Genomic DNA, 144,179 nt, shown 5'->3' with positions numbered 1-144,179 from the left:
CCTCTGATGAAAGATAAATATATGTTTATAAAGTATTCACTGTATCTTAGTAAACCCCTTTGATACAAGATAAAGTTCTGTATAAAATATTGTCACTGTGCCTTACTAATCCCCTCTGATGAAAGATAAATATATGTTTATAAAGTATTCACTGTATCTTAGTAAACCCCTTTGATAAAAGATAAAGTTCTGTATAAAATATTGTCACTGTGCCTTACTCTGATGAAAGATAAATATCTGGTCAAAAAGTAGTCACTGTACCTTAGTAAACTCCTTTGATAAAATATAAATGACTCTATAAAATATTATCACTGTGCTTTAGTATCTCCTTTGATGGAACATAAATATCTCTTTAAAACATTGTCACTGTGTCGTATTAAGGCCCTTTGATTAAATATAAATGTTTGTACAAAATATTGTCGCTGTGCCTTGGTAAACCTTTTTTTTAACATAAATATATGTATAAACTATTGTCACTTAGTGAGCCCTTTGAAAAAATATAAATGTTTGTATAAAATATTGTCACTGTGCCTTGGTAAATCTCTTTGATGAAACATAAATATATGTATAAACTATTGTCACTTAGTGAGCCCCTTTGAAAAAATATAAATGTTTGTATAAAATATTGTCATTGTGCCTTGGTGAGCCCCTTTGATGAAACACAAATACATATGTGTGTATAATATTGCCACTGTGGTTGGGTTATCTCCCTTGAATGGAACATATATGTCTGTATTAAATGTTCCCATCGTTCCTTAAGGAGATAATATATAATATAGTAGAATATATTATATTCTACTCAGTTGATAAGTTTCTTGAGGCAGCTGAGATTGAGAACCAGTTTTTGGCCTCTGTGTTTATTACAATTGGCACATTCACCACAAACTTAATTTTGAAATAATGTACTGTATATTTTGTTTCCATAATTGTAATATTAGTTTTAAAGATGTATATTGTTAATTTACTATTACTTTTCTAATATTTTTATCTATCTATTTATTTTTGTTTAACCGATTAAATGTTTTGCATTTTAGCTAAATTTAGAATACATTTTATTGTTACTTAGTTTTATTTATAAAAATAAAAATAATATATTGCCTCTGCCAACCTGTTAATATTTAAATTTGTTTCCCTTTCGCACTAAATATTCCTTTTTCATATAACATAGGTAGCGATAGCAATGTGATTGTGAAATTGTCTCATGTAATAAAACCTTTTGATTCTTGAACAAATTATTATAAATAATGGGCTACATATCACGACATTGAGCTCAGTAGTTTCGTGACATCTTATATTAGTTACTGAGATTTTTAGCATTTTTAATGCATGTTATAATTTTTAAGATTTATGGTTTTAGTCGCTAAATTTATTGATTTAAAATTATAACTTTTAACTTTTAGCGCATTTTTTCAGTGAGATTGCGAAGTTGTCAACACTTCTTCAATGGATACTTTTGGCCTGAATGTTACAAAAGTTCGGAATCCCCTGGCTGCAGTAGAAGAAATTTTTTTGTTATAAAGATCTTTGTGACGTTGTGGATTTCCAAGGTTGTATTGCGATATTAAAAAAATTCTTTCTCAACTTTGTGATATTCTTAGCTACACACTGGTATCCAATTCGATTCGATGGTTAATTGCTTGAGCTGTAGCAAAGCATATCACTCGAGATTGTGGAAAAAATTTCATTTCTGTCAGCACACACAATATCTTGAAAACTAACTGAATCATAGACTTGCAATAGAACTTTGCAAGAAGCTTCATTTCTACATTGGCAACACTGAGTTCGATGGTGGTGTATGTCACTCCATGGAGTAATTTTAGCAAATATTTATTTTTTCTTATGGGCAACCATTATGGCAACGAGAAATATTAGAATAAATAAATCTGTAAACTAGCTAATGGAAAATAATATGTGCTTTAAAAGGGAACAATAAAAAATAGCAGAGCGGAAAGACGATGTTATAAGTCGGTGACACCGTTTGAATTTATGACACTCTTTCCTTTTTGTAGGCTACCTTTTATACCTCACCGGTTTTATTGTTTCAACACTGCCATTAAATCTAAGTTAATGGGAAAAAATGTAAATGTACCATGAGGGAAGATATATCAATGTTTGTGTTGGTTCTAAGTTATAAAGTGTTAAGATTAGTAAAATGGGTATATCACATAAAAACGAACTGATTTCAAGCTGGTATATTGTGTAATATTGTGTGTAAAAGAACAAAAATAATCCACAATTAGTATCATATCGATATTTCTCAAAATTTTAGATAAATCGTGGCAGAATAAATGCTGTCAAAAGAGTGACAGATATGAAACGGGCCGAGATAATATAACAAAGGCCGGGAACTCCAAGACTTTGACAGATATAAGGAGCCTGGAACTTCCAAATGCAGAGTGCTATCAGAAACTGGATGCTCCAGAGGTCAGGAGCTAAAGTAAACCGGGAGTTCCCATAGCGTCAGTGCTATTAAATGACGGCAGCTGCCAGAGGTCGGGAACTCTCGTCGACTTAGAGATCTCGGAGTTTGGGGCTCCCAAAACAGGCTGTGGAGTGCCCGGAGTTAGTTTAATGTATTTGTTCTACATTCAGGTGGCTTTTAAGGAATAAGGTGGTTCAGTGACGTAATGTGTACCAGGTAAACTGAACCTGAAATCTACTCGAATCCAGTGGTCAGTGAGTTCAAAGACTGGCCATTATTGTGAAACAATGTACAAATGCAATTTATTTTGAAGCTTGGATAAGTCTAAAACCTTAAAAGAGTACACTTAAGGGTTAATAGAATTAAAAAGTATTTTAACTAGATATTAATGTGTCAAACAATCATAAAAAATGCATTAGTTTGCTCGCTGGTTCACGTTTAGATGTATCAGAAACTTGTAAATGCGTTTTCCATAATACAATTTTGCTTTTCACTGTAAATATTACGGACTAAACGGCATTTGAAGAACAAAAATAAAACCCCAGTACTACTGTAAATAGTCATATGACATTTCTGTCAAAGCGGAAAGATACAGAAGAGACGAAAAATGATTGAAACTATGAAAATAATTAGAACATAACAAACAACGCGTAAAAACTCATGGAAAAACAACTTTAAACTTGTGTTAATGAATTGATTTCTTAAATAGTTAGTGAAAGAGTGGAAAATGTCATCCATGTTTTCAACAATGCTAGTAGCTAACTTTGTTATGGTAGTCTAGGAGCTATCCGCCAATTTGCATTGTTCGAGGTCTGTAAATAAAGTAATAAGATTTTTTGGTACCAAACTGGCAACACTGTAACGCTAACAAGTACTTATATGATAAACATTGAGTACTAATTCCATTAGTCTATCATTGCCAATAATGAGTTTTTGTTTGACACTGCAAAACAATACGTTTATCGTGAAATCCTTGAGAGGCTACGAAAAATAGTGAGACCAGCCGTCAAAGACAATTGGATGCTGCATGATGACAATGCTACACTGCACTCGCTGTTAAAGTTTTTTACCAGAAAAACATGTTAACAAACCTCATGAGCAAAACAAGTTTGTTGTGCGTACCAAAAATGAAAAAAGACAACAGAATGGAAGTTTATCGATACCTTTTGGGACGAAATGAAAGAGATGTTGAATTCCTAAAACACGTCATAATTGGAGATGAATCTTTGATTTTTAGTACGACCCACAAACAAAACTCCAGAGTAAGAATGGCTCACTTCCAATTCATCTCGTTCGAGAATGAACAAATCCAAAGTCAAAACCATGCTGATTCCTTTCTTTGATTCCAATAGCGTTGTCCATAATAAGTTTTTGCTTCCAGGACACTGTAAAACAATTCGTTCATCGTGAAATCTTTGAGAGGCTTCGAAAAATTCAGCCTCAAAGACAACTGGATGCTGCATCATGACAATGCTACACCACACTCTCAATTATTAAGTTTTTTTTACCAGAAAAACATTCATGTTGTTCCTCAACCACTCTAGTCCTCTCACTTGAGTTTTTGTAACATTTTGCTGTTTCCTAAGCTAAAAAGCCACCTCAAAGGTCATCATTTTGGAATAATACAAAATGCGACCGAGCAGCTCAATTACATTCCAGTTTCTAACTGCTCCGAGGAGTGGTAAAAAACTAATGAAGCGGTATGTGGCTTTCCAAGGGAATTACTTTGAATGAGACAAAGTTCATACATAAAAATATTATAAATAAAACGTATTATCGAACAAGTCACATTATTTTATTTACAGACCTCGTAGTATAAGCATATCACCGGGGTTTGCCTTGAAATTGATAGATAAAACCTTCCTAGGAAAGAAATGAGACGAAATTAAAAGGGTTAAGAATATGAAGCTATGTATTTTTCACATTATAGAGAAGAGGGTCGCTACTTTGAGTGTCTTTATATAGTCAGCTGACACTGATGAACATTTATTTACTTTATCTGAAGATTATTTTTAAGTGTGTCAAGGAATGAAAAATTTGATCTGTGAAATAATATCTTTTAATATACTTAAGCATTTGCTCCCTTTTTTGACGTCCAACAACTAGTGGCTGACGGGTCATTTCTTTCTTGGAGTAAATTTCTCTATTTTCTAGTCAAGAAAAATTAGATTGTGTGCTAATATAATTCAAATCTGCTGTCGGCTCCTGCACGTATGATTAATGAGGATAACGTTTTCTGTAGGATAAACGGTGGTAAACAAGAATACCAGTAGAACTGCACCTGTTTTTCATATTCACTTGTTCCAGAGGTAAAAACGTTTTTTAGGAAAACTGAACAACTTTAATATTAACAATACGCTTCATACTAAGCACTTTGTTTTAGTATTAGCAGTAACACGTTGGTATAACCGAGAAGAGACTGAATTTCAGAAGTAACGAAAGAAAGCTCTACTTACTGGGATATTATAAAAAAAATACAATATAAAACAAGCGTTATGTGAAATCCTGTTTTTTTTTCTTACTGCGTCATGTCTTAGTTTTATATAATATTATACAGTATGTAATTGCTCGCTTTTAAACTAACATATAATTTTAAAATATCATTCAGTAACTTGTTTTATATTTGTTTAAAGTATGTAGCTTATCTCTGTTATAATACTAGCGGACCTTTGTATTAAAATAGAGGCACTGGAAATTACTGAATACTATCTCCATTGTGATATCAAATAATCTATAAAACACATTCTCAGAAAAATGGCGTGGTAAGAAATTTCTGATTTTTAAATTTACCAAGTTAAACATTTATGTCTTAAATATTTAAGAAATAAATTAATATGTTGGATAAGAATATGTATTATATAACTGTTGCTATTTTGTTACAAATAGAATTAAAAAATAAAGCAATTTTAATAATCCAGGACTGCCAGTGTTACCGATTGCATCAAATTGTAAAATTATGAAAATTAAGGGAGTCTTGCAGAATTGTTCTAAAAATTCATGAATTAACTCAACACCACTTTAATACATTATTATGGTGGTTAAGATTTAATGAACTGTAGTATACAACAGATATTTGTCTATTTTCTCACACAATTTTCATATTCATATAAATAATGCAATTTGCGCCAGCATACATAGGGAGTATTATTATGACAGTGATATAAACATCTAAATATAATGAATTGTAAGAAAACTATGAAATAATGTTCATGGTAACGCTTATTGTCTTAATTGTGTATGGTCGTAAAAGAGTTGCATAACTCGGTGAATGAAGACTAGAAATTTTGGTACTGATTATTTGTATTAATGTATCTGGTTACTGATAATATTTATTATAATTTTTCCTAAAAGCATAAATAAGAGCACCAGTAAATTACAAATACAGTAATACGTAACAATGACCGGGAAATAAGCTCAGAGAGATTAAAATACTTATTACTAGGAGACTTACCAAATAGTCCTCCAGAAAGAATATATTTAATGCATTTGGGAATATTATCTATTTGAATTAATTCAGAGCTACTTGAAATACTAATTAAATAGAGTTAATAGAAACCATGGGGTCAGTTGCCATGATGGACCTGTTTCTAGTAGTTGGTCATAGTCCTTGACTTTTGTATTGAATTTCGATTCTAGACATCCTGCCAGAATGGCTCATGTTTTCACACGGGATATTTATCATCCCTTTCCATCTTATTATATAGTAGCTTAAATTCGGAGGTTTTACAATATTCTAAGGTTTCTTGAGAAATAGTATTCTTTAAAAAACGACAACTAAGAACGATTAAACATAGAACACTTTATTTAACATGATATGTATACATATGAACAAGAGTTGCGATTAACACTGTAGATGGCAGCTAGCCCCAGGGATGATAGGCCGGCTTGTGGCTGGCAGCTTGGGCGGCGGCTTGGGCGGCTGCGTGGGCAGCTGACTTCTGGATAGCGGCGGCTGCGGCTTGGGACCTCTGAATGGCAGCAGCTGCGGCGGCAGCAGCCTCAGAGCGCTGGATAGCCGCGGCGGCCGCTGCAGCAGCTTCGGTCCTGCATAAACATACGCCCATGAAACTTTACTTCAGCCGATATCAAAGAAGACATCGCAATCATCCAGTAAACATTCAAGGATAACATATACTTACATAATATCAAATTCAAAATGATTTTTTTTTTAATTCTGACTGACCTTTGGATTGCTGCAGCGGCTGCTTCAGAGCGCTGGATAGCCGCGGCGGTTGCGGCTGCGGCCTCACTCCTGAAACTCACCAGTGTTAATCAGACATACACAAATGGATTTTGATCTCTTTCATAGATTAAAATTTAGCTCACAATAACATTGAGTTGGGAGTGTCAACTATGATAAAGTATAGCACCTTTGGATAGCGGCTGCTGCGGCTGCCTCCTTGGCGGCGGCTACTCTCTGCTGCACAAGAACCGCTTCTTTGGCTGCCTGAACACGTTGCTGAGCAATAGCTGCGGCGGCTGAAGCCTCCTTGGCGGCTGCTAGAGCGGCTGACACTTCAGCGGCGTTGGAGGCAGCAGCTCCGTGGTATGCAAGACCATGTGCACCAGGCTGAGATAAATTTGTAATTAATAAATTGTGAAATTGTCAGATTTTCTTTCATCATTTCTTGGTGTCATACTAACCTATAGGTGTAAAATATGTAATATGATACAAGTAGCTGAGTTCTTAAGTTCCAGCACTTTTTACTGTGATTTAAGATTATTAAGGGATGTATAACCAACCTTAGAGAGGGTAGTATAATCAGCGGCGGAACTTGCGTGGAAGGAGGCGGCGAGAGAGTTGGCAGGGTCGCCCAAGGGTGAGGGGAAGCCGCCAGAAAGGTCGACTCCGGCCAGAGGCCAGCCGGCCAACCCTACGCCGCTGCTAGCCGCAGGCCAAGCTCCTGCTGCTCCACTGGAGGGCCACACAGCCGCCCCGTTTGACGGCCAGCCGCCAGCCGACCAGCCGCCATACAGGCCCAGGCCTACTCCTCGCTTCATGGACTTCTTATCCTTCATCTCCTCAGCTCCCGCCACACAAGCTGTCAATACGACCACGAGCTGTGAACAAATACGCAAAACAGGAGTCAGAAATGTTTAAATTGTTCTCATTAAAACTACACCAAGTATGTAAAGCCGAATTGAACATTAGAGTTAGTTGTAATGGTTTGACGAAGTCTATAAAGACAAAGGTTGATTAATACAATTTTGTTATAAAATTGGTCACAGGCATAGAGAAAAAGAAATAAAACAAAAGTTCTAAGAGAATTAGAAATAGAAAACAAAACCCTGTCTCATAAGGTTAGGTGATACTAGAAGTATTAGTGGCACCTTAGGAAGCATAGAAGGCGATTTCAACAATTATTACTCGAATTTTCTTCGCTTAAAAATGCTTCAACCTCAAAATTTAATACACGCCACTATTCTGACCCTAACCTTAAGGTAAAGGTAAGGTTGTGGCTCTCTAACCGAGAAGTCACGGATTCGATTCCTAGGATGTCGATAACATTTTCAAGGACTTTGAACAAGTTTCCTTACAAAACTTCAGTATAATCAGTTAAATTGCCGTTAGTGCAAGAAAGAACCCTCTTATACGTAATCAATTTTCTCTATGTGCCCATTACTCTCATGTTCTGTTGTAACACTTTGAGTTCAGTAAAAGTTTATGTAAGCTAGGTATGAATGTATTCACTACAACCGCCATTTGTAAAAATAAGACATAACATCAAACTAATAAAGGTCGATCATACGTTTAGGTTACCGTTCTTTCTCCTTTACCGAGCTAAATTATAACTTCTACAATGCATTAACATTTTCAGTTTGCCCACTCGTCTGTGGTGGAAAATAAGAAATTCAGGAAAGTCAACGCTAGCTATTAATTATTATTAGACTCCAAGTAATAGAGTCATTGTTGGAGTCATAAACCCAGGTAATCGTTCTCCCATTATCATTGCACTAGTCACTTAAAGACCACGAGCGGACTACATTAAGTGAAGGTGGCTTCTTCGACACACAATACCGTTCTAGTTAAAAAAACTTAAATTATTTTCAAAAGCAATTTAGGTACCACTTGCTTTCTTACATTTCTCTTCAGAGAATGTTTTATGTGTGAATGTAGTTCATTAGTAAACGTTTGTTGTATGAAACATATAGACTACCTAATTATAACCCAGATATAAAAAAATATTTTAATCATTTATTTTCTGTCTAAATTATAGGAAAATAACTAGTTATATATTTAAAATTGTGATTGTTTTCATCATATTAATATGCTAGTTATAATTCAAAAATTCATATAATGATGCAGAAAAATCGTTGTTAGAATGAACATAGTATGCCTTGTTCTGTTTTTAAGAGTAAATAGTAAATAATAATAAAGAAACTTAAAAAATGTTAACGTTAAGCTTTCAAATAATTGTTTTTAATATAAAATTTGCCTATTATTGTTATTATAATCATATAGGATTAGTTATTTTAATGATCAAGAAGAATGGACAAATGTAATATTAATATTATATGTTTATCAATTTTAGTAAACTTTTTTGTATTTTTTACTTACAAAAAGAGAGTTGACCATGTTGGTAGTGGATGTTCCTTGAGAGGCACACTGATGTACTGTACCCTCCCACCCCTAGGCGCCATATTTATACCTCCAAGGTGTCCACTCTGCCAGCCCATCTGTAATTATTATTAATTGAAGCTTTGTTTACTTTCACGCAGAGTGGTGAGGCGGTGGGTTTGGTGAAGGGGGAGGGGGAGGGGACAGCATCGTCCCTGCCCTCACGTAACCGCCGTGTCAGCCCCGAATTCCAATTTCATCATCTTCCTATGATCTAGTGAATTACATTGTATAACGGTCTATAGAGGATGGAACTTGGGTTTCTAGTGTCATCACAGAGAATCAATTTGAATTTTTGCAAATTTTGGTATTTTTCAATACCAACCAACGTGACACGACGCGCGATATATGATAATACCCTGTACTGTGATGGTTGCCAGAGACATCCAGTGAGACAAAGCGTAATGTGTCCCAAACAAGAACCAGTCGTAACAGTAATAGCGTTTAATATCACTTTATATTCGAAAGAAATATCAGCAAAAATGCCTTGTGCAGCGTTAATGTTAATGTGCTAATAATATTCAATCTGAATATGCGAATAATCGTATCATTAGTGAGGCTGAATTATGAAATATTTGCTAGAAAACTCAAGTTATGCACTAATGCACCACACATTAAGTTATTTTATTAATCAAGAAATATAACTGTTAGAAAAAAATATTTTTCACTGTTGTACTTGACACTATAATAAAGCTTGATACATCATTGGGTTAGTCTTGACATTGCCTACATATCGCTACCCCCAGAGCAACAGTGGGACATGTACCACACACACCCTACTTTCGGGAATCAGCGATCAAAGTTTTTTCATGTTAGATGATAGCAGTTTACTTCTTAAACATTTGCCTAATTGAAACTACAAAAATTACCAAAGTGTCATCTGATACATCTATAAACAATTTTGCAACAGTTACTTGTAATTAGTACCTCAATTATAGAGACATAAAAATATAAAATAAGACCTGGCAACTGATGTCCCACTGTAGCACTAATAAATCATACTTTTCCAAATCCATGTCTCAAGTATAATCTTTACACTATTATTTAGAACAATTAATTTTAATGATAATAAAATAAAACAATGTTTTTTAATATTTTTTTTATTTACATTTTAGAACTTTTTGTACATACAACTTTAAAAAAGTATTAAATTTATCAAGAAAAACATCGTTTTAAATCATCTTCATCACTGCTGTTCTGGGCTATTGAAATGACCTTCTTTGAGCTTTTGTAAATTACAATAAAATTGGTGATGTGCTTTAGAATTAAGTTTGCTGAGCACAATGATAATAGATCCTTTTTCTTATTATCTGAAATATGAGCTGCTTCGGTATAAGTTTTCTTCAAAACTAACTCCTTTGCACTCTTTCTAGATTTTTTTCTTGTGCGAATTTCTTTGAAATGTTCGTCTTTATAAGATGTCTTGTAAAACAATGAATATTCATTTTCTTTTCTAACTTCTACTACCTTTACATCGTTCCATGTACATTTCTCATCATCTTTGTTTACAGAAAAATTTTTGGCTATGTCTTTCAGAAAGCTTCTTCCAATCGTAGAAGTCTAGAGTTTCCATTTCTTTTACATTATACGGTTCCCCTGACTTTTTGGAGGTACTAATAAGCATGGATATTTCACTAGGAATAAAAATTGGACCACTTTTCAAAATTCTTTGTTTTTTCTCTTTCAATGCAGGAATGAATACTGTCTGCTTCATTTTCCGTATGACCGACTATTAGATATTTATGTGTAATACTTTCAATATGCATGGTTTGAATGCAAAATAGGTACATAGCAAAGACATACTTGTTCTTATTTTGTGATACAGTGTTAATCACTGTAAAATATTAAATTCTTCTTGTCCTTACAGTGTTCCTTAAATAAATTCATAAACGCAGCTTGCAATTTCTACACCACCTCGGTTTGCAATACCTTCGTGCCATAAATAACAATAACCTTTTCTTTGTGAAGTATCCTTATTAGAAATGTCAGCTATTGTAAAATTGTAAGCATTCAATTTAGACTTGTAATAAAATAGTGATGCTTTACCCTGTGGCAACTGGAAGACTGCCTCTAAATCGTACACTGCTAAACATCAGGTTTTTGTCACTAGCACATTTTTCCTTATCCTTTTCTTTCTCCATTCTGGAAAGTGAAACTTCTTCTCTGTGCTTTTTCAGATGATCTTCCTTTTCTATTTTTTCTTCATCGTTCAAGAGTTTGTAACTCCTCGCATTTTACACATAAATCCTTCTTTGGCTTAAAAAAACATATAAACTTGGTATTAAAAATTGATTCATACAAATATTTTTTTACGCAGTTCAAACCTTTAGTCTTGTTTTCTTATTCATACATCCTATACATCATTGATAAGTTTTAACCCACCTACCAAGTACTCTTTATTAGTTCTTGCCCTACAGTAATGGGATTCAATCCGTGGGAAATTATTTATGTGTTCCATTACTGAATTTACTAATGCATCTTCAGTTTTCTTCTGTTTCCCATGCTTTCCTCTTAAGTCTCCTCCTGTAAAACCATTAACATCACTCTTTTTCATGACAGTAAGATATAAAATTGTTAGAAATAGCAAATGTAAGATTTAAACCATTAATTTACAAACTCGCTCTCTTCTACCATCTATCTCAAGATAAAACGATGCGTTGCGTTTTACGACCTGTAAGTGGTCGCTCATTATTGTTACCGGAAAAAGAAATGAGTTTTTGATATGTAATCTCTTTTTTCTAGTAATGTCACACAGATTGTAAAATTATCAAAGATTGTCTTTCTACATGCATTTGAAAATTTCAAATTACACTTAAAAATTTTCAAATTACAACATATTATGTTGTAACTTGAAAATTTTCAAACTTATAGATAAAAAATTAACTTTAAAAACGCTAAATCACTGTTATTTTGAAGCGTATGCCCGCAGAAAGTTAACTATTGTTTTATCGTAGCACAGTAGTAAAAGTTTTTGCTGAGTTTCATTAATTTATCTCAAATCGTTCATGGGATAATAATATTTTTAAAAAACATACATGCACACATACAACTTCTAAACTAAACTAGATATGAAACACAGGTTCTCACGTATTATTTGTTATTTTTACCTATTGAACGAAGTGGTAAAGTGTGGTCAAATAGTTGCGAAACCCTTGTATAATGGGAAAAAAGAATAAATGCTTATGTAAGGATGCCTTTCAGCGTGGAGGAATTAGAATATCATCTAAAACTATATTTATCTCCGTATTCATATTTAACATTTGAGAAACACAGGTTTCGAAATCTCTTTAAAATACTTTCAAGTTTAAGTGCTAGAAAGGACCTTGAAATCCTAATCCTAACTTCATCGCGTTTTGTAAAAACCTTTTAATTTCATTTTATTCCTGCAAGACTTAATTTTTAACCTGTTTGATTTGATATTACCCAAATAACCAACCTCTTACCATCGGGGTTCCTGAGAGTTGGTGTTCATAAAATACGTATATTTGGATCGTTTGAATCATTTGGCATCCTTAACATAAAGCATAAATTACTTATATTTTTATTTCGAGAACGTTTGTATCCTGAACTTAAACTATTACACTTGATTTTTCTCCATAAGCTTCCTTGGATTGAAAATATTAAAAGGTCTTCAGTTAATTTTTATAACCTAATATAGTAACCCTAAATAAAAACTATATAGTAATATAGTTTTTATTTTTAAGAATTTACAATTTTTTTCCAGAGAATGCCAAGGTTTTTTGAATTGAAGTTAAGGCATCCTCAGCATGAATTTATAGCATAAAACTGTTTTTTAGAAAAAACAAAGACCTGTGGTTGTTGATAACTTTTTTTACAATTTCTTTAACTCCAGAAATACCCTTAAATCATTAAGGGAACTGGGATATTACTATACTTACAATGTTAAACTTTTGCCTATGTACTTGTTTTTCAGTAGCCATAAATGATAAACACTTACTGTTTGTTTTGTTTTGAAGATGGTACTGGTCCGAGTAAATTAAGTAGAAAAGTAGTTAGGCTATATCTAATTTTTTTTAATTATTTATAAAATTGTTTATAAATAATTCAAAATTTACAAATTTTTAAATGCCAAAAAGCTACTATTTAAATGACTTATCAAAAAGTTTCAACTTAAAATGTCTACAACACTAATAAGAATAAAACAAAACATAAATTAAATTAATATCTCCTTTTTTCAGGAATAACAGTTTCAAAATTTAACACTATAGAAGGCAGCAGTTTTCATTACCTTAGTACATTTCTGTGCCATAAGCTGGGTGATCTTTCTAAGCTTCATAATTATCTTCTAACTACCTTTTGGCCAAATGCCGTTTCTGACGATTTTTTTATTTCTTTTATCGCTATTTCATCAAGAACTTTCATAACTTTAACGTAGTTACTTCCAGGCTGTATTCCCAGTCTTTCTAAAAATCTAGATCTTATTATGTTCCTATTGTTAAAAGGTAGTTATTACTGCACACACACCTAGTTCAAGGGTGTTGTGTAACTCTCATCACAAAGTTGGATTTCAGTATTGTGGTGCAGACTACACTATTAAGGCTCTTGCAAGGGTTTTGCTTCCCACCACGGAGACACTTTTTCAATACTTCGGGATTTGAGTTTAATAGCTCGGGATTCGTCGAGAGGTCTCTAATATAGGTTTTATTTGATCCATAACAATATTGTGGGGAAGTCTATGAGATTGTTATGGTTGCACCATTTGTACCGTGCTATTGTACCGTACTTAATTGTTATCTTCATCCTTATTAAACCAACTGTCGTGCATTGGATGAGGAGAGATGAAAATACTCAGCCCAAACAGCTCTTTGCATGTCTCGTAAGCTGTAAGTAGTACGCCTAATTGTTAAGCCATCGTAAAGCTTGTTTTCCCATCGGATGGTTTAGTTTTTACCAGATTTATTTTTAGTAACCAGAAAGTAGAAACAATCATCTGATGTTTCTGCTGTATAGGTTTACAGTAGTGCTAACAGATTAGTAAACAACTTAAATGTTTATCTCAAAATAAAGTACTATAAAAAGTAAAATGTTGTATATGAAATGTCAGACCTTGCTTAGCGTTGTTGAGAAGCTGGCGAAAATGCTTATGCATGTTATTATTGAAATGTCAACATTTTTTATAATATTGCTCGGATAATCATAATTTTTACGATAAAACAAACAGAAAAATACGTAGAATTAAAAAACGCAAAGCACAAAAATTTAAAAGTTTTTACTCGTAGGGTCGCCCTAGTTTCGTTAAGGAATTCATTCAGGAAATAGTTTGAACATTGTTATTTTAGCGATTATTTTACTCGGTATAGGCGCATAGCATCTTTGAACCCTTGATTGCCCAATCTTTTGGAGGCTAACGACCAAAGATTATCTTTTCAACTTTAGTTGCATTGAAAGTCTAATTCTATATAATAGGAGCACTTCCTAAATTCTCCCCTGAATCATGTAAAATAAAGTTGCTGTTGAGTTTCCCTTGCTAGTGTGTTATACAGACCGTAGTAAATCAATATTTACTGACACAATAACATATAACTCGCAACAATAACGAACGTAGAAAAAAGCTTTGAGAATTTCTAGTAAAGCCTATACTGAATAAATATTTGGACGGTAATTTTTTTTTAAAGTTCGAGATTGTATTCTGAATAACTTCTAAATAACAATATCGAAAATTTAAAAAGAGTTTAAATGAGGGGCAATCTCTAAAATATCTAGAATATATTTAAAATTATATAACCTCAATTAATGTTACTACTAAGAGCTTAGAAGTTATAATGGTTTTACCATTATTCTAATTGGACTAAACTCAAAATGACCGCCAGTACAAATAAAATGTTTGAGTAAAAAAGGTTGCACAGTTAACTTTTATTAAATTCCTTATTAAAACATTATTTGTTGTTATTTTATCATACAAATAATTTTTTGTTAATTCTTTTTCTGTAATAAATTTTAATAAGTTATGGTTATTTATGATAAGCAGTTACCTAAGTACTGTGACCTTTCGGTATTAAATCACACATAGTTTGTTTCGTATACAATGCACTAGATGAATAGCAAACCCCAACCCACCTCCAAATAACTTACCAAGAAATGTCCATAAGCTGTATAAACACTGAAATTGACTTGTGGGAAGTGTGTGAAAGGTTATACGATGTACCGTGGAAAACTATTAGACGTTTTCTTAGGTTACTAGAAATTAAAATTCTGCAGCTGGTCTGAGTCAATAAGAGCACACAGTAAAATATTCTTGAACACGGTTTTCGTTAATCATAAACACTTATCATAAAATATTAGCTATTAGTCATTTTTTCATAGCAAGCCGCATAATATAACGACCCTGGCCAGAACAGCTTGCTAAGTTTTAAAATATTTTGAATCTCACAACTATAGTTTACAATTATAGTTTCAATTAGTAGCAACACGTCAAAAAAGAGTACTTTGGTATTCTATGAAACCAATGTTTATTTAACGATATTTGTCCAGAGGCCCGTTGGTAGTGGTATGATGGCTACCTGGCTGTGGTATGATGGGTCCCTGGTCATGTTATGATAGCTCCCTCGCCATGTTATGATAACTCCCTGGCTATAGTATGATGGCTCCCTGGCCGTGTTATGATGGCTCCCTGATCATATTAAGATAGCTCCCTGGCCATATTATGATAGCTCCCTGGCCATGTAATGATAACTCCCTGGCTATAGTATGATAGCTCCCTGGCCGTGTTATGATGGGCTCCCTGATCATATCATGATAGCTCCCTGGCCATGTTATGATAGCTCCCTGGCTTTGGTATGATAGCTCCCTGGCCATAATATGATGGCTCGCTGGCCATGATATAATGGCTCCCTGACCATGTTATTTTTTATTTTGTTATGTTTTGTCCAAAAATGGGACAATTTTCTGGTTCTATTTAAAACTAAATTTATTTTCTAATTCCCGCAAACTTGTTATTTATGATAATGTTAACTTTTTTAATTTATTATAAAAATTCGTCTATTTATTGCTCAAATTAAAACAACTTTTATTATGTTTTCTGATGTTATGTGGCGAATTAAGGAAAGCCAAATCATATCCTAAACCTATTATATTTTTTAATGTTGTAGCACAAAGCCAAAGAATTATTTTTTAACGAACATACGTACTATCATAACATGGCCAGTGAGTCATCGTACCGTAACCAGGGAGCCTCTCGACAACAAGAGTTTAAATTGTTGTAACACATATTATCTCAAATTTAAGTTACATAAAAATTATTTCCGCAACTTAAATATATGCTAGAAACGTAATATAAACATAGATTTTTGTTTTAAAGTTGTTAACTGTGAAGTCTCTCAATAATTCTCGAGTATTTTCTTTACAAACACAAGTGTTTCTATGATCGAAGGTATTTATTACATAAACTCTCCCGATTTACCCATGCCTGATATTAAAATTATTTGGAGTTTACCCAACTCCAACTAAAATAGGAATTATTCTTTTGTGTTATATCCTGCCCATGGATACATTGTGGTCTTCAGGAGTTTGATCGACAACTAAACTATGTTCTACTAACGCGATCAGAGTGCTGGGAGGAAGTGGGGTATAATAGATACCGTGGTAAACATGTCCGCAGGTCAATTGGTATTGCACGGTACAGTGTGGGTTTATGATAACAGCTTTCCAGATTGGCAGCAAATTGGCTTGTGTGAAAACACAGGCGGCTCTAATCACCACTTTCCTTTGCCACCACTCTTGCTTAGATACAGCTAGCCTAGATGTCGACCTAGGCATCAACTAAAAATTTCACATTTAGATTTTTACTTATTTCTTAAAAATTAATTTCGAAAAACTTTTCATATTTGATTTGTTTAATCTGGTTCTAACAGTTACCCGAGGCTTCGAATTCGATTTTATGATCAATATCTGGGACTTCATAGAATATTCCTTTTCAATTGTACTCGTATATCGAACACTTCGAAGTACTGGTCACTTGAATACATCCCAACGCGCTACTAATCCTATTTATAATAATTTTGTTTTAAAGGGCAGCGTTTTGGAGTCTATAGGTCGGAGATCGAATTATATAAGCATCAACGATATAATTTAAATTTCATGCAACATTGCATTTGCAAAATGTTGCATATATAAATTTCATGATATTTGATTGAATAGATCCAACGATTTCAATAGGTCTTGAACTGTTTTAGGCCTGCGTGAAGGAATCCTTAAGTCGATGTCCTCAGCTTTCTAAGTGAAATCTCTATGATCGATCCCTATGATTATTTTGAAGGGGATAGACATATTTTAAGTAAACATAATGCCAATATTTTTTCAAAATTTCAAATAACCATAAATAAGTTATAACCAAAAAAGGTTGAAATAATATAATATACAAAGGGTTAAAAATAAAATGCGATATTTTTCTCGGATCTCGAGGCAATGAGAACAACTCTTTATGATTTCTACTGGATATACCAGCTCTTTTAAGCTCTCTGATGTCGAAACGGTACAACGTGAAAACAACTAAAAAAACTCATTATATTACCGAGAATGCGTTTTGGAAACTGTAATCATGGCAAGAATAAAGTATGATTCCCAAAGACTCTTCTGTTTCGGTTCTGTTTGATTTCTTCAGACAAAAGTGGACACCAGATTTCAGGAATCAATTCTGAGATAGCATCAAAAATCAAACGCTGCACTAAGCAGAAAGTGAAATGAAGATAGCTGTTTTTTGTGTAAAAGACAGCTCCTCCTTTTTCATGACATTTTATTATATCGTTATAATTACTTAAACTATCCAAAGATTAAAAAGCGTATTAAAAATCTACAGAACGAATGAGAAAAAATAGCTCACTAATTACTAATAAATAGCAATTCTTATAATAGTATTTAGTTGATTGTTGGCACTCAAACTCTTTCCAGTTACAACTGAATTACCTACCTATATTCTGGTTATATACATGTTATGTAACTCATACGTATTATAGTGTTCCTGTAGTGTATTTCATTATAATACTTTGTTTTGTTGTGTTAGTAATACAACCTGCCAATTGATGTAAAGTGATCGTTTTATCCTGCAACAAGGGATTTTCATCTATCCTCAACCAATGAACCTCAGCACCGGTTACGTCCGAAGTGATCTGAAAGTTTGTGCAAGCATCAACAAGACATTGCAAATAATAGAAAAATATGATCATAGTAAACATACACATTCTTCATACAGTAATGCCTGAAATAAACCTAATTTAAATATACTTTAAAACATTTTAACACGGTGGCACTCAAAACCCTAGTGAATCAGAAAATAGTGTCATTTGATCAAAAAACCCAAAATCCAATTTTGTTTTGAAAGAAACTTTAGAATTCGCGGCCCATGAGGTTATTGCTTTTTTAATAGTGGGAATATAGTGGAATGTCAGGTTGTGAATTTCGTAGGTATAAATCCCAGGTCAAAATGTATACAAAATATGAAAAAGATAGAAGAAACACGAATTGAAGAGGCCGAAAAATTAACTATGGACAACAAAAAACGTTTTATCGAGAAGAAAATCTGGTAAACACTAGGATCAAGGATGCATATCAAGCAAGAGGAAGAGGACCCAGATAACGCTCTGAAAGGATCAGGAATGTAAGGTAAAATAAATATAATATATCACGTTTATTTGCCTTTATTTACGACTAGCACTTAGTGGCTTCGCACGCTATTTCCAAAATCGAAGGCTTTGCTTTCTTAGTGAAATCATTCATGATGTAATATGACGGAGCTGTAAATTTTTTTAAACATACTTATGTTTAAAAAATTTTAATTAATATATTGTCCTGATATGTCTACTTAGACATATCAGGTACATATATTTCTTCAGTGTCCATTCTTGAGAGACTCAAAACGTAAATAAATTTTGAATAGTTCTATTTTAGGTTTTGTTGTATGAATAAATATATACACATCGTCTGCGAAAAACTAATTTGGTCAAAACGGGTCAACTGCCGTATGTTAGATTAATTTTCTATCCAAGGTATTTAAAGTGTCATAGTTGGATTTGAATTGTACCTCGATAAAGAAAACATATACCATCAACAAAACCCAACTTGTAATTTACTCTCTATCTAAGATTTCCGAAGGACTGTAGTGATAGTTTGCTTTTTTGTACCGATAAAGAAAATATATAACTTACGTACCACTAAAGAGTTACTGCGATCCAAAAGAGTCTGATACGACTGATTAAATTCACTTCCGTTCTAATTTATTTACGGTCCCAATAACCAGTTGAGTCTCAATGACCAAGAAAATAAACACATATGTGGCTTTTGGAATGCAACTTATATTTAAAAGCTTTTATTTGTTATGTTTCTGGCGCTAAAAGTAATATCGATTTTTACTCCAATCAATAAAATATGTACATACGTTAGCTAAAAAGACTGCTTTATTCAAAATAAATCTACTTCCGTCGCTTGTATTCTGCATCTGATATCCCTTTGCTTTTCCTTTAACTACTGTAATATTGTAAAGGGAGACAACCAGTTTCGATAAACTTATGTGGAAAACTGACACAGCTTTGTTCATCAAGACGGGTTTTAGAACACAGTTTAAATATTGTTTTCAATACATTATATGGTTTATTCGTCACTGGTGCAATCTAAAGTAAAAATTAAATAGTAGTTTCGTCTTTGCAATGTGCATTGCATTACTGATCGAGCACTGTATAATTATTCTATAAGTTTTAAAATTCAAATGTAAACTAATGTTTCTGCCACTTTCAACTTCTGCGAACTTCAGCTGAAACTGTCAAAAGTTGTTTAAGGTTAGTTAACTTTAAATTACGTATCGTAAATATTATAATTATTTTCCAGAATTATTAAATATCCTGATAAACTTTTCCAATGTTTCTCACCTTTGAAACCTTACTTGAACTTCCACAAATATTTCAGAACCAAAATCAGCCAAATCAATCCAAACGTTCTTAAGTTTTCATGAAACTTACAAACGTCATTTAATTTTTACAAACAGATTTCTAAAGAGTTTAGTTTTTCTCTTAATATATACATTTTTCTCAAAGGCGATAAAAATAATTGAATAATATTAGTTTTGCTTCTATTTCTAACTCAATATTTTAAGCGAGGTTTTTTAAATACCTCTCTCATTTTCTTATATAACAATTATACCATTTTTGTATAGAAAAGTTGTAATATTTTATGAAATAAAAATGCAAATGTGTGAAAATTACTGTTTTAAATATCTGTTCTCTTTAAATGTGCAAAAACGTGTGCTCTTTAAAATAAAGATGTAGAGGTACATTAATAAGATGAAAATAATATGATGAAGATAGTGTCATCAATTCAGTCCTTATCCTTAACAAAAACAATAGTTTATATTTCTAGTGAAATGAAAGGTGTTCTAGGTTTTTTTAATATTCCTTCACATATTTAAATTGATGAACAACCAAATCAGCTGCTGATGGCTAATATTTCCTTTTCTTCTGATCTAAGTTTTTATTATTTTAATAATGTAGTAACATAAACGATGTATCTGGCTTTATATGTTCACATAAATGAACAAGCCTTTATATCTACGTTAGGACCATTAGGTCCTTTTTTACTTAACCTGTACAGTAATAACGTGAATAATTTGACCATGTTTATCTAAAATTGCTCACTGAATAAATAACTGTTACAATACTGTCAAGAAATAGTAGTTCTCAAAATTTTAGCCAGACAGCAGTTCAGTTTGAGACAATCGAGATTTGAAAAATACATTCGTGTAATATAGCACACCAAATTTAATATCCTCATAGTTTGTTGAAAGAATATTCTGGTAACATCTATTGCTTTTGTTACCAGACAAACTAAAGTTTGTCATAGTTTTAAAACTATAAGAAGTTTTTAATTAATACAAACTTTTAGAGGCAAACTGAGCCCACACAACACTCTTAATTAATTCGGTATCCCATTCATCGCAAAAATTTCAGATATTATTTCAATATCGGCAAATATATGACCACAAGATCTACGTTGGATCCACATTCAACGTTGGATTTACGAATAATCGTTGAAAAGTATGTATTTTTTGGAACTTAATTTCTTAATCAAAAGCTCTGATTGAGTCACCCATTATTTCTGGCAATACAGAAATTTGTTAGATTCTTTTGCCTGTTACTCGTACTTCGATCACCAAACATGCCTTTTTGCATTATTCTAGGCAATGCTATCTCCTTCTTTCTAAGACATAATATATATAATAAATATATATAGAGATGAAAATGGTTTATCTATAATTTATTTACAATATTTCCCCTATATATCCAAAATATTGAATGTTTTGTCAGTTGTTCCCTTTGCAACTTTTGATTCATCATAGTCAAAATCTTTTATACACCTTGTCACACTTTGTTCTTCATTATCACTACTTAGTTCTTTTACTAATCTCTCAAGCGATTTCATAAAGCGATGTGTTAAACAAGTTATAATAATGATACTTGTAAACATTATAATCAAAGATTATTAAGTTTCTACTGGAATTCCTTGATCCATATCAGGAATTGTATGTCTTGAAAATTAACTGTTGAATTTGTAATTTTACTTTAAGCAACACCAACATTTAATTTCTTATTCTGGCTGATGTACTATTATAAACGCCTAGAATAACTTTCACAAGAAACTGTTCTTTTGTTTGTAAATATATTACATTCAATACCTACATACTTAATAAGCTATATGTATTCAGAATTCAGCAAAACAATGAGTGGGAAACTTAAAAAATAATAAGGTGGAATGTGAAATTCTTTATTGGAAATTTCCTTACCTCCTGCTATGGTATTACAAGTACATTAGTTTTAATGCTATCTCTCCACTTGAGGCGTTTTCCCTAATCCAGAGCACAGGTTTGTAGATACTTGGATAAAACAATAGAATGTAAAAATAGATAATCTTTTATGTTTCACTACTTTTATTCAACTTTTTGATAAATATACTCTTGATAGTTAACCATGTTTAGATAATTGAGTAACTTTATTCAAATTCTCTAGATTTCAAAATAAATATTTTCCATTCTAAAGATTCACATCTAAATGTCATTTTTAATCATAATTTTTGTTGCTTGATATAACATTAGGTGAAATTATATTTACATTTAATATTTTCAACGACTCTTTATCAACTTTCTCTTTAAAAAATGTAAGACTATACTAATCTGTAAATCACTTTTCCATCTATCCATTCGTCTGAAAAATTTTATTTTTATACGTTAAGCTAAAAACATTTTTCATCGAGACATTTACAAATTTTTTCAACTAAAGCTTTAATGTCCAAGACCTTGGGGCTGTTAGCAAAAGCCATAACTTGAACTCTCCATAATTCGGCTTCTCCGATGATTCAATAGAATCCCACTTTATTTTACGAGCTTTTGCTAGAAAGTGAATCATTAAATGGTGTAACGACGTGTTCCCCTGCAGTTACAACGGGAGCACGTCCCGCCGTCAGCAAGTGTCTGTGCGTGGAGGGCTCAGATGATTGGAGTCGTGATGTCGCTCCCATTACGTCAATTACGTTTGCATTACGTCCCGTTACGTTGCGCTACGCACACAACGCAGTGGTGGTCCGTCCTAGTCATCAGTCACTGTCATGCCCTACAAGAGAGCGGCTCGAGATGGATGGCTGCGGTCACAGTTGATGATCTTTTGTCTCTAGAAGGAGATCCTCTCACATTCTCGATTTGGAGAACCGACTGGACGAAAGGGGAGTTCTGTTAGGATAAGAAATCAGTGGAATAGTTTTACTAGAGAAATGCACCTTTACTTTGTAGGCACAGGATTAACTGTAGAATACTATAATTGTATTTAAGGTTTGATTGCACTTTTGAGTTGAAACTTGAAGAAGATTGAAATCTTTTGCGACAAAGCGTAATATTGAAAATTGTTGGGTCTTAATTACACTGCTATTAAAAAAAAATAAAAAATGGACTGAGCATAATATGGTCGAGCTTTTGCCACCACATGGAATTTATGGAGCTATTTTATTGTCCATGTCACATATTTATTGTAACCCTACAGTATTTTTTAAGTACTTGAGTTTATAGAGAAGTATTTGGTGTAATGTTATTTTGTCATTGTCACAACATATTTTTCGTAATCCAGGAGTATATACTCAGCCACCAACAAAGTACCCTTTAAGTACTTTTTCGTGAAATTGTTGAAATGATTGAAGAAAAAAATTACATGGTCAGTCGTGCTAGTTTTGGTGGAGGTCGAAATGGAAGGTCATAAAAAGGGTAAAAATATAAAATTAATGGTTTTATAGAGATAATATTCTTCTTAGTTTGACTCATTTAAATCGACTGTCACAGATTTAAATGTGATATCGGCCCCAATTATCTATATATGTACCTAATTGGCGACTTTCTGTCTTTTTATCTATTTGTCTGACGGTGATATAACTATTATTTATGTGTCTTACGATCGGTTTAACGCTGGAAAAATACAATTTGAGAAAAATATATTATAGCTTCATATATTTAACCCAATCCATACCCTTCCACCAATATTGTCGCTGACGATCGATTTCTTGCTGGAAAAACTCAAGTTGGTTCTCGGCTCCTAGATTACAAGTATATTATTCAGTGGTTCATCCTATAAAATTATATTCTTCTTCCACTAATTTCTATCAGTCTTTAATAATTCTCACAACCGATCTTTTATCCAATAAGATTCAAATCTGAGAAAATGTACGAAGACTTTAGACTCACTAGTAGAGTACTGCTTGTTATATTGGTGCGTTTTTCAGGAAACTAATTTGCAGAAAAAGTCTCTTCCTTATTCTTATTGGTCAAAATTACCAAGTAATTTGAAATGTCAACTAAGACTCAATTACTTACATGTTTCAGTCGTTCCTTTGAAACTGTTGAAATTTCTTTAGATTGTGCCGAACTTACATTAAATCTTATACAGAGTGTACACAAATTCCCGCACGGTCTTGATAATTTCCGAAGGATTACAGATAAATCAATAAAACTTAGTACATCATTGTCGTACCTCAAAATCTACTTTTTGAGGTAACTACGGGGGATAGCCCGTTAGGAATAAGAAGAACATCTGAAATGAAAGCATAGGTCGAATATTACATCAAATTAAAGTTCTATATTAGTAGAGTACAATGCCGGAATCCGATCTCAAAGGGCCCACTATTTAAAAATTTACGTTGGTTTAAAGTTCGAAACATTTGCAATGTACGTCTTGTTCTAGATGGTTTAATATTCGTGTCTTGACTAAAGTTGTGAAAGTTAAACTTAGTAAACGAATACTGGACTTAAGAAATTGTTAAGGTAGTTAGTGACTCTTCACATCCAATGGAGGTGGGAGGGAGGATTATAACGTAAGCATAGCATAAGGTGTACATTATTCTAAAATTGTTAGACTTAACTTTCACAACCCACACCCTGTAACACCCTGTATGTAACAATATTGCACAAAAGTATTATGTAAAATTTTCACTACAATTTATACGAGAATAAAACTAATAGAATGAATTAATTATTTATAGTGAAATTATAATCTTATATAGTAATGCCGTATGTACAATTAGAAACTATTCAGTACCTTTATAACTTAAGAATAATGGATAGGATGACGTAGCCTCCTTATTTTTCTCACTGACTGCCCAAGAAGATAGATGTTTCTCTTTTGTTTCCGAGGTACAGATTTATATATAGTTGTATAATGTAAAATTAATATCTGTATTTACTAGGCAAGCGTGAGATTATCTCGTAACTACCCAGTTTTGGATCTTTGCGCCTAGGGAAACCGATTGGGACCACAACTAGGGATGATGCCTAGGGCTTTCTTGTCGCGATATCCAATGGAGTTGGAAAAGACAATTCGTCGTAGCTGTGAGGCCCTATTATGAGGGGAATATTTAGGAAACAAGATAGGACAAAATTTAGTTTAATTTTTGTAAAGTTTAGGATGTGCTAACTTTCTATCTCGCTCCCAAGAAATTGTTGTGTATAAAATTTCATTTAGGACAAGTTACATTTCTGAGTCATTGAAATACCCGCCTATAGTTCTACGAGAATTGCGTTAAACAATATTTTCAAAATTCTATCGAATTCTTTTACCTAAAATTATTAATTATTGAATTGTCTGATAATTTTAAAGAAATTAAAGCACGAGAACCTACATCAAGGTGATGTTTTTATGGAAATTAAGTGTCTTTAACTGAACACGACCACATGAAAATCCATTTTAAGAAATACTTATCCTGCCAGTTTCTAACTTCACCTCTTCAGTGTTCAAGAAGAGAAACCACTTTCTGAGTACCACTATATCAGGGATTACTTTGTGGCACTCCCAGAATCAACAATGGTTTACCATGCAGCAGAATTGCAACTTTCAAGCATTAGCTTCAGGTTTTTGTCAAAGGATTTTGATAGCATACTACGCTTATTATTAACATATCAAGACATATAGTAGTACATACTGTGTAACTTCTACACAATCAATATTTTACTCTAAATGCTCTCGCCTAGCAGGAAGCTAAAAATACGCAAGTAGTAGACTGCTGAAGATGCAAGTTTTGGGTAAATACATCTGTACGAATAAGTAAGTCTCCATAATGTCTGAATGTTAAAATGAATTATTCAATTGGGTATAATTGAGTTTTGAATATTATTATTGTGCCTGATATAAACACTAAAAATTGCAATAGTAGGTGTAATAAGATTTTGTTTCACCATAATGTTCGATATCAAAATCTGGTTTTCAAAGTATTTTTACAATGTTGTAATGAAATTTAAGAATAACCTTTAGCTAGAATAAAACTTTATTAAGCAAGAACACAACTAGGTTAATGATTACATTTAGGAAAAATAAAATGGTAACTGTGTATAAAAAGCAACAAGACTAAAACATATGACCCTAGTATATTACTATAGTTTTTGCTTTAGAAAATTGTCAGTCAAGTAAGTAGGAGGTATTCTAGCACGAGTTTTTCTCAGTTCATCAGAATTAGATCCACTCGGCTCCAAAGCCTTTGATCAAAGTGGGAGTTGAGATCTCACCTTTATCTGGTTGAGTGAGCAGATCAGGTTGTACATTTTTTCCTTTGCCAAAAGCTCGATTTACGTCTGAGTAAAGCAATGGTTGATCTTAGAAACACTGTCTTCAACTGGTTCTAGTATAGGTGCCATTAGCTTATTGCATATTCATATTCATTATTGCAAGTGCATATTCCCTTTAGCTTCAATAAATCTACTTCCTCAACTAATTGGTCATAATTTACTTATTCGATTTTGCTTCTTGAGTTGTATAATAGGTCCCGGGTTAAGTAACCAAACAGGAAGCGGGTTGACATTAGTTGATCTTTGGAAACGGAGAAGCGTCCGTTCATGAGGAGTAAAATTGGTAGCTATGCAAAGCATATATCTTAAAACATCATATAACACAATCTCCCAGTTCTTAGCTCCTAATCTTCTTGATTTCAGAACAAGATTAATAGTATTCCATAAGATTACATTGTAACATTTGCACTGATGATTTCCTCTTTGATTTCATTCCCTTACCACAGGATTTTATGGGTTTTCACGGCTTTTAGCAACTCCAAAATTGTGAAAACCGTCTGAACATAGGCAGGAAGACTAAATAAAGAAAATATGTCTTCTTACTGGCATTGATGGAATACCTGAACAAGGGAAGGCAAAATCAAAACTCGAGTACTCACCCACAATTATTGTTAGTGGATTGTTGTGGAGTGTGGATGCACTCCCAAGGCGAAGTTGCCTTTACTAAAGTGTCCATTTTCCTTTTTGTAAAACATAATTTTCACTTTTGCATAGACGTTGCATGACGATATCATAGATTTAACTTCCTCAAGAGTGAAAGGTATGTTCTTGCCCTATGCATAAAAAAACATCCTTGTAACATCTTAATGCTACAATCTTGTATGCCAATCAAGAAGGCTTTGGTTTCGAGTAGATGCACTTAATCATGATGATGTACCTGGAGTCAAGTTTTGCTTCTTAGGTCTGTACACAATATCATACTTATAGAAAGCTAACATTATCTTCTTCAATTTTATTTTATTAGTACTGCTATATCAAACACGAATGAAATTCAATGATTTTGTTCAATCAAACAGAAATACAGAGGGATCAAGAACTGTCGCCATTCTCTTAAAGCTTCTACAGCAGCATAGGCCTTCTTTCCAATGATAGGTTTTCTTTGTTTTATAGGTATTAGATTTTGGGAAAAGAAAGCTACACGGCGCTCTTCTTGAGATAGTGCAGCAGAAATCGCAAAACTCCAATCGGCATTATATAGTATCTACTGAAAATGACTATTCTCATCAACAGCTGAAAGCATGTTGACTTGACCATCTTTGAGCTATTGGAAGGCCACTACCGCTTCCGAAGAAAGGAGAGAAGTCGCATTCTACTAAATGTGAATCCATTTAGAATAGTGTGAAAATACCTCAGCACACGAAGAAAAGAAGTGTAATTTTGAAATAGTCTAGCTTAAGATTGTTATGGAAGATCTACGAAAACTTCACTTGTTCTGTTTTATAAAAGCCAAATCCGATTCTGTGTGGTGTCTAAATTTTAAGGCGATTGGCTTCGTTTCTTCAACAATATAAAAGAAAGACACTGGATAAATAATAAGGATAAATAAAAAAAGTGTGTTGTCGTCTTAAATGACTTCTAAACTCTAACTCAACTGAGGAGTGAATTTTAATGAATTGTGACCTAAGATAACATCAGCGCGAAGTTCCTTCATAACGGATACTCTAACTATCAAACTAAACAGTTCAGTATATTAACTTTTTTTGAAACATGTTTATATTATGCCTTTAAATTTTACTGACGGCTGTGCTTTAATCACCTGAATAGTATAGTATGGAATAGATTTATTCTGCCAGTTATTTCAGGTACTGGTTTCTTCCATTCACTGATATTTTCAGGTTTCTCCTTAAAAATTATTTCATTTAATCCCATGTAATCTTTAGACTTTATGGTAAAGTTTCTAAAGTCAATTTTTATTGCTTTCCTTTTTCGCGAAGCGATATTTTTTCATTTATAATGAATCCTTAGTGTGAATTACATAGCCAGTAACTTTCTCTTAACTATGAAAACAAGGTTTTGCGTGTGGTAATCAACAGTTTTTACTGGACCAACATCTTGTCTCAAGGCGGCAGGCAGCTGAATTAGTTTCCGGCCATGAAAGTGATGTATAATTAATATAAATATGAGTCAGGCTTGCCGACTCTAGTTTTCCACTTGTTGTCGCAGTTGAAAGGCCAAATAAGGTCTTTGGCTGACAGATAAAGGTGACATAAATCGCACTCCTTCTCGGATCCTTATTACCCTTGATATTCAGGCCTACACAAAAGTTTAATTTATCACTAGTCTTAGATACATCAACCGATCTAAGAACCTCTGATCTTCAATCCACTTGTCTTCTTAAAACATCCTGCACATAACATAGCTGTACAGTTCACCTTCCAGTGCAGCGTCTGAAATCTGATGATACAATGAGAATTCCAATTCACCTAGATTACACTATATATTTTTTGTTTTATAATCTAGGTGTCTCTCTGATTTCAAAACGACGTAGTTTTGAACTTTTTCCTCGTCGAATGTTTTCGATCTCTTCAACGAACATAACTCCAGCCAGATTTCAGGAGGCTAGTCTGTAACAGCACCAGATTCCAAGTGCTGCACTAAAAGGAAGGTGAACTTCAGTTAAACATGTTTTTATTCCAGAGCTTTCGCCCCTTCTTGTCCCAAAAGTTGATCAATGAAACACCTATTTTTGTTTTAATCTATTCATTCATAAGATTACGGAAATATCCCCTGGGATGTGCATTCATATGTAGCAAAGCACCAGCAATAACTAACTGCCCAGATATCACATGTTTCCATAGAATATGCTTGTAAATTTTTATTAAAATCAACGTATCCATAATACATCTATTGCAATTGTGAGCAACAGTCTGTATCGTCTGGGGCCCTGCCCCTTGGATCTGATTTCTCTTAATGATAAATTTTAACTAGTAGAACTTGTAAAACATCCCTTTAGTTTGATTTTGGTGCATTCAGAACTTACTGGAGTAATCGGGATCATGCATAGCAGAGATTATATGTAGAAATTGTATTACATGATAAGAGCTCACTAACTAGATTAGGAATTAGTTTGCAAGTACCACCTGAAAATTTATTCAATCTTATATATTGTTTTTGATGAAATGAACTGTAATCATAAAGTGGAAAACTATGTATTTTTAGAAATTTATAAAAAGTTCATTATAAATTCAGTTGACTGAACTCACGCGTAACTCACACTATAAATAACAAAACGTCAGAGTTCTACTAATCTTTGAACTACTCGTATTTCAAATAGAAAAATTGAGAATGGTACAAATTAGTAGAATTTTGAAATTTATTTTATAATCTAAAAATATTTAGTAATTGTCCAGGGGACGCTTTCAATTAAAAATTGTGTCCTGTATAATAAACTATTTTAAAACGAACAAAAACTTACGACAAGCACAATTGCTGTTTTTTTAACATTTTTTTAGATAGTCATACTCAATGTTTCAATTAGACACACTTAACATATATAAAAACTATTCACGACTTCGGAAGAAGGTAAACTAAGATTGAAAAATTGAAAACCCTTCCAAGCACACGTAAAATAAAAATGGCAGGCAAACTCCCATTAAAAAGTTTTATTCCCCAAAATAAAAATAAAATGTTCACTTTTTCTACGGAGTTTATTAAAATGTATTTATCGTAGTTACTCGAACATATATTAAAAAACCCACATTAAAAAAGTTATTATTTTTAGTTAATTTTATATTTACTAACCATATTGTCAGTAGTTCATTTAGTTGTTACTCGTGTAAAGCGTGTACTTTAGTTTCTCATTGCTGTAAGTTTTTAATAAGTTGCGTTTTAGTAATTCTTTCTAACAAAACTTGTGGTAATTAACTGACGCTGGAATTTTAATATCAAAAAAGACTTACTCGTACAGAACTAAAGCAATTGTTGAACTATTCACTTCAGAAAGCTAATCTTCATTATAATAAATATGAAGAAGATTCTCTATTACTTCATTTCTGATAATACGGATGAAAGACAATTTATTGTGATGAAATACTCGTATCATTTATATTGATAAGTTCAGCGCCTTCTCGCTAGCAAACGCAACTACATGACTGCTGCTCTATGTTATAGGATTACCAAAACAGCAGGCGCAGTGAGGAAAGGATTTCAAAATATTCCCTAAAAACTTAATTTGGTTATATTCTTGCTATAGCATCAACTTTATTGTGTAGTTAACTTTATTTTTAGCCAACATAACATCATACTGCTTTCTAAAACACCTATAATTGTATGTAAGTATAGTATATAAAATATACAATTAAAATGTGAATGTTTCAATAAGAATTCATTATAATTGACAGATATTAGGTTCTATGTAAAAGAATGAATACAATGATAAGAGAATGTTTTATCTAAAGACTCCACCATGCCGCACTATACTTTAAGATACATTTTGAATCGATTTTTTACTTTCAAGATAGGACAGACTCTCCTTGGGGAGTAGGTTTTCTTTGATTAATAGTCCCACTATCATGGAAATCAATAATTGCGACATAATTACTTTCGAAGCACAGAATGCAGTCTTGGTTGTATTAATGTTGTTTAAATATATCTGCCTAACTCTACTTAGGTATCACCTAATGATGGATAATCTGATATTTTCATAAGACTTGACCTTCAACGTATCGTAGGGGAAAATTTAGAGATCATGGGTTCGATTCTTGAGGAGGTCAATAAATATTTGCAACTGGGTTGGATTGTTTTCCTTAAAAACGTTTCGTATCCTCAATTTATATGGCATTAACGTATAAAGAGCCCCCTTAAAAAGTTCTATTATAGCCTTTCTAGAGTCAGTGCAACAATTTTTTATTAGGACGTGTGTTCCCAAAGATATTTCAGCATATATGACTGCATATGGCCCTACGGTGAACAATATAAAATTCGTCTCCCCCTATACTAATGCCATTTCGCTAACGCTCAGCCAAATTTCATTTAGGTACGTATACCGTAACTGGAACTCTTGCCAATGTGGAAGTGCAGTTATTTGCCAACTTTCATGTTGGCATTGCTTAAGTCGTTCTCGAGATATCGTGCAGACAGTAAAGCTTTGCTAATGGAATATGTCTCGCCAATATAACCAAAATAAAACTTCCTCTGTCCCCATCTACTACGGCTATAGTTCAAGTATTCGTATGTAGTAATATTGTATATAACACATTTGGATTAATGGTAATAGTTGAACATTTTTATACATTGAGAATGTTTGAAAGATAGATATCTTTGTCACTATCTACATACATATCTATTTGGCTTAGAAAGCGGTTTTTATGAACCGAGGGAGATACAGGAAACATGCACCGAACCTTTATTTGTTGATCTCGTTATTTTTAATTCGAATAATGTACAGCAGCTTTACTAAATTAACCACGAGGATAATAAAAAACAAAGGAAAAAACTCACTGTACCAGACGGGTTTAGCAATTCTAGAGTGTTTAGTATATTTCCTATCAAACACTGGGGGTTGATTGGAGGACGTTTAAAACATGAGAATAAATTGAAAAAGGCAATAATTTATCCAGAGATATAGATATGAAGGGCGTTTAAGGGTTAGGATGACCGAGGGACTGGAGTACTAGGTGATACGCTTCCGTTAAACTTACCTATCTTTAATATAGTAGACCTTATTTAGACGAGGGGGTTGAGTTCAGTTTGGTCAATTAGGTTAAAATATACTCTGCCCCTAATATTACTATTATTATGCAAGCGTTTGCCTTAACCGATTGAGGCAAATCAAAATATTACTGGACATGTTTTGTAGGTCATTTATTCGCCACTACACAAATGTTTCGAATTTCAAAAAGTCAGTTTCAAATTTTAACCAGAATCAAGCTAGGTTCTATAGTTCTATAAAAATAGTTTAAACCGTCACTCTTTACATTTCATTTTAAGATTTGTTTCATGCTTAGTTCTAAAATCTGTGCATTTAATTACATTATTTTATTAGCCGTTCTCGTTTTTTTATATCATATTTTCATAAAATCCCTATCAACGACTAATAACTAACCGTTTGATTTCAAAATATGAAACTTTGCACAAAAATATGTATATCATAGAAAAATCTTTTATTGACGCCTCATAAAATGTCCTCTTCACTAAGAGTAGTGTCACTGATGGCATAAAAGGTAATTGTTTAAGTCAGATACTAATTTATCTAGTTTATGTCTATTTACATACAATCGTAAATAAACTATGAAGCTTTCTTGGGACTTATCGACAACCCTGTAACCAATTGTATTGTTACTATTACTCACCAACGCCTTCCAGAAGTTGTCTATGTGATTTCAGATCCGGAGAGTTTAAACTTGTATCTCACAGATTGCAGGTAGATTTGGTTTGTAGATAAGTACAGATAAGACCCACCTATAAGATAATTCTGACTATTAATCTTACTTTTATCTAAATATATGAAATAAAACTTGACAAAATATAGCTTTTATCTTTATACAACTATATTTTTATATTCTTAAAAATAACTAATAATTTTTTTTACCAACAACAGGTTAGATTTAAATAAAAATATATATGAAAAAGTTAGGACAGAATCATTAGACCTAAAAAAACCTTTTTATATTTTCACCTCTATTCTGTAATAAACCTGTGAGAGGAGACCAAAAATATTGAAGAAAGGTTTAAGATTATTTGATAGATTGAGGTGTTATTAAAATCAAGATACTATTTGTAATAGAACTTGTCCAACTGGATATTGAATAATAAAAATTACCACACAGGCTGACAGAAAGACATGTATCCCAAAAATATTCTCGCACAGTGAGATCAGGCAGAAATAATAAGCGGAGATTTGTACACGATATTTTGTACACTTTGCGTTTGTGATCTCTGTGGTTCAAAAAGTGTATGTGGAGTATCATATGTGATACAACATTTATAACCGCAATCTCTCAATGAGGTATAAACACGGTAGAGTTGAGTTTCGTTAAATGTTACAAAGCTTACTCTATTTTAATTTTGTAAGTTTTATTAATTCATTGTGCATTGATACTCACGTTACGGGTTAGCTCTCACTATTTGTTTTTTTTTTTATCTAAATTGACAGCAGTAATATTATAAGGGCTTATCCAATTATAGGACGACCACAACTATAACATACTCATGTAATAGATCACTGTTTTTTTTTTTTCTTTTTAATTATAGTTTATTCTGTTCTCGCTAAGAAGTGTACTCTGTGATAATGTACGGTGATGCAATTTTTCTCTTATCCAAAATATTTACCAAATTTAGTTGACAAAAGTTGTTGTAGATTACTTCAGATTGTTGTGCTTGTTGCTGCGTTTACCGTATCATAAGTTTAAGCTACTTTATGAAGATGTTCTAAAGTCTACGAGCTTTAAGTGGAGTGGTTGTTAATTGTTCATTGAAATCTTCACGGTGTCAGTCTTCTTAGCTATGCTTTTAGAAGTTTTTGAATTTTTTCCCCGTAACCATTTTCTAAGTATTTGAGAAGATGAATCCTGGAAAGACGTATAAACATATCCTCATTATAATTATAATCATTATTTGTGTATTTTAGCCCGAGTCCTTCACTTGCCAGGCGAGCATGTGAGAGACTCCGACTTGAGTTATGGCTCAGCAAGGGACTTTTTACACAAGCGCGCGCCCTCAATGATTCAATCTACCAGACCATTGACACTTATTAATTAAACAGATTTTTGTATATATGACATTGATACACTCAGAAACTAAATAGTTTATGTCGGTCAAATGACCGATTAATATAAAAATGTTTATGTTTATGAATTTTTCCACGGAGAAGGTTTATATGCTATGTCCCTTGATATAACTCGCCACCAGGCGGCGGCGCTGCAAAAGATAACAGTTTTCAAAGCGCCTACACAGTATAAACTACAATTACGAGACAGGTACGTATGTTAAATAGTCACTACACAACACTATTTGAAGGCGCTAAGTTATGATGTACAACCCGCATCACCAAATTACAACAAAAATAGGTTTTGGTGGGTCTTTAAAATAAATTTCTGGTTGAACTTAAAGCTTGAGTGTTAAACCACTTTATAATAAAGTACGTCTACAATGGCTATAAGCATACAGACAGATTTTCTTGATCATGGCAAAAAAGTAAACTCTACATCGGCGTTGGAAATATAATTCACTTGAACCAGAAGTGCTCATACATTACACGGGCAACGCTTACGAAAAAAGTGCGATGCCGCGGGAAGCAGCTAGTATACAGGCATCCTCATTTATTACGAACATGTTTATATTACCAACTAGGAATCACGTTTGTGACAGTAATATGTAATACCCTCGTGTTTCCTAATTCTCCATATCTCTTTTACGTCTGTACGTAATTGTATTTTATTCCAACACAAATAAGTTTATTACCTTTTATCTTTCACTGTTATTTTTAACCGAATAAAATGTATTTCTTCCCTATCCCTTCATCCATCTTACCTCCAAGTATCTCATGTCTCGTAATTTTTAGTCTCTCTTATCTAGAAGACATTGAGATATATTTTCTATTTGGCTATAACAATTTCGCTTTTGGTATTGTAAAATATATTTAATGTATATGTATTTCTTACATTTGTTTGATTGAAACTATGATTCTTCAAATTTAACATTTTCATAAATTTGGGCCACTTTTATTTTGAGTTTTCTTGAAACATATGAAGTTTTTGTTTCATATAATAAAACTCGAATTGGTAGCAATGTATGTTACTCTCAGCATCAGTTGCTTTGAGTCTCAAAATTTATAGTTTTTCTTGACGTAAAACAAGCATTCATACAAGCAATCAAGATAAGACTTCTACGCACCCAGGTGCGCTGAGGGATTGTTTTATACTGGGTACAGGTTTTAATAATTAATTGAGTAATTGTTTCTTATAATAACATATTTGAAACTACATTAATACGTAGTTCACTGCTTTTGAATAATACATTTTATAATACATCCAGTAAAACTTCATGATTTCAAATAAGAAATAGTTTGGTCTTATTAAGATTTAGCATTATTCTTAAGGGATACAGAATATTACGATGTTATATAATACTAATTGTGGCGTAGCGAAGGGGGGGTCCAGGGGGTCCGGACCCCCCCCCCCGAAATTGTAAGACATTAAAAAATTGAAACATGGAGCAGGACAAAAAAGGAGAGTTATCATTACTCTTGTCTACAAACATTAAATTGATTGATTTAATTGATTAAAGTAACCGTTGTTAAAAATATAATTGCCCTTTCGTTTAAATCATAAAGTATCAAACGATGCTTTTTGGGCTCGGCCTTTCGGATAGTGTAGTGTAATCACGGTATTTCTATAGGGCGCGGTCATGTGACGTCGCAAAGTAACCTGGACCGTAACACGGCGAACAGTTTAAATTAGCGACCACTTCGTTCAAATTCGTCTTGGGGACGTAAAATGACTGCTTAGAATTAAGTTACGACGTTGATTTTAGGTGTCATTAAACTGTAGACGTATATATAATTATCGAAAAAAATATAAAAAATCACTTTTGGTCGGAAAATACACTTGAAAAAACTCTACTGATTAGAACTTGCAACTAATTTGGACTTCAGTGATTGAGATAAACGTGGTGTTTTTGATTGAGCTAGGGCGACGATTTTTTTTATCATTAAACTGTACTTGACTAACTATATAATTATCGAGAAAAAAATCACTTCCGGTCGGTAAATACCGAAGAAAAGCTCTCTACAGATTCAGGTTTTGAACGATTTTGGACTTCACCGGTTGAGTGGTTGATTAACTTCTTATCAGTATTGTTTTTCCGGTGTATTATCTGACCGGAAGTGATTTTTTCAATATTTCTTCGATAATTATATAGTTATTAGTCGGCGTTCAATTGATACCCAAAATCGATGTTCTAACATAATTCTACGTACCACTTTTATCTCAACCACTCAACCAGTGAAATCCAAAATTCGTCAAAACTTGAATTTGTAGAGAACTTTTCCTCGGTATTTTCCGTCCGGAAGTGATTTTATTATTTTGTTTCTCGATAATTATATATGTATTAGTCGGCGTTGAATTAATACCTAAAATCAACGTCCTAACATAATTCTAAGTACCACTTTTACCTCATCCACTCAACCAGTGAAATCCAAAATCGTCAAAACTTGAATCTGTAGAGAGCTTTTCTCTTCGGTATTTTCCGTCCGGAAGTGATTTTATTGTTTTGTTTCTCGATAATTATATATGTATTAGTCGGCGTTCAATTAATACCTAAAATCAACGTCCTAACATAATACTAAGTACCACTTTTACCTTAACCACTCAACCAGTGAAATCCAAAATCGTCAAAACTTAAATCTGTAGAGAGCTTCGGTATTTTCCGTCCGGAAGTGATTTTATTGTTTTGTTTTTCGATAATTATGTATGTATTTGTCTGCGTTGAATTAATACCTAAAACCAACGTCCTTTCATAATTCTAAGTACCACTTTTACCTCAAAACCACTCAACCAGTGAAATCCAAAATCGTCAAAACTTGAATCTGTATAGAGCTTTTCTTCGGTATTTGCCGACCGAAAGTGATTTTTTTCTCGATAATTATATAGGTACAGTGTACAGTTTAATAATAACAAAAATCGTCGTCCTAACTCGTCCGAAAACACCACGTTTACCTCAATCACTGAAGTCCAAATTAGTTGAAGTTCTAATCAGTAGAGTTTTTCAAGTGTATTTTCCGACCAAAAGTGATTTTTTTCAATAATTATATACACGTCTACAGTTTAATGACACCTAAAATCAACGTCAACTTAATTCTAAGCGGTCATTTTACGTCAACACTTGAATCTGTAGAGAGCTTTCTTCGGTATTTACCGACCGGAAGTGATTTTTGCTCTCGATAATTATATAGTTAGTCGAGTACAGTTTAATGATAAAAAAAATCATCGCCCTAACTCAATCAAAAATACCACCTTTACCTCAATAACTGAAGTCCGAAGTATTTGAAGTTCTAATCATTACAGTTCTTCATGTGTATTTTATTTCTGACCGAAAGTGATTTTTTGTTTTTTTCCGATCATTATGTACTCGTCTACAGTGTAATGATACAAAAAAATCGTCATTATAACTCATTCATAAACACCTCAATCAGTGAAATCCAAAGCAGCCGAACTTCTAATCAGTTGAGTTTTCCGATGCATTTTCCGACCGTTAGTTTGATCTGTACCCGAGCAACGCTAGAAAATTGCCCTCCTTTTCTAAAGGGTTTTCGGCCGTCAGTGGCCCAATGTCCCTTAAGGGGAGTTTCATTTTCTCCACAGAATATAGTTGTATCAATTATACGCTTGAGTGAAGTTCTGTTTTGTTCTTCTTCTTTCTTATCCAGTAAATGCAACATCACATTGGTGCCTTCTACTCGGCCAGAATCGAACTTCGTAAAGTTTCTGTAGCTATACAAGAAAATTTGTGGTACTAGAGTTGCTGTGAGAGTTGAATTTGCCTATTACATCTTTCCACTTTCTATAAGGCGTAGTTACTAAAGCTCCATATTTTTGGTATTTACCTTTTACCAGTGAACTCATTGGCAAATAACACACAAAACGTCCCCCGGATCCCCGGTTTCGGACCCCCCCCCCCGAACGAAATTTCTGGCTACGCTACTGCTATTTGCATTATTTGCTAATTCTCTGTATTGAAGAATATATTGATTTCTTTGCTGCTCGAGATTCAAACATTGAAACATTGAAAACTTATATATATATACATATATATACAATTGTCTTTAGAATTAGAACTTGACTTGAAATGCTGTGCTTCCATGATGGCATTAGAAGATCTGTTTGGCTTGTTTGTCTACAAACTTCAAATGAGTGATTGCCATTAAGATTAGAAATAGTAATATCAAAAAAGTTAATTTTGACTTTTAAAATGTTATTGTTGGTAATACATTTTATTGGTGCTTGGTTCTTATCTCCCTTGAAGAGACATAATTTATCATCAACGTATCTAAACAATTAAATGATTTGCCTTTAAATTGATACTTATTTGTAAATTTCATTGTTTATTATTTGCTTTATTGGTTAATGTACACCGTAGATGGCTTAATGCCGAAATAGGTGCATGCCAAATAAAATATTAAAATATTTTTCTCTCTCATAAATGTGAAAGAGGATGACTATAGAACTCTTGGAAGATTGAGTTGAAAGTTTTGTATCTATACGTTGCTGGTCCTCGGCTGCAGAAGAAAAACTGGTTATGTCGGTGGTAGTGGATTTTTTTAAGAAAGGTTATACAGGGAAACGCCTGTTTTTATAATGTATTGATTGTATTCCTAATTTTGTTTTACAGGAAGAATAATAGTAGAGGAAGAGCGGTTTAAATCACCAGCCAGTATTAAACTTAACTAGTCTTATCAATAAGGATAATTAAAACACACCATATACAAAGAAAGTACAAAGTTATTTAATTAACATATTTACACTATTATTACACATGGCATTTTCAATAACATAAAGTAACAAGAACTTAAAACATAACAACGGTCATGTTCAAGAAGAATATAACCTAAATAACAAAAACAGCGCATTCTTCTTTGCTAATAGAAGCAATGTAAATTTAATTATTTCCTTTATTAGAATTAAATAATTTGAATCTTTCAGCTTCGCAAAATCCGAGCTCAAGGCTAAAGCTACAGGTTTATGATAAGCACCTATTTAACTGATTAATTGATAGGCTACGTTTTATGGTAGAAAATATCATAGCGCCAGAACCTACAATAATAATATTGTTACACCACGTCCCCATGACTTACAAACCCACTTAAGGGTTTATATTGAGTGGGTTTTAGTTTTGCGGAATTTTGTTATAACTGGACAGAAATCTGTATTTTGTCACTACTCTCAAATGAAGGCAGTGGATAAATTCCAAACTTTTTAATATAAATCACAACATTTACTCCTAATATAAATATTATAAGTATCTATCTACATCGTTTGAAGTTTGTTTTTGACGATGGAAGGGTTGTGAAGGAAACACGATTTTTCCGGACATTTGCCATCGCTCAGTGATACAAAATGCATGTCACAACGCTCTGGTATAACGTGTTAGTTTTAACCTAGTTTTTTATTACGTGTTAGAACATAGTTTGTTATTACGTGTTATTTACTTGGAGAAGAGATCAGATTGCAGATCTCAAAATGAATTGTTTGAGATTTTGTATCACTAAACAATGGCAATTTGCTAAAGTTTCTGTAGTTTTTTTCATTTCAGTATCACCATACACTGTCTCAAAAGAAATTTAGTTCAGACAATGATTAATTTATCGAACTTTAACAGTAAAGGTGTAGGACACAAAGTGTGTTAGTTGTAGTCAGATATCCTATACAACGAGAGTACCAAGATGCTACTCAATAGGCTGTAGGGTATAGACTATTACAGGACTCCATCTGCAACCGTGGAATGCAATGTCACGGCCAAGACCCAGAACCTGGATACTGATCGAGCACACAGTGAATCTGTGACAAAATACTGTATTGTGAAGTACATCTGATCTCTCCTGTAAGTTCAATGGCCAGATTGCACAAACTAACATACCTAAACAATAAACGGCTCAAGGTAAACTACTTACGTGCAAGTTGATCTCATAAATAAAGTTTATTATTTTTTATGAAAATCTTTTATGGATTTTTTCCATTTTCATTTACATTTCGGAAGCCAAGAGTCTATTTCCATCGTTTAATTACATAACCTATTATTGTGATGAACTCAATAAACGAAGTCCTTCGTGTATACAATATATTAGGTAAGTAGTAGTAGTAGGTCCTTACTTCCGTTGAGTTGCGTGGCTGACGATTATTATGTAAGAGCTTCCTAAAAAAAAAAAAAAAAAAAAAAAAAAAAAAAAAAAAAAAAAAAAAAAAAAAAAAAAAAAAAAAAAAACCAGCTGCATATAATATTAGACGTAAGCTTATAGGAAAATTAATTGTAGGAATCCTAAATCTAACAGAGAAATTGTTCACAATGTAAAAACTAATCATAGATTTCTGAAATATAACCAGCTAGTCTGGATATGAATGTTTTGTTTTAGTTTTGTTTGTATTCCCGATTAAATTATTAAATAGTTGTAATATTTACTGCAACATAATTTACAGCAACTATATCTTCTTTTACAATCTTTAAATTAGCAACCAATGTAAATTATAATGCACGAGTAATCTTAGGTTTAGAGTTTCATTTTATTTTTCACATAATTTTTAACATAAACGGCAATTAAAAGAGTATAATAATCAGGGATACCTGATATGCTCTTTGACAACTATTTCATCACTTTTGGACAAATAAAATTACATTTTTAACAATATAGTTTCAAATTACGTTTTTAAAATATTACATAAAATAAGTCTTTGGTGTACGTTGTACGATATTAAAAATACATGTTCGTCTTTTACAACCACTTTTTTGCATCAACAGTGGAATATTTTTAGTCATTAACAACAGATCTGCAAAATTCAGCCTAATCACCTAAGTCTACGCACGTTTAACAAGGATCATAGGCGGCCTCCTGTAGATTCTTGGGTGGTGACTGTTGACAGGGTAGTGAGATGAGGGCGAGCTTACATAATCTGAGGGATGCGAGTAGATTGGAGACGAATGGGATTTCACTTCCGATGTTGAATGGTCAGGAGCTTCAGTTGTGAATACTCTTTTGTAATTAATTGGGTGATGTGGGTCTTCAGGTTCTTCGGCTCTGTGGATCGCATGTTTTGACCTATGAAATTGTGAGAACTGTGAAGGCTCTGACGGGTTGTTTGACTCTTGTTGATGTTTCACGACTGAGTTGTGGCTATGAAGTTGTTTAGGAGTTTTCTTATAGGCCGATAAGAACTGTTGAGCATCGGGTGGAGAGTAGGATTCTGCATTAGTAGGTTCATATCCGCTTTTGATAGCGGGCCTCTCTCCTTGTGAAGATTCGGGCACACTTATCATTCCAAGAGGATGTCCAAGGTATGGTGAATATCCACTGCCCATTACTGGTATATTGATGGGATAAGAAAAGGAAGGTGCGGGTGTATTTACAGGAACCAATATAGCTTGGACCATTCCCCCGTGTGGAGATTTAATAGGAGGATTATAATACTGAGGCAAACCTTGTAGTCCATGGAACCCAAAACTGCTCCCAAAGTTATCTTGACTATTGTAGTTCACATCTCCGTTGAGAAAAGGCTTGTACGCAGTATAACTTTGTTTCAAATTTGTTAACGGGGCTTTGCTAAAATCGATCGCTTTTGGTTTTGGACTGAAACTTATAGAGTTTTGAGGTCTAAACGGTACAGGAGAATCAGATCCGTACCCAGGCCTTTCATATTTAGGTGTTTCATACTTTAAATCATCGTATTTGAACTTTCCACCATTATCAGGTTTGGTGAAATGACTCTGAACAGGATTGTATGTTTCTTGTTTCTGGTGTGTTTGTGGTTCCACGTATGTAGGATAAGGATGTTTTAGGAAAGATTCGGAATAAGAAGGATGCGGTTGTTTAGTTTCAATTGAAGTTGGAACTGTTTGTTTAGGGAATGAATCCTCATACGATGGATGTGGCTGCCCAACAAACTGTACTAAACCCTCTGGAGATGAGTAAGGTTGGTTAGTAGCAGGGTTTATTGCGTTACTGAAGTCGAATGAGTTGCTGTGCTGCAGAGCGTGATTATGGTCAAAACTGTTACGCCCTATTGTTGAAACACTATTGAAACTTTGGTCTATTCCTTCTTTCACGAAGATTGGTTGATGTAACACAGACCCTGAGTGCTTTTCATTTTGATCATTTTCAGTTTCATCCCTGAGAGGTTTGACAGTCTTATAGTTGGTGTTTACGTTATGTGATATTTCGACACCTGAACCCATGTTTTTCCATACAGAATTCATACCGTCAATATGTACATTAACAGGAGTATTTTGGTAGGATATCGGATGTGATATTCCCTTCCCTTGACGCACGCCGACTGGAGGATCAACCAATCCTGCCTTTGGACGTTGGAATATTCCATTTCCAAATCCTATGCTGTATCCTACGTTAAACAAAGAGTCCGATGAAGGATTTTGAACACTGACTCTATTTGGTACATAAATAGGTCTATTTATAACGTCATGGCCTGCTCCACTACTTTCTATTCCCTGCTGAAGATTTGTTCTTGGCTTATGAGGGTTGAAACTCTGATGATCAGTGTTGATATTAGATTTATCTTCATGACCCGGCCAGTCAGAAGGGACCTGTGTCAATTCCTCACTTTCTTTCTGTTGTGGATCATCAAAGGTTTGCGGTTGTTGTTTTAAAAGCTTTTGCATGATCGCCGGATGTACCGCCTGAACGAAGGGGTCTCCTTGACCAATCGAAGATGGTGTCGGTTGTTGCTGGTTATAATGCGGTGGGGGATCCGCTTGTTTTATGTTTTTGTGTTGTTTTTGGTTTAATGGGCTTTTTCTACCGTTATGACGAACTCCTTTAGGGTAGTTCTTGAGAGGTTTTTTCCTAGTGGTTTGGTAATGAGAATTCGATGAGACCTTTTGCCGTTCAGGCCTACTGTGAAGGACCATAGTGCTATAACTAGACGCGGCATCGGTAACGCTGTCCTCTATCGGGTTTTCCAATGATTGCTGACTGTATTTCAGATCGTTGACGCTACCAGCCGAGAAACTGTCCCCGTCTCGCTCTTCGTGCCGACTGGATCCTTCTCGTGCGTAGTTGCCTCCTACTGGGCCCTGACGTGGAGCGTGTCTGGAGTTGAGCATGTGGGTCTCGGCTTCCACATGGCGCCCTTGCCTCTCGCTGTATCCGTACCCATGCGAGCCTTCTAGGGGTAGCTCAGCTTCAGCTGTCACTAAGAGTACTCCCGCATATAGCACCTGAAATCAAATACCTTTCATCATATTTAGTGTCAAAATAATGTTGAAATTTTGATAAAGTGTACAGTATCTACATACATTTACTACTCCCGTGGTTAACTACCCTTTATTAAAAACTTTTTGAACAGTAGCTTACCGTTTTTATCTCAACAATGTTTCTGATACATGACCCCAAAGGGGCCTCACGAATATAAAAAATATCTTACACGCCTGTTTACAATTAAACCTACATATAACAAAACACCATGCCTAGCAGAGAATCTTAGATTTAAATTTGAGATTTTACTAGATAAATGATTTCGGGACCACGTTGCATTCTAGCATTATTCAATATCGGTGGTAGTCAATAATGACGGAGGGAAACCCGTGGTTAGAGTTAATTTCATATGTAGCTGGCCAGTTAAAGTAATATACTCGTAGATGGAAAAAACAAGCTACAGTAGAGCGTCGATTATCCGAAACAATTGATGCAGGGGGGTTTTCAGATAATCAATTTTTTGGATAAGTGAACATCACTTTAAAAACTTCCAGTTATTTTTGAGGACAGTGGAATGGGTGGGACAGCTAAAAACACGTTTTTGGACAAATAAAACATCACCTTATAATATTACACGAAAGTATAAAATGTTATGTGAAGGCAACACGTACAGTAGGGATTGCATTAAATTACAAGTAAATACAATTTTGGCTCAGTAGCTCAGTGGATATCACAGAAACAGTAAAAGATTTATTTAAAATAAGATAAAATAGGAACAGTACAAAATCAATCCAAAATTAGATGCAAATTATAGATACAAAATAACTTTATAAGAAAAAGTTAAATTTCGACGGGATTTCGCCTTCGGTTAACCGACGTTTCGGATGACCGACTTTCGGATAATCGACGCTTTAATGTATTAGGTAGATGTGAGTGAAGGTGGACCCCATCGGTGTTATCAAGCTGCATTGCACAGATAGGCTGATGTCTAATTTATTTAGATACGGGCCGTTGTTGCTATAATCCAGTAGTTGTTTAAAATAGATTGTAGAGTATTTAACATGGGTCTCCCTGTGCAAGTGAGCGTTATAACTGGTCACGCTCGGACCTCACAGGGCCAAGGATTAATTAAGGACCAACAACTAGACTGGAGCCTGGACTATTAGAGCTGCTCCGGTGGTCGCGTGCGCGGCCTTAATTGTCAGTAACTCGATCATTCCAGACAAATATAACTGGAGGAAAGTGACCTCCATGAGCACTGAAGAGGCGCCAGAGCGCGACACATGTCTTGGGCCGGAACACTTTCAGTTTCACGTCTTGACTAAGGCACTTTCCAGCTCCGGGGAGGCGGGTACTGGGCAGTCCCCCGGTGGTAATGAAGTGATTGCAGGCTTCAAGGACTTCCGAGCTCACAGGAAGGAGAGTAGTTCCGTCTCGCTTAATGGCCGAGGGAGTGATGTCAACGACAGAAATGTTGTAACGGTCAATCGGTTCTCTAAAAGGAATTTCAACTACTCTAGAGTACCAATTACTGTTTAGATGAGAATCTGTTAAAGTACATAGTTCGTTTCAGCACTCATACAGTCCACATACTCACTCAGCCTTATGTTCCTACATATGAGTGTATAGTTAAAGGTCTAATAACAATATTGGAACAAGAATGACATAGTATACGTAGTTTAACTTAAATTCAACAAATTATCTTATATTATAAAGAGTTTAGTTAAGAAGTAATAAAGCCTTCATGGGCACATTTCGTCTTTGTGCACGATTCACCAGGTCGTCACTATTAATTCAAATAAAAAAGAAATTTAAAGAAATTGTTTTATTCTAAATAAGATAAAATTATACAGAGAACTGTCAACTTAATTTGTAAAATCACAGACAATAAAGACATAAAGAAAGAGAACTATTACGAATTTAGTGATAATGAAGGAAACAAGATTTAGTGATAATGAATTGTTTTAAGCTTGACAAGGACTGATGGAGATAAAGTAGGCTTATCCGAGAAAAGTTATATTAGACATTTACAACACAAGCCGGACTAGCATTAGCCTATATACTATTACTATTTTTCAAATTTTGACATATGCTTTCAGATAAATCCTCGTCACCTTTTTATATTCAACTACCATTATTCAGTTGGGTCATGTACGAAATGTGAAAGGAAAGGAATCAATAAATTCGTTCATAAGATTTCACACAAGTATAACTTTCTAGAAGTTCTGCATAAATTGTTAATTTTAGGCGTAACGTATAAAATAGTAAACACATTTCAGGATAAGGAATGACGAGTAATGAGTAGATGTATTCTCGCGGAATTCCAGAGACCACGGAAGGATTCTGATCTACTCTCTCCTGTGCACCGCACCCATAGCAAACGTTACCCTCACTGCTACGGGCTGTAATAAAATTACTGTGGAGAGCTGTTCAAATGTAGTCATCCACACGGCAGCAAACGCAGAAATCAGTGAACTTTCACAAGAGTCCGTGTTCCTGCCTTCCTTTCTGTGTCCTTCACAATAGCCCCAATAGATTTGATTAATGGAAGCCCTTACAAACTATATTATATTCCGGTTTTTACACATTTATGAATGCAGTCTACCTTGTTTATAAATAAATACGCCACACCACGTAGTTTCTCTGAGGTTTAATGAAAACAGTAAATAGCTCATTTCATTATTGACAGATGGAACGACAGACAGTGAAACAGCAAAGAAATGTTTACATCCCCTGGCAAAGAAAAGATAAATTGTGTCAGCCTACTGAGTGATAGGCTTCAACGACGCTTCTGTCAAATTTCGTAGTTGGATATTCAACATCATAGAACTTATATTTGTTTATGTATAAATGAAGATTCGGACTGAATTTCAAGTCTACAGAAGAAATCTTTCTCGATATATCTCATGTAAAATCACTTTTTGGAAATTAAGTTAAAAATACTCACTGCCGTTCAGCCAAACTCCATGGAGTGACATGCACCATAATCGAGCTCAGTGTTCGTTATGAGGCTTCACGCATAATTTCAACTCTTAAGGTTAGTTAAACCCATGTAGGGTTATTCATTCTGCCCATTAAACTCTTTCAAAAGAAAAAAAAACTATATAAAATACTTGGATAGCAAAGGGTTTCACGCAAGAAAATTTACTTGTTTTATTCTATTAATATACAGGGTGTTTCCTAAAGGTGTTCCAATATTTTGGTATTTTGTTCTAGACGTGAAAATGAGCAAAACACTTCATATGGATGTACGTCCTAAAACGTTTAGTTTTCCTTCTATCTGTTTGTATGTGATTTTTACCAAAAAAGTTATATCTTTTATATACCAGTAAAGATAAAGTTGTGAAACCTTGCAGTTGTGTTGGCCTTTTTTATGCCCATTTGAGAAAAAAAATATGAACAAATTATCTTTACCCGTTTCAAAATGGCAGCCAATCATAAATTTTGATGTTAAATTCCGCAAAATCGATACACTGTATGAAAATTGTATAAGAATATTAAAATGTTGTAAACTTTATTTTAAATCTAACAGAGGTTGTTTCATTAAAATCGTATAAAAAACTGATTAGTACTATTAAACATAATACCATGTTTTCACACTACACAACAGAAAGTATAGTTTTCTAAACTGTTTTACTCTGAACAGCTGATTTAAAGTCAATGAGCTGATTAATGTGAACAGCTGTTTATTTCTTCTGTAATGTAAAAGTTGTTTTGTCTCCATTCCAATTACTTTATTATAATGTATTGTTTGTTTTAATTAGTTTTTTTTTCATTAGCAACAGGAATGGCAAATAATAATATTACCAATTTTACCAACTCAGAATTAAACAACTTTTAATAGCTTTAATATTTAAAAATGGAGCCATTCTCTCTCTCTCCTTAAAACTTGAAGGGTATTCCAATAAAAAACAGAATCCTCAGGAATCCAGTGATTGACACCAGACTTCAGTACTTCACGTTCTTAGTAGCTTCAAGAACTATTTCTTAGTAGTATACAAAGCTACTTTGACATTGTTCATATTCTATACGTAACCCAATTTGGATTTAGGAAAAACAAAGATACAATAGAGGCAGTCACAAAAGTAGCAGATTCTGTTTCGATGGATTGGAGAGAAGATAACATGTGCTAATAAGCGTATCTCTCGGTCTCTCCAAAGCTTTTGGCTGTGTGCATCTTGAGAAACTGGAAGGTGGAAAGGTTTGGTGTTCGTGACTTGCCACTCAGATGGCTCTCATCCTACCCCAGTGACAGGGAGCAGTGTGTATGCTGTATCTTCAAAAAGCAAACTGGTGTATCGAGTCCCAAAGGGTTCTATATTAGGGCAAAGTTTGTTTTTAATATATATAAATAGGTGTAAATTGGGTGTACATTTGTGTAATAAGGTACTCTTCTGATGCCAAATAATAGTGGTAACAGAATCTTTGAAATTCCTTGAGATTCGCCTGAATTGAGGGCTGACTTGGGAATACCATATTACCCATTACCATCTACAATAAGTGAATTAGACTCTGGGGAGGCTTTGCAAAGGATAGACTAAACAGAGTTTTCAAACTTTGAAAAAAAAAACAGTTACAATAGTTCCAAATCTTAAAATTCAGAGATTCTTGCACAGATGCTTTCAGGGAGCTTTTTAATGTAAGATCTACATTTAATATTCCTGGAACAACTTTCCAAGTAGTTTCACTTTCCGCATTTAAACAATAGTGGCTTTGTATTTTTGGTCGTGGCAGACCAGTAGAAGACTAAAGACATCTAGTCTACATCTCTACCGTAGTCAGCAACATCGTACAATGGCATTTGAACGTGAACGTTTACTTTTAGAAGTCAGTACTAAACTGATCAACAGACCCCCTAGAGATCTGAAATTGGCAATAAATTTGAATTATATTAAAGGTCAACTGAAAAGATTCCTGATTTCTAAAGCTTTCTACTCAGTTGACAAATTCATGGTCAGCTCGCTGGAATGGTCAGAGAGGTTTGGCGACTTGTTTTTGCTAAGTTACTTTAAAGTTATTTTAAACTTGAATTTTTACTACTTATATTGAAACTCAAAACGCAATTTATGTTGTTTTTTATGCAACGTTGCATTGCCTCCAGCAATAAAGATAATTATTATTAGTAGTTCCTTTTCGAGATATCATGTGGACAGACAAACAGACAGAAATTACATTTTTATAGCCCAACGAGTATTTGGCTTCGCTGACGCTCAGCCAATAAATGCATTGGCTAGAACCATAAACGGAACAAATAGTGGCACTAACAGCTCTTCTAAAATAAACAATTGTCCATCAAGTTTCTTCATAGCCCCAACAACGCTCCTTGAAATGTACAATACTATTTCATCTTTGAAAACCAGTTCAACACCTGACGTTTTTGGAATGAGTCCTTAAGTAATTAGACGGGTTGCTTCACCCTTAAGCCCTCCTTTAACTCAATTGTTCAACAACTCAGTTCTTCAGGGGAAGTTTCCGTCGGATATGAAGCTCTCTAAGGTCATTCCGGTTTTCAAGAAAGGCAGTAGGTCTTCGCCTCAACAGTATCGTCCCATATCAATTTATCAACCATCAGCAAAGTCTTCGAACGTCTCATTTATGTTAGACTAACAGACTTTCTTATCAGAAATATCATTCTGAGTAACACCCAATTAGGATTTGTTCCTTCTAAATCCACCACCGATGCTATTGCCCAATTTTCCAAATATTTATTTACTCATCTTAAAAATCAGAATCACGTAGCTGGTGTTTTTTACGACCTCACGAAAGCGTTCGATACAGTTAACCATCTGAAACTCCTTAATAAGCTTGAACTCTACGGCATCAGAGGTTGTCCCCTGCTGTGGTTCAGGTCCTACCTTTCAAATCGTTACCAGAGTGTCCAGGTTACCAACTCCTTTGGTACGGCACAGTCAGATTTCGTAGAGGTCTCCATGGGTGTTCCTCAAGGTTCTATCTTGGGACTTCTTCTCTTTGCCTTGTATGTAAACGACTTAAGCTCGTGTGTCCCTGAGGCTCGTGTCACTTAATATGCTGATGACACCACGGTCATTGTTCGGGCAGACTCTTCAATAGCGTTAAATCTTCAATTAAACGCTACAATCGAAAAAATGAACTCTTGGTTCATTCGCAACAATTTATTCCTCAATGTTGACAAAACATCCATTCTTCACTTTCGATCTCAGACAGTTCCTAAGGGTTTTGTTGACGAGGCTGACATCATTGAGGTTGATTCAGTATGTTTCTTGGGCGTTCATCTGGATGCTGATTTTTCTTGGCGTCAGCATGTAGAGGGCCTTTCCTCTAAGCACAACTCTGTATTGTTTTTTCCTTAAGATGTCTTTCAAATTTTCTGAAAAGTAGTGCACTGAAAATGGTATATGATGGTTACTTTTCCTCTGTGATGTCATATGGCGTAATGTCATGGGGAACTGCTTCATCTTCTCTGTTACAAAGAGTATTCAAATTGGAAAAGAGGGCTATTCGTTTAGTGTTTGGGTATTTATTCCGTTTCAATTTACACTTTTAAACACATTACCGATTTTCCTACCCACAATCATATATATCCCACCAGAAATAAAAATAGTTTAACAGTACCCCACCATAGTAATAATATGTTCCGCAAATCAATAAAATATTTAGGACCTACAATTTATAATAGATTGTCAGATTATTTAAAAGCCAGCACTTCACTTGCATCTTTCAAAAACAAGCTAAAAGACTTTCTTGTAAAAAACTGTTTTTATTCACTCTCTGAATTTTTGTGCCCCACCCAACCTTACAAGTAAAAATATCATTAGTACTGTATTTAAATATATTTTTAATTTGTAGTTTTACCAGATATAGCAATAACTTTAATAAGAATATTTTTAGTATTTAGTTATTTTATACATATTGACAATTCTCGATACATGTTAATGTCAATGAGAAATAAATGAATTTGATTTGATTTTATTGGAATTAATGTATTAGCGTTTAAAAAAACAATATGCATTTGATTCTCATTGACTAATTAAACTATGTTCTTTGTATCTACCGTCCATTATGAGAATGTTATAGTTTGAAAATACACTATTGATTTAGTGATCGTTTGTACGTTTAGCAATATTTATAACTTTCAGTTAATTTGGGTCTCTTAGTCTTCGTTGCTTAGATACAAATCCTGACGTCGAAAATAATAGCTATACATTTTTTTATATCTGATTCTGTTGCTGGCAGATTTATTAAGCCAAACATTAACTCAGAGGCTACACTAATATTGCTACATTTATTTACCAGGATCACTAGTAAATACTGCCAGTCCAGTTTGTCTGAACCTAAATTTAAAAGTAAGAAATAATTGGTGCCGAATAAAGACATATTAAGCGGGTTTTAGTATTGTGTTTAGCTCCTGAGGTGAGCATTGATCCTAACTTTGCCAACTACATGACACACACGTAACGAAATAAAGTCATGATTCATTTTAAGCCTACGAATGGAAGAAAAACCATTTATAAATATATAATGCAACGTTGTTAGTAATTAGCTTTATTTTTTGGTATTACTCTTACACATAAATACGATCCTAGTGATGTTCTCAAGACCAAGCAACAGGCACTTGGACACTCCGCAACTAGTTTTAGTGCGTTGAAGTCTCCAACTAGCCGGTGTGACGCTGTTAAAAGTCGGTCATCTCGATTTTATCGCCACCAGAGCAAACTAAATCAAAAACACTTTTACGCTCTTTTTGTGGATAATAAGAATCCAAAAGCTTTCTCCATTTGTGGCTTTTTAATATTGTTTTATTTAGAAAAATTTCATTACGTTAGTACTTGTTCTATTAAATGCTCATATCTATACGCTTTACAAGAAAAGTAAAAAGATTTTGGATATTTTTATTGGTTATTATTTAACACATTTTAAATATTTGTACTTTTTTCCCACGTCGAGCGTGGCTGCTGCTTGAATTGGTGACCGCTGAGCGATCCTGTCCTTGGCAGACAGGATCACTTTACTAGGAAAGTAAAAGTATTTTTGAAATTTTTGTATTGGTTATTATTTAAATAATTTCAAAATGTTTATACAACGTCACTACCATTCGAATTCAAACCTTTCACATTTGTTACACATTTAATTTAAACCTTCTTTTTCAGTATGAACGAAATAATGTTGATTAATAGAAATAAAATCTTAGAGTTCATGTTGTATTTTGTTATCTAATGGAATTATAATAGTGGATGGAACAAGAAGTGACATTCAGCTTCGACAAGTGAAAGCAAATAATTAATTTTAGTTATTGCAGTGAAAAACGGAGAGAAAGGCGCTCACATCTATTGTCACTTCAATTTCAATTTCTCGGGTTAGTGAAATTTGTCTTCTGCATTTCGTTGATTTTCTTCGCGATCCCGATTCAGACTTCATTATGTATATTTCGACAAAAGTCTTTACATCGGTTAATTAATAACTTTACAGCAAATTGGGAATGCCTTAAAAGTAATAATTTCAAAGAATATTTATTAACTATATAAAAACCTAACCCCGAGGACATCCTTCTTGATTTATCCATCCAAGTAAAAATAGTGGAGTGCGCTAGAAAATAAAGTTGCACGACCCAGCAAGGCTATTGCCTACTTGTAGTGTATCCACTTCCTCCACAGGGGCATTCCCCGTGACATCTCGTGTCCCCTGCCCCGGACTCACACGCCATTACGGTGAGGGAAAGCATATCAGTCTACCGGAAGACGATTGGGACATATGAGCAGTGAACACACTTCCTTTGCATGTGATTATTACGACCTATGTGCATAATTGATGGTATTACATTGTTATATTTATTGCAGTAAGACGTTGACGCTGTTGCTCATTTTAAACCTTCTGGTATCCAGTGACCTGTTTGAAAACCACGATAATGACCATGGTTCTTGTAGGTGCATTAAAATATAATTTGTTCGGTGTGCAATTTATTAGTCACGATTTGTATTAGTTTTTCAGTAAAGATTCGTTGAAATTTTAGCTAGTGAATTGACTAACAATATCATTTTGCTATACTAATATGATAATCTATGACCAACAGTAGGTCTCGGCCTATGGGTCAGACCTCTGAGCATAGGGTACAGTAAACGTCTAAAGAGAAAGAGTAGTTTATCTCTCGCTATTTGGAACGAAACTTCGTTCCCAAAATTTCGTTCATTTAACTTAACAATGCAATATTGTTAAATCGCCACATACAATCTCCTGGGCCCTTGTTGAGACTTGAGACGAGGGTCGTTTTAGTCAGTGATTTACCAACCATCAAACAGGCAATAAAAGTTTAAAATTGTCTACCTTATCAAAACTGTTTAGCACCGAATTCAATATATTTTTTTAGTAATGGATGTACTAATTTAGCCACTTTGAGAAAGAAGTTGAGAAACATGACGTATGCAGTTTGTGACGTGTGCAGTTTATGGTGAGTTATGGTATAAATAATGTAGAACTGTTCACTCTACATTATATAAATTTCAATTCATCAATGTCGTAGCGCGCCGACATTGTACCAATTATACCAATGCCCGTACGTCACTCTTGCCTGTTCTGCATAAAAGAATAGCCCATTGAGTAACCTTTTATCTTCCGGTGGACTGTTTCACGCACGACCGGACGACACGCTGCGGCAGGTGAACTTATAACAAAACAGCTGGTGGATTGATTAGTGAGGAAGCTTGCGAGTGACTGGATTGCGTCGGTGCTGTGTGTGTCTACGAGCCCTTCAGCTTCGCTGGATTTTCGGGAGCCGACTTATAAATTGGCCAAGGTGAACTACTACCATATATTTTCCTTAGTTCTCGTCACTCTTACGTGAATTCAATATACTAATTTTAAAGTTTAAAAACACTACTCAAGATTATAGAATCACTCAACTGAGCCTTTTGGAAAAACTGTTAGGGTTTGAATTGAACGTGTAAAGCTAAACGTGGCATTTACTTTTAATAGTTAATAATCTTACCTAATAATTTGTTTAAAGTATTTGTTTCAAAAACCAATTACGCTAACTATGTTGACAACATTTCTAAGAGAAAGAGGTAAACTTATAAATAGTACATATGTTGGAGATTAAATGTCACAACTTGAACTGTTATAACTGCAATGTTTTAAATGTTTTTAATCGAAGGAAAATTTTACCTCTTTAATAGTAAAGTAAGTATTTTAATTATAGAAATAATACATACAAGTCGCATAAAATACAACCATGATTGACATATATTTTGTAACAGACCGTGTACAGTCCTAATTTGATGTGTCACAGTTTCATGTTAGTACGATACAATAGTTTCAACGTTTCTTCTTAATGTATCAATGTTTTATTTGTAATAAAAGTCAAGGTAAATTATTACCTCAAGCTATTAATAATTAGTCTTTGGATATCACCATTAAATTTATAAATTCAATTTTGTTATTATACTGCCTATTATGTTAAATCATATTGTGTACATGTAGGGTACTTTAACTGTTTATTATTTTCGACAGTGTTTATTAGCCTTTGATATGAACAGTCAAGCTTACAATTCTCATGATTTTATAGCGAGAAGTTGCATAAATACAGGTGGATTCATTAACCTTAGAATATTGTTGCTTAATCAGCTGGAGAGACATTCTAGCATAATATTTTCTTTTGCTTCAACTAACAAAAACCTAATGTGTTTATTTGGTACTTTGGGATTATACCGACCACACCCAGACATGGAATCGTTATTTCACATTTCGTTTCTACTGATTACTAGATTAGCGTAGAACAATATTTCGTCAATATAAAACAGGAATTGGTCTTTATCGCAACACCTCCCCATCCTCAGACAGAGGTCAAAGTCGAGCGTCTAGTAGATAAACGTGATTGCAGAGTCTCGCCGCCCGTTCAGCTGGTGCATCGCTTTGTGTGTACTTCCGTGTTTTACCTCTACATTTCTCCAAACACAAAAATTCAACAAAAAACAAACATTTACCAAACTAAAACTTTTTATTAAAAAAAAACACTCAAAACTTGTTTTTTTATTCTTGATCACATTCCGCCACCCCAAAAATGCGAGTGCCTCCGGCCATCAGCGCGGGGCTTCGACAGCACCTTCGGTGCTGCCCCGCGCTGATGTCGTACGAAGAAAAAACATCCCTCGAGATTGTACCTATCAGTAAAATATCAAATTCTAGAGGGGTAATCAGAAATATAAATTGAATTGTAATGGAAAGGCAATGATGTTACCGTGCAAATCACGTGATGCCGCGCGGCCTGCCGTAATCAGGGATTCTCGAGAAAGATAGATAACAGCGACAACAATACCGATCACAATACCTGGAAATGCTTGTGTAAGTTTGTAATTTTGTAATTGAAGAGTTGTTTTTTCGTTCTATCATGTTTGTTTCTATAAAATTTCTATTTTTGTGTTCTTCATACTGGTGTGGTCGGTATAATCCCAAAGTACCGTTTATTTTTAAATGTTTCATTGTTGTTTTTCATTTGTATGTAAAATGTCCATTTCAATTGCTACTGAGAACTGTTGTTTATCTGATGTTCTCTGTTGGTTGAACATATTAATCAGGGCTTTTTGGGATTTGGTATGGGTACACTTCTGGACTGCGCCCGGAGCCTGGTGGACTTATTGCCGAGCCGCTAGTGGGTACTCCAGCTTGCACTACCCTGACACTGGGATCTGCTCCTAGCCGTGCCGCCTTACACCTACCACTACCGCACCGCGGATCCGCTCTTCCGAGCCACGGTCTGGACCGGGACGTAAGTAGGCCTTTTGTGTTGTGACTCCCAGTTGGTGAGTACAGACTTGGATTATTTCACAGAGTGCTCTTATGGATTAGTGAGTCGGACGCGGACTGATGTCTAATTCTGGACCAGGAGCCTTTGTATTGTGGAAGGAGCCCTTAAAATTTGGTTCAACGCTACCCTCCAGACGTTAACTGCACACCTTAGTGCATTATAGTGTATCTTTAGTATATTTACTTGTGTCGTCTATTATTTACATGTCTAGACCATTTATTGCATGTGTTTATTGTATTTAATTTATGTATGTTGAATGTTGTTTTGAGGAAGTGGAGCGCTCCCTACCATAAATAGAGTTCATTTAGCCATTTGTAATTCTCTCTAATAAGTGGTAACATTGTATCTTCGCTATGTTTGTTGTTGATTATTTTCTGTCTAAAGCATTTACTTACTGTAAGGCTGGATTACTTGTGATAATGTCATACAATTCCTGCACATAAATAATTAGTTTAATTACAAACATTTGAGTGTTTTGTTTCTTTTGTTCAGTCCTAGTAACTGGATTTAGATAACCTCGCATAAGTATTAGGGGTCTATATTTAACCTTATATTCAGAATATTTCAATACAACTATCTGTGTAATCCAAAGGCCTGGTTGACAAAAAAAAAAATAGCTTTAGTGTATGGTAGTAGGGAGCCTGATTGGTACTTTCCTTGGAGCAGGGGTACTCTTCCTTGTTGGAGCCCTGCCTGTTACCTGTCCTACAACAAGGTGGCGCCCTTTCCCTCACCGAGCAACCTTAAAGAAGAAGAAGTACTAATCGTAGGTTACCCTTTACCCTTACGGCGCGCTGTCAAGGACCCCACCCCCTTTCTCCACTGAGTGATACCGGACATTTGCACAATTCCCCTAGGGTGAGAGAACGTTGCAAAATGGCACTGCCAACGTGGGGCCTGGATTATTTGGAGAGTAAATCTGAAGTAATAGTTATAACTGTACATTTTTTTATTTGTCCCTTCATACTTGTGTTTTTTTAAATATTAACTATTTCTATGAACTTGAACTGTTGCTGCTGATATGATCGGTTTGCATTAGTGTTGCTTGGAATAAGTAGTTATTCACATTTCCTTAACAAAACAAAGTACAAAAAACCTAAATATCAAACAAACTTATTTCTCCTTTTCAGTTATGGAATAATTCTGACATTTGCTTTGAATTCTGTGTTTTGGTCATTGTTGTAGTTTATTTGGACAACATATCTCTATTTATTGTTGTTGTGACACTTATTGAGTGTACTCTTTCGAAATTTTAATTTTTATACGCTCATGTTGGTTTTGTGACCTTTTAAGGGAGTTTATATTTTTGAGTTGGGAAACTTATGAGTATTTCTGTTCCACTTTTGAATTTTGTATCTTATCTAAAATATGAGTGCCTATCACCTGCGTTAAAACAGAAAGTTATCTATGAGCTGAAGATTAGGAATCTTCCCTCTGGAGGTACAGCCGGAGATTTGAGAAAACGACTTTCTCAGAGTTTAGCGTCGAATACGCCAATAGAGGAGGCTGTAGTTAATTCTTTGGATACGGATACAGAACTAGAGGAGTGTGAGGCAAAGTACCAGGATTTATCAGCACTTGTGAGCGACTATGAGGGGAATTATCACGATAATGAGTATCATCGTATTGTTGCACGCCTATGGCATTTATACCTTCGAGCTGATAGGATACCAGTGGGTGCGACGGCGGATGATGATCAGGAGCAGACCAAGCAAGTGCTTAGTGGGTAAATGCAAGGGATTGTTGGACTCTTTCAAGGACTCTAAGTCCTGCGGCTAAGGTGGATTCTCCTGACAACAAGACTCTATCAGCTGGCAATCCACAACCCAGCCAGATTCAGATAAGCGGACGGATTCCTCTCTTGTCCCCACGAAAGTTCTAGCATTTCTGGCTCAATCGTTTCATTCAGAAGAGGAAAAGAACACATGAAGAGGAAGGAAGACTTGGAAGAGAAAGAGAACGTCAAGACGGGATGCAGCTACAACATTTGAAAAGACAGCAAGATAACTGGATTCGCCAGGAAGAGATGAAGCTTCAAGAGGGAACGAAGAAAACAGGAAGAGAAGTGGAAACAAGAAGAAAGAAGACTACATGAAGAGAGACAACAGCAAGAGAGTAGATGGCAAAAAGAAGAGTGGAGGCTTTCAAGAAGACCGGAAGAAGCAGGAAATCATTCTTCGATGGGAAGAGTTGTTCAAGACTGGCCCCGCCAAGACGATCTGCGATATTTAGAAGACAAAAGAGAAGGCTCACGCCCCAGATATGTACCTGTGTATAAGTGGGGCCTGAAATTCGACAACTCTGGTCCTAGCATCGCAGCCTTCCTTGGAAAGGGTCGAGGAACTTCGTCGAGCCCGAGGAGTAACTCACAAGAACTTTATGACTCGGCTGTCGATCTCTTTGCTGGCCCCGCGCTTGTATGGTATCGTGCAGCCGCTAACAGGATCCGGTCATGGCATCAACTAACGAAGGATCTGCGAGAAGTCTTTCAACCTGCTGATTACGATCTACGGCTTCATCAGGAGATATTCAATAGAGTACAAGGAGACAACGAACCCTTGGACCTCTACATCGCGGCTGTGGAAGGCCTGTATGGCAGACTTGCTGTCCCCGTTCCGAGAGTACTCGTCTGGCCCAGATCTACTACAACCTCCATCCGCAGTTGCAGGATAGATTGGCTTTATTTAGCATCCAAACTCTAGATCAACTTCGATCCATGGGACGTCGAGCTGAAGCTGGACGGTTAAGCATGACGAGAAAACAGATCTCAACGAAGTGAGGTAACGCTTGAACCGGACCTCGCCTATCAAGATCCAAGTCGTCGCAGAGTAATCACCCAAGGACGAGTAGCTGACATCAAGGCATCACCACGACCAGATCGCGGAGAGGTATCTTGTTGGAATTGTGGAGAGAAAGGCCCATCGTTTCCGATTTTGTCGCAAGACCAAGAAGAAGTTCTGTTTTGGCCTGTGGCAAGGACAACATTTTGAAACGAGAGTGCCCTAAATGTACTCCAAAAAAACGAGTAGGGATGGGAGTCAGGAGCTCAGTGGGTATGCCTGTCTCCCAGTCTAGCGAGAATTCCCTCACTAATAGACTACCTTTTGCATACTTTTCAGTCAGACCTAGACATATTTAAAAGTGAGAGTGTTTGGTCGAGAGATTACTGCACTTCTAGACTCCGGTGCTTCCCAAACGTTTCTTGGAGGAAAAGGATTGTGGATTTTGGAAAAAGTTCCCTACGCGCCTTAAGGCTGCTTTGGACGTTTTGTAGCGACTGCTGACTCTAACAAACACGAGGTCAAGGGATTTGTAGATCTGCCCATCTCTCTAAGGGGTAGAACCGAGAACTTGAGTGTATGTGTTGTTCCATTCATTGCAGCAATCTTTGATATTGGGCATCGATTTTTGGGAGCGCATGCACATAGTAGCTGATATGCGTAATCGAAGATGGAGTTTGCTCCAAGGGAGACGCCGTTCCTATGTAGCGCTATTGAAGGGATTACGTCTGAAGACCACTTGACCCCGGAAGAACGAGGAAAACTTCAAGACCTACTAGAAGACCACTTTAAAAATGAAACCATCTACGTTAGGTAGGGACTGATCGTGTCAAGCACGTCATAGACACGGGAGACGCGCAAACCCATCAAGCAACGATATTATAACGTATCCCCAGCTCGCCAAAAATTGATAAATGAGGAGTTGGACCGTATGTTGCAGCTGGGAGTCGTTGAACCGTCCCAAACGCTTGGTCATCGCCAATAATGTTGTTGGACAAGCTGATGGTAGCAAGAGATTTCGTGGTAGATTTTAGGGCAGTCAACGCCGTAAGCGCAAGGATGCTTATCCCTACCACAAGTTACCACCATTCTGGACCGACTCAGAGATGCTCGATTCTTGTCAAGTCTCGATATCAAAAGTGCCTATTGGCAGATAGAGCTGGAAGAAGCTAGCAAGGAGAAGACGGCTTTTGCGATCCCAGGTCGTGGGCCTCTATCAATTTGTGACGATGCCCTTTGGACTGTGTGGGGCTCCCGCAACGTGGCAGCGTTTTGTGGACACCGTTTTGGGACCCGACCTCGAGCCGAACGTTTTTGTCTACTTAGACGATATTGTAGTAGTAACATCTACATTTGAGGCGCACCTTGGGATATTGTCGGAAATCTTTAGGAGAATCCGAGCAGCCAAACTCACTCTTAATAGGGAGAAGTGCAAGTTCTGTCGAGAAGAACTTAAGTACTTGGGCTACCTCGTCGGTGGTGATGGACTGAGGGTTGATCCCGATAAGATCAATGCGGTTGTGGAAAATTCCCACCCCACGGAATCAAAAGGAAGTGAGACAATTTACGGGCATGGCGTCTTGGTATCGCCGTTTTATACCCAATTTCGCTCCTCGAATGCATCCGTCTAACGTCACTTCTCAGGAGAAATACCAAGTTTGAATGGACTGAAGAAGCAGAAAAGGCATTCCAGGACATAAAATCCTGCCTGATAACAGCCCCGATATTGTCTTGTCCAGATTTTGCTAAGTCCTTCACGATTTCCTGTGATGTCTCTGGCGTTGGATAGGTGCGGTACTTAGCCAGGAGTACGAACATGGAGAAGGAGTCGTGGCCTACGCTAGCCGTACTTTGACCCGCCAAGAACAGAAGTATTCAGCCACGGAAAGAGAGTGTCTGGCGGTGATCTAGGCTGTTGAGAGGTTTCGGCCATATGTGGAAGGTACGAGGTTCACGTGGTCCGTGGTCCGACCACTATAGGCCTACTCTGGCTAAACAATCTGAAAGATCCGACTGGACGATTGGCACGCTGGGCTCTCAGACTCCAGCCTTACGACTTCCGCCTAGTCACAGGAAAGGCCAGGACAACGTAGTGCCGGATCTACTATCGAGGACAACTCCACCTGACCTCCCCACTGAAGAGACCGTGTGGTGTGATGCCATCCATTTTCCCTCCAAACTTAAGGATCATTGGTATACCACCATGCTGCAGAACGTGTTAGCTAACCCAGAAACAGTATAGCCAGTGGCGAACTGAGGGATGGAAAGCTTTGGAAGAGAGTGACCACTTTGGAGCCTTCGCTACAAGATGATAATTGGAGATTGGTTATCCCGAAAGATCTTCTTCCCCCTCCCCCTCGTTCTCAAACTCTAGCCGAATGTCACGATAAACCAACCGCTGGCCACCAGGGCGTTCTGAAAACCTACAAACGGATGCAGCAGCGTTATTATTGGCCCAAGATGCGGAAGGATGTGGCTACATACGTTGCTCGATGTGATGTCTGTCAGCGCATAAAATACGACCAACAACTCCCTGCTGGTGTGATGGGAACACAACGTGGTGTGAACGCTCCTGGCTAATGATTGCTGCAGACTTAATAGGACCATTACCTCGGTCATTGAAGGGATTTAAGTATCTGTTAGTCATCACCGATACTTTCACTAAGTATTCTGTTTTGCGTCCCTTGCGAGCTGCTACAGCGAAGTTGGTCTCCAAAACACTTAGAGGATGATATTTTCATGGTTTTATGGCGTCCCGGCTTACATTATATGCGATAATGGCTCAGAATTCATCGGAAAGCCGATGACCAACCTTGCAAAAACAGTATAACATCAAGATCCTTTTAAACGCCAGTCGCCATCCCCAAGCCAATCCGGCAGAGAGGGTGAATCGGGGACATTGTTACTATGTTAAGGCATACGTGAAAGACAGACCACCGAGAATGGGACAAGTACATACCTAAGCTAGGATTTGCTCTTAGGACAGCGTACCACGAGACTACACAGTATTCGCCAGCGTTCCTGAACTTCGGGCGAGAACTCGCCACTGCTGGTGGTGCAGGATTTGAGGTTCTTGAGGATGGCTCTGTGGTACCTTCTCCAGAAGATTCAAGGCATTATCGTGACAAGCTACAAGAGCTGAAGCCACAATTTATCAAGAGGTTGCTGATAGGTTAAAGAATGCCCATGGACGGAGAGCTCGTCGCTATAAACCTTCGTAGAAGACCTGTACCACTACCGAGTGGGTGATGTCGTCCTCAAAAGGAATTAGCCACAGTCGGACGCAACAAAGTATTTCTCTCAGCGAAGCTAGCACCTAAATATGTAGGACCCTTTTTGGTGGTGAGGAAGTATCTCCTTTGGTATACACACCCTGGCTGATATGAAGGTAAACGTATCGGGAAATGGCATGTGGCTGACCTCAAAAGGTTCATCAAGTGAAGAAAATTTGGGAAATTTTCTACAGGCAGGGGGGTATTTGTGACGTGTGCAGTTTATGGTGAGTTATGGTAATAAATAATGTAGAACTGATCACTCTACATTATATAAATTTCAATTCATCAATGTCGTAGCGCGCCGACATTGTACCAATTAATACCAATGCCCGTACGTCACTCTTGCCTGTTCTGCATAAAAGGAATAGCCCATTGAGTAACCTTTTATCTCCGGTGGACTGTTCACCGCACGACCGGACGACACGCTGGCGGCAGGGTGAACTTATAACAACAGCTGGTGGATTGATTAGTGAGGAAGCTTGCGAGTGACTGGATTGCGTCGGTGCTGTGTGTGTCTACGAGCCCTTCAGCTTCGCTGGATTTTCGGGAGCCGACTAATAAATTGGCCAAGGTGAAACTACTACCAAATATTTTCCTTAGTTCTCGTCACTCTTACGTGAATTCAATATACTAATTTTAAAGTTTAAAACACTACTCAAGATTATAGAATCACTCAACTGAGCCTTTGGAAAAAACTGTTAGGGTTTGAATTGAACGTGTAAAGCTAAAACGTGGCATTTACTTTTAATAGTTAATAATCTTACCTAATAATTTGTTTAAAGTATTTGTTTCAAAACCAATTACGCTAACTATGTTGACAACATTTCTAAGAGAAAGAGGTAAACTTATAAATAGTACATATGTTGAGAATTAATGTCACAACTTGAACTGTTTATAACTGCAATGTTTTAAATGTTTTAATCGAAGAAAATTTACCTCTTTTATAGTAAAGTAAGTATTTTAATTATATAAATACATACAAGTCGCATAAAATACAACCATGATTGACATATATTTTGTAACAGACCGTGTACAGTCCTAATTTGATGTGTCACAGTTTTCATGTTAGTACGATACAATAGTTTCAACGTTTCTTCTTAATGTATCAATGTTTTATTTGTAATAAAAGTCAAGGTAAATTATTACCTCAAGCTATTAATAATTAGTCTTTGATATCACATTAAATTTATAAATTCAATTTTGTTATTATACTGCCTATTATGTTAAATCATATTGTGTACATGTAGGGTACTTTAACTGTTTTATTATTTTCGACAGTGTTTATTAGCCTTTGATATGAACAGTCAAGCTTACAATTCTCATGATTTTATAGCGAGAAGTTGCATAAATACAGGTGGATTCATTAACCTTAGAGTATTGTTGCTTAATCAGCTGGAGAGACATTCTAGCCATAATATTTTCTTTTGCTTCAAACTAACAAAAACCTAATGGTTTTATTTTTAAATGTTTCATTGTTGTTTTTCATTTGTATGTAAAAATGTCCATTTCAATTGCTACTGAGAACTGTTGTTATCTGATGTTCTCTGTTGGTTGAACATATTAATCAGGGCTTTTTGGGATTTGGTATGGGTACACTTCTGGACTGCGCCCGGAGCCTGGTGGACTTATTGCCGAGCCGCTAGTGGGTACTCCAGCTTGCACTACCCTGACACTGGGATCTGCTCCTAGCCGTGCCGCCTTACACCTACCACTACCGCACCGCGGATCCGCTCTCCGACGCCCGCACTCTTCCGCGCCACGGTCTGGACCGGACGTAGTAGGCCTTTTGTGTTGTGGACTCCCAGTTGGTGAGTACAGACTTGGATTATTTCACAGAGTGCTCTTATGGATTAGTGAGTCGGACGCGGACTGATGTCTAATTCTGGACCAGGAGCCTTTGTATTGTGGAAGGAGCCCTTAAAATTTGGTTCAACGCTACCCTCCAGACGTTAAACTGCACACCTTAGTGCATTATTAGTGTATCTTTAGTATATTTACTTGTGTCGTCTATTATTTACATGTCTAGACCATTTATTGCATGTGTTTATTGTATTTATTTATGTATGTTGAATGTTGTTTTGAGGAAGTGGAGCGCTCCCTACCATAAATAGAGTTCATTTAGCCATTTGTAATTCTCTCTAATAAGTGGTAACATTGTAATCTTCGCTATGTTTGTTGTTGATTATTTTCTGTCTAAAGCATTTACTTACTGTAAGGCTGGATTACTTGTGATAATGTCATACAATTCCTGCACATAAATAATTAGTTTAATTACAAACATTTGAGTGTTTTGTTTCTTTTGTTCAGTCCTAGTAACTGGATTTAGATAACCCTCGCATAAGTATTAGGGGTCTATATTTAACCTTATATTCAGAATATTTTCAATACAACTATCTGTGTAATCCAAAGGCCTGGTTGACAAAAAAAAATAGCTTTAGTGTATGGTAGTAGGGAGCCTGATTGGTACTTTCCTTGGAGCAGGGGTACTCTTCTTTGTTGGAGCCCTGCCTGTTACCTGTCCTACAACAAGGTGGCGCCCTTTCCCTCACCGAGCAACCTTAAAGAAGAAGAAGTACTAATCGAAGGTTACCCTTTACCCTTACGGCGCGCTGTCAAGGACCACCCCCTTTCTCCACTGAGTGATACCGGACATTTGCACAATTCCCCTAGGGGAGAACGTTTGCAAGTTCCATTCAGCAAAAAATTCAGTAAGGTATAACCTTTCAATGTAATAGGAAAGTATGCAATATTTGTTAAGTGAAACGTAAACATTATGGTAACAATTGTGTTATTATTTTCAGGTTTTTTAACTTTTGTTTAACAAAACTTAGATTTTTCTGTTATCTCTCTTCGTCCCATGGTTGACAAGGTAAGAAGGAATATGTGAGACCACGTGTTGCGTCACACACTTTGCTCAAATTTCATTCAAAATTTCAATAGTAACACTTATTTTGTTCTCAGGACACCGCTGACACACAGACAAGTCCCCTTGGTGACAGGTATCGTTGAAATACAGCCACATCCCCACAGTGGCCTCACAAAATCTATGTTGTCTATGTAGAAAATGCAAAATTTGAAGGCTATACCTCATTTCAATCTCGAATATCCTGCGTAGAGACAGACAGAAGTGAAATTTCGCCTGTCCTTTAAGTGATAGACTTCGCTCACTCTCTGCCAATAATACATCAGTGGCTAAGTATTTCCACTTTACCTTTTATATTCAGCGAAACATAAGTACCGTAACAGATTTTTAATGATTTGTTTGTTTTTTTTATTCTAGTGGTGTTTGTGAAAACATATCACTTATGGAGACATCACTAGATCAAACTTTTGAAATCTGAAAGATTTGCAACAAAATGGTTTTGTCCTGTTGGCCGATTGCTGATATATGTATATAGTGCTCAAGTTTGAATAGACCTAAGACCATTCAATTCGATTAAAAGTTTCAAGTTGAATTCAAAAAAGTGTATATCTTACTTATAACTTAGATAAGAGCAAAACTTTAAATTTTTTTCTGGTGAGCGATCCTGTCGTAAATATTCTCGACAGGTTGTCCGATTGTCCTCAGGTTAAATTCCTTAACGTTGCCTGGTGAAATAATGCACCATTTCTTTTTTTGTTTTTTCATTGGCAAGAAATTTAATTAAAAATTATTATGTTCTTTTGAAATTTACAAACATGTTTGCTATCTTAATAAAACAGCCACACTTAAAAGTAGATCATTTATTTAACCACTTCGAATTGTACTATTTTGTATATTGCAAGACATCATAATAGTATTCGTATATTCCTATAGTGAATATTTTGTTAAACCTTAAATCAATACCAATTCATATAAATCGCTTTATAATTGTACTCATATAAATAATTTATATGAGTACAATGAGCTATAAACACAGTAATTATTACTGTTTATAGGCTTTATAGCTGTATAATAACTTTGTAATGCATTTTAACTACCACTGCGTTTGACGTATATCATTAAAAGAATTTCTTGATTTTTATTGCAATTTTAGATATTTATAATTTACTATTATTTTATATATTGAAATATGGTATCAGTAAAATGCTCTTATGCTATATGTTGATGGCATACGCTCTTAAGCGTAGTTATATAAAAATCTAGATTTAACTCTTGTGTATTTGAAGTACATTTTGACATCCAGAGAGACTATTGGTTACCGAATTTCCAACGTAAATCCTATGAGAGTATTTTTATTCAGTTTATAACATCTGATTACCAAAATATACATTTTTCTCAGGCAATTAATCTCAATTCACTAATAAGCTAATTATATGTGCTGATTATTTACAATCACTAACCAACGTATCATCTTTATGATGAATAAATTTAAACTCAAACTTATAGAAACTAATTGAAAGTGTTTTTGGGGTTTGATTTAGTACTACAACGAATTATTATTGTTAACAAGGAAAGTTTCTAAACATTGGTCTCGAATTTTTATCAGCAAATTATTTAAGTGTTCTTAAAAATACTTTAGTAAATTGTATTTAATGTTTAATAATACATGAATAGTAATTTATTTTGATATATGTGTGAATAATATTGTAGCCATGATACTCTACGGCAATTCATTCATTTCTTCTAGCTCTAGCATTATCTGTTGAGCACGCCGAGCTTGGCGATGAACCGTGTTTAATAACAGTCGGACGTGCGTGGTGGGCGAACTCACCGAAACCGGACAAGAAACAGGGACCTTGTTGTACTTACTAATGGACCGTCGTGCAGAGAGACCTAGGCCTTTCCCTGCTTTCCTCGGCCCGGGAAACTGCTGGGCAACAATGGGATAACAATGGCAGACGACGGGTCGAGTGTCCGTTAGCCCTGAGCAAGTGCAGCGAGTGCCGCTTCTAGCCTTAGTGTTAGGAACTCCCCAATAATATCAAGGAACAGACGTGAGAATTGTTATTATACTCGTAATTAAACTGGTAGTGGTTTTTGTTTTAGTTGTTTTTGGCTGTTTATGTTTTTATGTGATTTCGGATGTTGCAATAGTCCGGTCGTTAACCGTAAAGACATTAAAGAGTTATGCCTGTTATTTACAGCTTGGTTTTTACATTCTTTTTAGGTTATTAGAGAAAATACTATAACGAAAAGACAGGTGTGGAAATTTACCAAAACTACAGTACCTACGTAATAATGAATGGAGAAAAGTGCAGTAGGCCTATAAACTCTCCTAATCTCAATATTCTAACGTTATACCTAAAGGAGGAGGATATACTGGGTTACTTATTGAATGATTGTTGGATACTCTTTATAAGCAATCTAACTAAATGAAATACTTTATATGCTTTTGGTTTCATGATTTATAAGGAAATTTGCATCACTTCTTACAGTTGGGAACAGTTCGTATGAGAAATATGGATCCAAATCATGCAACAACTGTCGAGCAAAGCAAGCAATAACTATTAATGTTGTAATACCCATTGCTATTCTCTGAGTCACTTATCCATGGACGACATTAGAGAAACTCGTCCCTCGAAAACAGATTTGGGTGAATTTGGTGATATAAATGATATCAGAGATAAAATGATCTCTGATGGCAGTGAAAACCAATACTTTACAGTAACAGTGGTGTAATGTTGAAACCTTTCTTTACTGCGATGAAATTTTAATAGCTTTCATGGATGCCTTCTTAAGGAGGATATATCCAAGGATGAGATATGACGGAGGAATTAGGTTGGGGCCGATTGCAGCTGAAGTGATTGTCCCTTCAACTGAGTCTCGTTGTTTCGGCTTATCGTGCATCCATGCTGGTGACGAGACTTCGTCACAGAATAATTCTGTATACTCGTGGACTCAGGAGTTCGAAGATTTCCTAACATGTAGCCTATGCATAAGGAAATAAAGAATTTATATCAAGTGAAATAAAGAAATTGTATCAACTGTAGGAAAGTTGTTGGAACAAGATTGCTGTGGAGACCAATAACAAACCTAGGAGCCTGTTCTACAAAGTTGCGACCTAAAAGCTCACAATCTCCAGCTGTTGTTATCGTTAGGGATCATCACTAACAATCTTTGTCCAGCACACCCTCTCCTTAGCTTAGCGATGGACATTTGTTGAACGCATGGATGTAATCATTACTTTATCTCCTGCCCTCACTAAGACATCTTAAGATAACGTAACAATCACATCGTAACAAAGTGGAGAATAAAATGTAGGTAGACGATGTAATGGTGGGAAAACCCCGGTCGCTTCTTGGATATTATGGTTCTATAACCATAATCCATAACATGGATATTGTAACTAATACCAAGATGAACCTTAGTCATTACGCGTGCCGCCGCGACTATTGGGAGACTTATTTTTAATAACAGTGGGATTTATCTTCAGCAGACATCGATTGTTAGAGTCTGAAGTCCAGCCATAATCGTTGCAGGAATAAGTGTATCGGAAGCCACTTGTTAGAGTGCAGCGTCAATTTACCCTGAAAGTAATTTCCGCATACCGCGCAGTGTCGAAGTAGGCTGTTCAGGCGATCGATGGTGTAGTTCCCATCGCGTCACTTGCAAGGGAACGACCGGCGATTTACTGGAGAAAGGACAAATTCGCTCGAGAAATTACTTTGGTAGAAGAACGGAGTCGCACGTTTGAAGACTGGCAGCGTCGCGTCGTGGGAGCCCAGGGACGAGAGGGCGATGGGCTGCACGCCGCATCAGAGTCGTTAGACCGTGAGTACGAGGTCGCATGGGTAGGTTGAGGTTTCCGTGACCCAGCTTCTTTCTGGGCACAGCTATTACCGATCCTACTTGTAACTGACGAGCCTAAATTTGTTCAACAGTTGCTTCTGTGAGAAAAGGGCTGGAGAGTGTTTTGGGTCAGCTAACCCCCAATAATATCGAGGTGAAGCTAAGAAGCAGTGAAAAACTGGGAACGTGTAGAGGCTATCCTCAGCGTAAACGACCGGACCTACACTAAGTCTAAAACGGAGAAGAACCCATTAAGTGAGATATAATCAAAGGTCTGGTCTAAACCAATGTGTACGACTCTTCGACCTATCGGACAAAAAGCGTTTTAAGTACTTTGGAATTTTCAATAATTCTTAACTCGGATAGCTCATTTAATATGACCGCGAAAGTTATATCCTTCCTTGCAATATTGGAAATGGACTGTGTAAGAAATAAGATTTCTCAGTCATAATATTTAGAACTATTCATAAATTTTTGAATACAATGTTTTATTGAAAACAATGTCAATGGGAAACGTGTTTAATGCAAAACGATAATTAAAATAAAAAAACAAAGAGAATTTGGACGGTTTCAAAGGACTTCATAATCATGAAAACTTCATTTTAAATTTATTATTATTATAATTTTAATAATATATTATTATTTTCATGAAATGAATACGAACACACTCTTTAATGAATAGAAATTGATTCTTGACAATAATATAAGTTAAAATATGTTGGACAATGAACATACGTATTCCAAAACATGTGGGAACAACAGACCCTAACAACACAGTGGGACCAGTAGTACCAAATCGGTTAGCTCCAATCTTGAACGATGAACAACATCTAACTATATTTTATTTATGTTAAAAAATATGTAAATATTATCATCAGGTAAGAATGTAGGCGTCATACATGCAATAATCCAAGCGAAAGTTGTAAGATTTTAATATATAAATTATAAACGAGATAAAAACACATTTATGGGAATAAAGTAGTTCGTGTAAAGATGAAGCAATCGATTCTTGACTTAATATGTTTTTAATTTAAAATATTTTAGTCATAGTCTTTTAAGATGCATCTTTTGAAGAAAAGAAATTATACAACATTTCTCATCCATCCACAAGAACAAAATGAGTACGAATTTTAAGGATTTAGATCAGATCCTTAAAATCAGATCCACCAAACATATAAGATAAAACACGACTAAGGTATTCATTTTTACAGTGTATACTCGTACATAAAATATGACTGAAGAGCGTGGCATGTTTTGTATATAAACATAGTTTATTCATAAACTGTGTTTATTTATTTTAATTCTTTCTATGCCATTCAAGACACAAAATAAATATTTAAAAAACATGTTCCACGAAGAAAAATGTATATACATATTGTAAAGACGTCACATTTTTATCCTTGGGACTACCTCCTATTTTAAACTCCTATATTTCCTCATGGAGGGATATATTTTGAAATTGCATTCATGGAAGAATTTCAAGGAGTGTTTGACTTTTTCCAGCTATGACTCCAAGAACCCAAAACACCACAATACATAAAAAAAACAAGTTTATTCTCTTCAAAAAGTCAAGAAAAAAGCCATTGTATAATGATTGCAAACATTTATAATTTTTCGTGTATCTAGTACACTTCTTTAGATAAATTAGCATACTCACCCGGCAAGTGAGAGATCTTGGTATGAATCCCGGCGTAGTAAGTACTTTTTGTGATTCAATGTTTACTGAAATTGAATTATAGGCAATTGCCAGTTATACAAATTTAATTCATGTAAATGAAAATTGCTTGACAAGCATTTCGTCTACGATCATATGTTATTTTAGTTATTTAAAAACATATGTGACAGAAATGGCCAAATATAAAATAATTGAATCGTTAAAAGTAACGGCTCTGTGATGTAGTGGTAGCGTACTCACCCGAGACGTGAGAGATTCGGGATGAGTCCCGGCGGAGCAAGTACATTTTTGAGGTCAAATTTTCCTTACACAATATAACGCGAGTTTGTGAACTCTATAACTGTTGTTGCTTAGGTGGAATCACTAGCCAGTCTTACCAATAAAAGTCCCAAAAGATGGGTTATTCTCATTTGTGCAACAATTTGGAGTTGGATTTCCTTAAATAGATCCAAAATATTACTTTGGATATAATACATAATATCATATTGTCTCAACATATCACAAATTCGATTTATTATTTACAAATTCATATCTTTCACCTAATTTTACAGTATTAGTCACGTTAAAAGATTAAATCAAATTTTATTTGTGGTTTATGTAGTATCCTTATTATAAACAAAATTTCTCAAAGGTCATTTTGTGAAATTTAGATCATTCCAATTATGACTTTTTCTTTTGATTCTGTATGAAAAACTAGTCACCTTTATTACAGAATCAAAACCCTTCAATAAGTAACAATCTTTTAAATTACAAAATCCTATTCAGAAATAGTGTTACAATTATTAATAAATTATATAAATCTGTTGTATTCGTCCAGATTATTCAATATTTCACACATTGACTTGAAACTGATTACATTAGCCTGTATCATGAACCGTGCACATTAAGGATGGGCTATTAAAGAATGCCATGTCTCCTTAAACAATTTTTTAAATATGTACAAACTTTTTATTTTTGACTGTATATATAATTAGAGTTCACTTAGTTATAAGTGTAAGTTATTTAAATTGTAAATTCCATGTAAATGTCATCATAATGAAAGTATTATCTTCTCTTTATCGGTAATACTTTATACGCACTATAAACAACATACTTTTAGACAGTGACATTACTTCTCTCAATTAATTAAAATTCGTTAGAGAATATTTCTAAATCTTTAGTACTTTCTTACTTCTTTCATCAAAACATTATTCTAATCTAAAAGTGAAAAAGATGCGTTTTCTAATTATATTACCAGTAATTATACCTTCAACATACTAGTTTGCACAGTAACGATAGGTCTGCATTCTCTTGTGCAGATCGTGTTTTCTGTAGTACTGTATGTGTACACTGTGAAGTGATATTTATTTATATATTTGTCAGTATTGTGTTACGTATTTAAAATATATGACGAAGCCAACCGTTGCCTATGCTAAAAAGGTCCGACAACGAAAGAATAAAAAGCATTCAATATATGTCATCGTAAAAACCCGTGACCATTGGGATTTTTACCGAAGGATATAAACCTTATTTTACATTACTAAGTAACCTTATTGTTACTACGAAGATTAAAAAATGTTCAATACATATTTGGGGGTGCCTTCGTATCATAAAATACTTCATACATAGAATTTAAAGTTTTATTTTTTTATTAAATATATGTAAAATGCCCAGACAGAGATGTGTGGTTGAATTATCGTGAATGATCGATTGTGATTATTTAAATAGCAAAACATCGTAAGTGTATTTTATTACGTTTTAAGTAATAAGGGAAGAACGTAAAGACGTAAAGAACGTAAGAACGTAATAAAGTTATACTGGTCAAAAAGGAACAAGTAAGCCAAAGCAAAGAGTAGAAAATATTAAAAACTCACTACCATATCAAACAGATTACATGATTCTCAGAGATTGTCTTGGTTAGACAAAATGTTTGCTCAAGCGTACTCTCATCTGCCCAAGACCAGAGTCTGCCTGGAATAATTTACGGCAGGCTTGAGAGGCATACTTCGGGTCTCCTCAACATCTCGTTAAGGATGATCGACGATATTCTATTCCGTAACCTGAACTGCCGGGCCTTGCGCAGAGATATATGGAATGGGATGCAGAGACACCCTATATCACTCATGACTATCAATGACCTGATGAGTGGTTTAAAACCTCTTAACCCAAGGTGAGCATGCCAATGTCGCTTGAAACTGAATTCATACATTGAAACACCTGAAAATTACTTTACAAATGAGGGAAGTAGTCAATTACAAAGGGATCATTACGCGGATGTTGATCAAACTTGCCGTGTAAGTAACTTACAATGTATGTTATTACTTTTTCAACCCAAAAACCTCGTATTAGCTAAAAAAAAGTGAACTTCTAGATGGAATAGATTTATTGTACATGTACATGTTTGATTCACGTCTTTCTTATTTGCTTGTAAAGATGAGATTGTAAGATTTTCGAATTATTTCGCATATATTTTCCAATATCTTAAGAACCAGCCAAGTTGACAGATTTGATGAGATTTTAGACAAATTTTAGGTAGAATGTATTTGTAGCCTATAAGTGAGTTGGCGCAAAGGAATGACTGGATAATTTGGCGCGAAACCTGTGATTATATGTTCTGTCGCTAGGAGTTAGTACTTATAGCAATTACATTGAACGTTTCCCAGCCAAAATACTCGTATTACGTAAGTACGCCACTAGAGTACACAAACAGCCGTAATATTGATTATTTGATCAAGCCCGTGATGGACGGTTAAGATCGTCATTACTCTTTTGGAACCACTCCTCAACAGGTTAAATGTGCTCTCTAATAAATCTAGTTACTTTACGATTTCAGGGCCATACAAAATATATTTTACTAATTTTTCCAACGTGATTAATTATACATAGTAAGATGTTGCAGTATTGCACATCTGTACACCTCACATATAAATCTTTATTGTGATTTTTCTCCAAGTAAAAGTTTACGATGTCATCCAACAGGGTACTCATGTATGTTCACTTAGTGAAGTGTCATAAGTGATAGAGAAGATAAGGTAAAGACCTTTTCCACACAATATAAACTACTGGTTATGGTTGTCACTGACGGCTAATTAAATAACCGGTCCTTAAATGCTAGAGTCTAATTATATTTTTACTCGTACTAACCAAAACATTAATGCTGTCACGTCACATGTGGAAGACATTATCAGAAAATTTAACAACAAATATGAACATATAATTTTTGACATTTCACAACAATATGAGTTGAGCTGCATGATATTGTTTCGTGTGAATACTGAGAAATATGCATGTAATCTACAAATGCTTGAATGGGTGTATATCTACGATTTGTAAATAAATATATACTATTTGTAAATATATATTTATTTGTAAATAAATACTGGATTAGCTTATTATTGTATTCGGAAGTTAGAATATTTCCCAAGGCACAGACCAATGAAATCGATAAGCTCAAAAAGCTCGTTTTTTGTAGAAACAGGCTTTAGTCTTCACCAACAAATTTTGCGTTTTTCACCTTTACGCCTTCTTCGCCTTTAACTTCAGGTTTACTACTGAAGTCGTTGGTGGTTACGTAACTTGAAAAGTCGTTCATTTATTTTCTAGAATATTCTTGAGAGGCGGTGTTAAAAGGGGTTGATCACGGTTACTCTTACGCTGCTTTAAAATGAATGCAATGAAACAGGCAACAACTAGTACTGCATAATAGTCTTGTTCCAAAACAAGACACACAGCAGACAATAATACAGACAATAATTGATTGGTTCTCAAATTGACACTCAATACGAACTGTTGTTGGATATCTCAGGCACGGAGTGTGAGAACTAGGTCCCAGTCTGAACCGGTTCTTTACGATAATGAACTATTTCCTGACCTCAGAAGGGAAGTAGGTACATTTCCTATCCCCCGTAGTATGATGCAGTGTAATGAAGTGCTACGTTTCGTAACCAGATCAGACCAAAGTCCGATCTTATCGTATTTTAGTGCGAGATGACATCCGATCGAGGTATGGCTTAGGGTTTTGGACGAGTCAAATACAGGGCCTTAAGCACTCACTTCAGCTGAAATTTCAATTAGTATACCATTGAACTATAAAACTGTTTACACCGACTTTCATACACTGTATTATATCCAAAAATATTGTCTATATACTATATATTGACCTCCAGTTCTCTTTTTATCGGCAAATTTAACAATGATTATACAAAATTAAAAGGCATGACGAGACTTATAAAATATTACTTCCTGTATATATCGATCTATTTTAATTTTCATCTAATGAAGGCACGATACAATATGGTCTATATTTTCAGAAATTGATTTTATTAAACAGAAGCGTGTCTTCTAATGATGAATAGCATGAATTAACGAGCTTGTTTACTTTCTATAGTCTTGAATGGCAATACTCCCTGGAATTATCTCCAATCTTAGTTCCAGCTTTAATACTGGTTAAATATACACGCGTGCAAGATAAAACAAAACTATGGACGGAATGAGATTTATTAATTAAGTCTAGGTTTATTAATACAGATCTCTGAGATATCATTTAAAATTCTTTGTGGTAAGGTAAAAAGAGATACTTAACGAATAAATGCAAGATAAGCGTATAAATAATGGCTATTCTGTTATCTCTAACAAGTACTCGACTCTCGGGTCTCCCTAACATTGAACCGATAGCAAGTATCACAGAGGTATTCGTGCCGGTGGTAGCTGCATTTGAATGAAAGTGGTCTAATTATATCACTCCTAAATAAATATTTTTATTGTTTCAAACTTTAACAAATTTATATATGAAGTAGACCATTTTATTTCGAAAACTTTTAGATAGCAAACTACTATAGGTGCAGTGTGAGGAAACACGAGGTTGTCTTTATATGTTTTTGGATCTTCATCTCCGTCCCGGACTTCCTCTCCCATTAAATTTCTTTCCACCCTAAGTAGGCATACTGTATTAGTAAATTCTCAGTAGTTAACATTTGATTAAATTCGTATGTATATAATTTTTATAGAAATTTTTGGCAATTTATAAAGTTGAAATATTGTCGCATCGACCAATACCTTTTTTTGAAGCCAGAACAGAATGATAATGTTATAGTTAATACTATCAAAAGGGATCTCCCTTTAGTTAAAAAGATAAATGAAAAGTGGATTCTATTATCTACTCCAAACTATTTTAGACACTGTTTCTGTTTATTGATAGCCTGAGGAAGGAGGTAATGCTTAGTCTCGTCTACGATTCAAATTTAGAAAATTTATACTTTCAACCTTTTTTTCTCTTCTCTTGACTGAAAATGACGCTAAAACTTTTAGATAATCCATGGTATTACGTGTGTTCTATCTCGCACAATCTCAGGTAAATTTGCACAAACTACAGACACGTGTATATATAAGAGCAACAACATTTCACTCGATAGCTACAGTAGTGATATCGGCTAACTCCCAGCACAGGTAGAGAGACGCACTCACCAGACAGCAGCAACGGTACATGTTATCCAGGAGCACTCTAGAGACACAGTGCGCTCGTAGTGGCCTCCCTACTTTTATAACTTCGCTACGTCTGCCTCGCTTTCTACCGTGACTCCAGCACCGCATCTCCAACATCTACTGTATTCATCAACCATATTTTGTTTAGAAATACACTTAACAACGTGTTTAATAAAGCTACAACGTCCATCAAGCCGAGTTTATTTAGGTTTAAATGGTATGTCAATCACTTATTGTTTTATCTAGTTCTTAACCCAATGTCATTCTTTGTACCGTAATGATTAGAAGTCAATTCCAACAAAAGGAAAATGTAATTATATATTCTGTCGGTAGGAGGTGTAACTTATTTATTTCCTTATATTAATCTTATTTATTAACCTTATTTATTTCCCAGCCAAAATGTTACGTAAGTACGCCACTAGAGTACACAAACAGCCGTAATATTGATTATTTGACCAAGCCTGTCATGGACGGTTAAGAACGTCATTACCCTTTTGGAACCACTCCTCAACAGGTTAAATATGCTCTCTAATAAATCTAGTTACTCTACGATTTCAGGGCCACCCACGCAAAATATGTTTTACTTATTTTTCCAACGTTATGACAGTAATTATGCAGAGTAATATAAATGTCGCAGGGTGCACATCTGGGATGACTCCAGAGGCAAGTTTGCATAAGTATAACTCTGCATGAGTGGTTGTGTTATTGCAACAAGATATGTACAAGAACACAAATATTGAAAGGACAAATAAATTTGTAAAACAAATTTCTAGCATACTCTTTATCAACTATAGGCCTACTACTTGAATGTAGTATCCAGTACAGTAAAGTATCTTAAATGACTTTTTGTAATCTTCTTACGAAAAAACATATAGATATATTATAATTAATTTAAATTTGAACCAGTTTATTGTTGTTTTGATAGAGCAGTAAAGTTAACGCTGTGGCTAGTTTGAATGTATGGTATCTGCCTTGGACTTTTTCTAGCCGTTATTAAACTTTTAAGAAATGAAACTTTTTTCTAATGTACAATATGCAAATAAAACTGCCCCGTGATATTGTCAGAGACAAAGTACACGATCTCTTATTAACATAAAATGAAAATAATTTCGTCCTTATATTCACTTACAAGGATAATATTTCTAGTTTTAAGGTAATAATTGTGTGCTCTGCTGCAACATCAGTATACGTTACAAATTATTATTTCTGTACTTTTCTCCTTGTGTAGAAGATTATATCAGGTCAAAAGAAGCGTTCCTCGAAGCGTCTGCACATTAGACCACTTTTGAGCAATCCTCGTGGTTACTGTGCTATCCCCATTAAAATGCGAGGACTTCTGGGAAGTGTATTATCAGTACAGTAGATGTTGATAGTACTGCGCAGCGTCGACCTCCGAGGATGGATTTTGTAGGAATGGCATAATAGAGTGGAATGTAGATGGGATGTAGATGTGCAGAGACAAGTCTGCATGAGTGGTTGGATAGGGAACATGGAAAAGTTCTATCTCATCCAATTCCTTACCGGGCCTACTTGTTTAGTAATTGCTGGTCAATTATTTTAATGTAAAATACAGGTATAAAGTATACCCTGTACTCGAGATCAATTGATAGACCCGCGTGTGGTCTTGAACAATTTTGTACTCGTCATTGGGATTGTTTACAATTTCATAATTTTATCTCAGAGTTAATGGCTACGACATCCATCTAAGGAAACCATGACACCCTTAACTAAGGTTTGTGGCCCTCTAAGGGAATGAGAAACTCATTCTGAAGTTAACCGAAACAACCGGAGACTGATGTTGCTACTAGACTACAGTGTTCTCTCAAGTACCGTCCGAGAGACAAACTTGTTCTGAAGTTAACCGAAACAACCGGAGACTGATGTTGCTACTAGACGACAGTGTTCTCTCAAGTACCGTCCGAGAGACAAACTTGTTCTGAAGTTAACCGAAACAACCGGAGACTGATGTTGCTACTAGACGACAGTGTTCTCTCAAGTACCGTCCGAGAGTGGAACTCATTCTGAAGTTAACCGAAACAACCGGAGACTGATGTTGCTACTAGACGACAGTGTTCTCTCAAGTACCGTCCGAGAGACAAACTTGTTCTGAAGTTAACCGAAACAACCGGAGACTGATGTTGCTACTAGACGACAGTGTTCTCTCAAGTACCGTCCGAGAGACAAACTTGTTCTGAAGTTAACCGAAACAACCGGAGACTGATGTTGCTACTAGACGACAGTGTTCTCTCAAGTACCGTCCGAGAGTGGAACTCATTCTGAAGTTAACCGAAACAACAGGAGACTGATGTTGCTACTAGACGACAGTGTTCTCTCAAGTACCGTCCGAGAGACAAACTTGTTCTGAAGTTAACCGAAACAACCGGAGACTGATGTTGCTACTAGACGACAGTGTTCTCTCAAGTACCGTCCGAGAGTGGAACTCATTCTGAAGTTAACCGAAACAACAGGAGACTGATGTTGCTACTAGACGACAGTGTTCTCTCAAGTACCCTCTAAGGGCCAAAAACCCTAACCTTTGACACTACTGAAACGTTAAGAGACAATTTGTGAATGCTAGGTCTGTAAGTGCTCTGGATGTAATGCAACGACATATAAATGGATCTGGAGATGCCTATTAGTAACAAAAATCAAGATAGATAATTGTTACCAATGTAACAACCGGTCAGGTAGTTGTTATATTTTGTTTTTGAATGTTAACTTTACGGTTCAACAACGAAATTCTCTCAACAGTTTCCTTGATCACGTTCCTCGTTATATATATAGCGATCAAGCTTTCTTTAAATGAAGGTTCACGATAAACATTAAACTCTGATTTATATGAGTTATATTATTAATAAAAAAAGAGGAATAGTTAAATAGAGGATTTAAGCACTGATAGGTAGAAAAATGTTAGCTCCTATATGAGTGCACAAGTGTATGTTCGAACAGGAACGCACGCGCAACCGGAGTCGAGGTCTTGCATGCTCTTTTCAAGTGCTTTGGCAATAATAAATAACAGTGAACGCAGCAGCTGGGGTTATATTAGAGAGTTTAATACCAATTTTTTTTTTTTTTTTACTTTTTAGTTTTACTTTTGTTCCTTAAGTCAGAAATATAGTCTTCCGTAACTTCAATGACCAGCTCATCTGATGACGGAAACGAGGAAAGATTTGAAAAAGTATAAATTTAACACGACTAAGGTATAGCAGCACCAATTACTATAACAATCTAAACTTAGTGATTTTCGAAGAATTTGAAGATTGAGATACAAGAATAGCTGAAAATTAAGATTGCTCATTCCACCTGACTGTTCGAAATGAGTTATCTATATCACGTCCGATGACTCTGACGTCATAATGATGAAAATGCGTAAGATTAAGAATCACTGGAGACCGATGACGAAATGGCTATAGTTATCATGAAAGCGAAACTGATAGCCAATCCAGTCAGAATTACACTGCTTGACCATTAAATGCAAGCGGATCCCATTCTCGGCCGTAGTACTAATGTCTGTTATTTCCAGCTTAGATCAAGTAAATTGTTTTTGTGTCTGAGATCTGTCTTTACTTCAGGAAATGACTCCTGGTCGAAAATATGAGCATTTACTATAACGCCTCCATTTTAGGATAAATCTTTATCGAAACATTTACAGTTCGTATAAAGTATGTATACAGGGTGAGTTTTTGGTGGAATTCAATTTCAATGTTAGTATTAATGTTTTAATAGACCTCCATTTTGGATTTTGAGAAGAAAAATTGGTTATTATATTGTTATTGATGGGTCACTCACAATTAGTATAGTACATTTTAAAATTGTATAGTTTACAGCTTTGATGGTTACATAGACATATACTAGAACATAAAAACTCAGTTATACAGATAGACTAAGAAACAAGCATTTTTGTTCATTTATATATGAGTAGAGGAACTAATTTCTTGATTTGAATGTGTTTTAGAATTTCCGATTGATATCTTTTCCGAAGGTTGGAGCTATAATAGTCGTTATAATAGATTATATCGTCCAAATAGCAAATGTTTTAAAGGCGCTGTCTCACAAAATAAAATTGTGGTAGTAAGTAATCGGTAGTATTATGGTAGTAGTATAAATAATCGGTAGTATATAATTATGGGATGCTCTTGTTCATACATATATGAATCTAAGAGAATTTACAAATAATTCGAGTTTATTTTATGAGTAAAAATACGTTTCAGAAGACAAATTAAATACATTTTACTTGTTTATATGTTTATTAATTGTACCGATCTTTTGTAAAATCTTCTTTAGAACACACTGTATGCCTCACAGTGTCGTAAACTCTCATGTATAACAACGATTATTCTTGTAGCATACTAAAATTTAGCTTCAATGTGTACTTAGATGTTTGAAGTTTTAATTTAAATCACGGATACACTTGGAATTCTTATGCAAACTCTTGGTTATGTAGACAAGCTATGAAAATCTGTTTAAAGATTGTTTTTGAAAAGTAGATATTGCACGTTTTGTATTAAGTATTAACTATTGTGTCATATGTCGAGAAAATTTGGGATGTTGTAAGTAATTAAACACAACAATACCTTGGTTGATTTTCCCTTAGTTTTTTAAACATTGTTATGGTTAATCCAAATACCAATGGAGAGCTTCTTTACTATCATTCCTTTCAAAAATGGCAGCTTTAGAATACGGTACCAAGTATTATATAGTCATAAGCAAATCGTAAATTTATGTATATATATATATATATATATATATATATATATATATATATACATATACTCGTATATAATTATTACTTTATCAAATCAAAATAGTTTTATGAACAACAAAAGCGGCATTGGATGAAGGTTATGGTTGATAATTTATGGTTATGGTTATATGGTTATTTATAATATATTATTATATTGGCTATTTTTATGTCATATTATATTATGGTATTTATGGTTATAACCAAGGTTAGTTATCGTTTAAGGTTATGTAACAACCACTGATAAATTATTCCTCATAATAAAGGAGAGATCACACCAAAATATGAAACTTGGATGTGTCGTTTCAGCATCTTTGAACATTTAAACATAATTAAGTAGTCCTTGTATTTTCGATGTTTGTAATAATGTTGTAAAACATGATTATTAACTTATACCGGTCTTCTTTGGGGTGATTATAAGAAGGCCCTTACTAATTTCTTCAATTAACTACAACACCTCGAGACATGGTCAACATTTTGTTTACTTTTCTTGTCTCCATGAATTCTATCTTAAAGGGCTATTATTAAAATTGTTTAGGAATTTTTAAAAATTATTTTAACCAAAAACCGACTGAGCTAGTATTTACATTGCTGGCTGGCACAATCGAATCACCATGCAAAGCACTTTTGAAAACCCATTGTAAAATTCACTTTTCATGTTGTATACTCTCAAAAAGTATACACGTATTATATACAAATACATTCTTTGTATACAGAGCAAGGTATTTCAAACTGATGCGTTAGTCAAACCTGCTATTAATAAATGTATGCATAATTAAGAAAGGAACATAAATGCAAGGCCTTGCGATAGAGGCACAGCATATAAATCGATCCTTCTCTTTCAACACTATTTCACTGTTATGGTGCATTAGTTGGAGAATATTTGTAGTGCAAGATGTAGAGTGGAACACTGCAACAGCATTACTGCAGCCCTCGCAAGTCTCGCACATGCGAGGAGCAGGGAGAGGCAGCGAAAGCTAGTCTGTGCGCTGCCACCCGACCGTGGCATACAGAATTAGTGCAGACCCAGTCGAGAGTATGTTAATACAGAGGATGAGAGGTACAACGTGGCGTAATCAGAACAAGAAAGTACACAGCAGCTAATGGCTTGCATTGATGGTAATGTGCAGCTTGTTCGAATTAAGTTCTAATTTTAAATCCCGCGTTAATTGTTACCAAATACTGTTAACAGGAGAAAGGATAGTCTTACTATATACTCTTACTCTTCACTAAGAATTCATCTCCTATTTATTTATTTAATACGTTGGATATTTTGATTGCTAATCCCTCTGTTATAAGCGTGGATAGACCTGCCGTTATGCCATTCGTTTCATTTACGTAGATCGTGAAATACATTGTTAATATGGCAGTCTATTGTAAATATATCAGTATACAAAATTTACATATAAGTTAATTTTATCAATACTTCCTTTCTTGTTTAATACATGTGAATCTAGATTTACAACACGTGCCAATATTTACAGTTAAGTAAATTATTATTAGCTACAAAAATAGAATTTGCTGTACCTGGTATAAGATCTACTAGCACTATAAACCAGCCAGAAGTCAACCCTTGGAGTATTTTGTTGATTTAAGACAGTATAGTAATGGGGGAAATGTTATTGTATCATGAGTGAACATTATTCTTCTCTAACTAAAGATATAAAGGAGATATTTGACTAATTTTAATTTAAAAATGTTTAGTAAATCGTAATTTTTAATATTTATGGGTGCACTCAATACAGTTTAATATCTCCGTGATTGAAGCGTTCACGAAAATGGACCTTTCAGCCTATTGTCATAGTCAAGGTATGCGATTAGTATGTATAACACGTTCACTACCTACCTCACCTTACTTAGTACAGTTCGTACTATCATAAGCAACCTCAGCTCCGCTTGAAACTAAAAAAGCTCTAACTAAAACTTTTTATTAATCATATTCAGAGAGACTATACTAATACAAAATTTATTTTTTAAATTTTGTGTCGTCTATGTGTTATTGTATAAATTAAAAATTAAATCTTTATAATTTTGTGTCATTCGCCTTCAAATATGTATTATATGGATAGATTATTATCTCTATAAAGATAATTAAAAAGCAATTGTCTGAACATGATGTATTCCAGAACGCAAAATCTATCCTTTACAAGGGAAAAACTTCAGTAAAAATTTTCAGATTGGATAACTAAACAAACTTTAGGGCACAACATCCCAAATCACATAATTGTTATGCTGGCTGTGTACTGATTATCGCCCTAGCCCGGTCCCTGTGCTTCTGCTGCAAATGTAACATTTAGAACTTTTACAACATTTAAATTAAATTATTAAATTTCCTTTTGAAATCAATAAAAACACGCCTTATATTTATTTACTAACATTAGCGATTTAGTAGTAGTTAATTTAAAATGCAGAACGTATGTTTCGTCACAAAAATTACCAGTTACTAAATTATCACTTATTATAGGTCGTAAAATAGTTTTAGTGATCTTTGTCATCAAAAATGTTATAATTGTAGAGTCGTCTATTTCAAAGGTGCCGTTCAGTTTTCGAGAAAGGGCAGCTTAACTCGCTTGAACTATTCGCCTGTAATCTAGTCCCTTGTTTATGCCCAAGCGACCAACACTGTTTAGAACTATTCCGCCACTAATTCTCCCACGACATTTAATGGTCATTCCAGCTTTCACGGTAACACTGCCCGGTGTTCCTTTCACTCCCTACACCGCAGGTCCGAGTCCGCAGGCCGCGCCGCTATTGGTATCACTGCGTTTACTGTTCTTTTATTATCACGTTCTGGAGATACCATCAAACTGTGGACTCTATACAGTCAGGCGATCACATTTCAGACTATGTGGTATTACGGTTCTTGTCTAAATGTGCGCCATTACCGGTTTATACGCCAGCTGGATCGAGCAGACTAACGATTTACACAACTGGATTGTTCATTTGTTGCAATGACCCCCTCCTTCTCTGAGTATGAGCGGAGATAAAAAATAACAAACATTTCATCTTGGTGGTGCCTGCGGTTTGTACAATTGTTTCCTCTCAATGTTTGTGGTCTTTACCGGTATAACTATAACGTGAAGAATGTGATATCTGAATTACAACGCTCTTCCAGTTTTTAATTGATTCATTAACATAGTTGTATATATATATATATTTCGTAAAGAAAAATTAATTGCATAAAATAAATATAAAACATAATAAAATGCATTTTTCTAGACGACTGGCATAAACAGATACACATAACTTGAGATAGCACCTAAATTCAAGCCCAGACCATGTTACCGCTCCGATCGTGATGGGAATTGCAGAATTACTTGTAAATGTGCCACTCATCGATAACTTAAGCGGTTATATTTGTAATATCGGTTACCACCATCATAACAAACATATTCATTCACGGCCCATAGTTGATTTTTCGTTATTTAACTATGGAGACCTTGCAGAAAAGACCTACATACCATTTCTGTGTGTTCTCAATCTTTGAATCTTTGAAACAGCCAGATATGTTAGAATAATTTGAAAAATATGAGCCTGGACTAAATGAAATCTGGGCTAAACAAAAACATCTCAGCTTACTGAATAGTCTCGAAGTACTTAATCTACATTGCTACTTATTAAATGCGAAGTCTTTTAATAGTTAAGGAGAGTAAAGGAGTCTAAGTAGGGAGATCTTCTACTCATGGGATCTTCCAGGAAGAACTGATCCCCCAGGATATGTGATGTATTATCGACCGCCAATCGCGTGTGATCAGTGAACAGAGGGTTACTCTGGCAGAACAACACACCAACCATCGATACGTTATCTCGTCTGATACCGGCAACAGCAGCCTGTCTTCCTCTATTACAGAGTTCCTTCACCTCCTCAGCATTTCTTCCTTGATTGTTAACAGCTTCTCTTCAGTCGTCTACTTTTTCTTTCACCACCGTTGTTTTTTTATTGTCTCACATTTTATGAAAGGTAGATCAAATGTGTGTGTGAAAGTATACTTATTCGTAAAAGCTATTAGAACTCATTTATTCTTATTCGGTGTCAGTAGTAAAAAAACTTGCATTACAATCATATGTGTGAAAAATATACTTACTCGTAAAAGCTATTCGAACAACTAATCTATTGTTAGTCGGTGTCAGTTAGAAAAAACTTGCATTAAAATCATATGGGATAATTTTGAAAAATTGTTAATTTTTGTTGTTTTAAAAAGATTCTTTGAATATTAGCAACATAACCTTTTCATACAACCTTGGGTAGGCTACACTTTGATGGTCTAGTGTGAAAATCAATTGCCCTCAGACGTTTTCACACCGCTTTTGTTCGTTTAGTTCCGTCAAAACTGCTTTCTCTGACAAAACATCGCCTTTATTGTTCATATTTGTTTAAACTATGACTCCTCACAATGCGGCCTCTGACCCGGACCTCATATTTAATAGCTTTATCCGATATTTTCAAAATGGCATTTAGTTCCACTTGGAAATTAGGCCTTTGAGATTCAATACAGATCTTTATAGAAATTTCACCATTGTACGTTGGTAGTGAAACTATAAGTTTTTAATTTACATGTACCATTATCGTAATTAAATGCATTCGTCAAGGTCAAACTGTGTTTAGATGTGTTTCCTTGACAATGAAGTATATTTCGTAACCTAAATGAATATTTCATGGTCGATAGATTCTCTCTGAAGACTGAAGTAGGCCGTGACGTAAGGTAGGGTAACCGGACTTAGATTGCAGCCTCGCGCTAGGCACCAGATGGGAGCCCGTGTCCAATGTGAAGTCTCGCCCGGCCGTAGTTCTGCTAATCAAGCTATCTGCCGTACAAATCGAGCACGAATTCTTCCCCTTCTGGTATAATCAACGATGTTGTCAAAAACCGCCAAAAACGTGACCAGATTATATCTCAATGTTATTTTTAACACTGTAATGTGTATTATCAACAAAAACCATTCATACGTCACTGACATAAACAATAATGATAATAAAAAGATAATTTTTGATCATATTTGTCAATCTGTTCTAATTATTTTTAAATTTGTTGGAAAATCGGGTATTTTATTTGTTTCACATAGTTGATAATTTATTTATTTTAAACTTTATCTGTACATGTATTAAGGATAAGATTTTTTTAATTGTACCCAAGAAATCTTAATGGTGAATACTTTATAATAATAATGAATACTATATGTTTGAATACAAAAACAGATTGGATTTTATTTAATTACTAGCTGTTACCCGCGGCTTCGCATGCAATCTTTAGAACCGAAATCTTTCTATTACTTATTAAAAGCACTTATGATGTAAAATGATGGAGTTCTATGAAAATGTTAAAACGTAAATAGGCATACATCAAGTAGATATTATTTAAGTTCATTGTTCAGAGTTTAATTTAATTAATATATCATTTTTTGCACGTAGAAGAGGGTTTGGTTCATATTAATTAATTATATTTGCAATGTCACAGCTGAGCCTGCATTATTATTCTGATCAATAAAATACAAATACACTGGTCTCGGAAAACTACTTCAGTCAGAAGGCGTCTATTTCTAGCCTTTAACACATATTTCACGTCTAAGATATTTCCAGAACCATTGCAGAGTTTGCCTTGTCCTGACGAAGAAAAAATATATGCTTACGTAGGACCAAGATTTTTTACTTCGGTTAAAAAGTGCCTACTTCGATCGTTTAAATTCACTTACTATGTCACATTTCAGCTTGTAATATTTCCTCGATAAATTCTAGGTAGGTTCGATTATGCAGTTCTCAGAAATCTACTTTGGTCAAAATCGTCTACTATCGGTTTCTGTAATCCATTTTCAGTTTAAAATATTTCCAGGGACATAGTTGTTTGTTTTTCTGTCCTGATGAAGAAAATATACACCTACGTAGGATCTATTACGGCCAAGAGGAAGTAATACCTACTTCCTATGTACTTTCGGTATAAGGGGAAAATCCTTATTAAGGTTATGCAACATTCCAAAATAACCATTATTAAATTTTTGCGTTATACTTGTTTTTTGGAAAGAATGAATCGTTGAGTCATTTTAGTGTTCGTTTCTCTGTTTTTCCAAAAGCCACTTTTAAAATGCCATATCACAATGTCAAGGAAGCCCACCAGTTTAAAGTAACTTATATGAAAACATTCATAACTTTGTTCATTAAGGTTGGTTACATAGTAGTGTTTAAATAATATTTAAAATGCATTAGATGATTTAAATTCGTCACTGGCGCGATCTGGAGTAAAATTTTGATATTAACTTTTTATTTACTATCTGCATTGCACTACTGATCAAGCACTGTTTACTTAATATTTGTTCAAATTTAAATGTAAACAGATGTTTCAGCCAATTTCTCGACATAAAACTGAAGGTGAGAACAGCTGTGCCAGTTTAATTTGGATTATGAAACGTAAAAACTACAATTTTTCTAAATTCTAAAAAATTTCAGTAACTTTTTTTATATTTTGCTTCATAAAAACCTTTCATAGATTTTAATGAACATTTTACAAAAAAACTAACCGAATAGGTCCAGCCGTTCTCGAGATTTGCGCTTACCAACACATTTTGCGATTCATGTTTATTTATAAGATAAAAATACAAACCATGACAATTTGTAAATTAAACATAGATAAGAAACTTTTGGGAAATGAAGGAAGCCATATTTCTACGGATTAGAGACGTTTGGATCTGAATTAATTAATACACATGATTTACCAAGTAATTATAACAAGTTACAAAAAAGAATAGGCATTGCAAACACGTAAACAAAAACATATTAATATTTTCTTTGTTAAACTTGGAAACTAACAAAATAAACCCACAAAAATACGGACGTCCAAACCGATCTACAACTAAAAATATCAATTTTGACAAAATATTGAATAAAGGGACATAAAATGGTTTTTTTTTTGTTATGAGCGATTCTGTGTGATGTAATACTGAGAATCGTAAGTTAATTGTTTGAATAACCATATCATGAAATGAAAAGTTAAAATATACTTCAATGATTAAAGAAGTACAAACAGTATTACTGTGTAGTTTTTGAGGTAGGTTTTTATTATACTTTACATTTTATTGTTACTGTTTAGAAACACAGTTATTTGGTACATTGGCTTCTTAACTATATGTATTTCTAAATTAAACTTTTATATTCCTAGTTGCCATGTGATTTTAGTATTCAAGATACTTTTCAAATTGTAAAGCAGGAGACTGTAACGATTATAATATTGATTACAATCCTAAGTATATACATTCTTCCAGTTATCCTTTCATAAATAAACTGTGTGCATTTAATTAATTTTTTTAATAAATACTTAACGAATGATAAAAAAATTACTCTATATAAAAAAATCATCGCTTCTAGGCCTTTGTCCTACTTGTCTTGCTTCCGTTTCCTGCAAAAAAGCACGAGATTTTTTAGTTCTCACTGTCGAGTTTTTAGCTGGACAACGACGTTGTAAAATCTGTGCTCTCTTGATTGAGTGGCATGGTCATATTTCGATTATTATCAGATTTCAGTCTTAGTAATGCATATTTCTTATTTCTACTCCTAGATTAATGAACTGCATAAGCCTGCTATAATCCACCTGTACCATGTCTTCTGGCTCTTCAAGATTTACAACGTAGTCAAAGTTTACATGAAAAAAATGTACTGATAAACAAACCATTGCTGATGAAGATTCTTCAAAAAGTGATTGACTTGTTTATGGCCCAGCTAAATTTCAAGGACCCGTGGGTGAGATCGGTTGTATCTTTGAACCGTGAATCAGGTTGTGAACCTTTTTCAAGGTCCACTGTAATCAACACGAGCTTTGGTCCGTAGTCTCATAGGTTCAAATATTATCGAGCCCCATTGGATTCATCATTGTAAGTAAACTGTTTTAGTTATATCCATTTCAGAGGCGATATTCATTATTTACAAAGTGTTGGGTTCAAGTGAGTGGTTATCTCTGTTTTCTACGAGTTCCCACGATCGGTTATGAAAACCTGCTAAAATCTCGTCCTGTGCGGGTCTACAGTGCTCACATGGGGGCCCTAATTGTAATTTTAACGTTTTAACATTTCATAATGTGATAAAAATATCAATAAAAACATCGTTGTTTTCACGGATTTCCACGGTTAGGTTGCAATTTTCAAACACGTTTCTCAGAGCGCACTTAAAAAGTAAGACGAACATGTGAACAAAGTTCCTTGTGGATCTGTTTTGTAGTTCCGAAGATGCCATGATTATGAATATTGTCTTTCCGGTATATAGCCTTGTCTCAAATTTCCGCGACCAGTTTGAGAAACATTTAAAAATAGTGTCTTACCCAGGAAGTAACACCCAAGATGACCCAAGGGTTATCTACTCTCCATATGTAAGGTCTCAACACCCAATATTTACGAAGAATTCGTGATGATTTGACACATGAGTATTATCAGAAGTATCATTTCACGTATTAAGAACAAATCAATTTTATTACTTATAAAAATAACTCAAATCCTAGGGAAAGTTTGTCTTTGTAACGTTATCGTCACATATTTTGACAACAAAACTCCTACATGATTCTTTAAAGATCATTGGTTTTAAGCATTTGGTATGCAAACTTTTTCTTGAATATGGAAAGAAGTTAGACAGATCTGACAATTACGGTTAATCAGAGAAAATCCCTTGCGTTGTTGGCCAGGAAGTTTCCTAAGCTAGTCCAAGTTCATGTACGATAGGGGCTCTCTACGGAATTCTGCTCGCTCAGCTCGTCAAAACGTTCGTTCTATAGACTTCTTTTCTTCTTCTTTTTACTTTGCCAAGACCTACTAGGAAAAATACAACTACAACAAATGAATAAATGAATATGAATAAATGATCGATTTGTTAGTTTTTATGGTGCAATGTTTAATTTAGTAGTTAGATGCATTGAAATCGCAAACACTTTTTTAGATTTTTCGATACCAACTTTGAGAAGTTTTCAGAGCGTGAAATATGAGTTATGACCGTTTGACTTATTCCCGGACTCAGCTTGTAAGATCTCATTATAAAGTAAAAGTGCATGCTTACACTTTTCTTAAAAATATAATAAAGGAAAAAGATTCCCCCATCTGCAACAACTAAGTTAAGTGGTTAATATGGTTCAATATGACATTTTAACTTTCAAATTCAGTTGTGTCATAATATTTGGCTATTATTATAGTTTAAAGTGTGAAATTTTACAGAATAATGTGTTGAAAAAATGTGATTTTACAATATTAATCGTCCACGGCACTTTTCAAGTATTTCAATGTAAGTAGTATTGTACGGTTGTAGTTTCACATATTTGATAGATAATACTTATATTCAACAATGTACTACTATTTAAATTTACCTTATATTAATGTCTAAAATAAGTAAATAACGTTCGTATTATATACAGTTCTAAACTACTGATCGTTGTTTTTTTATGATATTTTGTTACAGAACCTAGATACCTAGAGAGTTGAACAGTAGTACCAATATCGGCACCCGCACCGTGGTTGAGGTGCTATTATTCACAATTGATATGAGGAAGTCGTTGCCGCCTCCAATGCTCTTGCTTTCATCTCCATCCCAGTGACAAAAAGCCAGGATATTATCTGGCTGGTGTAATTTTCTTTGCGCAGGAGCCGAAATATGTGCAGGCACGCGTGTTCCATTACCCATGGTCCACGGCCTCGCAGCTCTCTCTCCGCACTACACTGCTCCAGCTCCTTCTCTTGTTTACATTCACCTATAATAACGTAATGTACTGCACATTTTATCAAACCAGTACAAGCTGATCGAACAAACCGACACTCATGGTACGGCTACGAAAAGTTATAACATATCTGAGGAGTTTATTGCTCCTTGGACCTGTTATAACACTGCTAACAAACTAACTAACAAGTTAATGATAGTTATTTAATAACAAATTAACAAATATAATATAACCCCTAAATGAAAACATTTGGTTAGAAATTTCAAAAATCTTATTTAAAAATGTATGGAACTATTCCTACATTATTTAGGTTTTGCTATTGTCTCATATATTATACATGTTACGCTTACAATTTTGAAGTTAATTCATCTTTTCCCGTGGGTTTGGCCCTAGGATTCCGTCTCACTTGTCTTAAACGGGCAGAAATTCATGCTTGGTTAACATTTATCATATATACCAATTTTATTTAAATTCGATCCACCAGTTATTCAATGTTATACATACAATTAATTTGTTCCTACATATGCCAGAAGACGAAGAAAAACATTTTTTATTGACATTCATCATGTAAAAAGTCCATGCCAATTTTGGATAAAATTTATCCAACCGCAAGATATCTATAGTATTTGTATATACAACTATCTATTAAAAATGTTGTGGGACAAAAATAAATGGTTTAATCTGTGTTTTATTTAATCTTAGTTCTTTACACAACAATATTAGTTTATGCATAGTAAGAACATGCTTAACCAGAAGGCAAAACTGAGACAAAATAAAGAGAAATCAATTTTCGGTGACAAGTTGTTTTTCAAGTTGAAAATTTGGTTTTGGGTGGGGGACACAAGCCAAAACTCTGCCTCGGGCCACAAAATGTGTCTGGGCGGCGCTGACGATTGTCAACACAATAAATGTCATAGTCATAATATATTCAAACTATAGTGGCACAGAGATAGTATTATGACGTTCTTCTGGATGAAGCTGAATCCACCAAGTTCCTTGGAATGTACCTTGACAGAGGGCTGACATGGAACACCCACGTTGAGAGCGTTTGCTCTAAGGTTGCCTCGGGCATTTATGTCCTGCGCAACCTTGCAAATTGTTGTTCCTTGGATGTTTTAAAACTGACCTACTTTGGTCTTATACGTCCATATCTGTCTTACGGCTTGATATTGTGGGGCAATTGTTCCAAAAACATGTTTCAAGGAGTTTTTAGATCTCAAAAGAAAGCCGTTAGAATTTTGTTAAAGTTGAACCCCAGAGAGTCGTGCAAAGACGCCTTCATGAGTCTTGGATTACTGACTTTACCCTGTCTCTTTATTTTAGAGGTTATCCTGTACTGTCGACTCAAATGTGAGTTGGAACGGGGCAGGGATGTCCACCAGTACGGGACTAGAGGCAGGGACAACTTCCGACTCGATCAGCACAGAACGACGGCTTATGGACGCTTACCGTCCTAAGTTGGTGTCAGGCTAATCAACAAGCTCCCTGAGGGTATTAAAAATTTAAACGATCCCAATCAATTTAAAGCTCGACTAAAACACTTCCTGGTGTCAAAGGCATTTTACTCTGTTGATGAGTTCATAATGGGCCGCTGGGATGAAAACATTAGAAATTAATGAAGTTATTCAAGATTATTAACACATAACCCGGTTCTATAGATAAATGAAGACCGAATTATATCTTTACGATATGCTGTGTGCTTTATGACATACTGTGTTCCATTTTATGACGTATGCAATGCAATTGTAAATATTGTTAATGCAATAAAGAGTATTATTATTATTATTATTATTTACACAGAGCTTACATGAGTTAGTTAGCCTATCTAACCAATAAAACTTTCAATGTGCGGCCATATGCAAAGTTTTATTTCAGGTATTTTACAACAAACTTGAAAATTGACACTTGTCAAAAAACTATCAAATAACTCCAAGCAACATTATTATTCTTACATATTTTGTTTATAACTTTTTAGCTTTGAAAATGGTGGCCGTTTAAAATTACAGATGTATAAAATTGAACCATTATAAGTGAATATATGTACAAACATAATTTCGCATTAATTGTAACTAAATCGAGTCAATTTTTTACAAAGAAATTTATATCATTGCGATAATTTTTATATTAAAAAAACATGAACTTTCTAAACGTTTGAAAGTGTTACGATTACATTCATATGCCGACATTGAGGATTATTGTCCCATCTCGTTGTACGAATCAGACATTTAAACTAATAATCTTCAGTTTGACATTTCACGATGATAGCCATATGGTAGGTCTAACTCTGGTTGAGCCGGAAGGGATATTTCAAATAGAAATGAACTCAGAACTGGATTAACCAGTTTGCGTCTTCAATTACCTTAGTAATTAGCAGTGACATTAAATCTGAAAACAGTTGATATAGCCTATACTATAACCATTTTTATGACAGAAGACTAAAGCCAGATGTCAAACTCGTCATGTAAACTATTAATACATACGACCAAACAAGAATTATTTGGTGCATGATAGTGTAATTGGGCGTGTGCATTTATAAGATTAGGTTAAATCCATTAGCCATGTTATAAAATTGAATCCATTGTCCGAATACTCTGAAGAAGATCGAAATACTTCAACAATTAACTAACACACATTACGAAGACCATTATTTGGTGGGTAAAATTGCAGGTAAATTGAAATTGTCATCTTTAGATATTTTTAGCACCTCTATAATATATGTTTACCACTTATTTATGGAGCAATGTAGGTAAATATATTTATGTATTATCAATTGTATATTACGCAGGTTTTGTAAATTACTAACGGAGAATATTAAAATGTATTACAAAATATAAACTATATATATATAATTAGAAATATCGAGATGATTTTAATTTTTGACATTTGTTTTAAGTTATAAATGTTATCATACTTAATGCATAGTTCCGATTTTAACAAAACTATACAGTCAGGAATATACTATAAAAGGGTGCAACTTTGAATTGTAAGTACTGTAACTAAATTATTCACAAATTATTTAGTAATACTGTTTCTACAGTTTATTTCATCAAAGGTTTCATAATGTTTCAGATCAGTTTTCTTGGTTTTCTTATTATTTTTGTAAACAATATTGGGATGGATAAATGTTAATCAATTCTGTGTTGAAATAAGTAAATTGCTAAGGAGGTTATGATTACATGTCTTTTGTGGTTATCTGACTTGCGTTATGGTTATGTGGGGAAGCCTAAAATCCAAAATACAGCATTCATTTCAAAATTTAGTGTTTAGCCTTCTAGTCTATCAATACTATTGATGCAAACTGTCTGGTTACTTTTTACAAATTTTGCACACGCGTTTCTCTTGCAAATACGAAATTTAAAGTTGTAATTTAGTCCATTCAAACCCAAAAGGACATAGACCCACGATAACACTATGTTCAACAATTATTGTACAATAAGCCTTAATAATCAATGAATTTTAACATATTTTTTTATTTTTTAAATATCTTATGAAAAAGTTTTAATGCGGAAACTTCGAACCTCATATTTTTAAGCTATATATCCCTATTATTTTAAGCTAATTAATAATTAATAAATTTTATTTCCAAATAACAAAAATAAGTATAACAAATCCAACAGTACTACAATAATTCAAAATAAGGTAGACATTACATAGCATGTAAACAAAGCATAACATAACATATACAAAACAAAAATGATTTGCTCAGGCTGACCAAGTTTACACTTACCAGTTAATTAAAAGGAAAAATACAATGAACAGGATTTTTGTTGGTTGTTTTTGGAAAATGGAACTTCCAAGGCAAAGCCTGATTGGAGGAAATAACGTGTAGGTACTTATTAGATAAGAAATTGCCGTCAAGTAATACAGGGCTCTATATTCCAGTATTATTGACCTTACTCCCTAAGAATTGAAATAGTAAATGAAATTTGAATTCTTATAAAAGACATTACTATAAATTATATAAACAATTTAATAAGAAGGCCTCATTGAACAATATAATATGAAAGACTTAGTAAAAAAAGTTGTATCTAGAATATTAACATTAATAAATAATCTACGGAATATTAACAAAAATCAAATATTAGTATTTCTTTTCGTTTCAAAGTGAAATAATCTCCATATTAATCAAAATTAATTATGTCTACACTATTAGAATATAAAAACATATTTTTATAAACGGCATTTAAGGGTATTAAAATTAACAAATTAAGGATAAACAATTTTGTCTGATGTAAAAGTTTATTTATAAGAAGGAGATTAATTTATAATGGTTTGTTGCGAGATAGTATGTAATATTATGAAGTGGATGCATTTATTATTATTAGTATAAACCATAGTCAATCGTGAGGCACTAGACTGTGAGGAAAGTCAAAATTGCATATAGATTTCACAAATAAAAAGAACGTCCATGATCGACAGGACACGGTACTCTCATCTTACAGTTTGGAATTTGAATGGCGGAGTTGCTAATTTTATTTTTATTCTATTTCATTTATCTTCTTTTCCCTCAACTCAATAAGTGAGAACACCTGAGTGTAACATGATTCACTCAAACGTACATTAAAACCTCGTTTGTCAAGAGTAATATTGAGACCGAAAGTAGTCCAGATAAACAGGGAACAGCGGATTGTAAATAATAAGGAACTCATTTGTTACAATTATAACTATAAAAAAGCTAGTTCATAATTTCTTTTTACATAGAATAATTATAAAGGAAAACTAAACAACAAATATAAAGTAGTGTTGTTTACCGTTTCGTAAAAACTCAGTAAAAATACCTGGCAGTAATTAAATGTAAATAACTATGATTAGAATGTTTTTGAATTCAGTAGTATTTCTTAACCTAGATTAGATTGTGGTGGTGACAGGTTACTATACTGCAGCCGATTAATGGATGTAGTCTCGGACCTCTAACTGAGACACCACGAGTCCAAATCTCGGAGAGTTTCAATCATGATAGACATGATATGAAGTGTACTTCAAACTCGGCATAAGTTAGAGGTGAGGCTCAAAAGAGAAAAAATCCACTTTGACATGCCACCATTGCTATTGTCGGTCAGAAGTCAATCATTTACAACTTCCAAATTTACAATTATCACCCTCTGGTAGGCCTACTACAACATTGTTAATTTGTTACTATCCTGTAGGGATTATTCTGAACATCAGTCATGTGTTAACAGGAAATTCAATTCCGCTGGAAATAAAAAAAAAAATACTTTATTTTCAAAACAATGTTTCCTCTCCATTCGCTAAACACCGATTCGGATAAACGATTTACATAAATATACAATAGAATTAATATTTGTGTATGGATTTCCGGATTCTTTTTGTGTACCAGGGTCAAAACTGTTTTCCGCTTATATGGCCCTCAGATGTGAAGAATCCTCTTCGTTTACCTGATACAGTTCTAATTTCATGATAACATTCCTACCCGGATAATTTTATGTCTTAATGCATAAGAAATACATTTTCTTCCTAGAATACATTTCAAATAATTAACGCAAAAAGGATCTTATACAGGGTGTCCAAAAAGTCCCGGGTCGGTTAAATATTTTTCAAAATATTTAAAATAGAGCTAAAAAACCTTACACAAAGTTACTGGACATACAAATCTATTTTATCACATATTCAGTGATCCGCTACTTCTTCAGGCGGGGCGGCCCGCTAGGAGTCAGAAGAAAATCTTAAATGTAAGCATAGGTTGATATGCATATCAAATAAAAGGTATTTATTAGTAGAGTACAGGGCCGCAAACCCGACATCAAACGGATAACCGAATCAAAAATGACAGCCGTTCAAAGATGGCTTGAGTTTGCAACTTAGGTTAATGTACAAAATAAACTAATGAGCTTTTTGATTTTAACTTAACTAACCCAAAACTGTTTACAATTAATTGTTGTTGTAGAATAATAAGTTTCGTTATTTCTGAGAGGGATCGGAGTTTTGGGTTAGTAAAATTAAAATCAAAAAGCTCATCAGTTTATTTTTTACATTAACCTAAGTTGCAAACTCAAGCCATATTTAAACGGCTGCCATTTTTTACTCGGTTATCCGTTTGAGGTCGGGTTTGCAGCTCTTTACTCTACTAATAAAGACCTTTTATTTGATATGCATATCAACCTATGCTTACATTTAAGATATTCTTCTGACTCCTAGCGGGCCGCCCCCCTGAGGAAGTAGCGGATCACTGAATAAGTTATAAAATAGATTTTTATGTCCAGTAACTTTGTGTAAGGTGTTTTAGCTCTATTTGAAATATATTTAACCGACCCTGGACTTTTGGACCCAAACTCTAGCCATCTTTGAACGGCTGCCATTTTTGACTCGCTTATCCGTTTGAGGTCGGGTTGCGGCTCTTTACTCTACTAATAAATACCTTTTATTTGATATGCATATCAACCTATGCTTACATTTAAGATTTTCTTCTGACTCCTGGCGGGCCGCCCTCCTGAAGAAGTAGCGGATCACTGAATATGTGATAAAATAGATTATTACATCCAGTAACTTTGTGAAAGGTTTTGTAGCTCTATTTTAAATATTTTGAAAAATATTTAACTGACCCGGGACTTTTTGGACGCCCTGTATAATGAAAGCATAACTGTGTATAAATAAATACCGGGCCGATATATATAACTTATTATATATATATATATTATAAATATATAATATAATGTATATATATTATAACAATATCCCTGCTTACATAAAAGTACTTAAAATGTACATTTGTTGTTAAAAATTAAAATAACAGATAAGTTCAAATGCTTTACAGCTGATCTTTGCTGATCTATCAACGTGCTTAATGTGCAGAGAATGGTTAGTTTAGCTTCATTTTCATTCTAAACCAATTGTAAACACTGAGGGTATTGACGCGGCTGTGAGAAATTTCTAAGAATCGTGGTGCCTGCCTGACGCTGGTCGCTCACGTTATCACAGGCGCGGAAGCAGTGACTCACAACCCCTTCCCCATCGTGCCCTTCCTTGCTACATGATGCAACTTGAACGTCAAACAACACAATACTAAGCCTGTTTCCTTCAAACACGATTTCAGTGCTTTTTATATATTCTTGTGTGATTGGTTGTGTACAAATATGTGTACAACTTGCAAAAAGATTAATTTAACTCTGAGTTCATAAAACATACAACTGATTGAGCGAATATTTTTTTCGTTTTTTCAGAAAATAGTTCTATGAAAAAGTGTTTCCTGCCTACAATTTTATTAACCCTAATAGTTTTATCATTTTATTGGTCCGACGCACAATTGTTTACTTACAATAAATATTTATCTTAAAAGTGCGCTGTCAATTTACTATACGAAAATATATAGAGTAGGTAATGTGAATAAAAGTTGTTTATTTCTTTACACTCAGGCGCAAATAAAAAAAAATTGCATTTTACAAAAATCCTAAACCTTATACACTTTTATAAGTAATCAGTTTTAAGCGTAGAGTCTGTAAAATTATAGATAAATAGTACAAATAATAAGTGTCTGGCAAGGGTCGCATAATTTGCCATGAGGCTATTTTTACTACGTTCAGCTGGTATTTCCCACAAATCTTCATTGATGTGTTAGTCGTTACCGTCACCATCGCTATAAGCCGTTATTATTAAGCAATGAATTATTTTTGTTGTCTCACAAGTTTTTTTTCCTTTGCCTAAAAGGCGGTCTGGTTTAAATAACCATGAGACCTCGATATACACTATTGCCCATTTGTTCATCATAGTTTTGATTGTTATAATACATACACCTAATCAGCATCCATTCACATATATACACACATCACAGATATTATTTACAAAAAAAAAATGTAACAGCACAAAGGTAAAAAATGGATTTTGTCTTCTCTGCCAGGGGCCAGTCAAGCAGTATCCTCCTAACCCGAAAGGGTGGGCCACGGATAGAAGAACCCTGGGATTGGTTTCACATATATGTTTTAAAAAGTGTTAGTATTGTTTATATTTTTTATAGTCTTTTATTGATGGAAAATAAAAATTTATTTATTTCTATATAAATTTGGTGATCCTCCATGCTCATAATTTCTCTTAAGCCTGTAGAAAAATTTTGACTGAGTGTTTTGGTCTTTTTTATCCATTTCTCTCTTTCACAATAATACGGACATTTCATTAAAATGTGTTCTAGCGTTTCATCTGAACCTAATGTACAATTTAGGCATAGTGGAGTGAAATAACATTTAATTCTATGTAAGCAGGTGTTTACATTCACATGGCCTAACCTAATTCTAACTATATTTACAATTTCATTTCTAGTATAGTTTGTTGCCTTAAACCATGGTTCCCTTGAAAAGGCTTTTTGACACTTATGTACCATTGTGCTTTGTTACTTGAATTAAGACTATTTGTCATTGTCCTTATATTCCTTGTATTCTGATACGATTTTAAATCTGCCATGGTTGTGTAAAATTCTCTAACATTATTTACATTATGGGTTGAGGACTTGGCTAATTTATCAACAATGTCATTACCTCTTATTCCCATATGTCCTGGGACTCATTGTATAATGTACGTATTCGTGTTATTGTCTAGTATTTCTTTAATTATGTTTAATATTATGTCATTATCTTTTACCATGCCAAACTTTATATTTTCAATAGCTTTGATAACGGATTGGCAGTCAGAGCATATAACTACCTCAGTGTTCTTCAGTGATTGGGTGTGCTGTACAGCTTTATAGATAGCGTATACTTCAGCTGTGTAGCTTGAAGTAATATTGTTAAGTTTAAAATTTAGTCTGGTGTCAGTACATGGAATATAAATCGCAGCTCCTGTTTCCTGTTGAAAAGCTCCTGTGCCATTATCTGTTTTAGACCCATCTGTATAAATAATAAATTTTTCTTTGTAGGTTATGTTTACCATTTCTTGCCATTCATTTTGTAATAAGACATTATTAACGTTTTTATCTACTTTTCTATTATTTACTAGAATATTGCAGTTTATATTAAAGTTAATTAGCTCTAAGGGTAGTATTAATTCATGTGCAGCTGTTAATTTGACATAATGGTTTTCAATTGGGTCGATGTGCTGTGCTGTGTTAACTGTTGAAATGTACAATGGTTTTTTCTTTTTTCTCCAGTAAGGGTGATTATCTATTATCATATGGAGATAACTTAAGTTTTCATATCCTGGATGGTTGGGGTGAGTCATAATTGTATAAACAATTCTCTCTGCAAGTGTTATTCTTCTTATGTTTAAGGGAATTACCGCACATTCCACTTGGAGTCCTATAACTGGAGAGGTCATAAAAAATCCTGTGGCTATTCTTAGAGCTTGGTTTTGTACTACTTCTAGTTTATTGAGTATGTTCCTTGGGGCATGGCCATATAAAAAAGAACAATAGTCAAGCTTAGCTTTAATTAGGCCTTTGTATATCGCAAGTATGAAGTGGGGCTTTGCTCCATTTCTGTTACATGCTAACATCTTTAAAATATTAATATCTTTCAGAAATTGTGTATGCAATTGTTCAATGTGCGGTTTAAATGATAGTTTATTATCTAAGGTAACACCTAGAATTTTTACCTTATCGGCTACTGTGATCATTTGTCTGTTTACGTAAAAATTGATTCCTAAGTTTAAAGATCTTTTCCGTGTAAATATTGTAACTATACGTTTACTGGGAATAACTTCCAGATTTAACTTTTGAAGTTCCTTACTTAAATTATCCAGTGAATCTTGCATGGTAGGTTGTATTTCGACACAGTCCTTGCTGGATATATAAAGTGCAACATCGTCCGCATATTGCAATGATTGTACTTGTCTGGGCAGACATTGATTAATATCAGTTATATATATATATATATATATATATATATATATATATATATATATATATATATATATATATATATATGGCAAAAAGTAAAGGACTCATTACACTGCCTTGCGGTATTCCTTTACATGAGCTTCTAATGATTTGGTGGTGAGGAAATACTATAGTAATTTGCCTATCAATGAGCCATTTGTGACAATGCATAATAAACTTAGCTGGTATGCCTTTGATATATATTTTAGTCCATAATGTAGGCAGATAAACATTATCATATGCACTAGTAATGTCTAAAGATGTTAAAATAGTAGTTTCACTGTATGTCAGAGCAGTTTGTAAATTAGATATTAGTTTAATCATGTAATCGGCACAACGCAATTTATTCCTAAATGCATATTCAGTCAAGCCATGTCAGTCTATTTTTAACCATTATGTTCATTATCTTAATAAAACATGATATCAAAGATATAGATCTGTATGAGTCCTCTTTTTCCTTATCCTTCCCCGGTTTTAAAATTGCTACTTTGCTACTTTGCTACTTGCTACTTAATTTATTTCCAGCTTTCCGGCATTCTAATCTCATTGTTCCAAATGCCATTGTAAATATTTAGTAAACAATTTAGGGCTTTAGGTGGCAATTTTTTAATCATTGAATATGTTATGCCATCTAGGCCTCGGGATGTATATGATTTTCTTGATTTTATGACTTTATAAAGTTCTGTCATGTTAAAATTAGTTTCTAAAGCATGCTTACCATAATTCAATATTGTTGGTGCTTTCAATTCCGTGTAATGAGGTACATAATCAGGAATTATATGCTGTATGAATTTATTTGTAAGGTCATAGTTATCGGACATATTAGATTTATTTTCTGTGTTATAAGGGTTTTTTAGCTTTTTAATAATGTTCCATGCATAAGATGTTGAGGCCTTGCCCCCTATTTTTGACATAAGTTCTCCCAACCTTCTTTTTTTGTCTCACAAGTTGTTGCCGTTTAAAATACCAATCATACTATATTGTTGTAGTTAAATTTGACCTAAAATGTCTTTATGATTGCTATTGCTCTTTGTAAATTTGTTTTGTAAATAGCAGCATTTAATAACTCACTTTTCCGCTTAGCTACGTAGGCGTATATGATTACAACTCATTTATTTAATTCATAAATTATAAAAATTCTTAAATATGGATTTTTATGACAGAATTATTAATAGAGTCCCAGTTACATAAAAAAACGAAAATGTACATTCGCTCAGTTATCACAGTCTGCCCTACTTTTTCTAGTTTTTCTATTTTTCTACTGCATACCTCAAGAACACTGTTATAAGTAAAATTGACACTTACAGATATAAACCTGGTGCTCAAAAATGCATGGAATGGCAAAAGAAAATTGCAAATGTAAAAAAAGGATGTAGAACATTATTTGACGTTGGAATTAAAGTAGCAACGACCCTAATGACCCTGGTGCAGAAGAGGTTTTTTATTGTTTTGATGAACACCCTAACACTGAATAAAGCGAAGATCGTAATAAATGTAATGTGGACGAAGGAAAAGGAACGGCAGACAGCTTCATCTCAAAACATGATCCTAAAGAAAATTTTTGTGGAAGATCACGATACTATAAATGCTAATTCTATAAAAGTCACACGATAATTCTAGGATAGGGACTATCATTATCGTTACAAATTCAGATTTGGGACTTCTAAAAACCAAGATGGTGACTAATAATATGATCGAGACTTTAGTAAAAATGGGTCCACCTGTCATCCCGTCAAGCCTGCAAAGTGACGTAAAATGATATTTTCCAAAAACAGTTCTTTTTTATAAAGACCAAACGGATCTAGTTTTAGAAGAGTTTGGCTTGTATTGAGCGAGTCTACTGTTCTTATTTTGTTTTCAATGTAGGAATTTTTATGAGTTTTGGGGGTAAGAAACCTGTTCAAAATAAGTCCATTTTGTTAAGTAATGATGGATGGAAAAGGAATATTGGCAGAAGCTATACAATAAGTTGCCATCGCATGAAACAAGTGCCACCCACAAAAGTAGCTACATCCAATAGAGAGAGTTAGAAGGAGGCTAAGTGAGCAACGGACATCCATTCTCAGCATTGGCTTCAGAAACAAAATATTGGAGGGATATATTTCAAAGATTGCCCTCCGTAGTCATGTTTCTTGGAGAGCGAAGATTAGCTCCCCTGAAAAAATAGAGGATACCAGCAATGGAAACTTTGTTGGTCTGATAGAGCTATTGGCGGAATATGACCCTTTACTAAGTGAGCATATTTCAAGAATAAAAAAGCCCCAAAAAGAGAGGAAACGTGTATAAGCTCATTAGCTGTCTCAAGACTCACAAAATGAGTTTATACAAGTTTGTGGGGAAAGAGTTCGAGAGAAGATATGGAAGAAAGTAAGGAATCTAATTATTTTGCTATTATTGCAGACTCTATCCCCAATGCCTCCATACTGAGCAAACGAAACTGCTCTTGAAATATCTGTTAAATTATGAATGGGAATTAAAAATTTGCGAGCGATTTTTGAACATTGTTGACTGCAACAAAAAAACTGTGTGGATGTGCCCTCAAAGATGGCAGTACTAATAAAAACGTATAGGATGTTCTCTGCATAATATTTCCCAAACGAGATGGTCGACCCTAGCAGATAGTGTTCGACCTTTTGTGAAACATTTACTACTCATGCCCTGAATGACTGTAAGGAGCTTAATTTAACTGCAAAGTGCAAGACAAATTTGAAAGAGCTAATGATAAACCTAACATAGTTTGAGTACATCATGATGTCAACAATATGGCTTAAAGTGCACTTTATAAGAAAATAAAGTGATACAAGCCTAATCAACAACACTTGACATAGAGCCGAAGAATATCAGTGACTTAATTGAGGAATTAAAAGCTTTGCGAGTCAAATGGAGTAATCTCTATACTGAGGCTAAGCTAGTGGCAACAAACATGGCTGAAAGTGTAAAGTTTGAAATGGGCTTCAAGGAGAAAAGACTGAAGAAAAGAAAACATTTCCATGACTAAACCAGAGATGCTTCATCAATAAGATGTGTACTGAAACATCCAGTAAAACATCAGGACATTTTAGAATAAATGTTTTCTATAAGTTTCTTGACTCAGTCTTAGTAGATCTTAGTCAAAGATTTGAATTTTTCCTGAAAACCCAATAATCTCGTTCAATGTCTTTGGACGTATATTGAGGAAGAAGATGGTGTAATATTATTGAAAAGCAATGCTTGAGCTAGTGCCAGACGTACAAAGAAGACATAGACATAAAAATTTTTGACGAAATAAAACACTTGCAATTGATCCATAAGACCGACTTAGGAGACAAATCTCTCCAACCTTTACAACTTCTGAATGCTCTAAAGAAGACTAAACTGAATAGTTTGTTGCCGAACATTTTCTGCTGCATCCCTGTATCTGTAAGTGAAGGAGAGAGAAGTTACAGATATAACTTGAAATTGATGAAGTTTGATGGAAAGGATAAACAATGTTAATCGATCAAAGATGAACCAAGAAAGCATGCGCGATCTCAGCATTCTGGCAATGGAATCTGATTTATCAAGGAGTTTGAAATATGATGATATCATCGATGTCTTTGCAAGGAAGAGGACTAGACGAGTTGTATTTTGATGCTTGATGTGTGATGTTAAAATTAGTAACATTAGCATAATGTTTCATTATTGATTTTTTATACGAGGTTCAATTAAATTTTTTGTTTGATAAAACCTATACTGCTAACATAATAAAAATGTATTCACTAAACCTCCATTTTTATACTCCACTTTGCATAATACATTACCACTGATTTGTGGTGGATTTTAATATAGCATTACTTCCCATTATTGAAACACTTCTGTCCTGTTTCAGATTATATTGGCTGTAAAACTTCCCTAAACTTTGTTGATAATCAGCTGTTGAATGTTGTTGGTACTCGTCTCTCAGTTCTCAGTTTGTTTGTAGTGAGTAGAGTAAACAATAACAAACTCTATGACGGAGTGACAGACTAGTGTTTAACATAAAATTAATATACCAGTAAAGCGAGTTTGACTGTATTCTATAGTTTGTATTTAATAGTAGTTTAAATTGTTACATTTATGAACATGAATATTAAATAGCAGTAAGGATTTATTTCATAACTTACAATACCTAGTAAGTTGACTTAACCACATTTCTGTACATAGTACATATATTTTGTTTTATTTAAATGTAAGTTGTTATTTACTTATCTCAAATCTATGTAATATTTTTTAACAATTTCCATTTCCTCAGCTTACAAACCATTTTTTCAGAATAAATTAATAACATAGTTTAAATTATCTGTAATTTTGGATTTTTTTCTTAAAAAATTATGGTTAGGTTATGTGATTTTTAATACTAGTTTAGGTCTGATAAGACGGATATTGTGAAAAGTTACTGATAGAATACTATCTCTAGGGAGTTACTGATAGAATACTATCTCTAGGGATGTTTTTCGTTCTTTTACAAGAGTGCAGACCAGTAACGAGGATTGCCAGAGGCATTAGTTACAGAATGTTTAAGTACTAGGTTCCTTTCTCATGGACGGTTTAAATTTTAAGGCAATCTAGACTTTGTTTTTTTTATTGCAATCCTATTGGCTTTCAAATCATTTCCAATTTGAAAAATTGACAAGTAATGTGAAGAGTGTAAAGTAAATATTGACAATATTAACAGGTAGGGTACAATAAGTGGACCCGGTTTTTTATATCGAAATTGGCAAACGATATTACTTAATCATAACCATCGATATAATCAATCGATACTGATTAATTATTTTGAACTATTAACTTAAATAATCTATATCAACAGCTGTAAACACTCTAAAATAATACATGTAGGATAATATTTCAATTTTACATAAGTAATTCTGATTATTAAACATAACAGTCAATTTTAGAAAACTACATTACGTTGCTTTTTCGTGGCTTCAACATGTTGGACTCGTACTGAAAAACCCATTATGTGAAATTTGTGGGAAAGAAACAACTGTAACTGTGAGAGGAGCAAATATGGTCGTCTTCAGTTTTCTTAATTTTGATTATAATAATTTGTTTGATCACTGTAAATATTAAATTCATATTTTAATTTAAAACATATGATTGTTATTGAGGACTATAGGTACTTTTATATCGATTGACAGTCTAGGATTTGAGATGCAAATATTAGGTATCAATGACTATATTCTTCGATATAAAAAACCGGGTCCTCTTATCGTACCCTACCCATATTAACATAGCTTATGTTAAAAGAAATTGGAAAATTTTATTGCTTATTGTCAGGTAGAATTTTATTTTAGGTTACAGGTGTCTGAGCAATTATTGGATCAACTTAAATTTCTTTCATATTTAAGTATGATCCTTATGAAAATTAAGTATCCAAAAGCCATTGTTAGCCTTGCCGAGTGATAAGAAGGTTAGCCTAACACATTCATTGCTGCCTGAATATGTATAATGTGTAGACTTTTTCCGTGTGCTGCACTCTTCATTTATTTATATATATATATATACTAGCAGTTACCCATGGCCTCACACGCAATTTTGTAGGTTTTGTGTCTGTATGAGCACTTCTGGTTCGAGTGAATTATATTTCTGATGCTAATGTTGAGTGTGCCTTCTTCCCACGATCAAGAAATATGTTAAAAAGTGTATATTTATGGTCATTGTAATTCACTTCAATGTTAGTATTTTTGTTCGATTGCTGATTTTGCCTCTTTTATCATCAAGAAAATATACATATAGATACTCAGCTCTGATAACCCTACTTTTGTCAAAAGACAACTAATTTAGGTATGACAACAGTTTTTAAACGTAAAGTAAAGGTTAGGCTACATTGTCTCATATCTGCACTGCTAACAGTTACCCGCAGTTATCTGCATGCAATTTAGTAGGTGTTTCATGTGTATGACCACTGCTGGTTCGAGTGAATTTTATTTCCAACGCCAATGTTGAGTTTGCCTTGTTGCCATGATCAAGAAAATAGTCAAAATGTTAATATTTATGGCCATTGTAATTTACTTTGTTAGATATTAACATTTTCTTTTACATCTAATACTTAATGTTTCATTAAAATGTACAGCTAATAGTTCATTAACAATGACACTACGTGTTTGTTTCTTTATAAACTGAAAAATATTGTTAATATTTTAGGACATTTAGAGGTGGAATTAGTATATTAATTCAAAAGCACAGTTTAGTGAACTTTCATGTAGCGTAGTTTTTTCCAACTGTTACAAAGAGTGTCTTCGCTGTCAAATTCTGACCATTGTATGTTGTGGGGCATTTTGTAAGATAGAATAGTACTTATCTAATCACTGAAATCTAAAACGGCATTAGAATTATTTGTACTTACCATAAATGTAAACAAATTGAAAATAATAAACAACGTTTACACAGAACAGTTGGTTAAATTAGAATTGCCCTTCCAATTATATTTCACAACTTATAGAGACCTAGGTGGGATTTTGTTGCTATTTTAAAGACCAGTGGGGCAAAATAAGACTAGGCCTATATTCTTCCCAGAGACCCTAAGAATGTGCATATTAAATTTCAACACAATCAGTTGAATACCTTATGTGTGAAAGCAAATAAAACAAACAAAGGCACTTTCTCATTTATGATATTGTTAGATTTGGATTTTTTATACAGTTTTGAGTAACTGTAACAAAAATAAAATCATCTGTTGCAACAGTTGTAAAATGTAAGGTATTACAAAAATCAAGTTAATTTTACCAACACACTATAATTTAAATAATGTTTAATAAATAATGAAAATTACTTGATGATGGTCATTACTGTTCATATTTATACATTGAATTATTGATGATTTTAAATCTTTGGTATACTGGGTGTCCTAAATTATAAAAATTATTAAAAGACGCATGCTACAAGTACATGTACTTTATTATTAAGTGATTTGAGTTACACTCAAGCTTTAAGTTCAACCAAAATTTATTTTAAAGACAAAATACATCACAACTTAGCGTCTTCAAATACTGTTTGTCTATTTAATATATGTAACTATCTCGTAATTACAGTTTATAATGTGGAGGCGCTTAGAAAATTTGTATCTTTTATCTTCTAATTTTAATTTGTAACTGCTTAAATTTGTAAATCCAAACCATTCTCGAATCCACCTGAAGACACACAAAAATTTTTAATTAAAATGGTCCAACCATGTAGGAGTTCCAGTGACATACACACACACACAAGATATTTATTTATTATATGTATATTTATTTATACATGCTGAAAGCGCACTTGTGCGTCCATATTTATTTCACCATGGCTACTAAAATACGACTTTGAATATTCTATTATTAGTCTGTTTAGGCTACAGTTAATTGCAACTGATAACATCTTTCCTCATTCATGTAATTTTGTTCTCTTATGAAAATTTTGTACGGATTCCCGTCACGGACCGAAATGTGTCAGAAATATATATTTTAGGAAATACACTTAGTTTGGCTCATGATAAGTTAAAAAACATATTATAATTTAATATTTACACTAAAATATATGTACAACAAATCCTAGAATCGAAATCTGGCACTTATTTGTGATACTCTGTAAAACATGGGTTGATTTTCAGCTTGGTTCTCATCACGTATGTCAGCTTCATTACCAATAACATTACAGGTATCAGGTATGAAAACCTTTAAACCTAAGTCATTTTGCAGCTCTTCCAAAATAAATTTTCAGTGTTTGGCCAATATATTCAAATTCATCTTCAAGTCTTGTTCTGGCACATATTCATTTTCGTTTTCTGAATAAAAATCTTCATTCAGATCCGTTTATGACCAGGAGAGACAGCCAAACTCCTTCTAAAAACTGACTCCAGATATGAGAGGGAGAGACAGCCAAACTCCCAGTAAAAAACTGACTCCAAAAGAGACACTTCCACCTATGACAGGCAAAATACGAGAAGATCAAGAATCTTTAGATGACTTTTTCATGAAGTATATAGATTACTACAAAGACATTATTCAACACCAAAAACCATCAGCCTCATTAAGTCACGCTGAAACCCCAATGTTTGAAGGGACCTCAATTCCAGCCCTAGTAGTTACCAGTACTCAGAGTACCAGGAGGACAACAGACAGTATTATTATTTACCCAAAACAGAAAGAGCAAGACAACAAACTCAAAACTCCATCTCCACAAGACAAAATGCAGAATTAACAATCTTTCATCAAAATGCTGACCGGTTTCCAATAAAATTGACATAATGAATCACTTCCTCAGCACTACTAATCCAGACATTGTAATTATCACAGAACATGGGCTCAAAAGGACAAATTTAGAAACTACTTACCTACAGGGCTATACACTCATTGAAAGTTTTTGTTGAGTACACCACCAAAAAGGAGGAGTAGCAATTTTGTTGAAAGATGATATTAAAAACTATGCAACCGGTCTGGGAGGAAATAAATACAGTCAAGAGCTTGTCTGTGAGCTGTCTGCAATAACATTAACATTGAAAAAACTCCTCTCTACATTATGGGAATCTACAGACCAAATAATTTTGACGAAGCATTAGAAATTTTATCAACCACCCTTGACTCTATATGTACATTGAATAGCCCAACGGTAATTAGGGGTAACATCAATATTGACTGTCTTGAGACCAGCAAAAACAACAAAAAACTCCAAGACACACTTAAGTCTCACAACATCACAAGACTTAACCTACCACATATACGAGTCACCCCACACAGTGCAGCTTCCATAGATATGGTCTGCTATAATCAGCTTCCTCGCGAATCAATAGTTACTGTTATCAACACCTTTATCTCTGACCACACAGGACAACTTGTGAAACTAAAAAACTTTAAAAACTATATACCTTACCAAATTATACACAACAGACATCTCACTGACAGAAACCTGGCACTTCTTAATAATCTGTTGAAAAAAGAAGGCTGGAATGACGTACTTGGCTCTCCATCAGCAGAAGTCTCCTATAATAAATTTTTAGAAATCATGACATACAACATGGACTTGGCATGTCCTTATACTCATACCCGCTTTAAGAGGAAAAAAAGACAACATATTAAATATGACCAAGAAACAAAATACAAGCTTGAAAAATTTCTATAGCTTAAGAAGAATACCTGCTAACTGGTACAGAAGAAAACAAAGCTACTGCAACAGAAAAAAAGAGGACCTACGACCTTCACCTCAAGGCTCAAAGAAAACATCTGACATCCAAGTTCATTAATGATGCTGACAACAAAAGCAGAGCTATATGGAATGTTATAAACCAAGAAAGGTACAAAAATAACAGTACAAATGAACCAATAAAACTTAAAAACGACAGTACACTGACATCAGACCCCATGATAGTAGCAGAACAATTCAACGAATTTTTTGCAATTATCGCCAACAATACTCATTTGCTCAAGCTATCTATGATGGAATGCCTGTAAACCGCCTCCCAGGCTGAAAATAAATGGTACTCTTGCTCTTTGGCCGAAAACTCAAAATGAAGTAAGAACAACCATAATGCTTATCAAATTGAAAAATGCAACTGACTTTGATGACATTTCTACAAAACTGATAAAGACCGGCATTGAGCCACTAATATGCCCACTAACAGATATAATCAATAAATCATTTCCACAAGGTATTTTTCCATCAAAATTAAAATCAGCAAAAGTCTATCCAATGTTCAAAAAAGGAGACCCAACTCAAAACAGTAACTATCAGCCAATCTCCTTGCTCCCTGTAGTATCCAAAATTATTGAGAAAATTGTACTGTTACGTCTTCTAGACCATCTCAATAAAAACAAACTGCTACCAAGCAATCAACATAGTTTTGTTGAGGGTAAATCTACGACAACAGCCCTGGCAAGCATTGCTGAATATCTAATGTCAGCTTTAGACGTGAGAGATACAATAACTGCAATATTCCTGGACTTCACTAAGGCTTTTGACTGTTTGAGTCATGACTTGCTTCTCAAAAAACTAGAAGACCAAAGGATCAGAGGAACATCAAAGTCAAAATGTTCTTTATTCATATACATCAAGTACAGAGATAGTGTCAAAAATTAATAAACCTAATTGGACATCAAACATTTAGAGTAGAATATTAATGTCCAGGATTGGTCATTTGGTAAAATTCTTCAAGTGTGTAGATGGCCTGGTGTGAGAGCAGTTTATGGAGTTCAGTCTTTAGCTTTTTCCCCTTTGTTCTTATTTCTATCGGTAGACAGTTGCTCAGCTTTCTTCCTATTTAGGATGGTTTTTTTTCATACTGTGCTAAGTGGTGAATGGGCAGTGGATACATAGTTGAGTTGCGGGTGTTGTAGTAGTGCAGGTCTTCAAGCCTTGATAGGTTTTCTCTTTCAATATATAAAATAACTTCTTGTATGTAGAGAGCGGTCACTGTCAAGATCTTTAATGTTGCAAAGACCTCTCTGCAGCTTTCCCAGAAATGAAGGTTTGCAAGGATTCTTATTGCTTTTTTTTGAAGGATTAGAATTCTGGTCATGTTAGCATTTGATGTCCCTCCCCATACAGCTAGACCGTATCTTATATGTGCCTCAAATAGATCAAAATAGGCAGTACGTGCTGTAGTCAGATCACCAATTTCTTTAACCTGTTTGAGTGCATATAGGCTTGAGTTAAGTCTATTGCATAGCTGGTCAATATGGGGTGTCCAGGATAAGCTTGAGTCAATTGTAATTCCGAGGAATTTGGTTTGTTCAACCAAGTTAACTTCTGGTGAGCAATTAATTTGTCCTGTTCTTCTCCCAAACCCTAATTGGGTAGTTTTAGAGGGGTTAACCACTAAGTCATTTCCATCACAATATTGATATGCCATGTTGACCGCAATAAAAGCATTTACACTAAGGTTTTCAGGTGTATTGTTGTCAAGGATTAAGGTTGTATCGTCAGCGTACATCAAAGTTTTAGTATATTCATGTAAGTATTCTGGAAGGTCATTAGTAAAAAGAATAAAAAGCACTGGACCCAGCACGGATCCCTGTGGGACACCTCTATGTATAGGATGGGGTTGTGATCGGAATGCTTTAGTCAACCCTTTTTCAGTAGACTTTAGTTCGACTATTTGACTTCTGTCTTTGAGGTAGCTTTCAAACCATTTCAGAGCTGTTTCTGTTACACCAAGTGCTTTTAGTTTCTTCTGTATGAGGTCATGACCCAGGCAGTCGAAAGCCTTGCTCAAATCCAAGAAGATAGCTGTAGTCAGGTTGCCTTTTTCTATGCTGTCAGTCACTGATTCTATCAAGCTAATCATTGCTGTAGTTGTTGACTTGCCATTGACGAAGCCATGCTGAGAGCTGCTTAACAGGTTGTTCAACCTGTAATGTTCTAATAGCCTGACGAGAACAATTTTCTCACAAAGTTTTGAGACAGTTGGTAGTAATGAAATGGGTCTGTAATTACTTAATTCTGATTTACTGCCAGCCTTAAATTTAGGATAGATTTTTGATATTGTCAGTGCTGAGGGAAAGTGTCCTTCGTTGAAAGATTTATTGAAGATATCAGTAAGGGGATAGATAAGTTCTTCTGCGCAGTGCTTTAGTATTTTTGTGGATATGTCATCAATACCGGCTGAGTTTTTCGATTTAAAGTTTTTAATAATTAATCTTAATTCCTCTTGAGTTGTGGGTCTTAATGAACTAAGTTCATTAATTTGAGTGCCTATGCATTCAGCTGGTTCGACTGGTTTTCTATGAGACTTTTTACTAAGGTTAATTGTGTTTTTTGCCATGTTGGCAAAGTAGTTATTGAATTGTTCAGCGACTATAGATGTATCTTCAATAAGCTTTCCATCAATGGTTAGTTTTAGTCCAGGTGAGCAGTTTTGTTTTTTTGATCGGACAGTATTTATTGTTTCCCAGATTGTTTTAGATTTGTTCTCTGAGTTGGAAATTTTACTAGCAATAGCTTGGCTTCTGAGAGTTTTCAGTTTTTGGTCATAGGTTTTTTTGAGATCCATTGCTTTGTTTTTATCCTCAAGATTTCCTGTAGTTTCATACTCGTTAAGGTGAGTTAGGAATTCATTCTTGAGCACTAGTGCTTCTGCATCAGCGAAGTGCTTTAGTGTTCTCTTTTTGCTACCAGCTGTCATAAGGGGACATGCAGCATCTAAGGCAGCTGTCACTAGCTTTCTAAAGCTGTTGTAGGCTTCTTCTGAGTTCAAAGAAGCATACACAGTTTCCCATTTTTCGTTTGTTAGCAAACCTTTCAGTTCATGTAAGTTTCTACTCCCAATAGCTCTATGCACTGATTTAGGCAAACTTGTTCTCTTCAGGTTGGTAATAGTGCACATCTGGGCAGTGTGGTCAGAGAGCCCAGTAAGAAGAACTATTGTGTCAAGTGCATCAATGGTGCTATTTGATACAATCCAGTCTATAGATGACTTAGATGTAGGAGTGATTCTTGTAGCTGGCAAGTTGACTCTCTGAACATTGTGGTAAGCAAGCATTTCATTTAGTTTTGTAGTATTTCTGTCTGGGTTGAGTATGTCGACATTTATATCACCCATTATTAAAAGAGGTTTGTTCTCAATTTTTTTGTCGTCTATTAGATGAGATAATGTAGCCATTGCAACATCCAGATTACTGTCTGGCAATCTGTACGTACCCATAATATAAGTAATATAATTGTTGAGATTGATCTTCATAAGTGCGACCTCACATACAAGTTCTTGGCAGTATTGAGACACATCAATTTCTTCAACGTGATTTTGGAGTGCATTGTCTACAAAAATAGCTACTCCTCCAAGCCTGTGGTTAGCACGGCTGTAGTGGGTAACTAGGATATAGCCGGGTAACCATTGTATGGACTCTATCTGATTTTGTCTGAGGCCATGCTCTGTTAAGATGATGACATCGGGCTTTTTCAACTCAGCTAAGTGAAGGAGGCGATTTGATTTATTTACTAGCCCTCTTATATTTTGGTGCAGGACTGCAAGTTTTCCTTTTATTGAGTTTTTTGTCTCCCTTTCCTTGAAATGTTCGATTCTAAAAAAGGAGCCTCTTCTTCGTCACTGCTATTAAGATCTGTAATTGTTTCTCTGCTTTTGTGATTACTGGTGATAATTTGCTTATAGTAGTCAATATTTTTGTCAAAGAATTCCTCTATAGTTTCATTGTGTGGTCTTGGTTTTGAATTTTCAGGGGGGTGAAGTGATCCCAACTTCAAAGGAGGCGGCTGCTTACTTTTATGGTTAGGTTCTATTTTAGAATTATGTTGTTTTTGATGGTTAATTTTACTTTTTGCAACTTGCAGTGACACACTAAATTGATTTTTCCCCTTTAATACTTTGTGTTTATTCTTTTTGTTGGTGGTAGTAAGGCTTCTAGAGGGTGTCATCTGGACACGCTCCAAAGTAGGAGAAGCTTCTCTAAATTTGTTGTTTGCCAAAGTTGCTGCCTGGCTTTGGTCAAGGATTTTTCCAGTACATTCCTTGACCATAAGTTCCAGTTGCTCCTGTCTGTTTTTTAATTGTGCTATGTCCAGCAAAAGAGCAGAGGAACTAAATAGTGTGCCAGTATGTGGAGCATTTGTTGGAGGCTGATCAGGTGTAGGGGTTGTTTGTGTCTCAGCGTCTACATATTCTTGAGAAGAGGATGCTCTGCAGTGACCTTCCCGTCTCTTTAGCAGCATAGATTTCTCTAACTCCCTTTTTTTAGTACTAGCTCATTGATAATCTCCTGTCATGTTCTTCAAAAGTGTATTGGATGTCTAAATTAAGCTTTTTCTGGTTGTCAAGTTGTACTTCCAGTTCAGATATCTTTTGAAGAAGATTTTCAATTTTCCTCAGGTAGCTTTATTCCTCAGTACTCATTTCTTCTATTTTTGCTTCAGCACTGGTGAGTTTGGATTCTAGAAGTGCAAGTTTTCCTTCTAGCAACTGGTTTTTTTCTGATAGAGCAGCGCCAATTTTTGCAGCCATTTCCAATTTATCTTCGTTTTTATCATTTTTTACTAAAAGTTCATTTTCAAGCAAACTATCTTCTAAGATTTTTATTGATTTGTTTAAATTGTCATAATCATTTTGAATAGTATATGAACTCAGAGGATTCTCCTTTGTATTGCAATTGGGTTCTATCTGAGTTAAAGTATTTTCTAGCTGTAAAGAATTCACTCCATGATGTTTTACCGCTTCAATAGTAATGTCAATAGATTTGCACTTATTACATTGCCAAGATTCAATGTCACTCTTGGATAGATTTTTAAATTTCTTATCTGGCCATTCTAGGCATTTAGAATGAAACCACTGGTTGCAGGACCCTGTACATAAAATACCTTTGTGCTTCACGCCAACAGTGCAAACACCACAAGGATACCTGGACATTTTTATTTATATTTTATATTTTTGTTATGGTGTAAGATCAGTTTTTTATTGGAGGTTTGGCTGTTTCCTCAAGTAAATTAATAGATGGTCAGTTTGAATAATGGGCAGTTTTTTCTGCAGTGTTTGGCTGATTCACTATGTCTGTAGATTTAAAAGTGTACAGTTTTTTCTGCAGTGTTTAGCTGATTCACTATGTCTGTAGAATTTAAAGCCGGCTGCTAGTGTCAATTTATTAATGTACCAGTTTATGAAGAATTTATTAAAAGTCAAATTATTTAAAGTTTAATCCGATGTGTAGACACAGGTGTTTGGAGTAGCAGAGTGTATGAGGTCAGTTTGATATGAGTTAGCAAGCAGATGCCTGGAGTCAGCTATCAACAGACACACTGTCAGCGCTGGAGGTTAGTGCTCCCGGCTGCCTGACACACTTGCTCCAGTTGTCTGTCTGTCACCTTGCTAATCCACTGGTATAGTGTTGGAAGTGATGTATTTAGCAGCAATGGATGAGTTGGCTGTGACGTCACACCAGATGTGGTGGTTTTCAATAGTTTTTTAATGTTGTGTTAAAACCAGTTGTTAATTAATTGTTTTGATTTCTTACTAAAGAGTGTTTATATGTTATTGGAAAACTTTTAAGAGTGCTTGTATATAAAAAGAAGAGCTTGATGGTTGACAATTGACATTAATCTTGAAAAGTCTTCAATCTTGCTTGAGAAGGTTTTGTTTTTTATTTTCTTTTGAGTAAGTATATTATCATTTATTATAATGGAATAGACTTACAAATTCTTAGTTGAGATGTTGTGAGTATTTTCATGAATATTTGTTGGTTAAAACACTACTAATACTACACTTTTTTAAGAGGTCACTTTCACTTTGATGTTACTTGTCGGCCATCTTGGTTTTGGAATGGAACATCAGCAGATTGGTTCAGGAGTTACTTAACAGGCAGAACTCAGGCAGCTGAAATAAAAACTTCAAATATATGTGTAACAAGAAGAACTGTCTCCAAAGCATTGCCAGTTAACAGAGGCGTCCCACAAGGATTAGTACTGGGCCCTATTCTCTATATCATCTTTGACAGTGATTTCTCTGAATATATCACAAACTACTGCTCTATGCTAATGTACACAGATGATACAGTCCTCCTACTAAAAAATACACACCCATCACAATTGGAAATAGAGTCCTATATAGCATTAAATCTGGCAATAGAGTATTGTCAAGCAAATGACCTTGTCCTAAACAATACCAAAACCCAGCAACTGGTATTAGGAAGAAGAAAAGATGAAGTACTGGAACTGCCGGAGGCCGAAAGGGTGGATAGTGTGAATTACCTTGGAGTAGTCATAGATGAAACTCTCTCCTGGAACGACCAGGTTGACCAATTATGTGGAAAACTTAGCTCAGCATTATATGTACTAAGAAGACTAAAACAGATTGCCAGTGCGGAAATTTTAAGATATGCTTACTTTGCTCTGTTTGAAAACCACCTCAAATATGGGATAAATGTATGGGGAAGCTCCTCCAAAATTAACATGCAAAGCGAACTTGTGCTACAGAAAAAAACAGTCTGTATACTAACAGGATTAAGACCCCAGGAATCCTGTAGAGATGCCTTTAAACAGCAAAAATTACTGACTGCAGTAGCTCTGTACATCCTAGAAGCAGTTATTTATGCCATTCAATAAAACCTGATAAGAGGAGCTGATGTACATTTCTACAACACAAGAGCGGCACAAAATTATACACTTCCCACCCATCGACTGACCCTCTTTGAAAAACAACCCACATATGCCAGTACAAAATTTCTAAACATCCTACCACAAGAGGTCAAAAACACCACAAGACAACAGCGGCTCAGAAGAAACTGACTACCTGGCTTCTTCACTGTCATTACTACTCCATTGAGGAATTCCTGGACTGGAGGAGAAATGATGAATCAATGCTTCTTCAACCAACCTGAATTAATACAAATTTATATTATTTGTATACCTATGTAATGACACCATTCAAATCTCAAAGATTATGAATAAAGCATAATATTGTCTGTTGTCTATTCATCGGAATCAACATACAGTTCATCTAATTATACTCACTGTAAGACTGTTTACATAAACATTAACGAGTAGTATGTATGATGTTATATTTATATATATTTTTTCAGGATAAAATGGAGAATAATATATAAATTTAAAACAGGCCATGAACAAATTTAATGATTTTTTTATTACATGCAAATTCTTTACAATTAAGGAGGAATATGCTTGTGAAATAAAGTTGTGAAAAATTAGAAATGTGAGATAGCCATTATGTTTCAAAATTCATTTACTTTCAGAAAACATAACCTTTTTTGGGTTAATTAATTGATGATTAGTTATTAAAGCACTAACGTGGTCTGAGCTTACGTAGGCTGTTATCTCCAGGGATGTGTTTCTTCTTCTGGATAGTGTGAGATGCCGCCGTCAAAGCATGTACTGATCTATCTAAAAATTAAGCTCAGATCACTTAAGCATATCAACCCCTCTTCAGGTTGGACGATATAAAAAAGTTGCATGGAAAATGAACATATTTTTGTTCAGCAACATCAACAATGGCATTCCAACACTTAAAAAATATATATTATTTCCTTAGAACTGCTTTCTTATTTTCATCATACTAAAATAGTAAAAAAATAAAGGTAACTCAATACAATAATTGCTCAGAATTACCAAACATTAGTTATGTAATAGATAGGCTTTATTGTATGTAACCTTTAAAATAAATAATTTGAGTATTGATTCTTATTTGTTGAAAACTCTTTTTTAAGTAACAAATATGTTTGTTTAACTAAGTGAACATAGATCTTCAAAATTCTAAAACAACAAAAGAGACAACAATTGTAACTTACAAAAATGCTTATTATTTCAATCTTTGTAATCATAAATATCATCTTTACCACCTTTGTGAGTTTCATCTTTTTCATATCACCAGTACAACTCAGGCAGTTAAATGTTCTTGGAGGGCAACTAAAAAACTGGTAAAAAGTAGAGTCGTTGCCTAAATTTTTGCGTACAATATTTGTGAACTCATGTATAGATCTAAAGTTAAATCTCTAGAAAATGTATAAATTTAGTCTGATTCATTCTTGTTAGTTACCTTAAGTTTGGCTAATGATTTAGCTTTAGAGCAAGTCAGATCAAGGCTTACAAATACAACCATTTTTGTACAGATTTGTGTGCTTTTTCAGCCTTATATTTTCTCTATCTACTAAAAAGCTTTATTTGCTAGATATTTGCAATCATGGAAGGAAGGAACAAAATAATGCTTGATGTGGACCCATCAATAATGGAGAAAAATTTGCTACTTGAGGTAAGCGGTCTTATACTTAGTAGAATTACTCAGAATCGATGTTGACATTTAGGGGGAAGAATCTCTCAGTAATCCTGAAAGATATCAATAAGACCAAGGAGTACGTAAATTAGCTCATTTATTAAAATTCTTTATTTTATCTCCTTGTGATGAAGCAAATAGTTTACAAATAATTAAAAAACCTTTATAGTTTGTTTTTACTTACGTAAAGTGTATAATTTTTACTTTGTACTTAGGTATTCTCACTCAACAACTCAATGTTGTTTAAATTATTTGAGTAAAACTTTCAGGGTAAACAATTTTGTATTATAGGTAATTCATATCAAATAAATTTATAAATGTGTCTATTGTTATACAGGATCTGAAAGATGATGAATTGGATTCTTTGATTTCAACATTAAAAGACCAACAAGCTAAAGTTTCCAGTAATGATCAACCATGGAAATTAGTCAAACCCTCTCCAGGTGATATAGTGACTAATATTTATTTTTTGTACTATCACTTTATATTAAGAACAACGCTTCAACACCTGACTAAACCTTCAGGACAGATAAAAAGTTACATGTTACAGACTTGACAGATAAAGGTTTGTGTGCTCTAAAAATATCCATTAGCAGTGACGTGTTGCTCTAATGCAGCTGTTTGTAAGGAGCAATAATTAGATTTTGAGGTATGGTCCCATCAGATCTTAGTGTAATCTTGGTATTCTTATATCTGACTAGGTATATCTGGGCACTGACAGGGAAATCTTTTATATGTAGGTTAACTCAGAAATGACATTTGGACGTAAACTTTAATAGCAGGTGATGTGAACACACCCGTGTGATTCAAAGTGAAGTGTTTGAAATACGTTCTAGTGTACATCCTCTTGAGAATTTGACATAAGAAGTTCTAAAATCCTCCTGTGGATGCCTCCCAGCAAATTTAGTAAAATATTAATAACATAAGCCTTTTGCATAACACTCCCATTTTGTACGACAAACTTTCTTACTTGAAATAGTCTCAGTGATACAGAGATCAGTTATTTGGGATCCGTTCACTCGTAGAAATCAGTTACCCTTTTGTGATCCAAAACTTTATGATGTCCAAAACATGTTTTGCGAGCTTATTCTTTGAGCTTGTCAGAACACCTTTGCAATGATTTACCTGTTTCAACTTTGATTCGCCTCTTCAGCTAGAGTACGTGTGTAGAAGAAGCAAATTTCCATTGCAACACACACACACACCTTAGGACAGGATATTGATAGTAAACAATAACATTACCTTTGACAAAATACCAAATTTTGCAAATCTCAGACTTTTTTATAATCCAAGTCACACAGAGATCAGTTACTCTTTTGGTATCCTTAATTCCATGACAATCTGATGGTCTTTTGAGATTATAAACCTCTGATGTAATCAGTAATAAACTAAAATAATATAAAACTATATATGCTGAAGGTCTGGTCATGATTGTGAAACGCTGACATAGTTAATAACTTTAATATATTATAAATATAATTTATATATAGTAACTATTTAGAAAATTTTCTGACCAATCAATTGCAACCATTTTAATGAAAGCTGTCTTTGTTTCTCGTGAAGGATTTGTTGTGAAAACTCGAACTGAGGGTGGAGAAAAGATCTTTCTGAATATATGCCATACAGATGAGATTCCTGCCCCCCAGGATATTTGTGATGACAAACTGCTAGAGATTATGAAATCTGACGAGCCATCCACGTATCGTCTGCCTCTGAGTATTGGCGACCTCCACGAGGAACCGGATAAGTGTAAGCTGATGATTACTTTTGTTTTCAGCAAAGAAATTATCCATCCAGAAAAAGTATCCCTATATTTTCTGTTTATATCTTCTATAGAATCATGTAAAGTTGGAAGCCTTATATTTTTAGGCTGTACTTGAAAGTGGACTAACATTTATAGGCAAGACTTTTGTAGCTGTGCTCATAATACTCATAAATGTTAATTCATAGCAGGTTAAAACTGTCCAGTAGAACTACAGTAATCTTGAAAAAGGAAATGTAGCTTAATGCCTTTTACGTTACAATGGTTGTCCAGAAATTGCACATCTTTAGCCTGCTATTGTGTGTAATCCAGATAGGGAAATACTCAATCCTCTGAATCTGATAGGCCTTTTTAACTGTAAAGAAAGTTAATTTAGAGTGAGCACAGCTCTCTCAGAATTGTGTGACTTGATTATGAAGCCAGCAGTACTCTGAGAGATGTTCTTAAGTCTGACAGTACAGTTTTGGAGACAAACATTTTTTAAACAATTGGTAAGCCTTGCACATTTAAAAACAGACCAAGGCTGTTATCCTGATTAATGTTATGGAGCAGTTCATGCTTTTATCACTTAATTTGACCAAGGCGTTTTATAATTGATATTGTGCTTAATTATCTAATAGTACTGTAACAGGATAATTTGTCTCATGCATGGTCAAAATTACTTAGCACCTCAAAATTGGTTCTCAAGGCAGTGTATTCTGACCTGAATTTGTATGATTTTTTTCTTCACTAAGGGACTTTCTCACCAGATTGGGTTGTAGAGAGAAAAGAGTCCTGGTTGGTTTGTTAAACATAATGTAGTTATTTTTCTATATTTTTGTGTTTTCTAGCTGGCAAACCAAGTTCTGTGTATGATATCGCCATTAATTCTGACTTCTTCCACAAAATAGAGAGCAACATGCTGTTCCGCTCTTTCCTGCTGCAGGTTGCTCTGGAGGGTGTGGCTGATAAATACAACAAGCATATAGATTATAATGGTAAGAAACTGCTATATTACAATACAATACAATACAATTTTCTTTATTTCACATTTGTTAAGAATTACAATGGTGTCATAATTACATAAAAGAACATGTTATTTTTGACAAAGTTCCTTTAATGAGTAGACCGGTCTTTCAATCAACCACTTCTTTAGCTCCTGGTGCAGCTTATTGCCAGTCAGGTCTCCCAGGCAGTCAGGTAGGTGGTTCCTCAGTTTACAGCCTGCATAAGACGGTTTTTTTCTCCCAGAGAGTAGTTCGATGTACTGGAAGGACCAGCTTGGAGCCATGATGAATGTTATAGTGGTGTAGATCATTGTTTCTCATAGAGTTTTTTTTTTTCATCTACATGCTTTATGGTTTCAAGTATGTAGAGAGGCACTACTGTGAGGATTCCTAGGTTGGTGAAAACTGGTCTGCAAGTCTGTAGAGGGTCAAGATTAGCAAGAATCCTTACAGCTTTCTTCTGAAGAACAAGGATTCGGTTCGTAATGTTTGCTGAAGTTCCTTCCCATGCTGTCAAGCCATATCTAAGATGTGATTCCATCAGGGCAAAGTAAAGTGCCTTGGCTGCAGAAAGTCCACCAATGTATTTAATTCTTTGGACAACATATATTCCAGCACTGATCTTTTTGCACAGGTGGTCTATGTGCCCTGCCCATGTTAATTTGTAGTCAAGTATAACACAGAGAAATGTTGTATGTGTTTCTGTTGTTACATCATCCATTTGAGTGACTGTCTTTTCTCTTGCTGAAATTTGTTTTGGAAGGGTTAATTGTGAGGTTATTGTTCTTTGAGTAAAGGATTGCTTTGCTTAAGGCTGATTTTGAGTTAAGGTAAAGGCCTTGAGCTGTGTTGTCGTGAGTAAAATTGTTGTGTCATCTGTGTACATGATTGCAGTGGTATTTTCGCTTGGACCTAATACCAAGCCTTGTGGGACTCCTCTTGTCTGCTCTATTTTTGAAGATTTGCAGTTTTTTGTAGCTTCATTTGATCAGTTTTTCAGTTCACAATTTGGCAACGTCCTGTTAGGTAGTTTTTAAACCATTCTAGGGCTGAGTTTCTTTTACCTAGTCTTTCAAGTTTACTGCATATCAAGTCATGGCCCAGGCAGTCGAAAGCCTTGTTATAGTCTAGAAAAATAGCAGAAGCGTATTGTTCATTTTCTGTCTGGTCTAAGACAAACTCAATTAGTACTATTAAAGCTGTAGATGTCGACTTATTCTTCCGAAAGCCATGTTGGTAGTCAGTTAAGAGGTTGTGATGAGTAAGGTGTGCCATTAGTCTAGCTAGTTTCCCTGGAAATGTCCTTTATAATCTCCAAGTTCTCAGTCAGGATTGATTCTGGGAGCGGATGAGAGGTTGCTTTATTGTTAGGGAGACAGGTGAAGCAAAGGTAAATGTGTGCTTAGGATGTAACAGTTGAGCTTACCTTATTACCCTGATCAAGAAAATATACACATGTGTAGGTCTCGAAAACAGTCTTCAATCAGAAAATGTCTACTTCTATTATCTTCTATTAACTGCTTTTTAATTGTTTTACTTTGTATACTAAGGTAAAATGTTGGAAATCCCCTTTTTATTGTTTTAATATACACTGATAAAGGCTGGTAATATTTTATTACAATAGTAGTGTACATGTACATAGCAAATGACCAGAATTAAATTAATAAACTAGAACCCAATTTGTTACAAGTTAGGAGTATACCAGTCCATAGCTCAATTTGTTCTTGAGATATCCAGAGGAAAACAGACACAGGCAGGAGGGCAGACAAGAAGAAACTTTCCAGGATTCTTGGCAAATCATTCTTGAGATATCACTGAGAGTTATAGGCTTTCCTAGTGCTCAACCAAACTTCACGAAGAGACATCAAACTCTATCTTGTCTATATACAAATAAACTATTTCAACTATTGTCAGGTAAAATTTAGTATTTATAAAAAGTCTCCTAAGTTACGTTGTGATTATTTATTCATTTATATAAATATTTGTTTTAATTGTACCTGTTTTTACTATAATGATGTAATAATGCTTTTTGACATGAAACCATTACAAATAAACCAACGCAACATAACGTAACAAATGTCTTAACGACCAATTCAATAAAGTAATCTCATTACATAAGTTACACATTATATAATATCAAATGACAGTATTCAATTTGTTTACAAATTAGTTTATTCTATGATTTTATTGTTGCCATTATGGTTACCCATTAGACCAATAGAACATTTTCACTTTATGCTTAGCCAAATAGCGATTGAGAACTCCAAGAATAGAATAACATGCACCATCCAATGTACTATTTCCCGTATAGTACTAATTTATTAAAAATCCACTATATTTTAAGTACCCACTGTTCCTATATTGTTCTTTTTGTCAACTCTTCCTTGGTGTTGTCATGGTGCCTTTTGCTTTTTGACTTCTAAACCTATAAATTGAATACTTACTTGTTGACAACCCAAAAATCTACACTTTCAATTGAATAACATTTTTTAAAGTAATCAAACACGTTTAGTATTATATTGTAGTCACACCTTTTGATACAACCTTCTCACACGAAACAACAAAGGCACTACTACAACACTTGACGCAATTTGTTTCACTAAAGGCTTGTTAGCAGTATTTGCTGTATATACATAAAACAAATAAAACTTATAACGAGCTATTTAACTCTCCAAATGTGGATGAACTAAAATGAAACTGTAGCAGGTAATGGAAGTGATTTTTTTGGAGGGAAAGGGGGGATATCCTTCGTCTTCTATTAAATTCCATGAATGGCGATGCTTTGTTTACTTACTTGTCGTTGTCTCATTTTGTATTGTCCTCTCAATCTTGATGTGTTCACCTCTCAGCACAGGTATCTTACACTTTTGGTATGTTGGCGTAATAAAAACAATAATATTGTTTACAGCATTTTACATTATGTGTCTAATTTTCTATAAATAACTTTCAAATTATGATGAATATATTTCAATTATGCACTGAAGGTTGTGTCAAAAAAGTGCAAGTGAAAACTAAACTTAATTTTTTTTGGTGGTATTATATTATTTATGTATTATTAAACAACAAATAATTAACTATATTAAAACTTATAATACAGATTGTAATATAATTCAAAAGTTACAACAAATAACTAGAACAAACTCAATTGATTATTAAATATATTGCTATTCTAATATTTTTTTAAGGATCTTAATAATACTTCGATGTTTGAAAGTATTTTACTTACTTACTCTTACTTACTCCCAGGGCCATTTATATCGGAGGTGATATTTAGCCGCACCAACAAAGCTCCTCCATCCTGAACGGTCCTCTGCATCTTCCTCTGAAGCGCCCATCTTCTCCATATCAGCCTTCACCTGGTTCCACCAACTCCTTTCTGATTATGCTATCGTATGCTTTTTGAAAGTCAATAAATATGGCAAAAAATTCTTTATTATATTCCCAGTATTTAGCTAATATTTCTTTGAAAATGAAAATCTGATTTGTGGTTGATCTGCTCTTTATGAACCCTGCCTGTTCTTCCCTGATTATTTCATTTGTATAATGTTCAAGTCGGTTTAAAACAATTTTGGATACAACTTTATATGGGATGCTGAGTAGTGAGATGCCTCTGTAGTTACCACACTCTTCTTTTTCACCCTTCTTGTGTATAGGTATTATTATTGCTTCTTGCCATTCAGCTGGCATTTCTTCTTTCTCCCAAATACGAAGTATTAGTTTCCATAGATTTTCCACTATTATTTCTCCTCCTTTCTTCAAGAATTCTGCTGTTATTTCATCCTTCCCAGGAGCTTTGTTGGTCTTTAGCGCTTTGACTGCATCCTTTACTTCTTCTATGGTTGGCGGTTCTATATTTGGTTGAACATGATAGTATTTACCAACTTGCTCTTCGTCCCTAGTTTGGTCCTCTACATTTAGTAGCTCGCAAAAGTACTCTCTCCATCTTTCTATAACTTTTGTACTTTCTGTCACCAACTCTCCATTTCTGTTTTTTACCCCATATGGGTATGGGGTAAAACCTCTTTTGAAGAATCTTATTTTCCTGTAGAAGTCCTTTGCGTTATTTGCTGTATTATCTTCCTCAGCCTTGTCAAGCAATCTATGCAGATACAGTCTTTTTTTCCGCCTCAGCAACTTGTTTGCCTCCCTGTTTGCTTCATTATAGCTTTCTCTATCCTCTACCCTGTTACTATTCATCCACGTTATTTTCCTTTTAACTCGGTCTTTCAGAGCTTGCTCGCATTCCTGATCAAACCATGGTTTTTTGTTTCTCTTCTTCCTACTACCACATACCTCTTCTGCTCTGTTCAGAACTACTTCCTTAAAATTAGACCATTTGGCATCTACAGTTTCATTGTTCTCCATGTCTTCCAGGGCCTTAAATCTATTCTCCAGTTTCAGTTTGAATTCATCAGCAATATGCTTAAGCTCAAGTTTACTCACTTCTATTCTTCTTTCTTGCTTTACTTCCTTTCTTCTCTGGATTGCTATTCGCTGCCACACTTTGACTAAAACTAATGAGTGGTCAGTTCCACATTCCGCTCCCCTAATGCCTCGAACATCAGTTATACTACTTTTGTGCCTTTGGTCTGTGATCACGTGGTCAATTTGGTTTTTTGTTGTTCCACCAGGTGATGTCCTTGTATATTTGTGTATATCTTTTCTTGGGAACATCGTGCTTACTATTTTATATTCATTTGCAATTGCAAAACTTGCCAGTCTGGTTCCATTGTCGTTTGATTCTTGGTGCAGGCTCTCTTTTCCAATAGCAGGTCTCCAGACTTCTTCTCTTCCTACTTTGGCATTTGCGTCCCCTAAAATAATCTTCATATCAAAACTTGGTAACCTACCCACCAGTTCGTCCAGAAGACCATAGAAGTTATCTTTTTCTTCCTCTTCTGCTTCTTCGGTTGGCGCGTAAAAGCTGACTAGAGATATGTTACAAAATTTTCCCCTTAACCTAATATTGCACAATCTATTATTAATTGCTTCATAATGTATCACAGCCTCCGAAATTCTCTTGTTCACAGCAACACCCACACCACCGTGGTATCTGTCATCTTCACAGCCACTATAATAAATGAAATAATCTTTGGTGTTCATTCTCCCTGCCAGGGGCCACCGGGTCTCCTGAAGTGCCACAACATCCATGTTATACCTGTGCAAATCTTCTGCTAGTATGTCACTCACACCTGGTGCTGCCAGTGTTCTTACATTCCATGTACCAAATCGTAATTGTTTAAAGCAAAGCCGGGTCTTTATCCGTTTATTCCGTCCAGTTTCTACTCTTTGTTGGTGATTCGTAACAACAATTTTTTATGAGGCGGGTCGTCAGCCCAACGCTCAACCCCCAACTTGGAGGACCAGGGTATCTCTCTTAGTCTGGCTCCTACCTCACGAAGACCTGTCCGGCAAGGGAGGCCCTACCATTAGCTACGCTACCGCCGGTATAGCTCTTGAGGTCGTTGGAGCATGCAAGCCCACCCGCCACATCAAGGCGAAGATACCTTCGGATGGGTGAAAGTATTTTACTAATAATAATTGTTCTCTTTCCTGAACCTCATGCAAGTTATTTTAATATGATGAGTCTAATCAATAAATTTTGATGTACTAACACAAAAATGTTACTTAAACTTTGCTAAATGTCTTCAGGATGAGTAGTAGCGCAGTTGTCGCCCATAAGCAATGTTCTGCCAACTAAACTAAAATATGCTTGATTATGTGAATGACCGCAGTAGTTCATGTTTTACATTGAAATTCGTCAATCAAATACTTTTATAACATCCACAGTAGTTTATTTCAGTGTCAAAAACATATCAATAATTATAAAATAATTAATTGTTTCAGATTTTGTAATTCTCAAAAACCGCAAGATAATGGGATCACTACAGCACCATAGAATACAGCAACGAGGACCCACAGCCAAGAAAGTGCTGATAGAGGAAGTGAAATCAAGCAAGCCATTTGGCAGCGAACCTAGGTTCCAAATAATCAGGGACCCACCTAAAGGAGATCCACAATTGTTGACTGTACAAGTCCATGTGAAAGAAGCAGTAAGAAATTTATGTGTTTAAGTAAATGTAAAAGTTCAGCTAATAAATTAATTATACAGTTTGTTAACCATGTACAACATTAATTACTTTTGTAAAATGTAGTTTACCTTTTCTACAAACCATGTGAAACAATATTGTTTGCTATAAATTAGTACACACCCTCATATCATTTTTGGATATTTCTGTAATAGACATTCACCAGGGATGAACTTTCTTAGCCATGAAAGTTGGTTATGAAAATATAAAATAGTCTATAAAATAACATAGAAATGATCCATAGACGAGCTTTACTGATGGTCCATCTTGATATTAGTTCATTAAAAACAATGTTAACCTTCAAACACTTTTATGACCTTATTTTATTCATAGAATTATCAGACATGTTTCAGTTTAAAGATTTAATTCATGCACATAAAGATATTTTAGTTTTTTCTATGTTAGCATCAGTTATTGAGAACAAAATCTTTAATTGTGTACTTCATCATTGAAATACTCAAAAGGTATAAACTCTGTACAGAATAGACCCCCATTAGTTAATATCTGGCTAATCCCATATTAAAGTAGTGCAATTGATTTTTTATTTGAAAAATATTTTTTATCAATAACACTTAAAGATAACATCCCCAAATACAAAAAAGTTGAAACTTTTTTATCCTTCTACATCAATTTACAGGCTTTTAAAATTATGTACCCCTTTTTATAACCAGTTCCGAATAAAAACCGTTACAAGTGAAATTTGTATCATATGTTCATGGGTTTTTTGCTCAGGGAGTGACATTCCTTTTATTATTGATTGTATTAAGAAAAAAATATCTTATTTTCTTTAATTATATTTCATTACAAAAATATAATTTCCTACAATCATAAACAAATCCCTCCCAGAAGCTGTGACTCATTTACATACTGTAAAAATTCATTTTATCTTCAGCAGTTTTTATGTGGTCTGATTACAAAATGTCCTAAATTGGTAGCTTTAAATACCTGTAATTTCATGTTAAGACATTTTTTGTGTTCAGAAAACTTATTTTAAATGGGCTATGGATTAAAATTTCCGAACCCAAAATCGACTGTACCAGTCTAGGCAGATTACTGTAGATACCTGCAACAAGATTTATTTGTGCCTTGCTCAGAGCTCCGGCAAGAATCTGCTACTGGACGTGGGGGAGGACAGACTGGTGCTGCGCTCTGCGAAGAGAACTGGCTCTCTTCTGGACATATTCCTGCCTTACTCAGTGGACCAGGACCATACTTGTGCTCACTTTGATCTGGAGTCACAGGTACATTTTCATATTCTGTTCAGGTGTAATTGTAATGTATATGTGTAACTTGTCCTGCTCGCAAAAAGTTCTAGGAAAGGACAGTTTTGTTGGTTATCAATTTTTTTTTTAGTAACGGACTTGCTACAAAATATATATCTTGGAAATAATAATATTAAAACTGTTAAATTGTTTGAACTTTAAATATTTTAGTTTTGTTTTTGTGATTGAAAATATAAATGTTTACTTTGTGTTTTCAATATACTACAATCTTAATAAACAATGTTTTTAACCCTCTCGTTGTCCATCATATTTTGTGAAGTACACACTTGTTTTTTGTGATTTAGTAAGCTCTCCTTATAAAATTTATAAAAATAATACTATTATACAGGGTGTCCTGTAACTTTCTGGACAAAGGTGTACTACGATATTGCTCAGGTTAAGACAAACATATTTCACCATGTTTCTCTTTCAACATGTGTCTCTGATGCTTAGTTACCCATCTGTCTATCTGTAGGATTTTATAAAAAAATTAATATCTTAAAACTAATAGAATAAATTATACCAAATTTGGCTCAAATGTTTATAATAATAAGGCCAGTTACTTAAAAAAAATATAAAATTATTTTTAGTATTTTCAAAATCGCGGCCATTAAAACTTTTAAACTCTGAATATCTTAAAAACCAGCAATTTTTCTCAAGAATAACAATTTTAGGAGATTTTATCCCAAATTAATGACACCAAAGTTATTTAAATCTAATAATAATAAATCATCATCATCATCATCGTCAGACGTTTCCGTTCTCACGGGTCGTCGTACACAGCCTCCTCCACTTTAGTCTATCCTTCCAGGTCTCCTCTTCATCCACCTGTATTTTCTGTAGTTTTCACTTTTCAGAATAATAATAATAATAAAGAGCAGACTTACTGTGACAAGACATGGCTCACATCAAGAGCTGCCATTTATTCAGTTATTGCATTCTTGGCTATTCGCTGAGAACATTGTATGTTCATATATGTTTGTCCTGACTTGAGCAATAACTTGGTATACCTTTGTCCAGAGAGTTTACAGGATAACCTGTTTAAATAGCTAAATAGTAGTAAATGTTTTACTAAAACAGAAATCTGTTATGTTGTGAAGTTTATAAAGATAATATTTTTATACATTTCTAAGGGAAGTTAAATTCTTGTATACAGCCTTTACAAATCCCTCATTACATTTTTTTATGAACTAAGAGATATGTTCAATTTCTTTAAGGTAGCTGGAGAGAAAAAACTACAGATTATCCAAAATATTTGTAATAAGGACACTGTCATTGAATGTATTGGAGTGTTTGCAATCAAAGAAAAGGGAGAAAGTCTTTGATGAATCAGACTCATCTAAATCAGAGGAAGATGAAGTAAAAGAGAGAACAATGAAGAAAGTTTAGATCATCGGCTTGAAAGTTGTGCGATAATATTGACAACCTTCATTCTTAGTTAAAAAAAAGAGTTTAATGGTCTATAATGAATTTCTCAACAGGTTCTCATTCTTATGAAACCTATTCAACTTAAGTGCCAATGAAATCACTAAACCAGCGAACTCCTTGCATGAAACGTATGAAACTGACATTAAAATCTTCATTTGTTGTTGAGTTGCTACATACACTAAAAGGAACTTTTATATCAACAAAAGTCAGAGTGGCAAAAAATGTCCTTATCACAACTTTCTCTTGTCAAAGAGCCTTCAGGACTTGTACCCAAATATAAGTATCATCTGATGTTATTTCTACTTTATCTTTCTCTTTCCAGTTTAAAAGACCTGACAGTTAAACTGGATTTTAATGACGTTATTGATGACTTTGCCAATGCTAAAGCAAAATGTAAAAAGTTTGAATAAACATAAGCAGTTTTGTTTTAACTAGTAGACATTTAGATTATGTCTTTTATTATAAGACACTTGTATTGTCAAAACAATGTTTTATTTATAATACCTTTAAATTATAGCGTTATTTAGAAAAATATTAACAGTTTTTAACCTAATGTAATAAATTTGTATTTCCTTGTGCTCATTACTCAATAAAACTGTTTTTGTTTTACAACAAATTAACTATCAAACAGTTTTTTAGCTTGCTGCTATCTGTTATTCTTGTGGTGAGAATAGGAGGGTGCGGCAGTAAATGTCTAGGGCCCATGGGCGTAAAATGTGTAAATTCATCCTTGGCTATATAGGGTGAACTTAAATTAGTGTTAAATTTTTTTGTATATAACTACCAAGTATTGGTGACCAAAAATTGAATTTTTATTTTTCTCCCCAGAGCCATCTTTGATTAATAGATTTGTCCATCCTTTTATTTAGCCTGATTTGCTCATTGTGAGTTGGTTTTGTATCATTATGCTATTTCTATTTTATAACTTCAGAAAATAATTCAATCTTTATTTGAAATAATTCACTTAATATTAAATAGGGACATTTCTAGACATTAGCTAAATTATTAAACTGTACTTTGGCTAATTCTTTGGTTCTACAACATTTTAAGTACATCTTGTTGCTCAGGATAGATTCTGTATTGATCATTAGAAGACGAGAGTAAATGTAAAGTTACATTACGTCATTTTAAAACTTAAAAAACAAAAAATATTTTTCTGGTATTTGCCTATCTTCAGGATTTGCCATTTGGAAGTCATTGACCTGTATATCTTGTTACTTATGTATTAAAATAACTTTAAAAAAAATTAATTTGCCATAAGCTTTTTTATTAAACAATTGGATTTTTCTATTGAAACTACATAAAATATTGTGTAGTTACAAAAATTATTTAAAATGTGGAAAAATGTTAATAATTTACTAAGACAAAACATGATTTTTTAACAATAAAAATTTCTACTAATCAAAGATTGTTGAGGTTGTTTCACCCAAAACATTCTTAACACTAACTTAGTTCACCTTGTGTAGAGTGATTCATCCTTAAGCCAAGCTACAACTTGTTTGTTCTTTCTTTTTTACTAAATCAAATTAACCTTCTGTGTTAGGATGTCAGAAATATCTCATTCTTTTTTCATAACCTCCAAAATAATGAAAAATTATCATTTAGCATTCATATGTGACATTAAATCAACAATCAAGAATTATAAAATCAATGTAAGTGCCCCGTTTATGTAGTAGGTATTACAACATTAGAGATCATCAGTAGGATGATATTTTGCAAATATTGAGATGTATAGTTTTTTTTAGTTTCCTAGCATTAACAGGCCCTGTGTGGGTCTGGTTCTACTATTATTGCTTGTCAGAATTTCTCTAAAGTCACAGTAAACGTGTTAAAATTATTTGTATAATATTTATAACTTTGTTATCTCTCTACATATCATTAATACATTTATTTTGTCATTGCCATACAAGCCTTTTATAAATCTCTACACTGTCCATTATTTAATTATTTTAATGAGAATATATTTAATTAAATATTTTTTTTTATATTCAAATTTGAAATGTGTGCTGCAATACCAGCTGTGAAGTACGGTGTGAGATTCGTTTTTGTTGACAAAAACCTTAAAACCAATAGAAATTCATCTGAACCTGTTTTAAGTGTACAGGAATAACGTACTGACTGAAATTTCTGTCAGGAAGTGGTGCATTAAATTTTAAAATGGCAGAATAAATGTTCATGACCAGGAGAAGAGTGGACGTCTAAGCATTGTGACTGATGATCTGGTCGCCAAAGATTGGTAGCAAGACAGCGGTTTTACAATGATGAGGATCTCAAAGTCACGTGACTGAGAGGCTCAGATTACAGGCAGCAGAATTCTATGACACAGGAATTGAAAGCTTTTCCACCCCTATGATAAGTGCCTGAATTTGTATGGTGATTATGTAAAATGTAGTATTATAGTCCCTCTTTCACATGTGTATAATAAAATGTTTTTCTTGTACTTGGTTTTTTTTTTAATTTCAAAACGTTCCTTAATTTTTCATAGGCCTTGAACTTCTTAAATTTGTTTGAATATAAAGACTTTATTGGTTATTATTATAAGATATTTATCTTTGTTATTTTATTATGTTTCAGGTCCTGTCTGTGGAGCTTCCTGTCATTTCAGTAGGAAACTAATGAAGATACCCTCCATTATCTTTTATTAAGTAATGATAATTTTCATCATTTTTTTTAAATATTCATTAAATTTTTGATTTGTTTAATTTATACAGTTATTTTAAGAAATAAATTGTTGTTGCAACAAATTTCCTTCTTGTGTAATTTTTGTAAATTTCTTATAAAATCTTAAAATAATTATACAATTTTTAGTTGAAGGATAATTTTTATATGTTGAGTCTAATATAACTAATATCTGGTATCTAATGGAACCAAAAGTAAAATGTGTTAGTTTCATTATTTTTAATACTGTATTTCAAAAACAAAATTAGTTAGAGGATTGTTTTAAGAATTTTTGCTTATACTTTGCCTACAATCTTCCTGCCACCAAGCAGCTCTTACTACTGCCAGTATAAGGCTGACTCAAGATATGAAGATTATTTTTCAATCAAAATATAATAATTTATCAAAACCAAATAAATATAATATAAAAATCAAAATATAATAAATACTTTAAGTTTTTGGAAATATTGAGATCTGCTCTTGGTGAGCGTTAAAGCGCAGCTGTGATGAATGCAGCTACAATTAAGGTTGAGCTTGCAACAGTATAGATAACTCTGACCACTAGATCACATGAGCGTCATTGTTTTCTGTTTTCTGTGATAAGCAGCTTGCTGGACCATTCCACCTCCACTCCAACGAGCAGGAATCTGTCCCACCTGTTTTGTCTCTCTCCCTCAACCTTCCTGAACCGTAGATCTGGCAGTTTCTAAAGTAGCAGTGTACTATTTCATGTTTTGCATTCGTTTTATCAGGAATTCGTAACAAATACTTTTATACTCAATTCATCAAGTAATTGGTATTGCCGTCTTCATAAAATTATGAAGTTTATTTATGTACCAATAATTAATATACGGTCTTGGTATATATATTAATTTTATCAGGTTGAACATACAAATGTAACATTTGTAAACAAAAACTTCAAGTTTGGCAAAACAATGAGGATTAGTAAATGTTGTAATAATTGGTTTTTTTTTACTCTTTTCCCAAATTGTTAATGGCCGAGCGTAAGAGTTGTCGAAAAGTGTAATTATAAAAATGTCAATTATTACGTAACAATAATGTGTTTTAAAAAACTTTAATATTGTGTCTGTATAGGTAAATAATTGAATGAAAATGGTGCAGTGTTGAATTGAATAATATACATTAATATTGCGGAAATAGTGGTAAAATGTCATCATTTCTAGCCAATTCAAACTAAAATTGGTAATAAGACAATACAAACGGATAAGTTACAGTACATTACTCTGATAAGTTCTCTACCAATAAAAGTCTTTCAACCAGTAGAAAGTTTCAAAATGGTTAGTATTCACATTGTAAAAATTCACGACAATGCAATTTTATGAACATGCATTCTATAAAACATTAAATTAAGTTTAAATTAGTGTCTAGACAAATGACTACTTAAAAGCATCAAAATCCAGTTATTCTTTCAAATCTTTCATCGACCATAGTCAATAATCAATATGAAACAAATAATTGATAAGATTATTTTAATCTTTGTATGTTTCAAGATGATTATGTAATAGCTATGAGTTATTTTACCAGATTAATCCAATATACTGAGAATTTTTATAACGACTGCCATAATAACATTTTTGAAATTAGTCAATTTCCCTTCTGGCTTAGTTGGAAGAAAGGTAGATTTCACATGCGCTGTTATCTTGAATGATTATAAAGACTTAATTTTCTTCTATACTTCTAAAGTTTTGAACACTGATTTATAGGAAAAAATATTAAGTATAACAGTAGCTTTAAATTGCTTAAAAATGTTGTCTCAATTCAAATTTATGTTATAAAATATCCCAGACCGAAATTTTGTACAATCGCAAATGACCACTATCCTGAAACTTTCTATTGGCTAAGACTACCCAAAGAACTTGTCCAAACATTGTATGACTTCGGTCTGAATTGGCTATAAATTATGCTAATCATTTGTTCACTATTAATCCCGTAATGATGCTGTATATTATTCAAAAGTAAAGGTTTGTACCGCCGTTATCTGAAAAACTTTACGACAGAATAAACACGTAACAAACTTTGAGAATTCTAAAACTCTTTTTTGTTTTTTACAATGAAAAAAATCTGAAATATAACAGCTACTCAAGAAGTATAAAAAGTATATATTTGATCGTTATTAGTAAATATGTAAATAAGCATAATTTCTGGTTGATTGTATCTAAATCAATTCTACATTTTTACAAACAAATGTATGTTTCAAAGATTTTGGTTACTAAGGTTTCAAGACGATATAGTTTTTAAATATTTGGAAGTGTTGAGAGTATTATGCCAACCTACATAGTCATAATACCATCAGTGTTGTACAACTTAACCATCTAAACTAAAAATACATATTTAGTTTAACGTTTCCAGATGGTAGACCTCCCTCAGTGAAATCTACCTTTTTTACTTTCCGTCCATTATCATAAATGATATATCATAAATTTAACATTAGATTAAATGAACCAACAGACTTGCCTTGAACAAATTTTATATAAACAGAACTTATTGCAGAAGATTTTAATTTTCACAGTATAAACTTAATTGGTGGTAGAGTGTTTTACTGCAAACTTTAAATACTCTGACCCTCTACTTTGCCCTCCTTTTATTAGTTCAAAGTACTATAAATTACCATTTTAGGACCTAATACATCAAAAATTTTCTGCGGCTGTTTTTCCCCGTACAGTGTACCGTACACATCCCAGAGAATATTTCTGTGTGCGCCATTGATACTTGTGCAAATGGTAATCACAAGATACCATCATATTGAGGTGTCAGATTTGTTTTTGTCTTCACTGAACAAACTGTTATAAAAATCTGAAAATGTAGTATACACGGAATTTAACAGACATAGTTATTATGCGTCATTTTGAACATTTTTATCGGGGGCAATATAGGTTAAATACGTTATAACTATCAGATTTCGTTAAAGATTTATATGTGGGTTTGTAACACTTGCACATCCTTTAAAGAAGGATAATATTGATTATCCGATTATCGATAGCTACTAAACTGAAATTCCTATGTTGGATTGTATCAACAAGTGTGCTCCTGCTCGTGCATCCTACGCGCAGTGCGGCAAGAAGCAGACTGAAAATCCGAAGGCGCGCTTGTCTTTTTAAGAACCAACACAGATCCAATATGAATGTGTTTTCCCCGTTTAAAAACACTAAATTTTACATATCATTCTCTTAGAGGGAGTACCATAACTTTAATTCCAAAATGTAAAAAATTTATATTTATTCCTTACAATTATAAACATAGTATAAAAATTAACTCATATGTTTCAAAATAAAAAGTATGTCACTCCCTCCAATCATATTTCACATACTTAACTGTAAAAATTTGAAATCCTTATCATCAGACGTTTTTCATTGGGCCTGATTATAAAAAGACCCAACAGGAGTACTTCAAATGTCTATAACTTCTTGTGGAGTAACCCAAAAAATTGGTTGTTCTTTTTCAGGATTCAGGAAGGGTATCTTGAAGTATTCTACACCAAATGTTAATGTTTAATAAAGGTGATGAGGCTTTCCCAATTTGTGTGGTTTTTAGTGTGACACTAAATCAGAGTATTTTTCCATAAAATCATTTGATACCAACATACTGATTAGGATCAAACATCAAAGCTAACTAAAGGTTGCATTCTGTGATTGATTTGAGGAACGCAAATTTACAACTGAACGTATATCCGTCTTTACAAAACTATCTAATAATTATTCATATTAGTTATTTCAAGTACAACAGTACAAGTACATTTTGGCCTTACCTTAAGCCCAGTAAAATTTAAAAGGCTTATTTAGAAACTATTTGTTTATATGTCAGTTTCCAATTGGACGACATCATTGTGTTTGAATTAAATAATAATTCTTTATTGCAATAAATAATTAACAAAATTGTATTGCAAACCTCATTTCATACTGATCAAAATTATATACACTAATCCTATCTTAGTTTATCATAGGCACAGTTAATTCCATAATGTTAGTGTGTGAATCTATAATAAATTTGTATGTTTGAATGTTTTGGATATCAGAAGACAAGACATAAAAAATGTGAATTTTCATCCCAGCGGCTCAACATATAATAACGCCTATGACAACAAAATGTGTCTTAGTCAAGAATCAAGAAGTTTATTGCAACAAAACATTCACAGATTTTACAACTTCAGATGTTGTGTGAACAGGTTGCTTGTCAATAATAAATACTAAATCTGTAATACAATTACATCAGAATAAAACTTACATTACATTAAAATATTACAAACATTAAAACATGTGATCGTAAAGACTGTCATGTAAAAACTCAGTTATGCTATAGTAAGCTTTACTAATTAGTAGACTTTTAACTGAGTTCTTAAAACAAGACATTTTAAGCTGTTTTAAATGAGGAGGAAGCTTATTATAAAATTTAGTTCCCATATAACTTGGTGAAGTTTCAAATAATGTTAATTTGTGTACAGGAAATTGCAGTCTATCTTTAAAACGGGTGTTATACTGGTGCTCATGTTGCTTTATATTTCCTGAATTTAGACGATTATGAATAAAAATTAAACAACTATAAATATACAATGATGGAATTGTCAATATTTCTAAATCTAAATATTTTTTTTACATGAGGTTCTTATATTCAAAAATAGCATGGTTCTTCTGTATCTCTTTTGAATTTTGAGGACAGAGATAATGCCAGAGCAGCTGCCCCATATTTGTATTCCATAATGTGCTAGTGAATAAAAGCAAGAATAATAAACTATAAGCCTAGTCTTAATGTCTACCAACTCCCTTAATGTAAACATTTGGTAGCAAGCTGAACTCAGTTTTTTGTTTAAGACATCTATGTATGGTCTCCAGGACAAATTTTTATCAATAAGGAGCCCCAAAAATTTACTAAAATCTACAGCAGTCAGAGTTGTATTCTTGAAATTTATCTGAAAATTTGACATGGTCTTGCTTTGCAGTGTTTGGAATTTTACAATTTGAGTTTTATCACTATTTAGTACAAGCCCATTATATGTAAACCATTTTTCTAAATCTATGAGCGAATTAACAATTTCTGATTTAATATGTTGTCCTCGGTTACATTTTACTAGGGATGTAGTATCATCTGCATACAATATCAAATTATTTTTAACATTATAAGGCAGATCATTTATAAAAATAATAAATAATAAAGGACCCAAAATAGATCCTTGTGGTACACCACTACATATGTTTGCCCATGATGATGTATGTTTTATGCCATTATTGTTGAGTAATATTCTTTGCTTCCTATCAGTAAGGAATGATTGGAACCCATTCCAAAGGCTTACCTAAGATTCCATAAAATTTAAGTTTACTTACAAGTAATGAGTGATTTACACAGTCAAAGGCCTTGGATAGGTCACAGAAAATACCAGCAGTATCCTGCGACCCATCCAAGGCCTCTAGAATTTGCTCAATCATTTCAGATGCTGCCTCAATAGTGCTGTGGCCAGAGCGAAAGCCATACTGATTTTTACAGAGGAAACCATTGTTTTCTAAATATGTACATAATTGCTTGTGGGCTATCTTTTCAAAGACTTTTGATATGCTAGGTAATATTGACACTGGCCTGTAGTTGTTAGGGTCTTGCCTTTCCCCTTTTTTAAAAACTGGTATTACATCTGCATATTTAAGTTGCGAGGGAAATTGACCGCACATGAAAGAGTGGTTAACAATTAAAGCCAGAGGTTGTGAGATGTAAAGCGCAGAAGCCTTCAGCACTTGCACTGGGATCTCATCCCACGCAACGGATTTTGTGTTCCTCAGACTCATTATTACTCTATGGACTTCTTGTGCACAAACATTTTTAAAGACAAATGAGGCTTGCTTATTACAATTAAAGTTACTTAAAAGTTGAATCGCAGAGTTGATCTGTGGGTTTGCACTAATTTTATAAGTAGTATTCACAAACATAATATTGAGGTGATGAGCAATGTGCTTAGTGTCTACACAAATTTCATCTTTTATTTTGAGTCTTGTACAGTCTTGTTTTTTAGTCGTACTAATACCTAACTCTGACTTCACTACATGCCACACAGCTTTACTTTTGTTTTTGGAATCACTGATATATTTACAGTTATACATTCTTTTAGCAGCAGTACAAACTTTTTTAAAAATGTGTTTGTAATCTTTTACATACTGAATAAAATTACATCATTGCTAGATTTTGCTATTTTATGTAGTTCCCTTTTTTTCTTACTTGACTCGATTATACCATTTGTAATCCATCTCTTGTTTTTTAAAATATTTTTAGATCCACATTTAGCTTTGACAGATTTATAAGGGAAAGAAGATTCAAAACATGACTTAAAACTGCTAAGAAAACTATTGAAATTTTCCTGCACAGTGCTTAATTGACAAACATTCCATGATGTATTACTAATACAGTCAACCATACCAGCAATATTCTGAGCTGTAAATATCCTTTTTCTAGTGGAACCTTTTTGTGCTGTAAAATCATTCTTACAATCAACTGATATTGATAAGGCTCTATGGTCAGATAAACCTGCTCAATATTTAATAGTTTACTTTGCTTAACTCTATTATTGGTAATAATGTTGTCTATACATGACATAGTTTCTTTAGTTACTCTAGTTGGCATTTTAAAATTGTAAGTATACCCATATGAAATCAGTAAATTTAAAAACCTATTTCGTAAATTGTAATCTCTGCATGACTCCAAAATATCAATATTAAAATCTGATGTTATATAAACCTGGTTTCTTTTAGATTCTCTTTTTAGTGCCTTAAATAGTTTTTCAAGTTTAATCAAAAAGCCATCTACATTGGACTTATTTGTGTTATGATAAATTGAAATAACAAGTTGGCTCTCATTAGGGATTGCTATACAACAACTCTCAAAAACGAAATCTTCTTTGAGAGAAACAATCAAATCATTTCTTTCAATAAACTGTGTACCTTTTTTAACTAAAGTACAGGAACCTCCTCTAGTACTACTTACCCTAATATAGTGAGAAGCCAATACAAAACTTTCAAAAGTATTCAAATTTGATAGCTGAGAGCTGTTCAACCAGTGCTCATTGAGACTAATGACTTTAATGGGAAATTTATTTACAAACATTTGTAATTCTGTTAACTTTGTAAAGGACAGAAGACCTTGAACATTGTAATGAAGTAACCAGTTATTTCTATTAACAAAAGTATTTTCTAATATGTCTAAGTTATCAATATAATTCTCATGATCATCTACATTGTACATTTTGTCTAAAACCAACTTCAACTCTGTAATACTATCTAAAATAATTTTATTACTATCGCTACTCCTCATTTTTGTTTTAAAGGGGGCCAAACATTTAGGTTTAAAGGGTTGGTTTGATTGACATCACTGACACTAGAGAGCCTATCCGAAGATGTTTGTTTCTCCTTCTCTTCAACTGGCAGTGGCTCGGAGCTTGAAGTGAGATCCAAGATGCAGGTTACTTCAGTGGATTTTAGACCATTGTGCGATTGCAGGTGTTCTGTGTTGCTATTACTTTCCCCTCTTACTAAAGGTGACTGCATCCGGATGTTTTCCTGCGACATAGGCAGTTCTGGTTGAGTTCCTTTAGTCAGTTCCTCACATATTTTCTGGGCAAGCCACTGCTTTCCTTTATAATTGAAATGCATCCCATGCCGTGTGTGTAACTGTCTGTCTGCTATACTGCTCTGAAATGCAAGATCTGAATTGTTGAGATTCATTCATTCATTTACCTGCGATTTCCAGAAACCTTATTATCTGGACTCCCAGTTGAGACAGGAAGTCCAATACAGTCGTCCTATGATGTTCAGTTCTGAAGCTCTCCCTGCCTATGATCTCGTTTTGGTGGACGCCCCTGCCCTGAACCAGTTTGAACTATCAACAGCACAAGATGCCATTGAAAATATAGATGCTTAGATCCAGCGCACACGGAACTCAGACAAAGAAGATGTTGTTAACTACTATCGATACTGAAGACGATGATGGGTACAGAGAGAGCATTGGGTTCACCCTTATTTAAACAACAATGTGAAATCCAAGCTATTTGTAGCAGCTAGAGAGCTGTGTCAGTCGGATAGGAAGTTTAAATCTTTTTACAAAATGACAAAGCACTCCTTTTTGGAACTTACAAAATTGGTTGGTCCTTCCTTGGGGGATTGGTTAGTCACAACCATGAGGGAATGTGTCTCAACACAGGAAAGATTAATTTACACTCTGAGATAAGTTTAACAAGTCAACTTTATGGTCATTTTATAATCGCACTAGGTAATAAGATGATCAATAAATTGATAATATGATGATAACCGTATAAATTGAATAAACGAGTTTACATGTTAGTGTTGTGAAGGCTATCTATCAGTAAAAATGCTATACACATCTGCAGTTTCTATTTGATTAACTACATTGGACATGTGAGTAATTTTCATTTGTGACTCTCTTGAGTCTGACATTGTTGGAGAGGTGAGAATATTGACCGTTGGTCCTGATGACTGTGGCTGTTGATGGTGTTCCGAGAGTTAAATGTCATCAATCACCCTTAAAACGTGTCATTTGAAAAGCTGGAATTATTAAATGTTACACAGTATTTATATTTCGCGCCTGGTGCGGCGAAATACTCCTTGACAGTTTCGGGGTTGCAAAAATTGCCAATCCTCCTGTGTGGGCTCTACAGAAATTCTATCCGGCATTGATATGGCTGATAGCCCTTACGTTACTCCAACTGACCCTTCGACATTTTGGAATAAATTTAGCTTAAACATTCTTGGACATACTATTTGGAAAATGTAAACGCTATTTACGTAATAAGGACCTTTATGTATTACTCATGGTTTGAAAACCATGTGCTCGTTTCAGTAAAAACTGAACGGATGTATTGTTAATTAAATTATTTGGAGTTAAACAAAACTCATCTTATAATAACTTATTTAAATCCATATTTAATAATTGTATCAAAATATTGCTACTATTAAGTAAACTTTTAATGTAATTTCAATTAAAATTAGTAATTAGTCAATTACCACTTCTTTTCCGTTTAAAATTAAATACTATTTTCTGGTAAATTCTAAAAGGCTTTATTAAATACTAATGTGAATGATATAACTAAGTTTCTGATCTCCAGATGAATATCCATGTACAAACTGTCTTTTGATACCAACTAAAAACTGTATTAGTTTTCGTTTGGGCTTAAAGTGTGCTTATACAGGGTGAGTCAGAAATATGGTAACATATTTTAAGACGTGATTCTAGAGCTAAAAATAAGAAAAAAATGTTCTATAAAGGTAGGTCCGGAAACGCTCCATTAGTGAGTAATGGCTAGCGAAAGATTTTGCTTTGTTTTCAGTTTACCTGGTGAAATTAAGTGATTCTGAAAGGTTTTGTTCTTACTTTTTAACTCAAATAAGATAGATTTATAAAGAAAATCACCTGAAAAATCAAATAAAACCACTATAGAGGTTGTAGCGTGAACAGTGTTTGAGAAAAAGTATGAAACTTGCCAAAAATCGAATAACAAAATTACCGTCTTAATGTTTGATGTCGAATAACATTGTTAAATGACCAATAAACAAATTGTTTTTCCTAATACAGATTGTAGAGAATTTAATTTTGAAAACAACCATAATAAGCAAAATTAACTAAATGTGTAAAAATGTTATGAAATTGACTCCTCACGTATTACACTACACAGCAATTTTTTGCTGTTTTATAATAAGGAATGAGTATCTGATTGGTAACAGCTGGTAATAATTAATAGTTGAAATAACAGCTTTTTAACATTTTTAAATCATAAATAATCAGCTGGACATTCATTATTAGATGACATACATCACCTCATTGTTGAATAAAACAACAAACTGTAAAGATACTGTATGTTTGTGTTAAGTATTTTAACCAGTTATTTTCATCCATTTTATTAGTGATTTTGTGTTGTGTGTTTCATTTATTAAAAATGGAAGGTAATATTCATGTGTATTCAAACTCTAAATTAGCAGACATGCATTTAATGTATGGTTTGGGACGCTGCAATAGTACTGCAGCAAGACGTCTGTATCAAGAGAACTTTCCTAACCGCAGGTGTCCAAGCGCAAGATTTTTGCCAATATTCATCAACGCCTATCTGAAACAGGTTTTTTGAGGTCTTCGGAGCATAGTAATACAGGCATCGCTCGATCATGTAGGACTGTTGGATTAGAAGAGTTGGTTGTTAATGAAATTTCCGTTTTTTGAACGGGTCCGAAACTTGATGAGAAGACGCCTGGTGAAAATATGTTTCTTTTTCACCAGCTGTTACCAATCAGATACTCATAGCCATCAGAAATTTCATTAAGAACCAACTCTTCTAATTCAAAAGTCCTACATGATCGGGCGATGCCTGTATTACTATGCTCCGAAGACCTCAAAAAACCTGTTCCAGATAGGCGTTGATGAATAGTGGCATAAATCTTGCGCTTGGACACCTGCGGTTAGGAAAGTTCTCTTGATACAGACGTCTTGCTGCAGTACTATTGCAGCGTCCCAAACCATACATTTAAATGCATGTCTGCTAATTTCGGGTTTGAATACACATGAATATCACCTTCCATTTTTAATAAATGAAACACACAACACAAAATCACTAATACAATGGATGGAAATAACTGGTTAAAATACTTAACACAAGCACATACAATTTTTTGTTTTGTTCAACAATGAGGTGACATATGCCATGTAATAATAAAAGCCCAGCTGATTATTTATAATTTTAAAATGTTTAAACAGTTGTTGTTTAAATCATTAATTATTACCAGCTGTTACCAATCAGATACTCATTCCTTATTATAAAACAGCAAAAAATTGCTGTGTAGTGTAATACGTGAGGAGTCAATTTCATAACGTTTTTACACATTTAGTTAAATTTGCTTATTCAGAATTAAATTCTCTACAATCTGTATTAGGAAAAACAATTTGTTTATTGGTCATTTAACAATGTTATTCGACATCAAACATTAAGACGGTAATTTTGTTATTAGATTTTTGGCAAATTTCATATTTTTTCTCAAACACTGTTCACGCTACAACCTCTATAGTGGTTTTATTTGATTTTTCAGGTGATTTTCTTTATAAATCTATCTTATTTGAGTTAAAAAGTAAGAACAAAACCTTTCAGAATCACTTAATTTCACCAGGTAAACTGAAAACAAAGCAAAATCTTTCGCCAGCCATTACTCAGTAATGGAGCGTTTCCGGACCTACCTTTATAGAACATTTTTTCCTTATTTTTAACTCTAGAATCACGTCTTAAAATATTTTACCATATTTCTGACTCACCCTGTATATTAATTGATTTAGTAATAGCTAGTGTAGTACAATATAAATGTGTATAGGGTCTTGAAACTTGTTCCCTTAGACGTTATACTTAAATTTTATGTTCAAATGGTACCTTTCAAAAGGTTTTAAACGTGTTAAATCTTGATTGTTGAAACATGTTTTATGTGAGCTAAACCACTTAAATGACTTTAATTGCAAAACATATAAATATCAAATATTGCCGACTTACAGTTTTTCCTTAATTTATTTGTGTTTAATTGGTTCTATTATATTAAACAAAATGTTTTGCTGTTGGAATTATTAAATGTTATACAGTATTTATATTTACCTATCTATAAATATTTCCCTATCTGTGTGAAATACGAAGTTTTTATTTTGTTCCAAAACCAGAGGAATATTGTAGGGTTTTATTATGGGACTAACTCTGGTGGTCTACTGCGGAGCAGTACCGGATGCTGAGATGTTAGCGGTGGCGTGGTGGCAAAATGCCACTACTTAGGGACTCAATATCGATCAACATAGACTTCTCGATATCTTTCGAACCCGCTCTGGTCTCACGGCGCAGTGTGTTCGCAAATGGACCTGTGCTTGGCTCGCTGTACCTGATAAGTCATACTTATTTAACTAACATTGTGACGTCTCCAAATCTATTCTTTCTTGTACAAATATTTAAAAAACAACTTGGGACATCATTAACAATAAAACAAAAGTTAAAAAACAAATCAAAATTAAAAATGGGAATATACTTGTGGAGGATGGAACTGAGGTTGCCAATCAGTTTAAAATGATTTTCGCATCCGTTGCTGTTGGGCAAGGTCCTCGGCCATCTGAACCGCAAATACGTCCCTCGTGAAGACAGAGTACAGCAGCCTCAATGTTGCTGACGCCTGTCACTGAGGATGAGCTTCACCGAATTATTAAGCAGCTCCCAGCCCAAAAGTCAAATGATCTTAATCTAATGTCCACATGGCTCATCAAGCAATGCTGCAAGCATTTGGTGAGACCTTTAACTAAATTGGTAAATTCTTCATTCCAAACAGGAGTTTTCCCCTCCCTCCTGAAAATTACAAAAGTTGTTCCAATTTTCAAAAAAGACTATCAATTTTCAATCAATAACTATCGGCCTGTCTCAATTTTGCCAGTATTGAGCAAAATTTTTGAAAAGCTTTTTCTCATAAGAATGCTTCAATTTTTGGACAAATACAGTCAGCTCTCAAATGAACAATTTGGATTCAGAAAGGGCAAATCGACGACAGACGCAGTAGTGAGTTTTGTCAATATGATTGTAGAGGGAATAGAATGTTGGAACCACACAATGAGTGTGTTCTTAGACTTGTCCAAAGGATTCGACTGCGTTGACCATAGCACACTGCTCGACAGACTTGGGTCCCATGGCATCAGAGGCGTGCCCCTTAAATGGCTTAGCTCATTTCTAAGTCATAGATCCCAAGTTGTCCAAATATCAAATCAATCGTCAAAACCAATAGAACTGAGTTATGGTGTTCCCCAGGGATCCATTCTCAGTCCTGTGCTTTTCCTGCTTTATAAAACATAGGATCATCACTTCTGCATGGAGGACTAGTGCAGTATGCTGATGATACGACTCCTTGTTTTAGTGCAATATCAAGTGAAGTGTTGGAACTACAGGCCTTTGTTGACATCAATAACTGTTTATAATACTTCCAAAGCCTCAATCTCACAACAAACACCTCAAAATCCAACGTTTTAAATTTTGCTTTGCGCGGTGCAGTTAAACATTGTGGACCTGCCATCTTGTTAGCTGATTCCACACTTTAAGAAGTCCTCTCTTCAAAATTCCTAGGAATACACCTTGGTCGAGGGTTGACTTGGAATGAGCACATCAATCATGTTTGAGCAAACATTTCCTCAGGCATTTATGTCTTGAGATCCTTAGCAAAATACTGCCCTAGTCAGGTACTGATACCGGCGTATTATGGCTTAATTTACCCCCATTTGTCCAACGGAGTGGTCCTGTGGGGAGCGTTCGCAAGCTCTCAGTTTCAGAGAGCATTCAAACTCCAAAAAAAGCTATTCGAATAATCGTAAAAATACAATTCAGAGAGTCGTGCAGGCAAGCTTTTA

At 34.2% G+C, this 144,179-nt stretch overlaps 1 protein-coding gene across 4 annotated transcripts; it reads left to right on the top strand.

Annotated features, from left to right (window-relative positions):
* Positions 1-102,824: 102,824 nt before the first annotated feature.
* Positions 102,825-130,868, top strand: LOC124356941 (PIH1 domain-containing protein 1-like). 4 transcript variants are annotated; one of them, XM_046808266.1, is made up of 8 exons: positions 102,825-103,030; positions 116,492-116,572; positions 116,931-117,036; positions 118,157-118,342; positions 119,186-119,332; positions 125,189-125,394; positions 126,525-126,671; positions 130,695-130,868. In XM_046808266.1, exons 2-8 carry the CDS (start codon positions 116,504-116,506, stop codon positions 130,734-130,736), a joined length of 903 nt encoding a protein of 300 aa, XP_046664222.1. In that variant the 5' UTR covers positions 102,825-103,030; positions 116,492-116,503; the 3' UTR covers positions 130,737-130,868. The 4 variants fall into 4 exon arrangements, with proteins under 4 accessions (XP_046664222.1, XP_046664221.1, XP_046664218.1 ...); XM_046808265.1 differs by having other exon boundaries at positions 102,826-102,998; positions 116,451-116,572; XM_046808262.1 differs by having other exon boundaries at positions 102,826-103,030; positions 116,451-116,572.
* The last annotated feature ends 13,311 nt before the right edge of the window (positions 130,869-144,179 follow it).

The sequence above is a fragment of the Homalodisca vitripennis genome, chromosome 3, assembly GCF_021130785.1.
Source record: "Homalodisca vitripennis isolate AUS2020 chromosome 3, UT_GWSS_2.1, whole genome shotgun sequence".
NCBI lineage: Eukaryota > Metazoa > Arthropoda > Insecta > Hemiptera > Cicadellidae > Homalodisca > Homalodisca vitripennis.
This window is presented reverse-complemented; position numbering and strand designations above follow the sequence as displayed.

Coding starts and splice junctions, on each gene's coding strand:
- LOC124356941 (XM_046808266.1), top strand. CDS start 116,504: ATGGAAGGAAGGAACAAAATAATGCTTGATGTGGACCCATCAATAATG. Junction 116,573..116,930: donor AGAAAAATTTGCTACTTGAG/GTAAGCGGTCTT, acceptor ATTGTTATACAG/GATCTGAAAGATGATGAATT. Junction 118,343..119,185: donor CCACGAGGAACCGGATAAGT/GTAAGCTGATGA, acceptor TGTGTTTTCTAG/CTGGCAAACCAAGTTCTGTG.